A 124,568-nucleotide genomic window follows, 5' to 3' on the forward strand; every position below is an offset into this window, starting at 1 on the left:
ATATCTGTGCCGGATGGACATGTCTGACATCAGCCACAGATGATGATGGTGGTGGAGGTGGTGGTGGCAGGGGGGTGGATTAGTTTGTTAACAGGCTAATAGCACAGTAGCCATTGCCAGGTGTGGAGCTGCTTTATGCCGTCTGTTTTCTTGGCGTAATTCTCCCTCTCCTGATTCCTCCACCATCAGTCATCTGGATTAAACCCTGATGGCTTCACACTGGCAGCACTCACAACAGAAGTCAGACCAATTTGCCAGGTGCCAGACGGCCTCAACACACACGTTTCTTTATTGTTTCACTGCTGGTTTTTAGAGCCAAGCCGCTGTTGTAGATTTATGTCAAAAACATGGCTCATTTTCCTGTTTCACACATGTTTAGAGGACACAGACAGAACCTTATTGCAACAGGAGGCTAATAAACACTACGTATTAATTGTTTAACAGGTGGATCAATTAAGATCATTAATGCAATTTGATAATTGTAGATAATTTGTTCAAGTTATTGCTTAAGTTAACCTTCTACAATGTGAGAAGTTTCTGCTTTCTCTGGCCTTAAACTACTATAAAAATAACAATGAATATAAATCATCTGGGTTTTAAAACAAGATTTCTTTGTGTGTTTTATTAAATCATTCATGGATTAACAGGGAAATGAACTGCCAAATGTCACAGTTTAAAAAAAAAGCAGACAATTAAAGTTAGTTTGAAGCCCTAACAGTGTTTACATAGCACTAAATTATGCCTGTGAATTACTCTGTTAACCAGTTTTTTTGAAAAGTGCTTTAAAAACAATGTATGTATTATTATTATTATTAAAAAGGAAATTGGTAGAAGCAGTAATAAGCGGGCCCGGATTTAGAAGTGGGCAGGGGCCACCCACTTTGTCAACTTAATTCTTTGCAATTTGAATCTGCCAGTCACGTTTATTTCATTCGCCCTGTAAGAATTTCCTTATTTCTGAATTCCTGTTTGGACTCTGGATTGGGTTTAAAAAACTGTTCTCTGATTGAATCGATCTTTATTTGAATGATCCGACAGCGATTCATGAAAAGGAAATAAACTTCCTTACTGCCTTCGTTCTTTCGTGGAAGGGATAAAAAAGTTTGGTGCCGCCAGTCTGTGCTTGGCACGTGTAATTATTATTTTAATGAAGTATAATAATGATAATAATAATTATTATTATTATTAGTAGTAGTGGTATTGTTGTTGCTATTATATCACAGAATGGTTGAAATTCCTATTGTGAGGCATTTTTAAAACTTGACAAACTCTCAACACAACTGTGTGAAAAGGCCAAAAATCCTAATTGCCCCCCCAATCTGAGCAGTCTAGACCCAGGCCTGGTAGTTAGATGAAATCTTTAATAGCGGTGAAGAGGGAAGTAAGACATTGCTGGTTAAAAAGAAAAAAGGAGGGAGTTGAAAGCAAAGTGAAAAAGATCTATTTCGACCTGTCACTGAAAAATGCTCCCTGATATCCTTTTGGGAATGTGTAGCACAGTTTAGGAGAAGAGTTGAAACAAGTTGCATCTCTGCGTTTCTTGTTACTGTTTCTTAAACGCCTCACAGTGATGAGTCTGAAGTCAATAATGTGATTATACAAAGAAACGTCAGGAAGTCTGCCCCAGAGGACTGAAGCACGTCACTATCACTGCTGAGCGACCCAGGGAGTCAGTGTACGCTTCACAGAGGCCTCACCGCTTGAGTTCATTGCGAGTTCTGCCTGATGAAGTCGTGGTTTTCCGTAAAAGTCCAGTTTTGTGGTTTCAAGTTGTCCTCATGCTCATTTAGAACAATCTCAAACTCCAGAGATAAGGATGAACGTGAATGTGCAGTTTGTGAACTCGATTTTATTTACTCAAACCTCATGTTTTTAGAGGGACTGCGTGGGATTCTCAGTGCTCGTGTTTCTCGTCTGGCACAGGGCTAGGTGGGGGGGCTTGGGTCTGGTCCAGAGGGCGGAAGAACGTCGAGGTCCAGGTCGAGCCTGGCAGGGAGCTCAAACGATGCGTGTCATTGCGGCAAATGGAGCGTGGGGATGAAGTGCTGCTGCTGGTGCTGCCGTTTCACAAAGAAACCACTTAGAGAGGCCGCTCGCCGCCGGGCCTCCTGTGTAGCGCCAAGAAAGCCCTCGAGAAGCGTATAAGTCCGCCGCAGCAGGACACACACTCAGGTAACACAAATCCTTCAGATTTGTTCCTGGATATTCACCTCCTCCTCGCCCACAGCTGGCTCCTCTCACAAATGATCCTATCGGCTCCAGCAGACTGGGTTTTGCTGCTTCCACTGGCGTTGTTAGGTTGTCTGCGTTTGTGGGTTGGGTTAAAGGCCGAGCTCGCCGTTTTTCAAAGGTTCAGTGTGTAAGAATTAGGTGAAAGGGATCTTTTGTCAAATATTTAATAATAATACAAATAACAGTAATCCTAGTAATGTTTCAATAGTGTTTTTTATCTAAACTGTTCAAATTATTGTTTTCTTTACCCTAGAATGAGCCCTTTATATGTAAATACTTTCAATTTACATCAGGAGTGGGTCACGGAGGCTGCAATGGTTTCTACAGGAGTCCAAACTGGACAAACTAAACACCTTTTGAGTTTTTATGACAACTGAAGGCTACCAAAGGTTCTCTTTCATGTTTGGAAGGGGAGGCGGAGGTGAAGGGTGTCCAGCCGCAACATGGAACTACACCAATAGATGTCACTTAATTCTACACACTGAACCTTTAAAATCGGCTTCCATCCCACCAAACACCTGGGTTGATTTGGCTTGGCCCGGCGTGTGGATCAGTAGCCCGTGCTCAGAGGAAGCTCAGAGGACTTTGATGTGATTTATTGTCAGCGTGTCAAGCAGGAGCTGTGAGCGCCCGGGGTGACAGCATGAGTGACGTGTCGACCAAACCTTGTTGCTCGACGTCGGCTGCATTGTGTTCAAGGTGTGGCCCTGCCGGGTACAAGTCCCGTCACTTAAAGGAGTTTGTTTTGCTCAATCACAGAGTCACGGATGGTCAGTGATGAAACATCCTCTCATTCACCCTCGCACGCCTGTACAGATAAAAAACAGCAACACAAAAACAGTCTCTCTGTCCTTACTTCCCGGCATCCTTCGTTAAAATGTTTCTCTTCGACGCCTCAGGAAACCTTGAAGGAGCCTTGCCAGTAAAGCTACGTCTCTCACATTCCCATCATTCCATCTATTTTAACACTTTCCAAGGGACGTCCTCCCTGCTTTAAGACAAATAACCCACCTGACATCTATCTTTGCTCAAGAGGTGTACACCGTCACGCCGTACCAACACATGGATGGGTGACTGGAATATTTCTCCAGTTAGTCACAGGGGAACCTCACGTGGAAACATACATTCAGACACACTCACACTCACAGCATCATCTCCTCCTCCTGACTCATAATTTTCTGATTCATTCAAGTTCTCTAGGAAATGTTTACCCATGGCTTACACGAGGGAGTGCTTACTATAATGACTTTTCAGTGTGTCACCATTTAACTCCGAAATACTCGTGTTCAATATCATTAATGTAAGAAAGAAGGAAGATCACATTTAGCAGCATGCGTTTTTAAGGGTTCCATAGCGAACTGCAAAGTCTAATATACTTGAGTAGAATAGAATAACTACATTATTATTGTGCTATGCAAAACAGAAAAAAGGATGCTTCTCGAGGTTGGTGCATAAATGTTAAAAGAATATGTCATGCAGTTAAAAAAACTAATAAAAACCCTATGAGGCTTAACTATCTGCTGGTTATTTTCTCGATCGATTAATTGTTAATAGGAAACATTCTAATATGCTTTAAATAAATCTGTTAGCCGAGCTCAATAAATCAATAAAGATATTAAATTGATCACAATGTTAGACGAAAGCTCATATTTGAGAAGCTAGAAGTGTTTCAAAATTTTGCCTGCTAAGGGACTTTGACGGATATATCACAATTAAATGAGTTGCTGATCAATCGTTACTCGATCGATTAATCAACTAAAATCGCACTCCATAGCGTTCATAGCCATTAAATTGAAATATCTGTATCCAATTCTTATTTTCGCAAATCTTAAGCAAGGGAGAATAACTATCCTGGATCCGACCCTGATGTGGGTCTGTACGTCAATTTGTATTAGTTCTTCCCCGACCCCTATCACATCCTTCCACCAAGTTTTGTGGAAATCCGTTCTGTATTTTTTTTGTAATCTTGCTTACAAACAAACCAACAAACAAGCGGAGAGTGGTGAAAACAGAACCTCCTTAGTGGAAGTGGCTTCGTTCTCGACACTTTCTATGAACATACTTTGTCTTTTACTTCTCAAGCATGGGAATCATTGGAAAGATTTCTGCAGCATTCGTGTGATATTTATGCCACACAACATTTCCCACTAATCCCTCTGTTATTACAAGCCACACAAAGTTTAGACAATGCAGGTTGGTGCAGGCTGGATTCATAAAACTGTGGTCGCACCTCAGCTTCTTAGTAAAACTCTTTCAGTCCGAGGTGACAGATGTATCTTGTTCCTTCACAAAGAAAACCTCAGGCGTGTTCAGGTTGAATTCCTCAAGTCTTGAATTCCCTTTTGTTTTCGTTCATTGACATTCCATTATTTGTTGCCGCAGATTTAGAGAGGATCTTTAAAAAGCGTCCAAGGATCCTAGAGAAAGAACAAGAGAACAACTCCCCCCTCCTCCCAAAAAAAATTAAAATAGCCACAGACTTGTTCTCTCGTGCTGCAGATGTGTTAGTAATCCGTTTCCTTTTGGCTGTAAAGTCTGTGACTTGCCCACATACCAGGTTGTCAGTGTATCTGTTCCACAGCGCTCACAGCTGAACTCTTCCCACATGAAGAAGCAGAGGGCAACCTCACTGTACTTGGTCCTGATTTTCCACGAGGTCTGCCAAGATTTTAGAGCTATACCCCAGCAGTTAAAGCAGCGGAGTCATAAAGCTACGGGCCACTTGTAAAACCTCTCCTTTTACGTTTTAATTGAGGTACTTGGTCTCACTGTATAAGCCACAATTGTATAAAATAACGTTGTCCCTCGCTTCCTCTGTTTCTCCTCTCTTTCAACCGCCAGCTGATACGTCTTGGGAGTGATGCACTGGCTTCCCCTGGTTGCCATGGTGATTGCCTCGGCCCTGCCCTTCCCTCACAGCCCCTTGTCCAGGATTACTGCCGCGACGACAGAGCCTGGCTCCGACAACCGCAGAGAGCATCGTCATGACCCGGCTGCTCGCCTCGCAGCTCCCACCACCAACTACAACTTTCACGGAAACGCCTCGCAGACGGACTTCGACATGGCTCCTGCTCTTGGCCAACACACCAGCGGACAAAACCTCCAGAACCACAAGGATTACGTGAAATCCTCCGCACATGAAGAGACCTCCGTGTTCAAGGTGGAGAATCAAGGAACCTACCAATCAAATAGCAACTCGGTCGGCGATGGCAAAAGCAGTGTCAGTTTGGATGTTCCTACTGAAGGAAGAACACTCAGGACCGAGGGTATTTCCGAGGATAATTCTCGACCAAAGGACTACAAGGCTGACAGCAGCAGCAGCAGCAGGCGAGAATACTCCGGTTCCATGGACTCTTCCAAGAAGGACACTGTTCAGGACTCAACAGATCGACCGTTGCAGGTGTCTGCAGAGGAAAACCATAATACTTTAAGCCCTGCATTAACTCTAAAGGGTCCAAGAGGACCAGAACCAACTGTTCCTTCAGAGCAGGGGTCTAGAAGAGGTCAGGCTGAGCAAAGCTTGAACCTGGAGGCAGGGCTGGGCCTTGGGACTGGGCTGGACAACATCCTCGAAGGAGACGAGATGTTTTTGGACGCACATCCACGAGTCCTGTTCTCACCCTCCCTGTCTCCTCCAGAACACCCCCCTCTTCTTCTAATGTTGGAGACCGGCCCGCTGGAGGAGGTTGGGGGTGTGGAGGAGCAGGAGGACATGGATGGGCACATCGAGGGTCATGGGGATCAGGCAATCGACAGGAGCACGACTCCGAGTTGGGCCGATTCTTCCAGAGGAAACGGTGAGGTTGCCCATCCTGGTAAACGGGATAAACGCTCGCACTCGATTGACAGACGGAGAGGGGAAAAGTCAGTATGCGAGTCGGAAAGCGTTTGGGTTACCGACAAGAAGACGGCCACCGACTCCCATGGTCAGAAGGTCACCATCTTGCAGGAAATCCAAACCCAAACAGGACCACTCAAACAGTTCTTTTATGAGACTCGCTGTCGCCAGCCCGAGCCGCAGAGCAAAACGGCCAGATCCAGATCCCCCCCGATGGGCGTAGCGGGGTCGGGTTGCTTGGGCGTGGACAAAAGGCAGTGGTTGAGTGAGTGTAAACCCAAGCAGTCGTTTGTACGAGCGCTCACCAAAGACGCAAACAACAGAACCGGATGGAGGTGGATCCGCATCGACTCGTCCTGCGTCTGTGTGCTGCTGTCCAGAACCAATCAGGCATCAGGGAGGGAGGTCTTGATGAGACAGGGGAGAGGGTGAGAGAGAGGGAAGTAGAGAGAGAGAGAGGGAGGAAGAGAGGAGGGCGAGACATAGAAAGTGACACACAGTAGAGCAGCAGTGACATCCCTCTGTGTGCGCTCTCACTTGTTGGTTTCTCTGAAAACGATAGAAGTGGTTCCAGCCTTAACTCACATCTTTTCTCTCTTTTTCCCGCTCCCTGCATCCGACACAGCGTCAAATGACTTAAAAAAAAACGAGAAGACCTCAACACTAGATCTTAGGGAAAATTGTCATTTATAGAGATTTGACTTTAAAAGTACTGTTTTTGTATGATTTATCTTTCATAATCTAAGTTATTTTTTGATTAGTATGTAAGCATGTGTATGTCTCTGATATTAATATATTCCTTTATATATATATATATATGTGTAAAATATGACACCAGTATACCTTTATGTATGAAGCTATGTATATCTGTGTGTATTTATAGAAGAAGTGTCTGATGATAATTCCAGCCTCTGGTCCACTCGGATTGTGAGAGGAAGGAGCGCCACCTACTGAGGCTCCGTTTTACTGCTCCACACTGGTTCCATTCTGGATTACCATGAATGTTGTAATCAGTGCTTTTTACAATCAAAATGTATTCGACATGCAAATCACAGCGTGGGCACATTTTTTTTAGCATGATCTCACTCAGTATGCTGATGTGACATTTTTGTGTCAGGATGCTTCTGTGTTTGGAGCTGGTTAAATGTGGTTTGTCAATAACCATCTGCTGGTTTGCTCTGTTTGCCTGCCAAACATGGTATCAGGTTATCTGATATTTTGAAGAACAAATGCTGAATTGATCTGCTGATGAAAGTGAGTAAATATCATTTTTCCCCTTCTGTAATTGGTTTCCTATTATAGGACACGGAAAAATTACAAACTACAGCTACATGAAATGCACATTCAGACCTGTTATGTAAATAAAATTGAATACAAAAATTCAAATATTCAAATGCAAGTCAAAGTCCGTTTTTTTTTTGTGTGTGAAAAAATAGCTAGTATCTGGCAAATAACTACTGGAAGGAACATTGTAGTTGTTTAGAATCAGAAAATAGCATTAAATAAAATAAATTATAAATTGTAATTAAGAATAATGTTGTAATTAGTTGTGATGAGCTGAAGAAAAACATGGTGAAAGTTTGTGATGATAAGCAGATCCACCTGGACCACTTTATTTTTTTTTCTTTTACATCACCATTTTCATAATCATCTTCATTGTTTATTTTCCGGATGATATTTTGCAATTTGTATTACTATCACTTTAATCATGGAAATCTGTTAAATCATTGCACAATTGGTTCTCAAAATGTACACATACAGTAGCATATTTGAATGACCATTTTCAATGTTTTCATATTGACTTTTAAAACTAGTTCAAATGAAGTCGAGAGGGGAACAGAACATGTACATACATTTATCCAATACATACATACCTAAAGAAAATAAATAGTTATCGTAAAAAATAAAAAATACAACTGAAAAAAATACACACATTTTACAAATTGATCCCCAGGCTCCCTCCCCTGTAGGTTTATCATACAGATATATATTTTTTTTATTTAACGACACCTCATTATCATTTTCACCACCAAAAACAATGTTTTTAGGTCATTGTCGTTTGTTTGACATGCATCGTAAACACAGAGGCTAAAGGTTTTGTTTCCTGGGCTTCCTCTGGCTCGCCCCTCTCTTCCTGCCTCCCTCTGATCTCCCAAGCCCTGGCGTGCTCTTGGTTTCTGTTATGGCTTGTGTGTGCAGTAAAATGACCAACTTCTGTCCATCCTGTTTTTTTTTCCTCCGCCCTTTGGGTCGCTGTTTTGTCTCCCTGTCGCTCTCCCATCATCAGGATTAGCCGGGACCCTGAGCTGATGATTACAGGTCATAAACAGCAGAAAGACATTGTGGAGGGCGACTGAGGCGTTAGAGTTTGGCTTCAAAGCCGAGACTTTCTTAATATATTTATAACTTGGGTACCACTTTACAGAAAGGCGCACTTCACAAGGGTTTTTTAATCTTTAAATAATTGGATTTTGAAAGTTAAAAACATAATATTTGTAGTTCAGTGATACTTCTGGGGTGCCAGGTTGTGAAATTTACTGCTTTCTTTAGCTCAGTAAGAAGCAATTTGTGACCATGCTTGTGTCTTTGTAAGGCTGTTTTTAATCATATTTGGTGCTAACTTGTATGCTTATTTTAGCATAATAAAATGTTAATGTTTAAAGCCCAGTCAGAAAATCTGATCCTGTGATGGGTCCGGATAAACGTCAGTGGTCACCACAGTTTTTTACAAATCATCCTCAGGGGACCAGGAATGTGTCGACCATTTCCCTTTCAAAGAAATCCATCATATAGCTGTTGAGGTTGTTGAGGACACAGCCATCCGCAGAGACACTTTTTAAATGACGCACTTCCTACTAAGCCACAGAGTGTCCAGTTAGAAATTATTTTTACAAATTCTGTATTAAAACTGCCACATTTGTATTCAGTCATTTCATTACCTGGCAACGCAAAACCCAGTCACTTGTTATATCTATCTGTAAAGCATTAGTAATGATATACATTACTGTGAATGGCTCTTAGGCAATTCATTTTGATATGTGAAATGTGACTTTAAAGCAGAAGCAGATATATCCTGACTTTTTACTCTCAAGTGTGGACCACACTCCCAAAACCCTGAATCCTACATTTCCCAATGTGCATTCATTTCTAACCCCACGCCTCTCAAATGTAAAGCAGGATTTCTGTTGAAGATTTTAAATATCAAGACAATTGCGAGTTCACCCAGATGATGCTGCTGTCACATCGTGAGGCTTACGACCTCCAGCACCACAGGTGACATTATACGACCGTTCACACAGGCTGAACATTGTGCCGCTTTAACACTGATGAAACTTTGAAAAGAACAAACCCCTTGTAAAGATCAGCTTTTCATAAAGTGGCACCAGCACTAACTTTAAGCATTACCTGCCATCGGCATCGTAAAAACAAAGAACACAATGTCTCTGTGACCTCACTCCGCCCCGTCCCATCCACCAACGAGCCTTTGATCTTTATAAAAGGCTCTCTTCAAAAGAAATTACTCAGCCTATCAGTTTTCAAGGTGCCAATAGACGAAGCTCGAGGAGGCTCCCTCTGATGTGGTCAGAACTTAACAGTGGTCTGAAGTCGGACATGTTTTACTACATCGCTCCAGCCGATTGGGGACACTTACTCACCCCCCGACAGGGTCCATAGAAGCCAACAATAGAGCCACCATGGCCGACACTAGACACCAGTCGCCTCAGGAGCAGAAAGGGGAACGTCGGCGTTGTTTAAAGTCGTTACACGTCTGTCCACCCATTTCCCCCCTAAATGATTTAACAGTCTTGTCCTTCCTCTTGTTTTTAAAAATCCAAACTTTACGCTGACTCTCAACTCTCAATACAAACACCTGTTGTTGAGCAGAAGTTGTAAGGCGACATCTTTAGTTGGATTCATACTTTAGGAGAATAAATGGCAGCAAGTGATTTCCCTCTGAAGGAAGGAGAATAAGCCCTGATATTGCCAACTCTGCTGACGATGTGCAGACGCAGACAGGAATGAAAGAGAGGGAAACCTGCATGACGGGAACACACCTAACCAACGCCGTTGTCTCCCTTTATCAACTCCGCAGCACAGTCACAGAGAGAGAGAGAGAGAGAGAGAGAGAGAGAGAGAGAGAGAGAGAGAGAGAGAGAGAGAGAGAGAGAGAGAGAGAGAGAGAGAGAGAGAGAGAGAGAGAGAGAGAGAGAGAGAGAGAGAGAGAGAGAGAGAGAGCGAGAGCGAGAGCAAAGACAGAACGACAGGAAGAGAGAGACAGAGAGAGAAAACAGCTGATCCCATTCAACCTTCCAAGTCTGGTTGGAAAATACATTCATACATTCTTCATGTCATTTTCCCATTTATTCCTTTGCTTCTGTTATTGCAGAATGGTCAGACCGAGAAGATTTATTTTAAAGTTAAATGGTATATTCATTGCTTCTTTCTCCGTGGACGAGCGAGAGGATCCTCTAGTCCCAATCCAGTCAGTGCCCTGAGGAGAGAAACAGCATTATTCCCATGTCACTGCCTCTGTGGCCTTAATTCAACTCAGCCCAAATCCCGGCCAACCAAACCCACCACTTTAAGACCTTAGGGAAACAACTAAAACCCCAGGCTCAAACCAATCCACCACAACAAACAAATGAATCAAACAAGGTTCAGAGAAATGTGTTCTGCACATGTGCAGAGGCTTCTCACAGGCTCAGAGGAGCTGCATTCTCACACACAGACCCAAACTCCACACTACCAGGCAGTTCAATTAACAGTTCTTACCTCATCCCCTCAACAGGAATACGTCCTCACTGAGGCAGATTCACCCCGGGCACCAGAGTTGGCTGTGCAGGAGAGCGGGAGACACAGATGGGGTCATTATCGTAACTGCAATGTCTTAAACAGCACTGACCTTCCACAGACTTTATGATTAGGAAGTGGAATGAGGGATAATGGTCTTCCTTTGCACTTTGAAGCGTCTGTTCCTTGTTATTGCCAACTCCTTTGCCAAAGGAAACAGAAAATTCCACTGCCAAACTAATGGCAGAGCAACTAACTGCTCCGTGCATGTGACTCTGGCTTTGCATTTGCAGAGTGGCTTATATAACACCCAGTGTATGGTGGATGAGGACAAATGTTTCTGTTCAAGGCTCATTTCCGAAGAAATTCAGAAATAAACACATGGTTCTTTTGTTATCAGATTCTCAGAGTGTTTACAACTGATCAGAGTTGGAGCTGAAACCTGGCTGCAGCAGACATTTTACCCGATTCCTCTCATGCCCTTCATGTGAGTAATGCTATATAGAGTAACAGCTTTTTACACATAGTCTAAAAACAGACGCGCCCGATGGGCTCCGAGGAGCAGAAAAAATGTGAATATGAGAGCGAAGGTGTCAGAGGTCATGGGTCACACTCACCATCACTCTGAACCTTTCTCAGGGTAACAGAGGGTGTGGAGATGGCTGAGGCACGGAAGTTAGCAGGCAGGGTCTCGGCAGAGTCAGAGGTCAAGCCCCGGAGATCTTTCTCCCTAAACATCTTCCTCCAGGAGGGCGAGCGGCTGAACGTCTTTGCTCCATCCTGTCAGACAGACAGTGTGTGAAAAGATGGCTGCTCAAATAAGCCTTTGCTTAAAATCAGTAAAGAAAAAAAGGTGATTATGCTGACCTCATCGGGTCGTCTCTCAGTTCCCATGGAGAGGAGAGAGTTGTACTCTTGCTCTAGGAGCTGTCTGGCCTGCAGGAGAGAGATGATGTACAGCCTCGAGATTAGAGTGGACACAGCAGATGATGAGGTTCAATAAATCATGGGTGCATGCTTCAAAACATTACAGTTGTAACTCGAAAGGATGAGATGAGGCACGTTTTTTTAAAGTCTGATTATGATGATGCAATAGAAAGAACAAAGGTCCTGGACCCGAGTCAGAAAGCTGTGATTCATGGTTGGTGCTTTAAACCCTGAGCCGCGGGTACCCAGGTTGTTACATATAATTATTATGGGACATGTATCATATTTTAGTTATATTTGAGGCTCAGATTTGTGCTTTAAAAGTAATCTTATATTGTCCCCTGCCTGACAAAAGAAGACATTTCAAAAGATGCCTCACTCTGACTGTTAATCTAATCGCTTTCCCACTTGTGATATAAAGGGCCAACGGAAGTGCAGTGTTGAATTTGGTGCAATTAAGACACACAATATATTCAATATTGATAAAACATTTTGATAAAACAGGCGATTGGTGCTCTGTAGCAGCAGTGACTGACACTGATCAGATAGCTGTTGAGGTTGTTGAGGACACTGCCATCCGCAGAGACACTTTTTAAATGACGCACTTCCTACTAAGCCACAAAGTGTCCCGTTAGAAATTATTTTTCCAAATTCGGTATTAAACAGACACATTTGTATTCAGTCATTTCATAACCTGGCAACGCAAAACCCAGTCGCTTGTTTTATCTATCTGTAAAGCATTAGTAAATTATATACATAACTGTAAACAGTTCATTTTGATAAGAAAATATGTCTTAAGAGCAGAAGCAGATATATCCTGACTTTTTACTCTCAAGTATGGACCACACTCCCAAAACCCTGAATCCTACATTTCCCAATGTGCATCCATTTCTAACCCCATGCCTCTCAAATGTAAAGCAGGATTTCTGCTGAAGATTTTAAATATCAAGACAGTGGCGTGTTCACTCAGATGATGCTACTGTCACATCGTGAGGCTTACGACCTCCAGCACCACAGGTGACATTATACGACTGTTCAAAGACGCTGAGCATTGTGCCGCTTCAACACTGATGAAACTTTGAAAAGAAAAAAACCCTTGTAAAGATCAGCTCTTCATAAATTGGCACCAGCACTAACTGTTGGCATTACCTGCCATTAGCATCGTAAAAACAAAGAACACTACGTCTCTGTGACCTCACTCCGCCCCGACTGACACTCATCAACGTGACTGACATAATTACAAAGGACACATTCACAAACAAAGGCAACAACAACTGATTCTCCAGTTTGGGGTTGTGCCTGCTGAGCTTCAATGAACTCTGCGGATCAATTACTGCATGTCACTTGCACAGTTTCAGAAGGAAAACAACAACCAGGAAAACAAACAGCACATTCCAAACAGGCAGGTTTAGAACGAGCACTGCACTAGTTTTGAAAATATAATAAAAAATAGAAATGCTATGAAAGAGAGATACAGTAATATATATATTCAAAAAATTATTAAATCATAGGGTTGCAGGTCCAGGCTGGAAGAATTAATGTAAGTTTCACATTTATCTGAAGGATTCTGTGACATTAAAACTGGTTTGGAATCCAACTGTGGTCTCGTGTAAAACGACGATATGGAGCCTCAGTGCACGGGCTGAACCACGAGAAAGGACTTCAGACAACTTGTGTCCAGAACTTTTGAAGCTAAAAAATTTGCATATTCACGCACTCTGGGTGCTTTGGAATGAGTGAGGAGAACATGTGTCTTTAAGAAATTTTAACGAGGTATTAAAATAAAACATGCTACAGTCATTATTATTCAAAGCAGCACATTCTTGTGCATGTTAAAGTTTAACTGGAATCACATGTAGTCACTGTTTTGTTTTTTTATTAAAAAAGGAACAAAACATGTCTCTGTGGAAACATCAGAAAAGAGAGGACTTTTCTGTAACAGATTGACAGCAGCTGCTAGAGTGATGGTCCTCTGTCAAAGTTTTCTGGTTGTCAAAGTAACTGGTTTGAAGTCTGGGGTTAGGTTGTGTTTGTTGCTGTTCAGTCTCTCATGTTGTGTAGCAGTTGCTGCTCCACCTGTGTTATGACGGATATTATTGCCTGCATCAATCTACACAGAATGGTTGTCAAGGAGGCCATAATGAAACCAAAAAATAGCCCTTTCAATTTCTGATTTAAATTGCTTAAAATGTCTGGAGCAGGCACCTCCGTAGTGGGTGCATACCACATAAACACAATGCTGGTGGTCGATTCAAGCCGGGGACGTTTGTTACCCCTCTCCTCATCCTGTGATTGGCTTTAAAATATTAAAAATGCCTGAATAACAATGATATCGAGGCTCTTGAGAACAACTTGACTTAGTGCATTTTATTTCCTTTCTCCTCATATGCAGAAACTAATGCTTTGGACATGAAAAGCTTTTTATTAAAAATCTGTGACCTTTAAACAGGCCGTCAGTTACCTGTATGTTCTGATTGGGGCACTGCAGCAGCAACGCCAGGTCAGTGTAGTCAAAGGTGTCATCTAAAGCCAGCAGAGCCCCGTGGATGCCACTCTCACGGAGGTTGTCGGCGTACTCCTTCAGACCGATCGTCTGTACCCAGCACATCACTCGCTCGTTGGACCACACCATCACATCTGGGAGGAGAGATGGAGACGGTGAAGGGAGAAGAGGAGGCATCCTGTCCTCTCGCTGTTCTCAGAAACCAGACCGAGTTTCTTAAAAGTTTCTAAAGTTCAAGCTAGATAAAACCTGCTGGTGTTTTCAGGCTTACTAATGCTCTCGTGGGGCGCAACAGCATTTGTGCCCCCACAGCAAGCTTCTCCTTTTAGGGTGGTTCAAACATCTCCCATCACTGTGGGAGATGGCAGAAATTCAGACGGAACAGTGTTTTTTTTGCCTTCATTAAGTTTATAGAAATTTATTTTATAAGCTAAAGCTGATGAATTAAAGGAAAAGGGAAATAATTTTTGACAGTTTACTGATGTGAATCAGGAGCAGCGATTTTGTTTCTCTTTTTATTTAACGATACTTTTACAAGGTCTTATTACAAGTTACAATTTGTGGAGAAAATGCTACTGCAACTGGAGCTGCTAAAATAATGTTTTCACAAGGTCTTCACCAAATTAAAGTTAAGACTTCTTAAGACCCTTTTATACCCCAAAAATCCCAGAACTTGTATCAACACACCTGTGGGACTCTATGTACTTGGTAATGCAGACTTTTTTTTCTGTCCCAGACTCCAATTTCAACACAACCTTAACAAATTATACTTTGAGTGAAAGCTCTATGTCTCCTGAATATATCTCTTCAAAGCATTTTAAGATCCTCAGATCACTACAACAGCAGTTGACACAGAAGTGGTTCAAACATGTGGCTCCAAAGTGTTTTACACACACAAGATACTACTGCAGGCCTTGCATTCTCTGGGCGAGGCTAAAAACAACTTTCAAGTTTGTACCTGTGTAACTTGGCTTTAGAGTCTCCTTTACGTTTTCATTTATTGAGTATTCTTCCAAAGGAGAACAGGATTATAAATGTAATCAAAAGAGCTGAAGAACAGTCACTATTTTTAGGCTTGTGCACAAAAATTGGGTAGTTCTGTTCAGGCCTATATATTCTTGGTCCGGGGCCACAGGTGTCAGGGGCCTCTGGGCCAGAGTCTCTGCATGAGATAAGTTTAAATACTTTTTTGGTTCAAATTCCCAGACCTCACTTAAGATATTAACCTCAGACTTGGCTTTGTTAGTCGAAGAGATGGGGGGTTTTTACTCGTCCGTGTCCAGTATCCTGAGATATTTGTATTCTTCCAGTTTCGTGTCAACACGCCCACTCGCTCACTGTGACATTTTCCTGCTGTATTCTCCCACTGGCTCACTCAGACATTCTCCGGACATTTTACAAGGGGCTGGCAGGAATAGTTCCAGTAAAAGTCCCGAGCAACTGACATGTTGAAGTATGAGAGAATTTCCGACTTGACAATGTGTCCCAACAGCTTCTCGCTTGAAATCTCATTAACTGGGACATTTTGCAGCCTGGTTTAATGAGGTGAAATCTTGATGTCTTTATTTTCTATTTTTAAAAACAGGTTAGGGATTTAACAATTGTGATGCTTGGCACAATTTGTTCCCGATTTATAAGGTTAGATGGTGTGTTTGTTGTTTGTTTTGGATTAGGAACATGTGCGAAACATCAACAGTAGCGAGCCTCTGGTTCTATGGGATGCTTTGAACAGGACAAAAGCTCAGCATGAATAGGAGAGTTAGTTGGATGGACGGGGGTCAGAGACACTTACGATACCATCCCGCATCCGGGGCATGAATGATGAGTAACGGCCAAAAAAAAAGCTCACCTTTGTTCTGGTGGGCGCTCTCTTCTCTCCTCCTTTCCAGCTCTTTGCGATCGTAATTCAGACGCTTCAGGCACATGATGCCGTAGTGCAAACTGACCCTGGGAAAGGTCAGAGAGCCAGAAGGCGAGTGGGTTAACTGAGGTCTTGTTTCCACTCTCACCTGTACTCAGAAAGCATTAACACAATCCTGAGGCCGCTGAGCCCTTAACTCCTTTGATAAGAGGACTTAAAGAGGGCCTGGAGACACACACCTGAACAGTGAGAGTGTCCTGTGTCCCAACAACAGGAACTCTCAAAGATAGACAATAGCACTGAAGGAGAAGTGAGAAAAAGAGGTGCGAATTATGGCTGTGAGCGAGAGCTGTACCTGTGAAAGCTGTCCACCATTTTGAGCTGTCCTCTCAGTTCCTTCTTGGTCAGGTGGTCCAACATGCGTGCATCCACCAGGGACTCCATGAAATAGCTGCGATACTGTGGCAGGCCCAGGCTGGGCAGCCAGTCGTTGCCCACCCACTCATGATTCATATCACCATAGGCCAGTATCTGGAGGGGGACAACCACAGATGATCAACGCTGACTCACGCTTGGCTTGATATCTGATGGCGGCTGCGATTCAGCGGCTCATGACTCACAAGAGATAAAATTACGGACAAATGTGAAGCATGTTGGGTTAATTCTGACTTTTCAGGAGTTGAGGTTGGTCCTTACCTGATCCCAGCTGAACTCTTTCAGCTCCTGCAGCAGCGAGAGAAGAGAGGAGGCAGACAGAGAAAGAGACGGATCCAGAGAGAGTGATGTGGAGGTGGTGAGGGAAAGAGGAGTGGGGGTCAGGAGCAAGGTGGAATGGATGTAGGAGAAGCAGAGGAGGAGGGAGCAGCAGCAGCAGCAGCAGGAAGATTGGACAAAAGGGAGGAATAGTGTGTTAGTGAACGGGTCATTAGTTGGAAGCAGTTCACACTGAAACAGCAACAAGAGGGAGAGAGAAGATGCTCAACACTATGGCCTGGGCCCACGAAGAGACAGATATATACAGAGACAGAGAGAGAAACAAAAAAGTGTAGAGTGTGAGAGGAAGAGGGAGGGGAGAGACTCGTCAAACATGATGCAGACCAGACGACACGCTTCAAATAATTTCAAACTGAGAAAAATAATCATGAAAATGTAAGAAGAGGTTTTGCCGGACAGAGACAGGAGAGCCAGGGCACTAACCGGAGGTTTGGTGGCAGCGTTCAGAGTCTCCATCTCGGCGTGGGTCATCCACACATTACTGGTCGACTGTGGTCATGTGAACAGGAGGAAGGTAAAAGCTTGAGATTAAAAAGCATCAAATATTGCATTGAGTCAATGTTAAAACAAGCCCCATCCCAAGGTGTTAGCTTTCTCACAGGAGGTCCCACTGGTTTGTCTGAGCTAGAGGGATTACTCTGCTGAGCAAAATTGAATTACTGGTCATTTTTAAAAAAATGTTATCGCATTAATGCTGTAAATACATTAGCGAGAAGTTGGAAAAGTGCCAAACTGTAAAATCGACTAAGTCTGTCGGGGAAAGAAGGGTTTTAGTTATTTCTGACTCTACATCTTAGGAATAGGAGACATAAAAAGGCTGCGTCACCAGTTTATGAGCATGAGAAACATTTTTACTACGATTTTAAACATCTGGTTTATCTTTGCCACCGAGTATAAAAGTTGAGATAATTTAGATTTTGTTAAGAACTATTTGAGAGAAAAATAGGCAAAAACTAAATCATGTCTGTGCAGTTTACTACCTTTCTCCTTTGGAAAATGCTTTAGTATTTTTTGTTTTATTAAATTTTTTCTGTCTTTCATCTAATGTTCGAAATGGTTCATGTTCTCTTGCATGTGCTTAACTCCAAAGCTTGTTTTTATTCCCTTCTCTCTCTTTGACCCATCCATCATCTATACCGCTCATCCTCTGAGGGTCCCGGAGGAGCTGGAGCTGATCCCAGCTGACACTACACCCTGACAGGCTGTGAGGTGACAGTGGTAACCACCAGAACACCATGCCGCCCCCTCCTGTATTCCTCTTAACACAATCTGCTTTTTACTTTCACATCATCCATTGTACTTTTACTGAAAATATTTTTGTATCCTCTCACCTACTTCCACAGGAAATGGCCAAACAGGGATCATTCACATTTGCGCTCTCAAATCTACAAACATCTGGTACAACATGTACTTCACAGCTAATGGTTGATTTCTGCATTTGTGTATTCTGTTAAAAATATATATGCTCAGCCGAGAGAATTTTTCAAAAATCAGCATATGAAGGTGTTAAAAGTCTTAATATGCTCCAATTACGCACCTCTTTAAATGTAATCCTACAGGAAAGTTGTCTAGACTGGGATTTTCTGTGGCTTAAGAACATATATGTGCAGCTGTAACGCCTTTTGCTTCTCTTTCAAATGAAAGAATGTGTCACATGTGCAGTAACAGAGTCTCACAGAGCGAGTGCTGGCCGGCGCTGACGGGCTGGTGAGGGACACCATCTCCTGGATGGCCAGCCTCAGTTTGAGGCGGTGAAGCGGGTTACTGATGCCGATCTCCCTCTGGATCTCTGTGTCGGACAAGTTGGCCATGATGGCCCCGCTCTTAACATTTGAGCGACAGGCTGCGACGTACCAGGCTGGCATCCCCACCCACAGCTGGCAGGAGGCAGACATGAGAGGTTACAAGTTATATGAATACAAATTATGTTGTATAATTAATTTATCCCATCCCTAAGATTTCTGTACCTCCAACCAAGAGACAACAGTCGGCCCATCCCAAGATGCAAAGGGAAGTCCTTGGCGACATGCTTCTTCTAGTAGCTCATGCCTGTTAGGAAGGGAAGAGTCATAAGTTGTATTTAGTTCTCCTCTAGCAATACACAAAGTTTTAAATGATAATAAAGTTGAAAAGAAGAACCTTCCCCTCTTTTCTGACACTCACTTCTTCTTGCTGCGGCGGTCTTTATCTGCCGGACCTAGAGTCCCCGTCTTGTTGATCCCCATCGCGTCTCCAGAGGCATGTTCTTCAGAGGGTGTAGATGCTGGTCGCAGGAAGGTCAAAGGTCACAATCAGAATAAACGACAAGTCAGATATGAGCACCTCAAATGTGTTTAAATGAAAATGCTGACAAGAGTAGATAAATCATATGCAGTCAGTGTTATCAGCCTTATCCTCCATCTGTTTACCAAGAGAAGAAGATCCATCCCGCCCGGGCTGGCCCATCCTCCCCTTCTCCTTCTTTCCAAACAGGCGACCGATGGAAGACTTGATGCTTTTCTTCTTACTGGACTTGTGGAGAGAATCTTGGCTGCTGTTGGAGCTGCTACCATCTGCCGAGAGACTGGAGGGGACGAAGGAAATCACTGAGGTGAAACAGCTAAATATGCAATAAAAGCATTACATTTGATATATTGCTATAACATTGTGATTAGGCTGTTTTAACTATATTTAGGTTTTATTATGGTTAATACACAATGTACTCCTTTATAGATCAGTTGTAAGCAATTAATACGAACAAATCAATTTGTGTACCAGAGTGTGTAATATCCCAACTTTTAATTCATTAACAATATTTCTCCAGTAGTCTCTGTAAGCCAAATCTTTATAAACTGCTCATTAACCTTTACAATTCCAGAATTCCAGGCTGTTACCATTTATTAGAATATAAAGGTGTATAAGTAAATATATAGTAAATATGTTAAAAAAAGCTTTAGAGTAAATACTGAATGTGGATGGAAGAGCTGTTTTTATGACATTTTTATGTTTAGAAGTTTCCTTTCTGTTCTTTGAATAAAGGCTCTATTGCACCAGAGCTCAAATCAAATATTTTGCTAATAACATGACTTCCAGAAGTGGTTACTCAATCCATTGGAGATGTCTACCTTTTCCACAAACTGTAGACTATATAGTGTGAGCAAATATCTATTTATTACAGTTTATAAATGGTGCCTTATCTGAAAATTATACTAAAATGCATTGTCTTATGTGTGTTTGCCTTACCTGCGAAAGTCCCGGGGGTCGTCGAGCATCGCGCCTGGGTGGGTGAGAGCCATCCTGTCCAATCGGAGCGCACGAGGAGTTGGAGGAGGTGTAGAGTCAAGAAGTGCGAGGGAACGATCATCGTCTTTGTTGTTCTAGAATATTATTAAGAAATCTATTAAAAACTACCAAATATTTAACATTTCTGCAACTTCACACTCAGGATACTTGAATCACAAACTGGACTGTTTGTTATTATGCTTCATTAGTTTTCCAGACAAACTAAGGCTACAAATGATCTATGCTCCCTCATCATCGTAACACATAAAATGGACAATTCATTATTTTATGAAAAATCCCTCTAATCAATAAACTGACAAACCAGCATTAAAAAAGTTAGTCTATGCTTAATACACAGACATTTGATGATAGATGTAGCCAGCTTCTTTAACCTCACAGATGCCAATTAATCTATGATCTTTCTCCACTTATAAACATATTACATCTAAATTGTTAAAATTGTCCAAAAATCAACATACAGTATCTTGACTAGACCAGAAAATCGGGAAAGAGTTCAGGAAAGTTATGCTAGTCCCATTTCCAGTCCAAGATTAGTTAACTGATGTATGTAACCTCCTGGGCGACTCACAGGTAAACCATTGTTGGACCCCTATTAAGGGTTATACAGAAACCAGTACAAAATCTAGACTTAGTTGACTGAGAGAAAATTAACTGACAAAGACTTTTCAACCGGGATGGAGCTGCCGTTTCGAGGTCTCGCTGATACTTGTGCTCAGCCAATCATGAGTCAGTTTCAGCTGTCAATTCTAATTTTGACCAGGTTTTTACAGCATGTAATCATAAGTCAAACTTATCAGAAAAACAAGCACAGGAACATACATCAGTGTGAAAGAAAATAGATACAATTCATTTTGGGTTTGGTCCATCTCCCATTTGCTGACACAAAGGAGGCATCATTTGTGACCTGTACTTCAGCCAGCCACCAGGGTGCGATTGATACACTTTGGCTTCACTTTTGGGGAGCTGTCATGTCGTCGATTTTTATATACAGTCGATAGGCTTCAGGGAATAAAGACCAATCAATCTTCCTAAGACTTCAGCTTTTTGATTTCAACAGAAGTGGAAGCCGGTGAGGTTTCTGATCACTGTTGTGTGTTTGTTGTTGTTTTTTTCCTTGCATCCTGCTTCATAGCTTTAACGCCTCATATCAACACTATCCCTTTACCGTCTTTAACACCACAGGCAGCCTGTTTTTTTTGTATTGCACCATCTTTTGGAATTCATCCGCCCAATTCTGAAATACGGTAACCAGAGTGTCTGGCACCAACCAACATACCGAGTTACTTTGATCAATCTTGGCCAATCTAACCTCCTGTTGAAGAATAACTGAACTTCTCTGACCCTGTCTCAATGATTTACTTATATTTTATTCACATGACTCACTGTCTAGAGGAGCTGTTTGCATAAACAGGATAAAAAAAGAATCATGTGAACACGGCTAGGAATAGAAGTTCATTTCTGTATTCTAGCAGTACCTGTCGATCAGTCTCCCGGGCGGGGGAGTGCGGCAGGCGAGGGGTGGAGTGTCCAGAGCTGGGGGGAGAGGGGGAGGCCAGGGTGGAGGATGTAATGGACGAGGGGATGAAACCCCGTCCTGTGCTGTCTCTGCCCAGGGAGGTCGGAGGCATGGGGGGACTGTCCAACGCCACGCTGACCCGGCTCTCGATCTCCTCGGCCCGCAACTCTGTGTTCTCCTTCTCCTCCTGAATGAGTCTGGTTTAGAATGTGGAGAGAGAAAAGGAGGAGGAGGGAGAGGGGGGGAAACATTTGTCATCAATATGATGACGATGACACACTGATGCAAAACAAATAGATTTAATCAAAAACATAAAGAATATTTTCCTAAACCCTATTATCTTTATTATCTTCAAGCAGTTTTTAATCGTTTTTCTGTTGTTTACCTTGAGTTTTTAAATTTGTTATCTTGTAAGGACTATCTTTTTATATTATTATTAACAGACTTTAAGGAATTTTCTTGTGCTTAACTTAGCATAGCATAAAGGTATAGCTTTGGCTTTGGTTGATTTGCTAATTAAATTATTTCACATTCTGTTCAGTCATCTGCTTAACGTAGGATTTTAACAAAAGAAAAATAGTAACACTTGTACTTGATTGTTTCAATTGTGCGCATATGTATACTTCTACTAAAGTACATTTCAAAGAGAAACCTATCAACTGTTTATTCTGTTAAATTAGTTTAACAAACAAACAGGTAGTTGCTGGTTAATTTAGCATCATAAGTTCATTAAAATTAAATGTTAGATGGGAAACCTTTCCATTGGATGGTGAAAGTCAAACAGCTTTGTGAGACCCATGGATGTAAAATCATACAATAATACAAAGTTAATAAAATTCATTTTAAATCAATAATGTCACAACCTCTCAGATCTTTCATGTGACCATTTTGGAGGGAGCCCCTGAAGTAAAACTAACAAAAGACGCCTAGAACAAAGCAAACGTCATGAGTACAGTATAAACCAAATCATGATATATGAGATATATGATGATGATAATAAGCCCCAGGGGTATTAAATTCTGCATAAAAATAACTTTTACTTTACTTAAGTAGGACAAGAAAGTACTTTTACTAAAGTAATGGAACAGATGACACCATCTACCACAGCAGCTGCTGTTCAAATGGTGTCAGAGAGGCGTTGATATGTTTATTTTCAAAGCTGCAGTTTGTGATAGTGTTGAACCGTTTTATGTGGAGAGACATTTCTGCCATTCTCACTTCCCTGAACCCCTGCCCCGTTTCCTCCCAGCTGTTCAGCACTGCTGCCCTTCCTCACTTGATCTCCTTATTGATGGCCTCCAGCTGTTCCTGCAGCATGATGGCCAGGGTCTGCACGTCCGTCTGTCCACTAGGGGACAGCAGCTCGGAGCCAAAACGATGATCCCCGTCGTCCTCATCGTCGGAGCAGCCCACGTCCACGCCTGGATCATACCCAGTCCCAAGAAGAGCACCACTCTCCCAATCGGGGTACTGCACCTGGAGGGCAAGAGGAAAGAAGTCATTACTCGCTCTTAAACGGATCACATTTACAAATTCTAATCATTCGCCCTTTTTCCCACACCAAGACATTTTTGAGCAAGCTAGCCAGCAAAGTTTACAACCTTCAAACCAGCCTGCTCATTGGCAAATATTTGCATGAACATACAGTCTCTCTCTTGACAGTCAGAGTTGAAAATGGGTTTCAATTACAGTAATGTTATGTGTTTGTTTTCTTCAATATAATAGCCATGGAAGATCAGGATAAATATAATGTCGTCAACATGAAAGTGACAGATGTAGTTACAGAAGGTAATCCATACATTTGATTCCAGCTACATTTAGATTTTTCTTCTTAGAGCTGATTACTTTTTCAGGTAGATTGTAGGGATGCTAAGATTCTCACCTTGGTCGAGTCCTCTCGGGCAGAGCTCCAACGGGCACGGTGACTCCGCCTGACCACGCCCCCGGCGGAGGCTCTACAGAAGGGGTCCAGGTGAGTGGTGGAACCCATTGGGAGGGACCCGCCTCCATGAGAGTACCGCAGCTCCAGAGCGCTACCTGGCAGTGAGCGACTGGAGAGATAGAGGTAAAGATAATGTGATACAAGATGTGATCAAAAGTTAATTATCCCTGCAAGAAGAATAAGATTGTGGTGGAAATAAGAGAAAGAGAGAAGTGATATATGTAAATGAGAAATGTCCAAAATCTAACATTTCTAAATTTCTAACATACCACATCACCTATAATTCAATAAAAGTGTATGAATAAAACTACAACTTATAAAACAACTATATTTTTTGGTCTTTTGTCTCTTTATTAAGCCGTTTTGAGACATAGTATGAAGAACGCAGCAGGACAGTGTCCGGTTTAGACATGTTCATGACAACAGTAAAATGAAGTGCAGTGAAAGATCTGTGAACCACAGACAATGAGCACTAACCAATCAGGCTGCCCCAAACTGCAACATTAACGTCATACAATAAGTGCATCATCTTTTAAATAAACAGTTCTGCAAAAGGCAGCACAAGAAGGTGTTGTGACGTGCAGGAGGGACTGTGAGAATTAGAAGTGTTGGTTTATGGGTGTGTGCAACCAAGAGATGAAAGTGCTTTTATGTCAACACTGCTTTTGCCTTCTAGTTGATGAAAGTGTTCAACACCTCCAGCGTGGGGTGATTTATCTACAATGTCTGACAAGATGACAGCCACAACGCTGGCACTTTTACAGTCAGGTTCAAGTTGCACTTTGTTTTGTCTAAACTGCTCTTACCTGGAATAAGAGCCCCCAGGCCGGGCTCTTAGCTGATCTAACTCCACCTGAAGCCGTTCCAGCTCCACAATCAGTTGGTCCTGGGAGGGGAAACCACACAAGAGTTGTTGGGAAAAAAATGAACATGTGTTCAACAGCTTCAACTGCGAGTGATACACTGACTCGAATCACCTTGTTTGCTATGAGATCATCCTGGAGTTTCTTCAAGTTAGACAGTTCCTCGGACAGAGCATTCTGCAGGGGAAAGAATGAGAAGCTTTATTTATGTAGTATAAAAACGCTAAATTCCAAAATTAGACGTGACAGTAAAATTTAAAAACCCAGTTGTTTGAACATTTACTTTGCTGCAAAAGAAAATGCGTCTTTTGTGATATTGATTTCTCAGAAGACGCTGACTGAGAATCTAGGTATATGCCCTAAATGGTGTTTCTAAAAATGATTTATAAGTTTATTTGTAATCAATAGAATAAAATCTCTCAACTTTCTGATCTTTTAAAGTAAAGAAAGACTAAAGGATCTAACTTGTTTCTGCTTGGAAGTTGTAAAGATTATTTGGAATTGACTGAACTGGTCACTTCCTGCCCTCCAGGAAGTGACCTCATTCTGTTGCAGTCTAACCAGCTACAGAATCGAGATGTTACGAATGCCGGCGGTGGCGGGAGCTTGTCACCTTTTCTTCCAGGGCGGCCATCCTCTCCTTCAGATGGAGCTGCAGCCTCTCATTGGACTCAGACAGCAGCTTGTCCACCGTGTCGGAGAGGCGCTTGTTGTGTTCGTCGTTCATTCTCTCCCTCTGCCTCGCCTGAGGGGGCGGGAGCGAGACGGGTGAGAAAGAAAGGAGAACAAAAAAAAAGTGAGTGAGAGAAGGAAAGGTGGGAGGAGAGTTTACAGCAAGTATTCTGCATGACTGAGAGCAGGAGAAAAAGATGTCTATCTAAATGTGCTCGGTCAAACAGAGGGCTTGGAAAATTAGCGTGCCTTTGTGCTGCGTAACGTCTGACAAAAGGAACTGCATGACAGAGGGGGAGGACGAGAACAGAAAGAGAGATAGAAAAGCGAGCATGACTCACTCTCTGTAGCTCCTGGTTCTTCTCCTCCAGTTGCGCCTCCATCTGTCGCAGTCGCTCCTCAAAGTTGCCATGACGCTCCTCCGCCTGAATGATTGGAGAGGGAAGGGAGCGGGGTTAGAGCTGGAACCACGTTGCGGGACCGACACAAATGAACACAAAGGAAACGGCTTGTTGACCGATTAGTTACATGTCTGTGCAGATCACAGTAAACGGGAAAGTTTGGTTGCCTGCGTCTTCCACAGCATCAATCTTATGCTGCCACGGCAACCATCCTGCCCGAACACGTTGGGACGTACAGCAAGTGTAGCCCTTCAGGAGGTTTGGCTAGTGGCGTTGGCAGGAGTGAAAACCAATGCTTACAGGAATGCGAGAGGTTCACATAGGAACAATTAAATCAGTCAGTCAGTCGTGAAGAGTTGGAGCCGCGTGCAGTTCTCAACGCGCCGATCGCCCAGGGATCAAACAGCCGTGCTGATATCTGCCCTGTCAGCGCACACCGTTTCTGTCGAATTACTGGAACCACAATGGGAATATTCGATATTCATCTGTCACTCAGCATCTTTTGTTTCATTTCAGTCATGAATAAAGAGAAAACAGAACGCACTCACCCACGCAAGAATACTACCCCTGCGCCAGTTTACATGCCTACACATGCATACACACATTAACGTGGTCTGAATGAGAGCGTATTAGCTCATGCACAGATTAGAGCTCAGGCGCTGCACACGCCGCAGCTGTCTTAGCAAAATAAACGAGTGCATACTTATTTATATAGTACTTGTGCAGTGCTCGTTCTAAACCTGTCTGTTTGGAATGGGCTGTTTTCTTGGTATGTGGCAATGCTTCTATCTGAAACTGTTAAAGTGACCTGAAGTAAAATAGCTGCGACAAGTAAAGGTCGACTGCAGGACTCGGTCCACAGAACCCTGGAGCTGCAACACCTCTGCAGCTCACCTGGTCGTTCAGGGTTCAGTGGAGCTGGAGCCAGAATGCAGAACCCCGAACTGGAGAATCAGTTTTTGTTTTCGCTATTGTCACTGACGTATCTTACATGGATGAGTGCCAGGCATCGTTGCTATAGGCTGCTGGTTGCACGTTTATTCAAAGTTTATTAATATTGAACATTTAATTGTGTCCAAAATTCACACACCTTGTTGAGTGCTGCCACTCTCTGGGCGAGCTGGGCCTCGATCTCCGGCAGCGTCTCGGCCCTCTGCAGAGTTTGTTGTAGCTTCTGTTTGGCATCGTCTAGACGCTCCTGAAGCTGCCGGTTCTTCTCTTCGCTCTGCAAGAAGACAGGATTAGAGGGAGTGGAGGTGAAACTCCGAGCACTATGGAGGATCGCCTCGGGGCAACAGGCGTGATCAAAGCCGCCGGAGGAGAAGAACATTTGTTGATGGCACGCTCTTGTGTGCCAACGTGAAACGTGGCCAAGCTGCCAATCAACAGCAAAGCCACAGGGATGAGTGAGACGTTTCTCACCTGTCTGTGGAGAGACTCTTTGCTGGCCAACTCGTTCTCTAGTTTATCTTTTATGTCGTGGAGAGACGTTGCCTCCCTCTGGGCACTCAGGTACCTGCACACCAGAAGGAAACGGCAGACAGAGCAGTGAGCGGAGAGCGGGCTTTGGAAACAGAGCTTATCTCTGAGAGTTCATGGACACGTGGGAAAATAAACCACAAACCTGCGTTCTAATGTGGTGATTCTCTCCTCCATGTCTTCCCGTTGACAAAGTGCCTGAGGGATGTGAACAAAAACAAAACTATCTGACACAGAAAGAGAAAGGGAAGAAGTCCAAACAGAGAAAGTAGGAGAGGGCAAAGGTCAAGTTTACATTAATCAGAAGGAAATCACTGGGCCTGACCAGCTGTCAACTGAAGGATGATAGTGTCTGGTTATTTGTTGTTGTTGACAGCTGTTGTTGATTTCAGAGGCAGCAACATGTCTGACAGAGGCAGAGGTGGGAAAATAAAAGAGCAGCGATTGGGGAGAAGCTGGTGAGCACAAAGGGGAAAAAGGTTTGCTGAGTTAACTGAGAAACTCTCGTCCCCAAATGCTTCCAATCAGCTCCCAGCACATTGACTGATTAGCAGAGCCGCATCCATGTGAAAACGCCTGCAGCTCTACCGATGGCACTGTCACCATGGCTACAGGACCGAGGCTCTTGTGCGTGCAGTAGCAGCTGCTGCTGCAAAGTAGGCAAACGGCTCTGTTGCCATAGCAAACTGTAACACGTCTCTGTGAGTATGAGCAAAAGAGACTCAGTGCATCCATGACAGACACACGTAGTGGCGGTGTGTGGTCTGTCGCCAGCGCCGGGCGTCTCACCTCCTTCACGTCCCTCTGGAGTTTCTGGTTGGCCTCCTCCGATCGGGCCAGCTCCCTCCTGGCCGACGTCAGCTGCTCCTCGATCTCGCCGACCTGCGGGGAGGTGAGAGTGTGACCACTAGGGTTGCAAAATTCCGGGAATATTCAAAGCTGTAAACATTCCTTGGGAATTAACGTGAATTAACGTGAATATACGGGAATTAACGGGAATAAACGGGAATAAACTGGAAATGTTGTAGGTAATTGATACCAACTGTATTTACCTTGGCATATACAGACATAAATATAAACATTTTGTTTTGCCATAGGCTGATTTGAGCCCTGAGTAAACTTTGGGCACTTGACTATATGCTTCTGCATCGTTGTGTCATTCTTAACATAGGTCTTTGCACAGTATTTGCAAATGTACACAGCCTTTCCTTTTACATTGGATGGGGTGAAATGTCTCCACACATGAGAGAGTGCACGTGGCATTGTTCTGAAGAATAAGATAAGAAAAAAGTTTGTAAAAAAAATGCTAATGCAATGCCAGAGATATAAATAGTTAGCCAAACAATTGGAATCGTCTGTAAACATATTTTACAATTGATGGATAAATGAATGGAAATAGGCTAGATGAACAGATGAACAATCCTCAATCAGCATGCTAATATATTTTCCCCAGTAATATCATGGAATCTTACCTGACTAGTCCTGCACACTACAGCAGGCCTCAGTAGTGCTGTAGTGTGAAGGATGCTGGGAATTATCTGTGCATGTGATGGAAGAATGCACAGTGGAGGGTTGAAACTCAACGTGTAGCGTGTGCTGCATTCCATACATCTTTAAAATAGAGTCTTGAATGATGTTTTTATTGCTCAGCGTTTAATTTGCGTATTTTTTTTTTTTTTTTCAAAATTCCCCAAATTCCCGAGCTAAACTTCCCATTGAAAGTTTCCGGAAATTTCCCAGAAACTTTCCGCCCCTTTGCAACCCTAGTGACCACACATCTTTTTCCCGTCCGTTATCAACTTGGGGTGGTGGTATGTTGTTTGTTTTGGTGGAAGCATCAGACTATCAGCTCTGTCTCTGAATCAGGTACCTGTCTGCACATGAGGGCCAGTCTCTCTTTCAGTTGTCCCAGCTCGGACCTCTGCCGCTCGATCTCGCTCTCTCTCTTACTGTCCACCTCCCCCTCATCCAAGATACAGGAAGGTCCGTTGGGAAGACGCTGAATCAGGAGAAAAGATTTACTTAGGTGGCCATAATACATATCCTTCCTTTTCCCTTGATTTCTGTCATTTTGTTCATTTTGTAATACTTTAAAGATCGATAAACCTCCAACATGTATGTTACACATTTCTCATCAATTTAGTACATATTGTTATTTTATTGATGTCTTCTGTTACAAACGGCACTCTGGGGTTTCTACAGGTTTTTTTTGGGGGGGGGTCCAGACAGAGCATGCAGCCCTTTGTTAAGCTCTATGTGGCAAATTGTGAATATGGGCTATCCATATAAAGTAAGATTGATTTATTGATAATATATACAGGATAAAGTTGTGTATCAGGATGAATGACTCCACCTGGCTCAGATTCCAGCTTTTCTTTGCCTGGGCTTTGTTTTGGAAGAAAAACTCCCATGACACTTTCTAAACATCCAAACACCACCTGTGTTTTCCCCTAAATACCTCACGATGGTTCACGAGACACTTTAAAGATGACGTCCTCAGCTCATAAACAATGAAAAACCTGCACAGGTCCTGACAGGTGTTGTTGTTGACAAAGCAAACACACTCATTTCAGGCGTTCACATCAAATGGAATTTCTCACTCACTGAACATTGAACTTAATGGAGAGGAGATGAACTTGTCAGCAGCCGATAAAGAGAAAAATAAAATCCAGGTCAAGTGGGTAAAAGTCCCACAAACCTGACTTGCTCTGAAGGATGGATAGATAGATTTTCATTGCTTTTAAATCAGCCTGTGTAAAATCTTCTTCACTGAGCCCACTGGTGCTGATCAGCAGGAGCATGCTCAGAGCTGCCCCTGGTGGTTGGAGGCACTATTGCAGCAAAACCAATGCAGAAGTAGTGCAATAACCTTTGACCTCCAGAGCGAGGGTTGAACCATGCAGCATTGTGGATATTATAGGGAAATCACACACCCTCCATTAAAGCAAGCTATGTTGAATAATACCCATAATCCCCGTCATCATGTACCAGAAGAGCTGCTGCTGTCACCAATACACCAAACTCAAAATTTGTCATATTTTGAAAGTTTCCTGGCTGAATATTAGAGATAAATTATGTTTTTTTTAATGACTTTTGAACTGATCTACAGTTCAGCATTTCTCTTTAACATTCTGGACCTGGTTCTGACAATTTAAGCCGAGACTATCAGTCAGTTCCACACTTCTAATCATCAAGCTCAGTTTAATTAGGCTTCTGGTTGTATAGTGTTGCTTTAACAGAAAGACAGCGCCAACAAGATGAGTCCTAATGACTGAGATCCCCTGACCCTTCCTCTATAGCCACCGTGGGGTTCACATTTATGATTTTGTGTGATATATCTAGACTCAGCTTCCGGATAAATTCCATGAAATTTGTATGCAGAGTGTAATCTCTTAAATCTTAAATCTTTATCTACAGTGACTTCAACACCAGGTTAACGTTTTAATTCGTCCAAAACTTTTAGTAAGGACCAAATAAGATGATAAACACACTGTTGAGGTTGAACATTATAACTGTGAAAGTATTTTTGAGCATCTAAATACATTACATCTGCTTTTTGTTTACCATTGGGAGAGCAGAGCCAGTCTCATACACACATACTCCCTTCTCTCCTTTGGAATACCCAAGGCCAGGTTATTGATAAAGGGCACACTTGAGGTAAATTGTAACGTCTATGCCTAGGGACTTTCATATCTGATTCAATGTGCCAGACATAGAGGCTCCAACTGTTCGGGACATCACTCAGGGACATCTTCGGGCTTGGTATGAAAATTGCTCATGTTACTCTGGTCGTTACCTCTTTGCCGTTTTCTAGTCCTTGCTGCCGTCGCTTGATTTGATCCTTTAATGACACAACCTAAAACAAAACAGAGGGGGGGGGGGGGGGGGGGGGATTATCAAGAGAGTCTCTGTGAGAGATTCAGAGAAACCTGTTGCAAAGCACACGCTCGGAAACTCACCTCTTGAGAGGAGGACTGCAGCTCCTCTTCCAGGGAGGCCACTCGCTCCAAGGCCACCCGTAGTCTTTCCCGCACCTTCTCATCCAGAGCTTTGTGGTGCTCAAACAGAGACTTTAGGGCTTTGAGGACCTCCACCTCGCTGGACACCCCCGCCGGGGACTGCGTCTGCCGCTTCACCACGGTCATCCTCAGGCTACGCTCGTGACGGGCCACCAGGCACTCCAGATGTTCCAGCAGCAGCTGCATACAACATGTGGTTCACATACAATAAAACATCCCCAAGGTGCAGCTCTCGTGATCATAAAATGTTGATGATGGGATAGATAAATACCTGAACTTTAATTAACAGCCAAATAAACACGGGAACATAATGTTAAACAGACGTGTCAGTGCACTGACCCGTGTGTTGTTGCGCTCTGCCTTCAGCTCGGAGATCTCCTCCTCTCTCTCCAGCAGCTGCTCCCGGCAGAGGTTCAGCTCTTTAGTCAGCACTGCAAACTCCTGCAGGGTCACAAGAGGGCGCTGTTACGGACTCAAAGCTGCGGTTGCTGTGCAAGGACATGAACAGTTTGATCATGCTTATCCCACACACTCAAAGGCAACGTTTTTCTATGGAAGCAATGTACGTTCCAAAGTTCCTTAAACGTCATTTTCTCCATTGATGTTTCAGAAAATCCCTATAAAAGAGTTTGAAGCCATGGACCTCCATGGTAATTGGTAAAACATTTTATTCAGAGCACATAATATTAGAAAACAGTCAAGATTGTTCTGAGGTAAATGTTATGTAACGCTGAAGCACGTGATTGTAGCCTACATGATTTTTCGCGGCTGTGGTAAACATTTCCATGGTTACAGTGAGCTCCACCAAATATGTCTCTAAACACCTCAGGAAAGTAGGTTGTGTACATTGTGCTACCATGCACCCGGCATGTACCCTTGGGCAAGAGTTTGTGTGCAGTGTGAACGTAGCTCCAGAGGTTATTTCGGCTAAAAACATGGTGTATAGGAAGTTGAATTTGAATGTCAGGGTTTTGGACACTTAGAGGACACCACCGGAGCAGTATAGAGGAATTTTATGTTTTTTTCCCTGTTGTTTTTTTTACGTTTAAAGACGTGGTCGCAATGCTGTTCACCCCTGAGACTCCAAAAGTGTTTTGTGGAGTCACCCACCCCTCTATGGCATAGTGGTGAGTAGATAATGAGTGAATTTATATTTTCTGTGAACCATCCCTTTAAGATTGTAAAAATCTCAGTTTATGCAACTTAAAATTATGTTTGCGTGCAAACAAGAAGCTCAAACACAGAGGGAAACCATTGTTTTGCTAAATATCTGCATCAGTGAGGACAGGGCCTCAGCTTCCATTTGGGAACTCTTCGAGACATTTGAACTGGCACAGTAGGAACGGCTGTTAACGATGATCCACTGCTCTAGTCTAATTGATTTCATTGTTAACACCTGTCCTTTTCCTCCTCACGGTGTCTGCTGATTAAAGAGCCTGTTGTTACCGAGAGTCGTCGGAAGAGATTAGCTAGCTGCTTTTACAGGTGGAGCAAGTAGTAACAAGCTAGCAGGGGAGAGAACATCAGTAAAAATGAGTTGCTTCCGCTAGAAGGTTAAATGTTCTTAAAAGCAGCTGCTCTAGAGGGAAGCTGTGGTTTTACCCAGAGATATCGGCTGTGTCCAAAATGACCCACTATTAACTATGGTCCACTATATAGTGAGTTTGCCATTTAGGAGTGGTCTCGGGAATGTTTAGTGACATTTGTTTTTATACCCTATATAGTTTTCCCGTAATGCATCATGAAAAATAGCAGCCCGACCTGTCGTACTAATGTAAATACGAGCAGAGCAGCTCATCACAGCGCAAACTGAAGCGCAAGATTGCAGCATTGATAGAATTTCTGGAAAGAGGGAGGAAGTGGAGACCCGTCGTCCATCTTTATTTACAGTCTACGTGCCAGACATTTCCTATTTCCCGTGTTGCTTTCTTCGTGTATTTCTCCCTGTACGATTGATAAATGTCAACTTCGAGGCAATGAGACCAACAAAGGATGCCGCCATCAACAAAAAGCAAACATAATGGCAACTGTCCTCTATTGTAAAGACACCACAAAACATACAAAGTGGAAAAAGCTTCAGAAAACCATAACAGAGAAGGAATGTAACTGTTAACTCTGGTTTTAGTGGTAAAGGGAATTTGTAACAAGCTTGGGAGCGGAGGTATCAAACAGGGAAATACAAATATAACAAAGTCTAATGGCTTCATTTCGTTGGCAATTTGTTGTGTTGCTTCTTCAGTTTTTTCCTCCCTGTTTGACTGATGAATGACGACTCGGAGGACTGGAAATTTCTAAGCAAAAGTTGACCTCTTTTGACTTTGCTAACAGAATAAAAAACCCTGCATCACTACATATAAAAAAACCCCACTATAGGGCAATTACCTACAGCGAACAATTTGACAAATATTGACTTCATTAGCAAACTCCCACATTCAACACCAGCAAACTTTTATTGCCTCAGTTTAAACACATGCATATGTGCTTCACTGTGACTGCAGGAGGAAACCAGAGGCCGACAGCGAGTACAGTATATTCTCTAACATATCTACCACAGCGCTCACGGATCATGGCCACAGGGACTCTTAAACCGGACCTCCATATAAAATCTAACAGCCAGGTTTACTGCATGTGTTGCACCTGAAATTGGTTTTAATTGTGCAATAACCACGACTGGCTGTGGGTTCAGCCGTCATTAAAACAAACGCCTGGAGGTTAAAACAAGTACCAGACTAAATGGGAACTGGGCCAGCGCAGTGTAATGTCTAATATTTCCAACCGACAACCGTCCAGTGATTTAAGGTAATTTCCTACAATTATATATAATTGTACAGTTTAGCTAGACGACAGTTATGATTAAAATCTGTTGCCTTATATGCAAATAAATGGTATCTATGGCAACTGATCAACAAAGAGAGGATGAGAGACATTATCATTTGTATCTACCTGTCTGTCTGTCTGTCTGTCTGTCTGTCTGTCTGTCTGTCTGTCTGTCTGTCTGTCTGTCTGTCTGTCTGTCTGTCTGTCTGTCTGTCTGTCTGTCTGTCTGTCTGTCTGTCTGTCTGTCTGTCTGTCTGTCTGTCTGTCTGTCTGTCTGTCTGTCTGTCTGTCTGTCTGTCTGTCTGTCTGTCTGTCTGTCTGTCTGTCTGTCTGTCTGTCTGTCTGTCTGTCTGTCTGTCTGTCTGTCTGTCTGTCTGTCTGTCTGTCTGTCTATCTATCTCTCTCTCTCTCTCTCTCTATCCATCTGTCTACCTACCTGTCTACCTACCCGTCTAGCTATCCATCTGTCTATCCGTCGGTCTGTCTGTCTGTCTGTCTGTCTGTCTGTCTGTCTGTCTGTCTGTCTGTCTGTCTGTCTGTCTGTCTGTCTGTCTGTCTGTCTGTCTGTCTGTCTGTCTGTCTGTCTGTCTGTCTGTCTGTCTGTCTGTCTGTCTGTCTGTCTGTCTGTCTGTCTGTCTGTCTGTCTGTCTGTCTGTCTGTCTGTCTATCTCTCTTTCCGTCTGTCTGTCTCTCCGTCTCTCCGTCTGTCCGTATATCCGTCTCTCCGTCTATCCGTCTATCCATCTGTCCGACAGTCCGTCTGTCTGTCTTTCTATCCGTCTACCCGTCTCTCCGTCTGTCTGTCTATCTATCTATCTATCTATCTATCTATCTATCTATCTATCTATCTATCTATCTATCTATCTATCTATCTATCTATCTATCTATCTATCTATCTATCTATCTATCTATCTATCTATCTATCTATCTATCTATCTATCTATCTATCTATCTATCTATCTATCTATCTATCTATCTATCTATCTATCTATCTATCTATCTATCTATCTATCTATCTATCTATCTATCTATCTTTCCGTCCGTCCGTCGATCTGTTTGTCTGTCTATAATCCCAACACTCGCGTGAACACTTCCTGGAGAAGTCTTGACTCTCTAGTGCGTGATGGTAGCGTGACACACACACCCGACACAGAGCACACTCTCGTCCTCACACACGTGTGCGCTGAATCATGTGTTTTTTTTAAACGCTTATGCAAACGAGCCACTAAAGGGCAGTGATGCGTGTGCGACGCGGCTGTTATTTCAGCGTTTATATTAACAGTGAGCAGTTTAGCCCCACATGGCAGCACACGGGCCAATGACCTCACGCTATTTCTCAAACGCCAAAATGAGTCTACACCAGGCTCCGGAGCCGATGTGCTGGCTGGGCCGACTTACACAAGGACGGGAGAAAGGAGTGAAAGCAGGAAGCGTATTTGAAAAGAGAGAATGGGAAGGGGCGAGGGAGGAAGTTGCTGTGTGCAGATGGCGTGTTACGGGCCCAGTGGATTTTATAATTCTGGGATTACTTTATATAAAGGATGGTGTGAGATGAATGAACGATTTTTCTAGATTCCTCCCTCCGTCTCTTTTCGGTCACCGTCATTTTGGTCCAATGCAAATCGTTCAGCTTGCCTTTCGACAGTGCTGGCATTCACCTCTCACGCTTTCCATACTCCATCCTGCTGCTCTCCCGTTCATCCACTTCAACCTCCCCTGTCATGATACACGACAACTAAAACACAGTCTCTAGAAGCCACTCATTAGTGTACAGCAATATGCAAATGAGCTTGATTTGTTAGTCCCTGTGTGTTTCATACGACCAGGTTTTTTCTCTCCGTCTCTCTCTCTCTCTCTCTGTGCCATGCTGTCGCTCTCTCAATCCCTCTCTCCCTCTATTTTCTCCTGTCTTGGCAACATCTACACACACAGACAAACTCAGTGAACTCATCTACTGTAGAATGGATCAGAGCGCTCCATGTATCATATTGATCTCCCCTCGCTGAGGTAACACGGCCCTTTAATGTCCAGTCACTCTGCGTTAGAACGTGCAGCGGCGCTACATCTGTTATTTCATTCTGATGTCTCAGGCGTGGCAACAGAGAAAAATAGGTATTAACGGCGAGAGGGGAGGCCTCGCCGTGGCCTGAGGCGTCCGACGATGACTCCCACCTGAAAATAGATACAGCCCTTGTATGTTGAGTGGAATTGTGAAATGATTCGCTCTCGGGCGCTGAGATGTGGCATAATATTTGCTTTTGTGCTAGAAGGGGGGGATTTTTTGCTGTCATCTACAGGTTTAGGGTTCCTCTCGTGTGTTGCATGATGACATCTCTAAAAAGTCCAGCAGGTCGTTTGATAAGGCTCTTTAGAAATTTGCTTGAAAAAAATCTGTCTGGTGCAATAAAAATGATTTTTAACATATAGTCCTAAAAATGTATTCATCAGATGTATTAGTACATAGTAATGTTACTTTTCAATATTTTATGTTTTTATTTAAGCACATGTTTTGCTTGTGTTTTCCCCAAAACACTGACTAACATAATTTGCTGCCACCTGGATACGAAATACAGTCACAAACTGAGAAGTAACGGGATCTTTCTGTGTTTTTACATATATATTTATACATATATATATTTTATAAAAAAGTAATTTGGGCTGTGACTCATGATCAGTGTCGTTCTAAATTAATCCGCCTTTACCTTCTCGATGAACCGATATATCTAGTTTATAGTAACTTTAATCAGGAGGAACAGCTGTGACGTACTGATACTCAAGTACTTTAGTTTCTCGTTACTTCAAACAGGAGGTACAGCTTTGAAATACTGATAATCAAGGTTTTCTTTAGTTTCTATTAACTTTAATCAGGAGGAACAGCTTTGCAAACTGATACTGAAGTAATTCTGTAGTTTGTAGTTACTTTAATCAGAAGGTACAGCTCAGAAGTACCGATACTGACGTATTTATAAGTTTTAATAAGTCTCTAACCAAAGTGGACGTGGACACGATGGTGCAATAAAGGAAGCAGACTGAGCGCCACCTTGACCAACAACAACATTAAACCCTGCTTACAGGTTCACACATCAATAATTCAACACTGTGACAGGAACCATTTTCACGATCAGCGCACTTTTGATATGAGAGCAAATTCCAGTCATAGGGCTTGTTTACTTTCTCTGAAGACAGACGGTGAATGTGGATTTGCCGGAGTCGATCATGGTGGATTTCGTGTTTTTGCTCACGTGGCTGGAAGGCGAGCAGGCGGAGCTTTGATATTCAACTAGAAGCTTGTGTTATTGTCACTGTTCATTTACAGACTAAGGCCTCAGTTCTGTGTAGTTTTGTACATATGTTTACTCTTTAATTTTTTGTTGTCTGATTGATAATTACTGAGCCTGACTGAGGCTCACCCACCGCACAATGTAGTGACACTTTTGTGTCTTTCCTGTTTGTTCACTCAGTCATGTTTTTCCTAGTTTGTTTGTTTGTGAGCAGGAATACGTAAAAAGTACAAAACGTATTCCTACCTAACTTCCTAGAAGGATGCGAGATGGGCCAAGAAACCACTCATACAATTTTGAAATGGATTCGGTCGGCGGATCTGTGATTTTACATTACAAGAGAGGGTGTTTTTCAAAACTTTCACCAATTTCCCACTGAAATCCTTTTCGGATCTTGATGAAAAAAATGATTGAAGGAACCGATATCTATGAGTTTGTGTAATTCGATGCAGCTCGATGTAATTTAAGGGGACTGTTGGGCCTTGGTGGTAGGCGCTCTACTGAAAGACATTCTTGTTTGTTTGTTTGTTTGTTGTTTGTTTGGAGAAGGATGGGGCCTCTTTAGATTGTATTGCAGATTAAGGGGCAATACATCTGTGTGTCAATCCAAAAATCTGCATCTTAGTGAAGTCGACAAACAGAAACCAAATTAATCTGTTTTAGATCTCAACCTCTTCTGCTCGAGTGAAATAATAAGAACACACTTGGTTAATGACCCAAATATTTTCTCTCCAAAATGCATCCAAAATTCATCTCCTGGATTTTTTCATTATCAAAAATTATTCATAATAAACACTGAGGAGATAATTATGTAAATATTGTTCTTCAGGACCCATAATGCATTTCATCTTGTTACAGAGCCTTTAGTATGCTGTGACTGGATAAATCCAATGTGACATTAGCTGTGTCTCAGTTCTGGGGCTTCATCCTCAGGAGGAGGATGTCCACCAATATACTGCTCTCTTCATGGTCAGGGTAGAAGGCAAAGAGAGAATCGAAATGTGTCGGATTGTGATAATCCCGCCCTTATGATTGTTACCTAGCATCAAATCTGAATTCGGAAATGACGGGAAAGTTTTAATGCCACTCGTTTTTTTTTAAATACCATGGGTACCGTTAGCTGATCGGTTGAGTTGTCGCGTGATACTGGTCTAGTTGCTCCACCTGCAGAATCCTTTGTTTCTCTGGGATGAAAGGACGCAAATGCAACCTGTGAAGGATGCAGACCCTGAATCTAGACACAGCTATTTTCCGCTCTTAGTGTCCGACTCTTGATTTTGAGGTGAAATATTCCTTTAGTTCAACATGCAGATCGTCAATAGGACGTGTGTTTTTTCCAATCGTTTCTGCGGACATCGTGTGATCAGTGTGCGACCCCTGACCCTAAGTGTCAGCAGCTCCCACCCCCCCTCTGACTGTCGCTCCGACCCCCCCCCGACGTTCCTACCTGCGGCAGGGCGATGGTCAGCTGCCTCTGGAGCGACTCCTTCTCGTGGCCCAGGTCTCGCAGGCGGAGGTGGGCCGTCCCCAGGCAGTCCTGCGTCTCCCTCAGGCTCTCCAGCAGCCTCTCCCTCTCCGTCAGCATGTTCACCATCAGCGACTCCAGGTTGCCCGTGCTCCCACCTTCGTCGGTGCCGCCCCCTCCTCCTCCTCCTCCGCCGCCGCCGCTTCCTCCGCTGCGGGGTTCCCGGCTGCCGTACCCACCTATGCCTCCTATTCCTCCTCCACTGCCGGCCGGGGGCGACGAGCCGCTTCCCCCCCCGCCGCGCCCATCCTCAGAGATGGTGGGCATCACCTCGCACATCATCGTGAGGCCTTGATGTGAGAGGCGTTTTCTGAGAAGACGACGACTAGGACACTCGAATGCAGTGTCTGCTGGAGGACTGGCCGGCTCTCCTCATGAAATACTCAACAGTCACTGTTTTTAATTAAGGATCTTCCAGCTGAAGCTGATTGGCTGAGGTTGGAGGCGAGATGCGGGTGATGAGATGATGGGAGAGAAAAATGAGAGGAGGAATATTGGAGGGGAGTGATTTGGGGGAAACTGGGTTGGGTGACAGGGGCTGAGGGTTCAGTGGGGGGGGTGCAGGGGAAAGAGGGAGAAGTGCAGGTTCGGTGGTCGACCTCTGACCCCTGGGCTTCACTGAGACGAGAAGAGATGAAGAACCTGGAGGAGAAGAAGAAGAAGAAAGAGGCGTGTTTGTGTTTATTTAAGGCAAAGGTGATGATGAGAGCAGCTGAGAGGAGGAAGAGGAGGAGGAGGAGGAGGAGGATGGAAGGATGAAAGCAGAGAAACCTGTGTTTCCCACCGGGTTGAGATCATCGCTCATGTGGATCCAAAGTGACACACGCACACGCACACACACACACACGCACACACACCCGCGCACACACACACACACACACAGCAGTGTTTCCTCTCACCGCCTGACATCGCGATACTAAACGTCTGGACTCAGTTTTATTTGATGTGCACGAGCGTCCACGGCCATAATGATAATAATGATGAATGCGCGTGATGTGCAGAAATGAGTCGTGAATAGCAACAGCCGTACGGAACGTAACGTTACGCAAATCCAGAGCAATTATCCAGGCCTGGAGGAAGAGAGAGGGAGAGAGAGAGAGAAAGAGAGAGAGAGGAGGCTGTCGAAGAGGAAGAAGGAGAGAAGGGTGTCATCCTGAATTGTAATTATGGGCTGGATCCAGGAGGAAGCAGCCTGAGCGTCTTTCTCTACGGTTCCGGAAACCATCAGTGAAAAAAAACCCATCCCGGTGAACTGGGAGGCTGAGGATCCTCAGACAGGAAATGAATCAGGAAATGTCTTAAGAAAATAAATGACCTGAATACAGAAAAAAACTGTATGCGAGGCTACACACACACACACATGCGCCCGCGCACACACACGCACGGCTCTCACATCACGGTGGGAGGTGCCAATCATCCTGTAAATGATGAAGGCCTAATTAACACGCCCGATGACATGATGTTGTGACGTGACGAAGATGAAGATGAGCGTCATGTCATCGGTTCTTCTCGGGGTGTTCTTGTTCAGAGCGATCGCGTCTATTACCTATCAACACCCCCCCACCCCCCTCCCATGAAAACAGCTGGAACTGGGGAGGATGCTGTGAGCACCCCCCCCCCACCATCACCATCATCATCACCACCACCACCCTTCCCCCTGTGCGTCCTTACCGGGTCCATGGTCGACGGAGAGCGGAGTCGAAGGCGCATCCCTGAGGCCGGTTCACTCCATCAGAGCATCCCGAGGAGCCGGAGGCTGCAGGTTCGATCCCCCGTCACAGCCCGGTCAGCAGCCTCAGCCTCAGCGCCGTCCCCTCCCCGGCTCTGCTCAGGGAGCGACGGCTCGGCAGCTGCGTCAAGCCGCACGCAGCGCTCGCAGCGTGACGTCCGGTTAGGACTTTCATAATAAAACAAGGCAAGTGTGGAGCAGGAGACATTTTGTGTTCTGTATTTTGTTCCTTTAGCGCTTGTTTTTCTATTTTACAAATGTGAATGTTTTATTTGTGATTCTTTGGTGTCTTTATATGCTTTGTTAAAGATCTTTTTTCTAAGTTTCAGTGTGTAAGATTTAGGTGAAACTTAAAAGGATCTATTGGCAGAAACTGAATGTAAAATATCTTGGTGATGTTTTCAGTAGTGTTTCATCTAAATTGTACAAAATTGTTGTTTTCTTTTACCCTAGAATGGACCCTTTAAATTTAAAAACTTTATATTAATTGGGAGACTGTCCTCTCTACAGAGGCAGCCATGTTTTTTTCAGTATCTCAGACTAAACAAACTAAACATCTTTTGATATTTTATGAAAACTGAAGACTACCACAGGTTATCTTTCATGTTAGGAAGGGGAGGGTGAGGTGAGGGGTATTCAACTGCGACATGCAACACCAACACTAGATGTTAATAAATTCTACAAACTGAACCTTTAATTATTATTAACCTATTTATTACACCAGCCTTTTGGCTTAAGTCACCCTGAGTATATTGTAGAAAATGAAGCAAAATGAAATAAATTTGAATCTTAAATGTTGTTATAATCTTTGGTATGTATCACATTGTATTTTTTGACGTGTGTCAGTTTAAATTTGTACAAACAAAAATCACTCGTAAAATAAGATTTCTGTTTTATTACTTCAGGCCTCCAAAAATATAACAATGTGAAAAGAAGTCGTCTATTTTAGGTTGAAGTGCTCAAAGGTAGAGATGTATAACAATAAGTTACTTTACATTCCTACTCCACCACAAAATGTTCCTTTTACCTGACCATTTTACAATAAAATCGAACAATATTCAGGAAACATCAAATTTTAATTTTGATACTTTTCTCACCTGTTGTCAATGCTTTTGTACTTTTTCCTCAACTAAAGATTCTGATTTGGTAAAAGATCTAAATTGTTCATTAAATTGATAAGCAGACTGAGAAATCAAAGCAAGAATCATATGATTTCTGTTGAGAAGACAAAAGTAAGGGCTGACAAAATACTTATGTCCATACCTTATAATTGACTTTTATTCTGTTGATAAAAAACGTAGGGCTTCTGCTCTTGTACCGGATGTTTGTCTCAAACTTGACGCTCTCTCGTCGTTCATTTGCCTCTCCTATGCAGGAGGCGGCCCTTAAAGAAACAAGCTTCACGGAGCCTCCACTTCCTCACTCTTCCTCCTCTTAACGCACTTTTTTACTTCCTCATTCCTTCTTCTACTCTTTAACTTCCAACCGGTTCACAGGATCAGAGCAGCTCATTTCTCTGGATTTATTCTAAAGCCTGTGGTGGATGAAACTTGACAGAAACAATTGAACAATGGCACCCTCTGGCGTCTGAACGGGAGAAATGCACTGCACTGGTACCACCAGGGTTTGACCAACATGTTTTTATTTGAGGCAAAAATCATGGATGTTGTTATTTTCTGTGACATTGACATGTATTAATCATTTTACTTGTATTACAAGTTTGTATCAACGTCAGGGTTTGTGGATGTTTATTGAACAAATTAAATTAAAATTGTTAAATTTCCTCAGAATAATTCAATCACGCACCCTTCATGTCAGGGGATTGACCAACCCGTCAGTCAGAATTGACCAGTTAACATCAACCGAAACGAGCAGCTCGGTCCCTCGGCCAATCAGAGAGTGAGGAAGGCGGGTGTTAAACCTCTGGGTAAGAAAGGGGGGAGGAGGAAGGGAGTGTGGAGATGACGTAATGTCCTCCTCAGATTAAAGTTTACTTTATTTCTGATCATGATTATAACAATAAACAGCTGATCACACAGTCAGACTTCTGAAGAATTTCAGGGCGTAAATGACTAAAACACTTGACCACACCTGTCTGTCGTCGTTTAATGATTCAAGCAACAAATTCCAGATCCTAAGACTGTTTATCACACTTATGTACAGAGGCTTCTATTTTAAAAAGTAATAAGGCCTGGATTTATTGATTTGTTAGTATTAGTATTAGTATTTGATTGATCAACATATGTCGCCTATATTGGTCTGATCAGGACAAAAAGTTATGACATTCTGTATGAGAAGTGGCTATGAAGAAATCTTGAAACCATTCTGATTTTACTTGTTAAAAAGTGAATCATCTCATGAACCAAATATGGATTAATGTTTAAATGTAAACCTAATGTTTCACCTGAATGGTTGATATTAAATAGGTCTGTTACATTCATTTTCCTTTAAAAATAAAGACAAAAAAGAATATTGGATTTCATAAAAGTGATATTAGTTCATTATTTTATTTTTTACATGCTTTTAAGAAATGCATGGTAGGAAAAAAGGTGATCACAATAATTTAAAGGAATATTAAGTAATATAAGTATCAGTACTTCTCTTTATTTATTTTTACCAATAGTATGTTAAGATAAAAAAGAAAACCTAAATTCAGAGCTTAATTTGCTACAGATGGTTTTACCTTCACTTTAGATCACAGTGCTGATTGAGTTATTCATACCCATTGAAATCTACTTTAAGAAGTAGTTTCTATAACTTTCAGTATTATTTTAGGTTTCCTAAAACAATTTAAATTGTGCTAAGGATGCAACACACCTTTGCTGTATGATGCAAGAAAACCTAAGTGCTTCTACATATCCTTTTTATTTGTTTGACCTTTTATTCTACTCTTTATAATCTTTTCTTTAGCTTGAAAATTGTTTTAACTCTGCTTGCTGATTAAACATTTTTTGAATATATTGTCTGTTGTTTTTAATGTTCCTGTACAGCTCCTTGATCCCACTTCTTTATATGTAATGTTATATAAATAAAAGTACCTTGCTTTGTTTTTATAAAAACAGAAACGTCTGTAATCTCAGACAGAGTCCAAAATAAAACATATTTTGTCTCTATATTAACTTGAACTTTCAGAATAAATATTCTCAGTTCTGTTTGAGTCCAACTGGTCAAATCAAAGCGAACAAATACAGACTTCATGACCCAGGCAGTTTCCTCGGGACGTCTTTATTTGGCCGATATGACAGCAGTCACGGACAGGAGGCAGCTGCACGGACACCAGGAGAGGAGGGGCCCCTCGGGGGTTGCAGGAGGTCAGCGGGTTAGAGGAATGCTGATAGGAATGCAGCAAGCAGCGGCTGGGGCAGCATCTCGACAGCGGGACAACAGCGAGGATCAGCGGCCCCCCGGGGAGCCATGACAGGGCACAACAGGCTCAGAGGAAGAAGAGGAGCAGGAGGAAGAGGAGCAGGAGAAGACGGAGGAAGAGGAGGCTTGGTTCAGAAAAAACATCAAGTAAACAGAGTGAAACACTCACATTCAGCTTCCACACTGAGGGAAACATCACTTCTATACTTTGTATTTGTATCATTATCATATCTATATAAATAATATTTGTGTATTCCTTACTTTTTCTTTTCATCTGCTCTGTATTTATGTCTTTGTTCTCCTGCAACTAAGGCTGATCTGATCTTATACAGAGTCTATGCAGAATTTGTGTATTTGTATCCACCTTCATTTAAATATTAACTTTAGTTTTTTCCAATGCAACATTCTTATTACAACGGTCAGTGGAAACTTAAATCATTAACCCATTGAGGGCTGGATTCAAAATCATTCTGAGAATCAAAGAAAAAAACTGAAATCACAGGGTGACCCAGCTGGCATGACTTTGATCACAGCAACTCAATGTGACTCAGAATATCCCTGAAGTTTTACTGACTTGGTGTTATACTGTGACGATTTAGTGTTCCCTTCATTCCCTTCATTTGTAATTTAGGATTACTGAATACATAGTCTTTTTTTAATATATTTTCATTCAAAAGCAATTATAATATTTTAGTTTAGACTGGGGTCACAAACTGCTGACTGGACCAGATCAAGCCTTCGAGACATTTAGGTCCACATACATTTTCACTTATTAAGATAATTACCAGCTTTTGAATAATTTGCTACATTGTGGCTGCAAATATTTTAACTGTAAAACCGTGATATTTGTTTTAAAATCCCCAGATAACAAAATATTTGTCTAAACTTGAAAAGCTAATTCTTTTTCTAATTTAATGTAACTGCTTATAAGTTGTTGTTATGCAAGAAAACAACCTTGAGCAACATTCCAGCTAACACGAGTCAACATGACGACAGCCCACAAACTGGAACGAGCAGATCATTCGGTGCAATCCCAGTTACCTGAGTGACGCCGTCTTTCACACACACACAAAACTGTGTCATGTCTTAATAACTGGTGAAAAGTTCTGAGACGAGAGTCAACTCTCAAACTGGCCAACGCAAACACGCTGCACTGGAAATACAGAAACCATTTTTTAATGGAGTTTCAAGAGATTGAAATATCAGAAGCTTACACTTCACTACCGACTGTGAATTACCCTGAAAACATTTCATACGGTTTTGGATTTTTACTCTGAAAACAAAACCATACTTGCAAATTCTAACTGATATAATGAACATTAAAAGTATGTATTTCAATGAAACAAAAAATATCAGACGGCTCCAATTCACTATCTGATTATTTGATGAAAAATGATAATAGACGCCTGGACACATGCTGATATTTAAGTGATGGTGACTGAGATACAAACAGCAATCATAACATCACCTCTTTAGTGGAGGTCATAGAAATAGAATGTGAAAGGTGAAAGTTGCTCAGCTTTTGAGTGGATATAACTGAGAGGTCAGCTGAATTCAAAGAGTCCGTTGAATAGGTTTTAAATTAACACTTTATTTGAAGATGTTATTGTTTTTACACTGAAGACCCTGCACAAAAGAAAACGTCACTGAAACTGGAGATTTCTGAAAATACATATGCAGGTTTTTTCTGATGTTTTGAGAGCTTTGATTTAACATCGACCACAGAAATGAACACACAGTACGATACGTCATAATTCACGAGTCCAGTCCGCCTGAATTCACACAGACTACTCACAATACTCAGTCTGTAGAACACATCTGGATATCTGTGTCAGTGCAAATTAGAGTGTGTGTGTGTGTGTGTGTGTGTGTGTGTGTGTGTGTGTGTGTGTGTGTGTGTGTGTGTGAAGTCTGTCAGAGCGTGCTGCGTTAAGTTTCTAGAGGCAGATTCTGTGGAGGCTCTGCAGGCAGATTGTTCTGGACTTGAACTTCTTGCTCAGCTGGAGCTTTTTCCTCTGTGAAAGAGCAGAAGAATATTAACGGACTGAAAACTGTTTCGACACAAATCCACAGCGACAACACGTTGCCACATGTTTCACTTGTCCTGTTTTATTTTTACCTTTAACTTCAGGTTTCGGGGCCTGTGGTTGAAACTGTAGTTCTCCATTAGGGCCTGCAGGGGGCTGCCCATCTGCTGCCTGCTGCTCTTTCTGCCTCTGGGACATCTCTAACACCGCCTTGAAAAAAACAACAAAAAACCCACAAAATGATTCTGAACTAGAGATGTCCTGATACCATCTTCCCCTTCCTGATACAGATTCCAATACCTGCACTTTGCGTATCAGTCAATATCAAGAACAGTTCTGATACCAGTGCATTTAAAAAATAGCATATAATGTATTTTCCTGCTGTATGGAAGTGATGATTGCTATAGTTGTAGTTGGTGTTTTAAGTGGCATCACTTTCTCCCAACCCCTCGAAACTGAAGTCTTACCTACTTGTGCACGACACTGTTTTACCTTTCCAGTGTTAAATATAGTCAAACTGCTGACTTTGTAATCTTGCTCTGGCTAACGCTGCACGACCAGAAATCTCTTCTTCTCTGCTCTAAAAACAGTTCTTCGTGACTACACTTTCGGAGCAGCGGAGAAAAAGTGTTTCTCCGGGTAAAGACAATTGCAGTTTAATCTGTGTGAAACTTTAAAGAAGCTCTACCTTTGCAGCAGTATCAGAGACATTTCCAATGCTGGTGTCAGTATCAGACCATCTCTCATCTGAACAAGTCTCTGTGTTATGACACGCTGAATCGGCTTCTGACGTAATGTAATATAATTGTCACCTCAGTGTCTCAGTTGGCTTGAATCACCTTGGATGTGTTAACCCACCGCGACGTCACCCATTGGTTTTTAAGCTGCCGTTTTGAATCCTTTGGCATTTTGTCGAGTGCTATCTTGTTTTTTTACTTTAAACCCCCCACAGAAGTAATCATATTTGGTAGCTAAAGGGGCAGGGCCAGAATGAGGGCTCGAGGGCAGTGCACACCCACCTAAAGCTGTGACCTGCACCCATTGGAGGATGAAACTAGAGATTGAGGTGCTTCTGGTCAGTAAAGAGAATACATGCTTCAGGCCTTTTCCATATTGGCTTAACTTTCTAGACTCGAACTCTGCGTCCACTTTGATTTACGGTCTAAGGTTTGGGAGGCGGTGCGACAGTTACCTGCTGGTACTCTTTCTTCTGAGCCTCCAGGGCTTTGCCTCTTTCATTCAGCAGGTCCTGCTCCTGCCGCAGCGTCTCCGCCCTCCTCTTCAGATCTTCTTCTTTGTCTCGGAGCTCGGTCTCAAAACGCTGGAGTTCTTCCTCCGTGTACGCCGGCTTCGTGTCCAGAGTCTGGAGAGAGACGGCAGGCAAACACAAAGAAGTGACGGTATTACTGAGGTATCAGTGAGGGGAATATTCTAATGCTTCACATAGAAAGTATGTCAGCAACAATAGCCTGGTATTAATGTTGATATAAAGCAGATTTATGGCAAATTTATGCTCTATGTGTATTACGAATACAGCCTGTCAGGAATCCAGTCCTGCTGTGTTCACACCTTAATTCCACCAATTTTTTAACAAAGAGCTGCTTGACCCATTTAACTTCACCACCCACATTTTCACAGCTTGTCCTAGGACATGAACCACAGGCGGTCTAATAACCCGACCACATCCCTGCCCGTCAGGCCGCCTCTGGGCTCTTTACCTCCCACTCTCTGGGGTTATGAAAGTCCCTCTTCTCTGTGGATTTCAGGAACTCCTCCAGAGTGACGAGCCGGTCCTTGTTTGTATCGACCTTTAAAAACGCAGAAACGAGGACAATGTCTCAGTCAAAGCAAAGCAGACAAAACAGTTAATAGGATGTGATGAAGAGAGATGAAAGTGAATAAAGACTCACATTCTTCATGACGTGCTCCCTCATCCTGAGCCTTTCTTCCTCCATCTCCATCATATCATCCTCCTCATTCTTTGGATCGTAGACCTTCTCCAGCTGGAGGAGGGAGATGAACAGATGTTAGCTGCCGTGAGGAGGCTGGTGCATACCACTACTGTCAGGTTTAAAACTTTGTATTTTCCTAAAACACCGACATAAACAGCTGTATTTTCAAACCGATGATCATCCACTTGTCACATTCTGTTGATGGATTTAAATGTGTTTTCCATCTGGAAACTGAACAAATAAAACCTTGATAAACCCTAAAACAAAACTTAGGTGAAAGGAGCTGTAATGAACTGCAGGTTTTTTTACCTCCTTCGTGAAGAGAGCCTCCAGTTCCTGCTCGTCTAAAACACCATCTTCGTTTGTATCTAAACAGGGCAGAGAATCATGGGAACTGTTTCATATCAACCTCGTCGGAATGAAAAAGAACTGGGGTTAAAATGGAGGTGTTGTTACCCACCATGCAGTTTGAAGAAGGTTTTAGGGTTGAACTCTTGTGGATCCAGGCCATCTGTCTCCTGCCAAACTTCCCGCAACTGAGCAACACTTCCCTGAATGTGACAAGATGCAGCAGAAACAGGAAACGCATGTTAAAAAAACCAACAACTTCATTCCCCGCCACCCGTTTCCACTGATAATACACAAGGATCCATCCTCTGCCCACCGGAGAGTTAACTTTAGGGTGCTGCCGGTGTTTGTCCTGCAAATCTTGCAGTCTCTTCTCCTCTTTCTCCCTCTTCTCCAGGTCCAGGCCCTTCAGGTACTCTCTCCTCTCGTGCTCCTTCAGCATCTCGTAGCGCTTGAACTCCTCGTGTCTCTCGGCGTCGTAGTTCTCCAGGTCCTTGGTGGCCTGAACGAAGGAGTCAAGGGTAAACAAAGAGCTACAAATGTGCAGAAACGATCACTTCTCTACGGGTCAGACACGTTCACAACAACAATAAATTGTCTGGGACATTCAGTTGAGGGGTGGAGCTGTGGTAGAGCATATCATTCCACTGGGAAAAGCTCAGGGTTTTTGTTAACTGCACATCAACACTGACATCAGCCCTTATCGCCAAAAGCTCTTGGATCTCATTGTCTTTCCAATATGATCGTTTTCTACATGCTTCTCTTTGTCATCCTGAGATATTTCTAATCTCCCATCGTGTAAGGTGAGAAACGTAATTAACACGGCCACTTGCTCGCTGTGACTTTTGCAGACATATTCCTGCTGTATTTTGACATGGGCTCTCTTAGACATTTTACAAGGGGGCTATCATAAAAACCTCCCGGAAAACATCTGGAATGGACCTCAGTGCATGTCTGAAAGCAGTGAGGGAAACTAAAACCCCTCCTCTCACTCATCACAGCCGAGTCTTACCGTCGAGATCAGCAGCTCAAGGTCTTTTGCCTCAAACGTGTTTTGATTGTGTGGATCCAGATGTTCAAACTGCTTCAGCAGGGAGGCGTGGTCCATCTGGAGGCCTGCATGGAAAAAATACAAGAATTACCAAACGCTTGTTGGACTTCTGACAAACATGACTTCGTGTATTTATTTTTCATCTGCATCTTCGCACAGGAATCGAAGATGACGACACTGCACATCTGTACGCTTTTACTGTAAACGAAGCGACAGCTGCCTGATTGTCACTTATTTTATGATAATAATTCCAAATTTACATCGGTTACAGAAAATGATAACATTTTACAAGGAATTACTGCATGTTCTAAATCATTTTGCTTGTTTTTTCTTTTCACTTGCATTATTTTAAATGTGACTCAAAAAACTCAACCAAGCCAAACTTAAATTTGTTTTTATTTAGTAAGTAAAATACAAACACATGCATGTTACCTTTTCCTAAAAATAAAAATATTTTTTTTTTCTCCATTGAATGTCTTTTTGATTTGACAAGCATTATGTATCTATATTATTTATTTGTATAATAAAAAATATATGTATATTAATGTTATTATTATTATTAACTATTTACTGTTAGTGCTGTGGTAGTTGTCTACACTTAACATTTTATAAAGTAAACCACATATAACATAGGAAAAAGCTAAGTTGCTAATAAAAGATACTGCTTTACAAAAATCTGTATTGTGTAATAACCACATTTTTAAACAGGGGTCATTGATTACATAGAAATCTGATATAATCTGCACACACACTCTCCTCAAACCTTCAAAGGAAAATGAGTCCACTCACTCTGTGTGTTGGTGCTGTCCAGTTTGGCCTTCAGCAGCATCCTGAGCCGAGACACCTCCTGCCGCTTCAGCTCATCCAGCCGAGTCCTGACATGGTGACCGACCAGGTCCAGCTCCTTACTGAGGCGGCCATTCTGGCGGAGGACAGACCGGGGAGAGGGAACAAATCAAATGTTAGATCCCCCTTGGTGCTGGTGAAGGTGAACGAGGGCAGCTTTGTGGGTAGGGAGGAGAAGAGAGAGAAAAAGTAAGAGATGGATCCTAACCTTGATGTCCTCTGTGTTGGCTGTCTGCAGTTTCTCTCTGAAGTGAGGGTCAGTCTCCAAAACCTCGATCACCTCTCTGAGATACCTGTCGTAGTACAGGCCTGTGTCCTGCAACAGTGTGTTGTAATAAAAGGATTAATTTTAACGCCAAACGGATTCTCAGCTCAAACTCATAAGTGAAACGGTGAAAGACAAGAAGAAGAAAGGGACCCTTACAGCATTCTCCTCCGGTACTTCCTCTTTAACTTCTTGGTGGCCTCCATTGCGATCAATAGGCACCGACCAGACCCCGGCAGCGATGGAGAGAAGCAGCAGCCAGCCAGGATTTAGGTTCATCCTCCTTTAAATCAAACAATAACAACAGAGGTGTGTGAGTGATGAACCTGGACAAGATGGATCTCTGGTAGGGCGTCAGTTCACCTGCAGGACATCCTTTTAATACACCTCTCCATTTCTGCAGGGATCCTTCACTTGTGAGTTTTTGTGCAGAGACAAAGAACCATTCACACTCACATTCACACCAACAGTTAACTTAGAGTCTCTGATCAATCTGACTCCAAACTGCATGTGTGTGTCTGTGGGAGGAAGCCGGAGAAAACCCACACAGACACAAAGAGAACATGCAGACTCCACACAGAAAGACCTCGACCAAACCCGGATTCGAACTGAAAACCTCCTTGCTGTGACGACAGTGGGAACCACTGAACTGTGCCGCAAACAATCAGAAATAGATGCGCACAGATTCTTTTCAGTGAAAGATTGGACTCCATCATGACTATTCCAAGATTGCAAATATATTCGCATAAAAACGATGAAATAATACAATTTATCTTAAGTCCTATTCTGAATTTTTCCTTGAATATTAACCAGTTATATCTAATTGTCAGTTATTTTAATGTTGTACTTGGATTTATTTTAATTATGTATATTTTTATATTGTCTTCTTTGTCTTTTCTTTATGTCTTTCCGTCTTAAGTAAAGCACTTTGAATTGCCTTGCTGAAAGGGTCAAATAAACTTGAGTGAGTAATCCTATCATCATCAGTGTCAAACTTTCACTATATTTACATTATTTGAATAACCGGAACTTCAGACCTTATTTATTCAAGGAACACGTCAGACACCCGGATACAGACATGAGCACCACACAAAACATCACATCATGAATAACTCCATGTCATCATAGCCTGTGATATCAGCCAGATAAACAGAACCAATCCCAGGTGGTGTTAATGGTTGGTGGCTGGTGTGCACATTATAAGCCGAATTCAGCAGGAGACTTCCAGGAATTATAAAAGGTCAAAAGTAAAACATTTTCTCGTCATGAGTTCATTAAACACTTGGAGATGTTTATAATCATACATTTCCTAAATGGAATCTCGCGAACAGATCAGTTTCGAGCAGGAAGATCTCTTTACAGGGGGTGAAATAGGAGGATATATTTGGTTAAGGACACCGGAAGCTTCACTAAATTGCCTGTTTCACAGAAAAATTATTTTGCTGACGTTGTTCGTGTTTGTAGCTAGTTAGCCAGCTAGCTTAAAAGAGGAAACATGGATGCGGAGGGCAGGTTAGTGATTAGCATTCAATACAGAAACGGATATTTCTGTGGCTGTAACACAAACGTGACATTAAACACATGGTGGGTGTGCGTTCACGTTGGATTGAATACACGATTCGTTATTTTAACATAATGTTAAAGGTGATACAAGAGCTACTTCTCCATCAACGCAGCAGTTAGCTATGGGGAATATCAGGAAGAATACTTCCTCCTCTGATACGTCACGTTTTCCTGCACATTTCTAAACCCGAATGACATCACACCAGTTATTTAAATGAAATATAACAGAGAAACGTCTCTAAAAACTCGTCTCTTACCGCTGATGTTGTTCTTTTCAGATCAAACGATCAAATCGCTATCTTGACTAGAGTCGGAGGAAATTGACGTCATGAAGCTAAGGCGCTTTGCTGCCTTCAGGGACGGTTGGAAATACTAAACCCCACGAATAATGACATTTGAGTAATGCCAGCAGATTAAGGAATTAGCCAAATTATTATTTGTTTATTTACCGAGTTTTTTTTATTTTTGGTATATTAATTGTTAAAATGCGATTTAAAAGATTTATAAGTAAAAAAAAATTGCTTTTGTTAACGTCAAAATGACACTCCTACAAATAAAACTGTACATAATGGCATCATTATCCCTGTGGTAAATAAAGCATCGACACAAGTTCTGTACAAACGTTTTTAATTGTTTGAAAAATAGATTTGCTGTATATTTAATTCAGTACATAAACACAAAGTCATGGCATAGTGAAATAAATTAAAATAAACACAGTTAACAATTGCACGTGATAATAAATTAAATATATAAATATGAATGCATCAAAATGACATCTAAGCCTACAATAAAATTAATAGAAATAGATAATAATTAAATATGGCACATAGAAACACATACTTGCGAAAAGTGTTCACAAATAAATACAGTTAAAAAAAATTAAATAAATTAACAGTCACGCAATAAAAATCAATTATTTCAAAATGTATATATATATAAAACCATGTCTGAGCATTTTGGGGTCAATTTCAATTTATATCAGTTTGACTGATGAACTTAAATGGTTTATATTGATTTACACTTGCGCTGCATCAGCTGATTCAGTGTTTAGAAATCAATCTCTCTCATGTCAGTGGGTGTCCCGGCCCGCTCATCCTCCTCCACCTCCTCCTCCACCTCCACCTCTTTCTCTGTGGGGCCCTGCTGAAGCCCACTCCTCAGCCGCTGGCGGAGGCCGTACTCTATCATGTCACTGTAGCACTGCAGCACTGCCTGAGAAGCGAGAAAGTGAGTGGATTTAGTCAGAGATGAAAGACTCTTCATGCATTTGACAAGACAAGTTGTTTTTGCAAATCCAATTCCCTGAAAAAATTTAATAATAATGAAACCAGGTCTTTACTCACCAGCTCAGTCTGGCACAGCTCTGCCAGCTCTTCACTCATGTGAGCCAGCTGAGAGGGCCCCTGGTTGCCAAGGCCTCGCAGTGCACAGTTGAGGGATGCTGCAGCAACAAGTGATGGAGGTGCTCCCAGGAACCGGGAGTCACAGACACACATGGCCGCCAGTGTGTCACTGTGCCGCCGCAGGGTGGACAACCGCTCCTCCGCAGACTCCCCATCGCCTCTCTGCTCCACTGAGGCCAGGAAATGTGGGAGGAAGTCTTGAGGGGTCACCGCTGCTGTGTCCCACCGCAGAGTGGCCAGGATGACTCGCTCCATTTCCTGATGGAGGGAACAGGTGGTTTTAAGAATTAGAAAAGTCGTGGGGTGGTAAAACATGGAGTTAGTCATAAAAACATGAGCTTAAATTGTAAGGCTGCATTTAAGATCAGTGATGGGAACTTCTGACTTAAACCTCTGAGCTGCATCACTGATTTACTTTAGCTTCAAGATCAGATGGAAAGCTGATTTGTTAAAGCTACGATATAGTTATTACAGTTGAAACACAATTAGAATAGTATAAATAGATATCAAAAGATAAGCTTCGATTTTTTGCACATTAGTGCAGCTTCTCAGATGTGAAGATTTGCTGCTCCTCATCATATATATCAAAGTGAACTGAACTCTTATGACTTTCTATCTGAAAAACAAGATGCCACCTTGAATTTCATAGACAAAACAATCGACTGATAAATCCGTTATAGTAAAGTAATCCCTTATTACAATGTTCTAATGTATCTTATGGACTGGAACTGATGATGGGCATCTATGTTTTATTTCCTCAGGTAAGAGTATAGATTCTACAGTTGATCAGATTAATAAGAAATAAAAAATGGAAGTTTATAAATTATATACTTAAGGTTTTAGACAGGCTGACATCCAGTTGCTGGTTGACTGGTATTTTCAGTTCATGAGATACTTGTTAATTTTTAGTTTCCCTAAAATTCCACTCATACTTGTCCATCTTATACTATGATATAGCTACTTTAATGTTTTCTCATAAAGCTTAAGTACCATAAAAGGTATAAAACTAGATACTATATTATTATTGTTTAAAATTACAGTTTACACTGCAGTTTGATGTAAGTTAGTGATGGTATTCGGGGCCCTCAGTTGGAAATGAACCAGAGTCGTCATCTTTACTGGACTCTTTCACTCCAGCTTCTACAGTGACCCAGTGATGGACTCACCCGCAGGGTCGAAGGCGGGAAGCTGTACTCGGCTGCGGCACAGAGAGTGTCTGCGGTGATGTTGTCGCACTCTGTGAGTTTGGACGCAATGAGGATGCAGCCGGCGGCCAGGCAGTACGGTGAGACAGGCACAGACAGAGTGGCAGACAGGTAGCGGTCCATCAGAGAGACAGACAGAGGAAACACTGTCTCATCACAACCGATCTCACAGCACACCTGCAGAGAAAAGACAGAGGATACCGGTGTCACAGCTGCTGCGATGACACAACTCATCCAGGATCATGAGGCAGGATCAAGAGTTTCATACCTCCAGGGCCCACTTGGCCAGCTCCTCCCTGCGCTCTGGATCCCTCTGGATGAGGGTGATGTAGAGCATGGAGGGCATGTACCTCTCCTCCACGTGAAGCAGTCTCAGGATCACACGGTGCCCCGACACTGTGGGGTCCCAGGCGGCTCGCAGCTGAGTCGAGCCTCTGTTGGGGCCCTGGCCCTGGCCCTGCTCCTGACTCTGGTCATCCTCGACCTCTTCGCACCACAGAGACACAGACATGCCCCTGTCCATCTGCACAGCCTGATGGGTAAAATATGAACCTGTTTATGTCCAACTGGGAAGGAAAAACAGCAGATACTGTCCTTCTGCCACCTGAGCTGCTGTGCAGGTAAGGGGTCGTGTGGAAATCCCTGCAGATTCTCCCTTGTTTCCCTTTCTTGAAATCTGGACTCTTCTGTCCTGTGGTGCTGTGCAGAATATTAGCCCCCAGCTGAGTCCTCTGAGTTTTATACCCAGCCGGGAGAGAGAGGGAGAGGGAGTGGCAGAAAGTCCGAGGCAGAGAGGGGAGGGGACCCTCATGAGTGACATAAAATAATAAGAGGACAACAATATGGTCTGCGCAACAATTGCTCCAACAGGTGGGGAGAGGGGGAAAGGAGGAGAGCGAGGGGAGAGAGGGAGGCAGGGGAGGAGGAGAGAGGAGCAGACAAGAGAGGGAGTGGCCCGCAGGGGACAGAGCAACAGCTTGTCCTCGACAGTGAAAGAGAGAAGGGAGGAAAAGAAAAGGCTGCGAGGGGTGAGAGCTAGAGAGAGAGAGAGAGAGGGGAGAGAAAAGGTCACCTCCACACTCTGACAATGGGAATGGATGACAAAAGGATGAGGGTGTTTGTTTACAACGTGCGGAGGGCAGGAAATACGCCAAACAAGATGTTAAATCATAGCTGATGATAGATACAGGGAATCTCTTCATCTTCTAACACTGTATCACAGGTTAAAGATCAAATGTTATATGATGAAATCAAATATAGATGTTCGTGCAAATATTAAAGAATTTCTCCTATTTTTGTTTTGTTATATTGTGAGAAACTTCTTCAGGCCAGATCAGCAAAATTAAACTGTGAATCTGTAAAGGGCAATGGAGCTGAAATGGTGAGTATTATAATTAATACAGGTAATTCTTATATTTGATCAGATATTGAAACATTTTTCAAGAGCGAATGGTCCAGATGTTCTGGTTGCAGCATCTCAAATGTAATCTCTTTTCCCTGCCCTTTACAATTGTATAAAGTGTCTTAGCTTTTTTTATGCTTTTTTTATTATTTTTTGGGACAAATATTTAGTGACAGGGCAAGGCTCTATTTTTTTTTACTATTTTCCGACTTTTTATGAACAAAAATATGACACACCTTTCTTTCCAAGTGACAGTTCTGGATGCAAATAAATGCAATGAATCAATCAATCAGGAAATGTATTCACAGGTTAAGGGATAACAAAATGAATCTATAGGTGCAACCTTTCTCTTCAGTTTGCCATCAATGAAAGGATGTAAACAGACTTTGATTTATCCAGTTAATGTTATAGCACCAACTACTGGCAACAGGATATGATATGTCATCATATCATTATGTTTTTTTAATTTCTCAAAGATGGTTTATCACATCCACTTCAAGTTTGATCAGGAAGCCTTTAGGACTTTGATGATGACTCATTGTAAAAGTTGTCTCTGACTGCGTAGTGAATTTCAATGTATCACCATGAAAGTTTTAGTTCATGCATAAATAATCCAATCTTCACCAAATGTCACATTTTTTGTGAAATACATGTTTATTTGTAAACAGAGCGGGGAACTTAGTTCTCATAACAAATGTTAACAGGAAACAAGGATGTATTACGAGCCTGAAACCTTTCACGCCAAACTGAGGTAAATAAATGTTAACCCGTCATCAGGCCATCGTGTCTACAGGGGTTATTCAATAGGCAACTGGACTTTTTGGGGTGTTAGAAGTGAAGTGGCCTCGTGGATGAGAAACACAGGCCAATCCTGTTGTCTTTGAACAACTCCTGAAAAGTACTTGTTATATTTTTCTATTTTCTCCAAGCCTCATCCCTCTCTTTACTCTCTGGAGTCTCATTGTCAAAGCAACCTGTGTCCCGTCTCCCCTCCCTGCGCCTGTGGCAATCTGCTGCTCATGTTTAAAGAGCAGTGCAGCCACTGGGGAGGGCTGGGCAGGCGAGGTATGTGCAACAGACAGTGGAGCCGGGGCAGGTCAATGAGCCGTATTGTCTCCCTTTACAAATCAGTGTCAGACAACAGCCCCCTGGCCTTCTGCCTGCTGCTGGCACACACACACACACTTCACACATTCACGGGGTAGACACACTTTTCACACGCTCCCCGGGGACTCCTCTGATGGTCACAGTGGGGTCGCTCTCACCAGTGGAGAATACAGATTGTATTTGACGCAGTCATTACAGGTGGCTGTTCACACATTAGAGGTTTCAATGGCAGCTCACGTTTCAAATGGGAGTTAAATGGACGACCACAATGACACCATGATTTCAGCTCAGCATCAATTATTCATGCTCCATTCAGCGCGGAGCAGACGACCAGTTCCACAAACTTCACAACTACATGTGCAGCACAAAAATAATTTAAACATTTTTTATTTACTCCAAATATAATTATTTTATTAGACTAAGTCTTTCGTATTTCATCACGTATCCATTGATTGAGGAAGTTTTCAGATCCTTTAACACTACCACATAAAATACTTGACATCTATAAAATTCTATGAAAATCATTAATTATTAAAGAACTGAGTGGAAATTAAATAACCACTTTAAAAAATTGTCATGCTATTAAATATTATATATTGGATTATCATTGCTGATGTAAATGTATTTAGTTGAAGTGGCGCTTCAGATGGGAAGTTCAATCCAAGTATCATGTTTTATAAACTTGTTTAAAACAAATTTCTCTAGATTAACTGGTACAAATAACATAAAAGTATGATTTTTCCCTTCAAGCCGTAAAGGACTAAAACTTCTAAAATGTAAAATATTACAGTACAGGTATCTGAACTCAGTACAGTACTTCAGTAAACTGTTAACAGTAATAGCTGTCGGTGGTGCTATACAGTGGTAAAGATTTAAGGGGATATGTTTTGTGGAAAAGTTTCACGTTTCAAGAAGGAGAAATCCAACAGCTGCTGGGTCTCCACTACAGCAGCATGTACACTGACATATGGAAACGTGGTCTGAATCATACAGCTGCTTTCAAACAAAGCACAGTTTGGTTTGATCTACAAGTTATGATCTGATGACATTATTATGATTTCATGTCCTCGTTCTCTTAAATCTGGGGGAGATATTTGCACTGTGCACAGATTTTGACGTTAGTGTGACCAAAATGACAAGGGCAGCACAAAAGGACTTCACCCCATTATAAGTTTAAAAGAGGGGTATGAATTAAATGAATAAAAATAAAATAATAATAATAATTTATTTTATCTATAGAGCACTTTTCAAGCACTTCCCACTATATACCTTTGGTTCACCTACATTTTTATTTTAACATTCTCATTATCTTATCTACCGGCTTATTTTAGTCTTTTTTCCATTATTATATGTATTATAAGAATATTTAGTATTATACTTTTTTTTTATATTTCCTTTTTTTACTGTATTGTTAAAACCTTATATTGCAACTTTTCCATGAAAGGCACTTTTAAAAACAAGTCTGATTTGATTTTTGATATGAGAAGAAGGCAAATTATTGATTAGATTATGTAGTACAGTCGAGAAAATCTTATTCCAGAAACAAGAAATAAAGAAGAGAAAAATGTAAAATGTAAAACAGAATTAAATAAATAAAAGAGAGCACAAAGATAAGTGAGTAGAACTGACTGATTCGTACTGAAAGCAGTGGAATTATCACACAAATACACAACGGATTAGGAAAGTCAGAGAGTAGATTGTGCAGCCACATCATCTACCACAGATAACAGCTTTCCTAAGACACGCAGCATAATGACAACATGAACAGACCATAATCCTCCAACACTTGGTCGATTGTGGCATTAGTGAGAAAATGGGGTTTAAAGCTGTTGACAAGGCCTTCACCTATAAAACAGGCTTTGAGAGGAAATGAAAGCAGATTGAGTTTGAATGAAGGCCTGAGTTAAGTTTGGCTCTGTCAGTCAAGTGAGGTCAGGAGGGAGGAGGACAAGGAGGAGGAGGAGGAGGAGCAGGAGGAGGATGGGACAGGGAGTGACAGATCGTGGGCCTGTTTAAGCACCCTCCTAAATTCATACACCGCAGCTGTATTCAAACAAAACAGATCGAGAGGGTAAGAGACAGCGAGTGGCCAAAAGAATAGTGCAGCGGGTCCTGAGAAGGAGGTGTGTCGCACCCGCCCCTCATTTTCCAGCTCATTTCCCGGGACAGTGGAGAACAGAGGTCCTATTTTCCACTCCGCCATTCACCTCACACAGACACCTGCTGGCCAGTGAGGAGGGGGAGAGGGGAGAGGGCAAAGTTTAACCAGTTCACAAGTTAAAGACGCCACATTAACTCATAGATGTCATTGTTAGCTGGAAAAAATTATAATTTATCAGTTTGATCCCCAGGGGCAAGTTTTTTTGTTACAGTTCCTCCAATCAAGTCTAGAATTTCATTAAAAACCTAAGATTCTTATAAATATAGAAATAAAAAAAATTGAAGTATGTCCAAATGTAAACCTTTTTTAAATACACTTATTCACACTTTGCCTTTTAATCAAATTTAATTCTCAACTGTATTTTAATGAGTTAGTAAAAAAAAAATCCAGTCCAATCCACCGAAATATTTTTCATTCTATTCTTTCCTCTACTACTTCACAACATTTCAGAGGAAATATCCATTTTCTTACACCCCAGCATATGTTTTACAACTGTTGTTTTTGTGCACATGAAGATGTGACACAATAAAACACATGATCAGATCATTGCTGCTTGAGGGGAACTGATCCTTCACTCATATGTTTAAGTACTATAACAGTAATGTAAAAACACTGCATCTTAAGTAAAAGTCTTGTTTTCTTGAGTAAAAAATTAAATGTTTTAACTACTTTATATTCAGTTGGGTGGATTGATTGCAGTCACGGTTGCGTCACAAGAAAAGTATTAAGTTCTGCATCATCTTGTATTTATTCGTTATGCTTCTTGCTGATCTTTGTTTTTTCTATGTAAAATATTCTATAATGTGATCGCAACACTTAATCAAATGAAAACAGAATGAGACAGTATGAACTGACAGCAACTCAGAAACACATGGAAATATGTCACTCAGTAGAGCTCATAGCTGCCACTCAGGCCTTTTCAATTTAATCAGGCTACACACAAAATCCTGGATCTGCCCCAAAGTTTAAAAAGTAATTTCAAAACAAAATCTTAATGTTAAAGTAACTAAAGCTGTCTAAGCTTTGTAATGTAAATATTTTAAGAGAGTAGCCGAGCAGACCTAAAAGAGACAGACTGATATGATTCAACCATTTATTTGGTAATAATCAGCAGATGAAAACGTTATACAGGTAATTACGAGGCTTAAAATATTACCACGCCGCATGTGAAAACTATAAGGCATGCAAAAACTTTGCATAGGGCTGGAATGGCATCATACAGTACTGACAAGGTGCTGGCAGTCAGCTTATACTTCATTATCTTCCCTTTTCAGGAAGAGTGGCGAGGGAACAGGAGGGAAATCTAAACCAAACTCAACAAAGAGGGCACATTGAAGTGACAGGCGGAGAGGAAAACAGCTGTTAAATTACTTGGGAAAAGGTAAAACAGCAGCATCCAACAGAGGATGGAGAGAAAAGAGAGATGACAGAAACTCAGGAGGATGTGAAAACAAGAGACGAGCCGTCTGGGTAAAACAAAAAAAAGGGAAAAAGAAGAGGAGTACGAACATAGTGTTTAAATATCTTGGACTGAAAACTTCAGGGGTACATTAAAAGAAAAACACTTCAACAGCACCCCCTGCCCCTGACAAACAGTAACAACAGTCTTCCTTCTCATTTGATCACAATGTATATATATAGATTCGTTTTTTTTCCACATATAAATATCTTTCATTCATCGTGTAGTGAGTGTCAGTCCACCAGCTGACTTTCAGACTCAAGGATAAGGGCGACCACGTGCTGAATTAGAGGAGGAAGCTCCGGCCTGGGATTGGCTGAGGAGGCGCTGTGCCTCGCCGGGCTGTGAGTCCGGGCTGTCCTCGTCAGAGCTGGGGGGGACAGGGAGGCCGAGAACCCTCTGCACCTTGATGGGAAGCTCCTGGGGAGGGGGGAGGAGGAGGTGACGGGAATTATTTTTCGATTGTGGTGGAAATTGGTCAATAAACAAAGTTCTGAGTCAAGTTATCTTTGTAAGTGTGTTTGTAAAAGCTTTCTGCAGCAAGGATCACACGGGCAAGGTGGATGCTGCGAGTGTGATTAAAAAATGAAGTGTCTGTGCTCAAATCTAAGTGTCTCTGTGTGACACGCCCTGACCAAAAACAGGTCAGGGGTGTGTATGTGTGAATGTGTTGTTCTGTGTCTGGAACATGTGACTTATTGATTGCATCATTTCTGTATTGGAGAGGAAATAATGTAATCTGTGGTAAGGATGTCAGTCAGCTGAGTAGATAAACAGAATTCAACTCGAGTACAGCAAAAGGTCACTATTGATTCAGGTGACCTCAGGATCAACCTCTGCAACACATGTTTAGACAATGGGGTCACATGCTAGACAGTCGACGTACATGCTATATGCATAAAGTTTATGTCGAGCTGTACCCTCGATGGAAATGTCTGCTGTAAGCATAAACGAAGATTTTACTGAATTCACGAGGAGAACATTTTTAAAGGAAGCTGACGGTTTTTAAAAATTACAACAAGATAGTTGTTTTTTTTAAATTGTGAATACATTGGCTTCTAATCATTGGAGGAGCAAATGCATGGACTCAGAAAAATATGATTAACAGTGAGAAATGACACAATCCAAGGTATGTCTAGATGTGACTCATTACTATTGAGTAAATGCCTACAAATCTGAATATGATCAACTATATCTATATCTTCTGGAGAAGGCAACCTTTTTTTTACCATTTGTGCTTTTTAACATCATTAGAATATTTTACAAATACAATGGATAACAAATTAATAATATCAAGACTCGTATGGGGGGAAAAAAAGTCAAATGGAAATGATTCCCAATATTTCTGGCTTGTGAAGGAGCGTGAAACAGATAATGTTGACTTGTTGTAGATTTTATGATATGACGCAAGTTGTAACTTTTTCCGTTTCACTTTTTTTTTCTGTGACAGATTATAAGAGGTGAGGAGAAGTGACAAATTTGATAAACAGAATTTGAGATAACTCTCTCTTTCTTATGGTTTTGATCCCTGGAGATGCAAACCTGCACGATAGAAATTCCTGATGTATATGTAATAATGACACTGAAGCTTCTCACAAGATATTTGGACTGAGCTTTTAAAATACAGGTACAACACTGAGCACCTTGCCGTCTTTGACAAAAACTGGAAGATGACAGTTTATTCCACTGACTCTTCTTACCTTGCACTGAATAAACTGCAGATAAATGGCCTCTGCTCCACGTAGAACACTCTGCAGATCCAACTTCATCGTCAGCTCATTAATGTGCTGCAGATCAAATGACAATACACACATGCTGTTGTTACTGTGCTGACACACTGAGTCGTAAACATGACACACACATGAGGTGCACACCTTCAGAATAGTGTTGAAGTCATGATCTGAGCCAATCAGCTCTCCTCTCTGGGACTCCAGGATCGAACAGGCTATCAGCAGGTGGAAGTTGTCACATGGAAGACCAGTCCACTGGACCTGAGGGAGACAACAGGAAGTTACAGAGGTGGGCAATCCCAGCTCCCACTGGGTGAGGGGGAGGTTACAACCTGAACATGTCGCTAGTCTATCACAAAAATAAAAAGTTGTCATTGCAGGGGATTTTTTAGTTGGTGTTTCGGTCTGTAAAATTAAATCAATACTTAGCGGACAATTCAATTAAGCTCCTTTTCCACGGCTAAAAAAAAATCAGTAACACCCGCTAACATCTGGCTTTTGTCTGCAATGGTAATGGATACATTGGCTCCCAGGTCAAATTACTCTGCCGGAGACATTCGTTTTTAACCTGATGCCAAAAGGGAACCTGATCACTTGAACAAGGTAATCTACAAACATTGTCTGGTGAAGATGGCAGCACCTGGAGATAAAAACTTATAAACACAAATTTTTAAATGCTGAGAAGACTGTGGCAGTGAAATCTAATGTTAAAGATCAAAGTGGGAGCACTACAGATCCTGATCTAGCAGGTCCTTTATTTTTCCATCCTATGTCAGGTATAATCAAAACCCTGGTAGACACAATCAACCATGTACGTTTTAAACACCACGGCTAATCTGGAGTCACCAGTTAACATGGATGTCTTTGGACCTTCAGCTGTTTGAGCATCATAAAAAACCTTCATGTATGCAAGTAAATACAGATGTTGTGCGCTCACCTCCCACAGAGTGAGGATGTCCTCGAAGGAAAACTCTCTCTTGAACCAGATGAGCAGCCAGCGGAAACAGAAGCAAAGTGAGCCGCTGTCCTGGGAGTCTGCGGAACAACACAAATGTGTTTTCAATTCAGCAACAAACAAGAACAATGAGCTACTTGTAAATGATTTATCCCTAAAACTGAAATTCAGGCACTTCCTCTCATGCATATCTACCTGGTGTGCATCCATCTGCAGATGCTTTTATACATTACTAATACATTCTTAAGTGTAGCCTGAAGGATGCAGAATGTTGAGTAGCCTCTTTATTCTTGTTTCTGCTCCACTTTTCTGAACACCATACTTATGAATTAGGAATTATTTTAATGAAATCCAGAATGTGAGTGGATGGATGTTCACTGACTAACCCAGGAAGTCGCACAGCTCTGGGTCTAGAGCCTTCAACAGGATACTGAGCTTCAGGAGCTGCTGCTTCATGGCCTCCTGAGACTCTTCAAAGTTCTGGTGCTGCATAGATGAAAACAGAGGAGGACTATTTGTCACCAATAAGTCTGTGTAGGTATGTAGTCATATAAATGAACAAAAAAAACCAACACATTCTCAAATCAACTGCGAATTATTTATGACTTATCGAGTTTGAAACTTAACAAAGATCCTTCTGATTCATTCAAACCAAAAATATAACAATGTGTGCATTCTGTTTTTCGTTTAAACCAAAACTGCTGATGAAGCATTAAGTTATTACAAAAATGTTTTCACTGACCACATAAAAGTGTGGCATTAGAACTTCATGTCAAAGTTTCACTCATTCTCTTTCACTGTTGATCTCTAGAACGATTCAGATGAACTCCCAAATTCAAAAGTCGCAGCCAATGACCCTGAAGAAGAGAGAAACGTCTACTAACCACCAGCTCCATGAAGCCCGTCAGACACCAGAAGGATTCCACCTCGTTCTGGGTGATGAACAGGAGAGGAGCGAGGAGATCACTCATCCCCTGGACGTAACCTGGGCAGATGGAGAATAATAAATTAATGAAAGCGCCAGAGCGACACAAGATCTGAGATTAACAAATCATATCATCTTCTTAATTTTGTTTGTTTATAGTTATTTATTAAAAAAAGTTGTAACTGAACGGAAAATATCAGGACTGAATTACTGAATGAATTACTTTGTCATTGTCACAAAACACACACACACACACACACAAGGCAAGGAAAATCCTACCAAGATCAAAGTTGAACATGCAGTACGTCATCAGCACATCGTTGAGCAGAGTCAGTCCTGGATTGTTGTTCCCGGAAAAGAAGGTATTGTGTCTGTCTGTCCTGCTGACGTCTCTCTCTGTCACAAGACAACAAAGCCAAGTTCAACTTCCGCATCACAAGCAGCGGACGGATACAACCATGAACTGATCCTCTGTTTTCTGACCTATCAGGCTCCTGTAGCCTCTGAGGAGGGAGTTCCTCATCTCCTGCTCTTCCGTGACGGACTTCCACTGCACTTTCATTCTGAAATACTCGTCCCTGCAGACACACAAGGTAGCATTAATGTGGGTCGCTGCCTTATCACATCCTTATTTACAAACTGGTGCCAAACCATCAAAAGCATGTAAAACAATAAAATCACTGACGTTTTAAACCGCAGAATGTCTTCCCGTTCTTTAGTAGTGCTGTTCCATGGATAGAAACCCAGAAGGAACTTCCAGATCTCTCTCCTTAGTGATGGCATGATGCCCTGCAAGAGGCAAGAACAACATCAATACAATTTAGATCTATTATAAAAAATAAAAAATGAATCCTAGAAACAGGGGATAAGAGTCCTGTCACTATATTTACAGCCTTACCCCCCTGAAAACCAGCTCTTTGATTTTGTCTGGGTACATCACGCGGCCCTCAGGGTCCAGAAACTCCTCCCATTTGTCCAGAGGTTGTCCCCTGATTATGTCTGGTTTGGGACCGAGCTCTACCCCCTAGACGGAAAAACATAAACAAGTGATTGATGCCTCCAATTCTCACGTCTCTTTTGACCCATTTAAACATCTATAAGCCACTCAAAACATATTCACTCTTTTTGTGAGCATTCATGTGATCTAATTTGATCTACTAGCTAATTCACTGTCGGTAGTGACAGTAATCTGAGAGGAAGAGAAGGGGTCAAAAGTTGTGTTGTAGACTTTAGCAATAAAAAACCTTGTGGCTGACTAGGCTTCATACCAAAATGATTTAAACGTTAAAAATACAGTACAATTATTTAATTCCTGGTTTCTCCAGGAAATAAAGTTACCACACGCTTCCTGCTTGTGAATGGTTCATTTGGACCTGTGCCAGTGAATTTTTATAAACATATTTTTACACGTTACCCATCGAGTACCTGTGGCTGGCAGGACTCTAAATGGGCCTTTCAGTATTTTTCTCTTACACAGTTGATGAGTTCAAATCCAGGCTCGTCATCAGACTGGGGGGGCAGGTTTGGATCCTGAGCAGTGCGCATGTGGGCGGGGGAATCTGGAGGCCGAAGGGCCGCCTTGAAGAAATTGGTGACTTTGGAGAAACCACCATATGTTGTGGCATAGGGGTCCTGGATGAATCTCTGTTCAAGGAAACAAAAAAGCAAAGTGACAGATGAAGAGTTCACCAGTGATAAGGTTGCACAGTTTTTAAATTAAGTATAGTCCACAGTGCGACTTTGATCAGTATTGATCACTAAGCTTAAAAACTAAGAAAGATTTTACGATTGATATTAGTAACTATACTTTTAGACTGAAAACATTATTTCAGCTTTAAATGTACCATGTAAAACCTGCTCTCTTATAAATGAGATCAAAATGAATAAAGAATAAAAGTAAATTACCGAAACAAGATCCGAGCCGTCATCAAGGAGGTGCAGCCTATCAAAAGAGTGAGAGAGCGCACCTGCCTCATGTGGGTAAGCAAGGTAGAGTCGCCCATCGACTGGTGACCTGATCACAAAAAAATGCCTGTGACGTTATTTCCACTCATGTGACGCCTCATGTAAACAGCTCTGCCTGAAACACATCAGCTGCTCAAAGTGCTGAGACAAATTCCAACACACTGACTCTGCTACTGGGAGTGTTACAGTGATAATACTCACGGGTCCAGGACGATGTAGTGATGCAGGGCCCGAAGAAGTTCTCTGGTTCCTCCCCTGTGGAAGTGTAGAGCAGGCAGGGGGTGCCCTCCTCTACTCGTCAACACCAGGAAGTTTCGACCCAAAGAGAAGCGGGCCCTCCGAAGAGAGTAGAGCTCTGACAGAGGCAGAGAGAATGACCACTGATCTGGAAGAGAAATACAGGATATTTACTTTCATACATTGTTCCTTATCAACGTAAATCTATTTCAAACGTCACAGAAGTGTTAAAGGCACCTGACTCTTTGACTGGAACATGTTCTCGATCTTTCTTCACCGTGCTGATAACAGCCCAGTCCGGCTCATAACCAGGGTCAAAGTGTGTGTCCTCCTCCCCTCCTTCTCCGTCCTAAGTGGTTAAACAAAAAAAATTGATGACACTAATTTACATTTGAGTCCGAAAATGTATGAATGTTTTGTTGTTTTTCATGACTGCCGACCTTTTTGGAGTAGAGTACAGCGGGGGCACAGCGGCCCTCATCCTCTAGTGGGCTCCACTCTAGTGCTGGCAACCCAGCCTAGAAGAAAGACACAGTTAATGACCCCAGTTCTTTCCGGGGTTTTCCTCTACATAGCAAGTTTGACTCAGACATATTTTCTTACCCGCTCCACAACGCGGATGAACCCTGGGATGGTGGTGTCCTGGTTGCTCCTCTTGGCATTTGTGTGGAGGTAAACTCCCTCCTTCTCAAATATCAGCTAAGGAAGAAGAAATACCAAGTTTATAAAAAGTAAGGTGAGATAAGGTAAGGTGAGGTTATGGGGACATAATCTGGAGGTGTATGCTAACAGTATCTACAAGGGGTTGAACATTGTTCTCATTATAATTTCCCAGAGCCTTGGATGACATAATGAAATGGCTGTATCATCTGACCAATATACTAAAATACAAATAAAATCAGGAACTGACAAATATGTAAATATTATATTCATTTCCATTTTTTTGTGTTTAGGTTGTCTAGCTTAGTCTTTAATTAATCTGCTCTTTCGATCCCACTATTTTTCTCTTACCTTACTTATTGTTGTCATTTATTCTGTATAAAATAGACACATTGTTTCCTTGGTTGACATGTACTGTTATACCCTCTGTGTATTTATTACGTTATGTATGAGCAAATTTAGGATTATGATGTTATCATTCAAGCTGCCTTTTCCATGGATAGATAAGGTTCAGTGTCCCTGTCAAATAAATAAATAAATCTGGTCACATTGAGGCCATTGTTATAAATGTGTTATATGGTTTAACTACTTATATGTCAAATTAAATGAGCACACCGTGTTGATCAGATAAGACTGGATGATGTGTGTGGGGGTTATGTCATGATGAGGTCGAGGTCTCACAACAAAGGCAGTAAATGACAGTGATCACATGACTTCAGCTCGTCTGGTCTGTCAGGTCACTCGACCAGAGACCAGGAACTCGCACATTGAAAAACCGAACTTGTTGGGCTGAAGCAGCTTTGACCTAGTCAGCTACAGAGCTAACGTGTCTGTGTGGTAGTACACACATCTATCGGCTTCTAACACAACAGAGCCCGACGTGTCACGAATCATCCAGATGTCAACGAGTAGCTGACAGGTTTACCTTCTCCAGCGTTGTATTGAACATCAACAGCTAGCTAGAAGCTAACATTGCCCCGAAATCTCGACTAGTTCCACCTGAAAATCGAGTGACGAGCTGTGGGGAAGTTGTCAACATGCTCACATCAGAATGCTGGATGTAAATGCTTGTAAAAACCAAGACCTACCTTGTAATCTGGGATGTTTTGCTCCATTCTTCCGCCGCCGGAGTCACTGCTTCGTTCTTCCATAACAAATATGACGTCACCCCTCTTGCTGCTATCAAAAGCCCCCGCCCCCAAAGATACGTCATGGAGTGCGAGCCAATCAGATTTTTGTATATGCTCTGGGTGTTTTTTAACGCCATAACCATAACGTGACAATAAACCCCATTCAGAGATACGTGATGTCAGATGGAGTATTACTGTCTGTAATAACATTTTACATACTAATTTAAACACATTCAAATACTACTCAACATGCTGATGACGTTCCCAACCACTGGGGGGCAGTTAACATGCTGGTTTATATTGAAATATAATGATAAACCAGCAGCTCCTTGACGAGGTCAAAGAGAAGTTCCACTACCAGCTCAAGAGGTCAATAGACAAAGTAAGTACACTTCAGAAATAAAAATAAATAATAATAAATATATGTCACCCCATGGTGTTCCTGATATGTAAGTACTATGGCTCTGCAAAACAAATTAAAATATAAAATAAATATATGATACATACATGATACACCTGTGTATTGATTTTTGTGAAGATCGGTCAATGTGAACACGTTCCGGGGGTCTCGGGGGCACCGTTGAGCAATTCTGTGACGCCCATTGAAAATTCCTCCAGAATACGTAAATTTTCACCACTTACTAACTTTCTGCAAATTTTGGTAAGAATTTGAGCATGGTAAAGCCCTCAAAAAGACAATAAACTTGCCTGAATAATAATAATAATAATAATCCTTACAATTTCAATAGGGCCTCACCTGTCAGTGCCTGTCAGTGCTCGGGCACTAAATATTGGAAAAACAAGTTACAATATCTTCTAATTTTTAATCAGGATAAGTAGTATGACACTCTAACGATAGTTTCAGAAGATGAAGTGATATTAAATCAGTAAATTAAATGATATTAAATCATTTTTATTCAAACATTGCTTTGATGCTTCATTACTTATCTTTCAGAGTTACATATGTGACTTGAATTTAATCTCAATTTTATGTTGCTTCGCTCCTCTGTGGGAAGATTTTATTATCATCTCCAAGTGGTCCTGCTCTGTATCTTTGTACTGGGATTTCTGTGTCTATGTAGTCTGCAGTTGTTCTGCTGCACTTTGGATCATGCTTCGCTACTTGTGATCATTTGAGTTCCTCCTCAGCAGTTTTATGTGTCTTGCATCAGTTTTGAGTTTCTTTGCATCAGTTTTGAGTTTCTTTGCAGCTGTTTGAGTTTCTTTGCAGCTGTCTTAGTGTCTTCGTATCAGTTTTGACTCTCTTTGCAGCTGTATGAGTATCTGTGCATCTTTTTTGAGTTTATTTATCTCAGTTTTAAGTTTCTTTATAGCTGTTTATAGTGTATTTTAATCAGTTTAGAGTTCTTTGTAACTGTTTTGGTGTCTCTGCAGCGTTTTGTGTATTTGCATCCATTTCCCCTTTCTTACAGTTTTTCACAATTGTTAACACACGTTTTTCAAAACAATAATGGCTTTCTCAAATATGCACACAGAAAACTCAAAACCTCACACACAAAATGTTAAACCTGACACTCCCTTTGCAAGATGGCTCTTTGCCATCAAATCTCTTCACTGTTCACAAAATAGAACTCGTGTTTTCATTTGGTACACACAGCCATATTTTCAAATGACACACGCATACCATTTATTGAGTACACACAACTAAGCATTTGCTTGCACACTTCCAAGCATTTACAGCACACTGAAGTGCAAAATTGAAAACACAATCATCGAAATGGAACACACCATATGAAGGACAATGACTCTGGAGAATTAGCCATTTCTCCTTTTGTAAACTGTCTCAGTGTAGGCCTACTTTTTTCATAGTCAAACATAAAACAGCACACAAATATGCAGCAAAAAAAGGTTTATTTCAGTACACACAGAGAACAGTACAGTGCTGACACAGACAGCATGAGAATGCAAGTTACAGTATGGACACAGAGAGGTCAACACAGTGGGCTACAGTGAGACACTGTAGAAAAAGAACAATATTGGATTACAGGTACAATACATGCATGTGTCAGTGTTGAATGTTTGGTACTTACAAGCACAAACTCTCGCCATAACTCCTCAATGCGTCTGTGTTCGGTTCGAATGGGACCCTGTACACTTGTTTCATCCGCATGGCATTCCTATGAAGAATACGGTCCAATGTAAAGAGGATGGCGGTCTGGACGTTTCTAAATGTAGCATGGTCAGCCAGGATCCTAGTTTTTATTTGTCTGAGTGTGATAGCGTTGTTCTCATGAACCATATCTACAATTTCAGTCTCCTGTTCGGCTGTGGAAATGCGTGTTCTTCCTGTTCTCTTCCAGTCCTGCAAAATATAAATACTGTGAGCACACTGTATTCTATTCTATTCCATTGTTCATCAAACAAAACAGAGGCTGAAGGCACTTTTATGCTGCAGTCCTGATTGCAAATTGCTCAACAGACCTGAATGTTTAGAGATTTGAGGATTTGTGTGTTGTAGGTTGATGCTTTGATATTTTACTTGAGAAGTGTGTGCAACAACTGAACATTGTGTGTAGTGTTTTGACAACAAGGTGATGTGTAATTTACATCAGAGTGTAAAGAAGGAAAGTCAGAGTCTAATGAGATAAGGGAGTGTGAAGTAGTGCCAAATTGGGTCAAGCTATTGGTACATTAAGTGAATGTTGTGCAAATTGTGCCGAATTTTTGCTTTTTGTGTGTTAACAACTGAGAAAAACTGTAATAGCTAATTTAAGTGTCTTTGCATCTCTTTGAGTGATAGCAGTTTAAGTGTCTTTGCAGCTGTTTTGAGTATCTGAGCATCCCCTATGAGATTATTTATAGCACCAATTTTCTATATATATATATTTATTCTTGTAAACTGTTCTAGTGTCTTAGCAGCTGTTTTAAATTTTTAGCAGCTTATTTTAGTTTATTTGCTGCTGTGTGTTTCTTTGCAGCTGTCTTAGTGTCTTTGTATCAGTTTTGACTCTCTTTGCAGCTGTATGAGTATCTGTGCATCTTTTTTGAGTTTATTTATCTCAGTTTTAAGTTTCTTTATAGCTGTTTATAGTGTATTTGAATCAGTTTAGAATTCTTTGTAACTGCTTTAGTGTCTCTGCAGCGGTTTTTGTGTATTTGCATCCATTTCCCCTTTCTTTATAGCTAATTTAAGTGTCTTTGCATCTCTTTGAGTGATAGCAGTTTAAGTGTCTTTGCAGCTGTTTTGAGTATCTGTGCATAGCCTATGAGATTATTTATAGCACCAATTTTCTATATATATTCTTGTAAACTGTTCTAGTGTCTTAGCAGCTGTTTTAAATTTTTAGCAGCTTATTTTAGTTTATTTGCTGCTGTGTGTCTCTACAGCAGTGTGAGTTTCTCAGTTACAGTTTGGAGTTGTTCTTTGTTGCACTTATTAGTCATTAGCTTCCTTTTATCCGGTTGAGTCTCTGCAGTCTTTCGTGTCATTGCATCAGATTTGAGTTTTTAAGCTGTTTTGAGATTTTTGCTGTTGTTGAGAGATTTTTGCTGTTGCAATTCGAGTGTCTTTGCAGATTATTGAGCAGCTGGTGGGTGGGTTGCATGAACATTACAGAAAGAGGTGGGTTTGGTGGTGCAGGTGAGAAAAAGTTGGTGGGCTGTACACGTGCACGAGAAAAAGGCGAGGACGAGTTCTTGATCACGTGTACAACGTGCGTCCGATTGGAAGGCAGTAAACAGGTGACGTCAGAGCTACGCCAAGTTGAGCTATCTGAAACAAAGGCATATGGTAGCTGAGTTTACATTTCAAAATAAAAGCTTCGATCGGTCACGTTCATTTAGCAAAGAGAAAATGAAGATGAGCCAAATATTAATTCTTAAACACAGATTTTGTTAAAGAAAAAGAAGGAAGGATGTCTGTTATAAATTATTCATATATCTAGCTGATGACAAAGGTGATAAGACAGCTCTTTTACTGAAACAAAATATATACATCATGTAGAAATACAAGCACGAACCATTTCAGATATATATTTTACATATTTACAATTTTTTTGAAATAAGTGTATGTGCACTTACATACACATACTGTTTTTGTTGTTTAATTTTTGACATTGCATTATATTTCCAATAAATCACACAGTATGTGTTGCATATAACATATAAAATAGAGGGGTTACTGTGTTGTACTGTATATTTTTTTAATTTTTCACATTTATTGCGTCATAGCTGACAACAACAAAGGCTTTTATTTTTAAATCCCCGGCCGGAAGCGCTGTGATTGCTCGTTGCTAGCTTGCTGCGGGTGCAGAGCCTAGCTGGGGGAGAGAAATCGTGGGAGAAGCAGAATCCGAGCGATAAAAGAAGAAGTAAAGTTAAAGATCGATAAACATCAGGTAACGTGGAAGAAAGGACACGAACAGGTGGGTGAACGTCCTCCCGAGCTTCCGTAATTTACACTTGCGCGTCTCAGCTCGTGCTAAAAGCCAGAAAAATGGAGGTGAAAAGAGGGTCCATGATGAAGCGGCTGCACACACAGTGGGTAAACAACCCGATCAACAACAACAACAACAACAACAACCACCCCCACAACAGGGGCTGGGGAGTGCGTGGTCTGCGGGTTAAACCCAGACTCCACGGCTGCTAACACGGCAGAGAGGGGATCAATGGAGAGCTGGGTCATTAGGAAGCTACAGTAGCTACAGTAGTTAGCATCGGCTGGTGTCATGCAGCTCACACGCAGAGGGGAGGGGGGGCTGCGACACAGAGGACACATCAGTCTGCACAGCTTGTGTTTACGACTTCAGCTGCACGGAATCGAACACATGCACTCACGCGTCAACTCAATACGCTTCACCCAGAGGAGGTAGAGGACAGGTCTGTGCATTGAAGTCTGAACTGTAAACCTTCTGGACCAGACTCTGGCTTTTTGATTTATGACTCAATTCATGTCTCAACATATGTCCTTCCTGCATGTTTGTTTACTTTATAAACGTGTAATTACCTCTTTATAAAATGCTTTTATACATGAGGTGGGAATCACAGTGTAACTTAGGAAACGATTAGTGATAGATAGCCCAGGATAACAATATCACGATACAGCAATTCTGCGATAATCGATATAATTCAAGAGAATCTTATAACAATACATCGCGATATATCTGACTGAAGAAGAGTGCAAATTGCCCCTAAAGAGGTGAAGTGCAGGATTTGTGTATTTATTCATTGAGATGGGACAATGTAAAAGAAAGTGCATTACGTTTTATCTTAGTGTCTCTTAAGTTTTTAACAAACACACTATAACTTGTAACGTATACCATCATTCTAATGTAAAATATCCATAAACTGGCAAAAGTCAAAACTATATTTATATTAAACCAACAAATGAAGTATTGATATTTGGCGCCAGCTTATTGTCATCATATTTGTTTCAAATTTCTTTATTGAGGAGAAATAGACCTATCCTTTTTCTTTTTTAGAGTAAACACATAACTCTAAACAATAAAAGCTGTCTGATGAGGGCAATATCAAGTTTAAGCTGAGATAAGGTGACGGCTCACTTCTTTGCCATGTTCTGTTTAAAGGGACAGGTGTATGGTAACTGGATCTACTAAGGATCATGTTCACTATCGTAATTATTAATTGTTTTCCCATAACATGTCAGAAATAAGGGGCCATCATAGTCCCCCAGATTCTAAGGTGACATATTGAAAGTGTTTTTGTCTGACGAAAAAATCTGATATATAAATGCAATCAGTTTACTATTAAAGCAGGATCTGGTTGGTTAATAATCAAACATGTAACATTGTACTAGGTTCCTTTTTCTTGTTTTCCTGTTGTCTAGTTCGTCTTTCATCAACCAGCCTCTGCTCTTGCCTTTTCTTATCTCTTTAAGTGTGGATTGTTGCTAACCACACATATCCTGGATATGCACTGAATTAATCTGTGTGTAGATTATTTGCCAGATGTTAGGAAAAGAAACAATCCTGGCGTCACACACTGAGCAGTAAAACAAAAATGTCCACACCCAGCCCAGGAGTGTTACCTAATATTGCATGGAGGCTAAATTATATAAACAGAAATTGTGTTGCTTCCCCGTTACAGTTTGGAGATCGTGGGACTCCAAATAAAAGTTTTTTCTGAGTCACCTCAGATAGTTGTAATTCAACAGTTGACACTTCCTCCGGAATAAAAGAAAGAGTGTCTTAGCAATGAGACTTCCGTAAGACAACAGATGCTGCTGAGGTCCTAGGATGATAAATACTGGGTTAGGTATTGTTTTTTATTTTAATTGTCATCTACTGTGTTCAAATCAATTTTTTCATTTTCTATTTTCTATGACGTTGCTCTTATTTCTGAGCTGACCCGCCCATCTCGTCCAACCCTTCTAATTGTGCCTTTGACCCTGTGTTGACTCATGTTTTGCTTTTATCTACCCAGGTATCACCAGCAACTTGGCAACAGCTTTTCTCTCCCCTGGCTCTACAGTGCGTGTAAGGACATCGGCCACTATAAATATACATATAATTATATTTACATTAATATATTTATCATATCTTAAAATCACTGAGTGCCTCTCTACCTGATCAAGCATTCTTCTCCGCCTGCATCTTCACCGGTGCAAAAACATTTTCAACACCAGCAAGAAAGAAGAAGCAAATCTCAAGTTTCCAGATGCTCCACAGCTACCAAAGCTTCAACTGATAACTTGTAACTGTGCTTTATTGAGTTTGATGCCCCCCAGAATCCGCCGTATCCGAGCTTCTGGTTAGTCTCTAAACTCTTCAACATTCATCAGCATCGTTCTCGTCCACGTAGTCCACTAAAGACAGCTATAAACAGCACATAGCAACATCATGGCCTCCATCACGCAGTTGTCCGAGCCCGAGATCCCAGACAACCACAAGGAGAGCTGGCTGGCGCTACTTTCTGCAGTGGAAGCATACTGCCAAAAGTCAGGCTGCGACCTGGCCATACTGACAGCCTGCAAGAAGTTCCGGTCGTCAGCGGGCGACGGCGACGGGGTGAGGAAGCGGGACAGCAGCAGTGCCTTTCCGAGGGAGTGTGATTTCTCCTACAGCATTTGGGGTCAGGGGTTCCTGGCCGAGTCGGCGCGCCGCTACATGGACGACATCGGCGTGCTGCACTCCACCACCATGCTAACAGCCCACAAGCACACACGCCAGTCCGGGGGGAAGGAAGGAACCAAGCTGGTGGTTGACCTGACCTCTGACCCGGGACACAGGGGGGTGAGTGGTCTTCTTGTGTGTCACACTGCCCTGTGGTGCCACTCGATCACAGTGTTCTCATCCATAATATGCTGGGTTGTTTTGCTGTCGTCACAGAGCTTCACAGGAGACGGTGTGGTGGGCGGAGTCAGCCCCAACAGCAGACAGTACTCCCAGAACTACCCGTCAATCTACAGCTCAGGAGCCGGTACCGGGCCGGGCGCCGGGCAGAACGGTAACGAAGAGAGGGAGAGCAGCATGCTGGAGGCCGAGCGAGGGAGACAGAGCTCTGGGATCGTGGATTTGGAAGAAGAGTGCGAAGACGAGGAAGAGGAGGAGGACATGGATGAGAGGAGACCCTTTGGGAATGAAAGTGCAGGTGAGGAGCGAGAGAGTTTGTCGTGGGCGTGCAACACTATACAGGAAGAAAGAGCTGTTTCACTCCAAACCCAACAATATTATTATTCAGGACAAGTTTTATATTTTGTACTAACTAGGGATGCACCGATCCGATATTTGTATCGGTATCGGTACCGATATTGAAGAAATTTCTAGATCGGGTATCGGTGACAATGGGCCGATCCATATCGGCGGATCTATTCAGTGTAATTCTATGCTGTGCGCTGTGAGTGACGTCATACGCAAGCAACACGCCGTGTTTACAAAATGCAGCGAGCGAAAGGATCAGCTCCCCCGTGTCACTTATGAGTTTAACAGCACACTGGGGGGGGGTCCGGTGGCGCCTCACGGCGTCGCTGGTGCGGGGGGCTTTTTCTCATTTTCTTGGGACCGCGGGGTGGTGTCCGCCGGAGGGGCTCCCAGCGGGCGACGTAGCTGAGGTGATCCCCGAGAAGGGCCCGACACGTGTCCAGAGTCGCCGCCGCTGCCGACCGCTGTACCCGGTCCCCTCCGACGGCCCGCCTTCCGCACCGGCGACGACTCTGGACGCGTGTCGGGCCCTTCTCGGGGATCACCTCAGCTACGTCGCCCGCTGGGGGAACCCTCCGGTCCGGGGGGAACCCTCCGGCGGTGCGCCTCGGCTGGCGCCTAGCAGCTGACTCAGAACTGGTGCGGACCAGGGGAATCCGACTGTTTAATAAGTATCGATATCGGATCGGTATCGGCCGATACTAAACCTCAGATATCGGTATCGGAGGTGAAAAAAGCGGATCGGTGCATCCCTAGTACTAACATGACACGTATTTTGTGGTTTTCCAAGTGTCACGTGATTATTTTGATATTTACAGGGTTCCTATGGTCATGGAAAACCTGGAAAAGTCAGAATTGTAAAATGTTTATTTCCAGACCTGGAAAAGTGCTTGAAAAAAATAAAATCCCAAAAGTTTTGGAGAAGTCATGGAAATTGGTTAGATTCATATTTTCATGTCGTTCATTTACACTGATTTTTAAACAATGAATATGCTTTTGAAAGAAATGCGCTCAAAATACAAGCAGATCCATGATTGGTCCATATTCGTTCTTCTAAATCTTCCGTGGTTTCCGGGCATGAACCGGAAATGCGACTCCGGAGATGATGTAGTCAGCAGACCAATCACAGCCCTCGCGGCCGGGTGACGCTTGCGGGGCTTTGCCGTCTAGTTAGAAAAATTGGCCGACGCACGCAAGGACGTAGGAAGGGCCGTGAGGGGCCCGGAAGGGCTCTTGCGTCTCCGTTCCCGTGAAAACGCAGAAGCATGCGCCGGCCTTCAATCAAACTATTGTCTCATTCATTTGTGTCATTTAAGGTATACTGTATGCTTTGAAATTCTCATTGTTAGCTTATATACTAAATTTTGTCAGTTTTTCCTGTACACACCGGGATTTCACAAAATGTTTGGTCATGGAAATTTGGTTTAAAGTTATTGAAAAGTCATGGAAAAGTCATGGAAATCCATTGGTCCAAATGTGTATGAACCCTGCTTTAAGTATTCTTAAGATGTATGGCCCTTCTGCTGCAGGTGTGTTCTCGATGGACGAGGACTCTCTGTCTCGGGACTGTGAGCCGTTCTTTGAATCTGACGGCGAGGAGGAGAGCACTGATGGTAAGAGTTTGATTTCTCGACTCCATGTATGTCCCCCATGCAAGCCCCCCAAAGAATAACAAAGAGCTGCAAGTAGATGCACTGTATGAATGTGTGTGTGAATGGGTGAATGTGAAACTGTACTGTAAAGCGCTTTGAGTGGTCTTCATCAGACTAGAAAAGCGCTATATAAATACAAATCCATTTACCATGTCCGTGTATGTTCAGTATCTCCATTCACCTGGTTTGTTTCTATCTGTCTCAGGCTCTTTGAGTGAGGACGCCCCTCCTCCTCCTCGTGGCATGGCCATGGGTCATTCTGCGTACTCGCACCGTCACCCCAACCCCATGGCTCTGGCCCGCTCGCTGCCTGTGTCTGTGCCCGTGTGGAGCTTGAGAGGAACCCGAGGCGCTCAGGGAGACGGCAACAGCGGAGAGCGGGTGAGAACGCACTCAAACACGCAAAGTATCTTGTCAGAGAAGCTGCTGGTTTGCACGGTGAGACTTGAGGCTGTCGAAGCTTCACCGTAGGTACGCAAGTAGCCTTTGCACTGGGCCTACGTTGTTGTGAGCATTCAAAATTGTGTAGGTGTGTATTTGTGCTCTGCAATTACAACTCCGAAACGCTAGTGACCGTAGAGTTTCTATGCTACTGTGTTTAGTCTCTTCCGGCTTCGGTCCAATTATTTACAAATGCTCCGGTGTCTCTGTTTACACCAGAACAATGGCGAGTGTTATCATGTTGGAGTTAGAGCAGATAGATTTTCAGGAGCAATTACTTTTTCTTAAAGAACTGCAACGAAGTAAAGAAAGACGTTGAAGGAGGTGATCTGTTCGACCACGGTATAGATTTGACCCAGAAGCATGACTTGGGCTTGTAATGTTCTGGAGCACGTGTCTCAAAGTGAGGTGAGGGGATTAGCCTGATGTATTCGGCCCTAAATCAAGATTTTGCTGAAACCAGGTGAATAGATCAACCGATTATCTATGAGCGATCCAAAATGCCACAGCTAGACCTCTCGATAGGTCAAACAGATGCTTCCATTCATACTTCTCTTCTCTTACACAATTTAGTTTAAAATTCTCATTCTTACTACCCAATCACTGCACCATCAAGACCCTACATATCTCACGGATCTCCTCCACCTTTATTAATCCGCTCGCTCTCTCAGATCTGACTAGTTAAATCTATTACATTTCCCACACAGCTGACTAAAGATGTGTGGTGACATGGCTTTTGAGCAAATAGCACCAAAGTTGTAAAATGCCCTACGTATATTTTAAAGGTTTGTTGACTCTGTGGGACCATTCAGAAAAAGGTTAAAACAAAGGTGTTTGGTTAAAACAGGCATTCAGATAATTAACATTATGTGTACCAGGTCGGTGTCTCTATGCATTACTACTGGACTCTATATGATTCTATTTAGTGTGTATGTGTGTGTTTGCATTCTGTTTCTTATGGTGGAACCATGTTTATAACTTCTTTGGCCCAGTAAAGAACTTTCATCAGATAATTTACCACCTCCTAATAACAAGAGGGGACTCATGAGACTCAGCGAAAGTAAAAGTGTTCCCACCCTCAGAGTTTAATAGAACAAAGATCCACACACATTATGAATGAAACTTTTTAGCCAAAAATAATTCATGCATTATCATCATTGATTTTTTCACATAAAGGAAAAACATGTACAACATATACAACTCTGTGAAAAAGCCTTTGTAAAAAATCCCCACACTAATTAACAGCTTTATCTTCTAATATGTGAATATTACTGCTCGTGTTTCTGGAGCTAATCTATCTCAGTAATTCACTCAGCCGAGGAGGATGTGTTTTCATCAGTGTCTGTCCGACTGTCCTAAACTTCTGAACCCATTTCCATGAAACTTTGTGGAGGGGTGAGGCATGACCCGAGCAAGAACCCATTACACCCGGACCACACCGAGTGCATGTGACGGCTGGGTTGCTGATCTGCTCGTGCAAATGCTTGTAAATGCGTTAGTTGCTCAAACTGGGCACGTGTCTGCTGTGGAGCGGCGCCGTGAGGTTTCTGGTATGATTTCTGAATTTCCTCGAATAAAAGTAGGTCCAAGTACTTGACTGAACGCCAGGACTGTAGCTGTGCAACTTCCGGTCCTACAACAACTATAAAACCTTGCTAGAACAAATGAATGGATTCAGTCAAAGAAACACTTGTGCTTTTACTTTGAATGAAGGATTGCAAGTATATACGTTTGTTACATATTTGCCAGATATAGACATTGAAAACACCATAAGGGATCAGGCATCAAAAATATCAGACATATTTAGGAGAGTGATGTTTAAAGGAGACGTTATGGATGTTTTAATATCTCTACTAAATATGGTGACATTGTAGATGTCAGTGAGTCTCTAAAACATTTTAAGAATTTGGTGTTTGTAAATCTGCTGCTGCTTCATCCGCCAAGACGAGTGACTGAAATTTTTATTTTCTCTCAGTCAAATAGAGAATTTAATTTACTTTCACCTTTAAGTTATAATCTACAGATAAAGTAAACATTTTCTGCTTCCATTAGTTCAATTTAAATTCCTCAACAGATTCTCCTAAAAGAAACGGGTAATGAAAGAACTGATGAATGAAACAAGCTGTTTGTTTGTTTTATGATGCTGCTGCTGCTGCTGCTGCTGTTGTTGTTGTTGATGCTGACATGTTTCATGGCGTCTAAAGACCAAGACAAAGAAACAATTCACCTCTCAGTATTCTGATGCACCAGCTAATGGCCGCGACGGCTCCATCAGTTCACGTGACCGTAAAAGTATGTGTGACATTTGTGTGAGGTCATGCTGGGAAATTATTTTACAAGTAACCTCTCACAAAGAATTTTTTTCTGAGTGAACGAGCGACAGGAATTTGGATTTTTTCCCCTTTTACATCCAGGTTCTCATCTCTGACCCCCCATGACCCTCCTGCGCCTTGTTAACACAGTCTCCTCTGTGTGCGTGTGTGTGTGTGTGTGTCCTCCAGGTGGGCTGTCCTGACTTGGATCACATCGCGGCCAGTATGAAAGCCCTGCTGGCCCCCGGCGCCACCGACGGGACGGAAATGTTCGGGGCCCTGCCTCGGCCCCGGCTCAACACCGGGGACTTCTCCCTGAAGCACTGAGAGCGAGTGTGTGAGGCGAGCAGGGGGACGAGAGAGAAAGGGATAGAGGGGAGCGAGTGAGAGGGGAAAGGAAAACGTGGAGAAAGATACTGTCATGACAACGGATGGATGAGGCGGAGCCTGTATTGTGGCAGATGTGACCTACAGTTTGTGAAACGGTGTAAAAGCTAGTACCTCCATTTTATCTCACTAACCAAAATTTACGGCACATGCTTCGAGGAGTAACGGAGAAAGAAATGTTATGAACACTAATAACATTTTTCGACACTATCACTCCACCCACCAACCAACCAACCAACCAACCAACCAATCACCACCTCGTCGTCACTACACATTTCACAACACTAGTGACTTCACGTCTCCAAACACTACATTAGTGCTGGACCTGAGGAAAAAGTTGAAGTAACAAGAAGCATGTTGCTTTTAAAAAAATGTGGAGTGGAGGACCCCAGCACCTCCTCATAACACGCCTGTTTGTACTTTTACTTTTGCCAATGAATGACTGACTGATCGAATGATTGTAAATCAATACAGCGTTATAGGGGATGGTGTTCTTTTTTGTTTTTGTTACTTCGCTCCAGATGTTGGGTGAATGAGAAAGTGACAGTGTGTGTGTGTGTTTGTGTGTGTAGGAAAGAGAGAAGATGGGTTGATTTGAAAATGAACAAATGTCCACATTTGACATTTCAAAAACAAATAAATGTTCCAGGAATTACTTTTATGTTACAAATAAAGGAGCAACACCAAGAGAGCGAGAAGACTCTGTGTGATTTTGTGTGAGGGTGTAATGCCACTAAGATCCTGCAGAGGGCACTAGTACTACACTATATAATCAGTTTTGCTGCACACCCCTGATACTTAGGAATACAAACTAATACAGCCCTGCGGTTGTACCCCTCTACCAGTCTACATCGTTTATTTTTACAGACTCATATGAGGTCACCGTGACCTTTGATTCGTAGAATCTGATCAATTGCTCTTTGAGTACAAGTGACAACTTAGGAAAATTTGAAGAGAATCAAGGCAGATTTGAGAGATAGATAGATAGATAGATAGATAGATAGATAGATAGATAGATAGATAGATAGAGTACTTTATTCATCCCCGAAGGGAAATTAAGTTGTCATAGCAGCCGGTTCAAGAGGCCAACATTTCTTTTGTGAGGCCCTTGGACCTTGGACCTTGGACCTTCAACCAAATCGAATCAGTTCATTCCCGAGTCCAACTGAGTGTGTGTTCAAAATTTGAAGAAATTCCCTCAAAGCGTTCTGTAGATATCGTGTACACAAGAGGACAGATTACCCGAAAATAGAATGCCTTTAGCCACTGGCTCATTAAAAAAAACATGAAGTCTGTGATATTACACAACAATTTAATTTATTGACTATAGCACATAAAAAATACATAGATTCTGAAGTTAAACAAGCACTCAAGTACATGTAAAGCCCTGTGTATATATAAACATTCACACCTTTGCCTATTATCTAACTTAAATAAAATAAGTAAATAGATAAACAATAATAAATCAAAATAAGGCACATTTGGTTATAGTTGGATTTTAAAAGCTTTCTTCATGCACCAGAGAAAGCAAACACAAGCTAGAGAGATTTCACGACGTGCTTCGGTTCGGCTCTCCGACTCGGACACTTGTTCCCCAAACAACTTGACACCTTCCTAAATTTACACCATGTGACCCCTCCCTCCCACCCCCCTCCCGCCCAAACCTGCTCTAATTTGTCACTGGTCCTTTTTCCGGATGAGGGAGAAGGAATTTGTGCCGATCCAGAAGCCGGGGAAGAGCTTTTCCTGGACGCTGGCCTTGAACTTGTGAATCAGCCGCACCTCCTTCTCGCCCTCCCCCTCCACCAGCAGGAACTTGATGATGCCGGCGGGCTGGTCGACATATACTCCCATGGTGTTGGACGGGGTGAGCTTGACGTCCACGTTCTCGCCATTGTGCCACACCTGGTAGCAGGAGCCGGACCACCCGACTCCCCAGGAGCCGGTGTTCTCCCCGAGGCCGCAGGCCCCCTCCTGGGCCTTCCGGGGCGCACTCTCGCTGACCACCCCGATCACCACCCACCCCTCGTAGTCCACCTCCCAGTACCCTCGATGGCCCAGCAGGTTCTCCTTACACAGCACCTGAGGAGAAGAAGGTCCAGCATTACACAAGACAAGCTTCAGAATTACAGTAGATCATCAAAAAAACTAATTAATATACTATTAATACTATTATACTATACTATTACTATTAATATACCATAGACTAAATAGAGGAACGACATGACAGTTCCACAAAAAGTGAAGCCAAAACTTCCTGATAGACCCCTGGTGGCTGGCTGCAGTAAGTCATAGACCTTACCTCCTCCATGTTAGCAGATGTTCCATGGTGCAAAAAATTACATGACAATGTACTGCAGTTTATTGATGTGTGAAATTTTATTTGGAAATAACTGCAGGAAACAAACCAGAATACCCAAACATATTTATAAGGAAACGTGTCGGAAAGTAACTATGTTCATTAACTCAGCTACTGTAATTAAGTACTATTTTGAGCTGGTTTACTCATATTTTTTTATTTCCTGCTACTTTGTACTTCTTCTGCTCATTAAAAACACATCAATGTTCTCGATTAAACCACTCGTCCTCAAACTGTTTTGTCACATGACCTCTGTCTCTCATTCCACACAATGACTGGGACCAGTGATGACAACACTGCAGGTGTGATTACTGGTTTAGGAGCGGCCTACCTGTGGTGAGTGGTCGTATCTCTCAGGCCTGTTGGGATACGGGCAGACTGCATCAGACGTACGAGCCACTTTGGAGCCGCCCTCTGAAATCCACAACAGTTTCTGTGCAGTTTTCTCCTCCAGTGAGGGCTGGAAAAAATCTGACAGAAGGGAGGAGGGACACATGAAATCAAGACTTGTTTAAATTTTATTTAAAGTTACCCAAGTAAGACATTTTACCCCATCCAATGTAAAAGGAAAGGCTGTGTACATTTGCAAATACAGTGCAAAAACCTATGTTAGGAATGACACAAAGATGCAGAAGCGTATAGTCAAGTGCCCAAAGTTTCCTCAGGCCTCAAATCAGCCTATAACAAAACAAAATGTTTATATTTATGTCTGTATATGACAAGGTAAATACAGTTAGTATAAATTATCCTCAAAATATCCAGTTTATTAACGTTAATTCTGATTAATTCCCCGTATATTCACGTTAATTCCCATGGAAAGTTTCCAACTTGCAACCCTAATCAAAAGTAATACCAGATCAGAAAAAATCTGTTTAAATGTGAAACGAACATTCATTGATTAATCAAATGTCGATATGTCTTATATTTTTGTATTATTGTAGTGTTAATAATTAAAAATCTACTACTATCTTAATATTCAAATTGAATTAAACTTTTTAATGACATAATAAATCATATTTTAGCACAACAAAGACTTCACTCCACTACTATCCACAAGTGGCTTGAATCAATACTGACTGGCCATCGTTTTCACAGTATGGCGGTGATGCTGGATTTTATTTTGAAATCAACATAAACAAAATAAAAGTACAAGTTACATTTCATGAAGTCAGCCCTGGTGGTGGGTTCAGGGACATTTGGCTCATATTGCAGCAGCTTCTCTGAGGGAACAGACAGGAGAGATAATCAGAGCATTAGAGGGAAAACGCATTAAACTTTATCACGTGTGGATGATCTGATTTACACGACACCAGCTATTGAATTTAATGAACTGATCTTGTTATCCTCCCGGTGATTTACGAAGACAATCCAACAGCAGTAACAAATGTTGCTCTTTACCTTCCACGGGAGCTGAACTGTTTTTTCTCCCTGGAATAGAAAGAGATGAGAGTGAATCAGTAAGTGTGAGATTGTGTGTGTAGGTGTGTGTGCTTACTTCACCACATCTGCTGCAGCCATGTGACAAATAGATATGGGATGCTTTATGGCGTCTCCCCAGAGATTCCCGTCACAATGGCTTGTGTAAAATGAAATGCACAACACTATTCAGGATGGCACTGACAAGTTAACTCTAAATCCTCTCTCATCTTTTCTCCGCAGCCTCTCCCCTTCATCAGTGCTTCTGTCAGGCTGCCGCTCGTCCAGTAAATCACCTGCTGCTCTAAACCCGCACTATGTCACGGCCCAGTATGTGTGCAATGTCCGCTAGGCACTGATTCATGAAGTTTCGGCTCAAGGTTTAGGTTTCAACGTGGGGAATCCAGAGGCCCGGGCCCTCATCTGTTAACCACACACATCATGGCCACTGACAGCAGCAGGAGTCTCAATCTAAGAATACACTTTCTGCACGAATGCTGTTACTTCAAACCGCCCCGGGCATGTTTGTCATGTCGTGGGCCAGTGTGTGCTCTCTGTTCGTTTGTTCCTCCTCCAGCTCGCGAGTCACCCTGTCTCCTGACATTCGGAGAAAACCCTGCTCTGGCCCGTCTGGTCACTTTCCTCATGTTACCGCCTCTCAGGTTTCACACAGACAAATAGGCTCGGTCCTCATCATTCTTCCTCACCTATCAGACGGTTACATCATGACATCATCTTGATTTGTGTGTCACCAAAATTAGACGGAATGGCCTCAATTTGCTTTCTAGGTCCATATAAGGGTGTTTTTGTCACTTCCTCCCAGCTCATGGCTGCGAGGTAAATGAGACTTCCTCTACATAATTTAAGACACATTTGGTTTTATATGATGTTAAGAATAACATTTTCATCCTCTCGCTGCAAATATGACATTCAATTACATTGACGCTGCACTTTAAAGCTACACGACTTCATCAAATGGAAATATTCTGGATAATTTGTCATATTGTATACTTTACTCTGTTGGTTTCTATATTGACAATTTGAGTCATTACATTTTGAAATAAAAAATATGTCTATTGAATTTACAGATGAAGAAACTGTTATTCTTCATCTTACTTTCTTGCTGAGAGAGCAACAATAACAGAACATGCTTCATTTTCAGTTCTTTATTTGAAAGTAGAACTACACAGTGATGGAGGAAGTAGTTGGATCCTTAACTTAAAGGTTGTGTGTAAGATATAGGTGAAAGGGATCTATTGACAGAAATTAAATACAAAATAATACTTGTGATGTTCTCACTAATTTGTTTAATCTAAATTATTGCTGTTTTATTTACCCCATTTAGCCCTTTTATATTTGTTTTATGAGGGAATAAGTATACCAGTATACAAATCAGCCATTTCCGTGTTTATGTGGTGGTAATCAGATTATTAATATGTATGTTAAAGGACTGAATAACCCTCTTTTCTTCAATGCGACCATTGTCGGCCTGTGGCTCTCGCAGAGCTGGCTTCAATGTGCCTGAGGTCAGCGGAATCTTGTGGTAGGCCCATCCCGGCAGAGCCTGGAGGAAACATAACCCATCCAGCCTGCATGACCCTCAGCTGGGGGGGTGACGCCAGCAGCGCGACAACCTGGGCGAGAGTTCGAACTGAGGGGTGTGGTTCAACACCTGCAAACATCACATCAGACATGATGGAGGGGATGGAGTTGCTTTCACAGAATCTTGTCGACATGCAAGTCGAGGGGAGTGGAGGAGGGTTGTGGGGTCTTTTTAAAGGTTGAACTCTAAAGCAACAATCCATTGCTCCTCTTTTAAATCCTAAAATACTGTGTGTGCTATAATTATCAACTTAAATACTCAGTGTGTGTATAGTGTGTGTGTTGTACAGGAGACTATTATGTGTAATACAATTACACAACCTAAGCAACTAAGACCAGAGAATGTGATAATTGCTGGGGAATGCCGATATAATAATTGGACTCCACTGAGGCTTAAGATTACATACCAGATCTGATGGATTGGTAGTTTGGATTTCGTCCACACTTACTTCAGCAGCATGTTCACTACAGTTTGGACACTAATGGCGACGGACGGGGGGGTGGGGTGGACAGACCCTGATCGGACGAAGGGGGGAGACCTGGCAGGACGGACGGAGAGGGAAACGGCATGATGGAGCAGAAAGACATCTATTGAAAGATCTCTTCATCCATCTTCCCCGTCGTGTCCCTATTAAAGGGACACAGCAGGTGAGCCGGCGGGGGGGCTTTCATGAAAGAAAAGCCGTGTGGATTAATGTCGGGGTGATCAAGGCATTAAGAGGAAAAGCAGAGAAGAGACTGGGAGACGTTTGGAGAAATTCAACACTGTGAATAAATTCATCTTCAAATCTGAGAGGTGTTTCTGGCATCTTCGACACCTCGGTGACCTCAGAGTGAGATATCAGGCTGTCTATAAACTGAGCTGGTGGTGGCGGGGGGGCGACTGGAAATGCAGTTTGATAGCTCCCCAGCTGCTCTGTGGAGGTTAAACCCCTGTGGATCCCTGTCCACACTCAGCGGGATCAACAGGAAAGCCCCACAGAGATAAACGGATACTCAAGAAGATTGATGTCTTGACATGGTGGTGATGGAGACATGGAGGTGACGGAGCAGGCTGCAAGACTGAAGGTGTGAGGTGTAAACATATTTAAGGGCAGAGGAGCCGTAAAAAAGAATTTGTGAATCAAGTGTAAATAATGGCTGAATGCTTGGATGAGGCTGACATTTCTCAGGAGTTTGAGCAAGAACTACTACAAAGAATGCTAAAAGAGGCCAATTTGAGAAGGAGGATTTGAGATATCTTCCCTCTCAAATCGAATCCAAGTTGGATTCTGATGTGGACCAACGACGAGCTACAAAACTTGAGTTTCATCCACCGGCACAGCGCGTGTTTCAGCGACCTTTCCAAAAGACTCATCTCTCAGAGGGACGTCGGCACCTTATCTGTCAGGATCAGTTTCAGAAGATCTGACTGAGGCAGCAGGATCAGACCGGATAGTGAGATGAGGAGCACGGACAGAGTGTGGCAGAGAGGGAGAGAGGCGGAGAGATGAGCATGGATGGCGTGAGCCCAGGCTCATCCCTCAAGGTCCCTGTCAAGTGTCAAGATTCCTTGGCTGGAAGCCCCACAGCGCCAGGGAGCACACGTGTGAGATGGAGATGCGAAGGAAATATAGGGCACACGTGAAGGACAAAGAATGTTGGGAAAAGAAAGAATTTAGGTAGTAAAGCTTTAAGTTATACAAAGACCTGCAGCATAGAATAACAAAGTGCTGCGAATAGATGCAGGCTGTATGAATGTGTGTGTGAATGGGTGAATGTAAAACTGTACTGTAAAGCGCTTTGAGTGGTCATCAAGACTAGAAAAGCGCTATATAATACACAACCATTTACCAAAACCATTTAACATTAAAAACATTAAATACATTGATCAGTCACGTTAATTAGATTCTATGCAGCCAATAAAAACGAATCACATTTATCTATTATCAATTATCTTTCGGTTGTAGTGACAGAAACTCTTGATGGTGGCAATTGGCAGAATCCAACTGCCACAAATAAAACCGGGCTGGGCTTTTACATCTAGCGTCCAGCACTTCACTCTTCATTACTCTGGCTGCTCAGGGGAGGGATTGGCAAAATGGGGGGAGGCGGGGGAGGTGGGGGAAGTTTGGAAGAGGAAAACACTGAGCGTGGATTAGAAAATATCCATAAGAGGCCCGGAGAGCCCCAATAGGCCCACATATGGTGCAACAGGTGAGGGAGGGAAGCAACGAAGGCACCAGCGCATCACGTGGCGTGAGGGGAGAGAAAAACGAGAAAGACGGAGCAGAAATGTGAGACCTGAATTCGCAGAGGGGACTTTGACATGGGGGGGGGGGGGTTCGGTAACTGATGGCACAAGTGCAGGACAAACCACAACCTCCCAGGGAGAAGCTCTTTCTAGCACTTTGCTGACATGATTAATGGGCTTGAGAGCAAAGCTGGCAGGATCCAAGGTGACGAGGGATGTCTGGCACCGCGCTGACTTTCAACGATTTTCAGCATGAGGTTCTTTAATAACATTAAATAAACAACATATGACACACGTAATAAATGGGTACTAAAACACTGTGACACGCAATAAATGAAGGTAAACCGTCTCAAGCTGTGAGTCATAGTGATACTTCTGATGCATATTCAAGCATCTCATTTGAAATTTGGATTTACAGATGCTATGTACATCTATAGAAATACATATCAGTGCAATCTATGGAAATAAATCATAATTTGAAATATGAAAACTCTTAATTTTCCTTATATTAATAAGGTTTGCAAATGCATTTCAGAGAGAAAATTGTATAAAAAAAAAAAGGAAACACAAAGATGATACAAATTCAGATCTGGTTTTAAGGCTGCACGGCAAAGAACAGAATAGAATAGAAAAATATGAATTCTAAAGATTAAACTGCAGAATCTAAATCACAGGAAAACACCACGGATTGTATGATTCATTGCTGATTTAAATACAATTTACTTGTCGTTGACCTGATGTAAAAACAGATGCTCCTAGTCATGAGTCAATGGTAAATAACAAACAGATGCTTTTGGCTCATTAGCCACATGGTGGAATGATCCCAGGTGAGGAGGCTTGCCTACCTGCTTTCTTGGGCACAGGCATGATTCCCTCGGTGCTCGCGGCGCGGATGGGCGTCAAACTTGGGATGGGTCTTGTGATTGCACTGCTTGCGAGTCTCTGGAGGGTCTCTCTTATTAACTTCCATATGAGTGGGGAGGGGGGACAGCGAGCAGGGAGGAGGGGGTGTGCAGAAGTTTTGTTTGGAAGTAGGCGGCTGCCTGCCGGGGGGGATCGTCCTGACATGTGAAACTCCTGATCCTTTCTAGGGATCACATGGATGGAGACGGACAAGCAAATACCCAGTATATCCCAAGTATGCACGCTCTTTTGCATACACATGGACTGGGGATGTGTGTGCACTACACTCCCCCTCACAACTGATAAACACATTCACATGACATGATGTAAACTAAACAATCTATGAAGTGTATGAAAAGAAAACTGCGCAGCCATGTGGGGCTAAAACGTGATGGCCATCAGAGAATGAACAACTGGTTCCACCATAGCAACGGGAACCGACAGGAGCTGCAGGCGTTTGTTTCTGTAGATGGAATAAAAGGGAAATCAGTATTCAAGGTGGAGGCCAGAAAATCAGCGGGAGGCCATAGTCAGGTTCGGATGTCATCCTCAGCGGCGCCTGTTAATGCCTTCTGGCTGAGAACTTGGGTCAAAGTCTCCTCATCTGCTGGTGCGGTCAGAGTTTGAAAATAACAGCTTGTAACCACGCGCTGGAAATGTTGCTCACATTTCATCTCAATCGACAACTTTTAATTCAGCATACGACGTGTTATTATCTAAGTGTAAAGATTTCAGTGGTGAAGTTACCTCCGACAACTTATGTTTACCTCCCTGTCCGTTTGTCTGAACAGATTCTCTACAAAAATTGGTGGGATATGGGCCAAGGAAGTACTTTCTTAATATTGTGAGATGGAGCTTTTTTTTTACATTTTCACCAATTTCCTAGGGAACAATTCTTGTTGAAAAAGAAAATCAGACGGATGACTGTGTGAAATTTGGTGCAGCTTGATTGAATTTAAGGGAACCGTTGGTTCTGTCTTGGTCATCTTCTTCTTCAGTCTAGTCTAGTTCATTCTATTTCATCATAATCTGATTCAAAGCCTGGGGGAACTACTGGATGTGTACATCTTCTCATTTCGCTAAGCGGAATCATAAAAGATAATACATTTTTGGCACAAGATGGATCTAATATCTTGTCTGAACAAGTTCTATATCGATCCATGTCCTGTGTGCACAAGATAAAAAAGGACTATCATCTTTTGGCAGCTCAGTATTATTCACTTCATTCAAAGTATTATGCATTTGTTCCGGCTGCTCTGTGACATCAAATATGGCTTACCATCAAATATGAAGCCCAACTTTAAAGTGTGATTTTGCAATATACTAAAGCTTTAACGTCTGCAAACATGATACAAAGTTATAGATGCCCAAAAGGAAGAAAGCCTTGATTAAATACACACACTTATTTTAGGACATCAGACAAGGTGCAGAATATCCCTTGCACTTGTTAAGATGCCAACAACCAGTTGAGGTCAGCAGATATTAGTGACCACCAGCGGATGTTAGGGACATATCTTCAGACGGCACCTTTAAAAATATTCTGGATTAGTACCAAAATGTATTCATACCACATCCTTCCCCCAAGTTTCATCGTTATCTGTTCTGTAGTTTTTGTATCAATTTGCTTACAAACAACCCATCAAGCAAATGACCAGTGTGGAATACATACAAAATAATTCCGTATTATAAGCGACATGCACAACAATTACCACCATTAAAATGATCTCTTTCATAGAATTGGCAAAATCATTATCTGCAAAGTAACTAGTTACTGTAGCTGACTGATTAGTGCAGTAAAATATAGAGCTTTAAATTGATTTGCCAGAATAAAATATAAACAATATTCAAATTGCAGTGTTCCCAGATGTTTAAAAGCCTGTTGCATCATAAACTAAACTATTATCATGTTTAGTTGAAAATCAATAAAGCTTTCATTTTAACAGTAAACTCCTTTGTATGAGCTGGAGCCTCTGCGTGGGGATGATTTCCTTCATAGGCTAATATTGAATGATAAAACTTAAATAGGAATTAACTTAACCCTGTCATTAGAGAGGGTCCCTGGCTGCTATTAGAGGGGGAATTTTAATGGAGTGTAACAGCGAGCTCAGTGGTGGCTTCTATACCAGATCTGCTCAGTGCGAGGTATAAACATTTTAGCACCTGCTGCTTACTGCTGTCAAACAGGGGGCGTAAGTCGTATTGTACCATGACCTCTGGGGATGTTTGTGGCCGCTATGCAAAACCTCACACACTCCACGGTCACCAGGCAATATTCCTGTTTACTTTACCACCCTGCTTAGCCGTTAAATGTCCTCTCGTGTTACTTCATTACATGTTAACATGATGGTGCTATGGTGACATGTAAATAGAGTGACATGGAGGCAGGGATACAGTACAATAAGGCTGTATGTAATCAGTGGAGGCCGGCTGAGCTGTCAGGACCTTTTCTTGTAGTTTTCTAGGCTTTCGTCTGATTGACAAGGCAGGTGCTTCCTCCCTCTGTTGTGCACGTGGATCGGCTCCAACTGTGCACGCTGCCGGGTGTTTATCCCGCCGCTCTCACACAACTGTTATTTATCATTCAATGTGGATTATTATTAATATTAAGTATTAAGATGTTCCATATCAAAACACCAACACATCAGTATAAACAGTAAAAGTAAGTAATAAAAGTATTTAATCTATCAAATCTACAAGTACTTGTTGTTTGGTTAAAATCTTAAAATTTTTTTTGTAAAGATGCACCATTTTAGTCTTGTAGCAGCTCAAGGCAACATCAGACAACTTTACATACAGTGTGGATGTTTATTTCTGTGGTTCCCAAATTAGGATCTGGGCCCCTCGGAAGGTCAAAGGGTAAATCAGAAGAGGCGATGAGAGGCTTTATGAGAGAGGGAAGAAAAAGGTTTAAATTCTGCCGCAAAATTCTCTCTAGTTTTTGTTTTTTCCAAACATTGAATAATAAATCAAACTAGACTCTGGTTTCTAGTGAGGGTTCACCAACCAAACATTTTGATAACCACTGGTTTTATTTTGATTTCCTATTTATTTTATAAGCTTATGTGTACTTTTATGAAATAAAACATTCATCTGAATTCTACTGTCGACCATAATAAATGCACTGAAGTAAAACATACAGTTTCTCTGAGTTGCAGTGAAAAACAAAGTATCACACAGACTGAAATACTCAAGTAAAAGAATCCTAAAATTGTACTTGGTTACATTTCACCTACTTCTTGGTCTTTGTCCCCATAAAACCCCAGCAGCTCATGTCGACTCTTTGGCAGGAAGCTGTGGAGGAGACGAGGCAAACGTTGTTAGTTTACAGAGTTTAGTGCATCATTAATAAACCACACATGCTTAAAACGTCCAGATTTACAGCGTGGAAACGACAGGTCAGACTCATGTGACCCCCACGGCTTCGGTGCAACATAAACCTCGTAACTGCTCCTAAATCACAATGTGTCATATTTGTGCTTGGGGGTGCCGCCTAACCCCCCCCCAACACATGCAAACATGCTGACATTGGTGGTATCCAACATCAGCGAGCGAAGAGATTTATGGGTTACTGCTGCCATGCGAGCAGCAGCCTATTTCATGTATGTAACCCCCCCTCCTTATTCTCAATCATGTTTTGCTCCGCGATATATCTCAGTTACATACGTGTTTAAAACCACGTGTTCCCTTATCTCCTGTCAAATGGAGTCTTACATAGAACAGAACCATAGTATGAGAGATATATATAGAACATTTTGGTAACTCATTTCAAATCATGCATCTATGGGTTGGTTGGAGTGTACCTACTGTAAACTGTTTACAACGATGGACGACATGACAGCTCCCGGAAAAACTGAAGCCATAACACCTCAATCGCCCCCTGATGGCTGGTTGCAGTATAGGTTGTAAACCTCGCCTCCTCCATGTTAGCAGATGGGACATGAACCAAACTAAAAAGGTCAGAGAACACATTATAAAATCTTTTCTAAAGATTGTTTCTGTCATATACTTATCACACTGATTTTGCTCAAGGGTTCATGTCTCTGATACAAACAAGTGATACGTCTTGATAGACAGCTCAGACTGATTCACGACTGGTTGTGTATTAGTCTTCGATATCACAGCTCTGCAAAACCATCACTACTATGCCGACTCCAAATGGCGCCGCCGGTGGAAGATGGAAGCATCTGTATCCCAGTTATTCTTTGCTTAATTTTGGTACAGTGGGAGGAAGTGGAGACATGTAGTCTGTGGTATGTACCGATAGAAATGATGATGAGTCCAGTTAATTTAACATTATCTGTTTGAATACAGTGATCAAACCAAGGCAATATGTTTAACATCAACAGTAAAAGGTCAAATACTGGATACGTTCTCACTGATTCATACACACTTGATAAACATTAGAAATAATCACTATTTATATGCCATACTTGATAAATAATACCAACTAGCTAGTAACCAATTCAGCTACAATAAAGTTCATGTGACAAACTTTATTTGTGCTACAAATTATGGTGAATCAATAAAACCCAAACATTTGTCATGCTTTATTACAACCGATATTTGTCATCCGTTGTAACGCGTGATTATTACGCCGCAGGTGAACTGTGTGAGGTTTGTTTGTTGGACTGAACTCACCAATAATCAAGAGCTGTTCTGCAGCTTTATTAAGAATCTGCTTCTTTCAGCTCGTTGTTTTGGGTTCCATGGTTGCACATACGAGTCGCATAGTGATCATCATAGACAGAGGGAGTCATCCTCGGGGAACCATGAATACTTTAGAAAAATTGGATAGAAACCAATCCCATAAGGATACAGGATTTTTTTTTCATTCATTTTCTTTAACATTGCGAGTTGGCGCATTTTTTGCAGAGTTTTTTAATAATAATTTATGGTTCTTGATGAAAATTCTGGATCAGATTATAAAGGGGTTTTAATGAGGGGGTCTTTTCCAGTGGCTGTATGGTAATACATTTTCATGAATATGCAGGTACTTTATTACTATTTTGCATTGCCTATCACAAAAGGAATATGCTCTATCGAGTGCTATACTAGTAATTCATTATAGTAATAATAATAAGAACATGCAGTAAGTGGTAAAAAGGGCTTCTGATTATTATTATTATTAAGTACCATATGTTTTACTGGGATTTCAGGTTTTAAATTTATTATGCATATGCTGAAAGAAACTTATGTTTGTGTGTGGACTGTTGCTGAAAACACACATGATCCCTGTCTTAAAGATCACAGCAATCATGTGTCTCAGCGTCAGCGTCCCTCAGCTTCCTGGTAGACTACATGTAGGAACAGCACGTATCCATCACAGTTCATGGTGATAGGCCTCCCGTGATTCATCAGTGTTAGAGCAAGGAAACCCTTCAAAACAAGTTAAATCGCAGCTCATCATGTTTCTCCGATGACATTACATAGAAACATGCCGACTGATCACCAGCTTCTCTCCGAGTGTAACCTCTGCCCCCACCTGCCAGAAGCAGATCCCTTTCCAAACAGATGACTTTTGTCATGCGGGTCACTCGGTTTGAAGCTCTCCTCTTTCCCTCAGCTGTTGTTACCACCTTATTCCTCATGTTATACAGAAAGATGGCATCGAGAAGCACCCGCAGAGCAGCCCAGCGGGAGCTTGTGTGACTTGCTGGCTCATTCTGAGAAAGGGCCAACTGGTGATAGTCCCAGGGCAGAGGCCACGGAAGTGCTGAAGCTCAGCGCTGAGCCTCTGAAAATAAGAGGATACTCCCCAGAGCCGGACACGCGGACTAAAAACAGCCCGACCGAGTGTCTGACATAAGAAAGAGGAGAGGCGATGTTGACACTGGGATTTTAGGACATTCTGTTTCTAGGGGCGTGTTGTTGTGAAATCGTGTGATCTACCTCCTCGGACTCGTGACTCTCAATACACAGATAGGTGGTAGGGCGATGGAGTAAAGACACAGCTCTTCACATTAGTTCTCCAAAGAAGGCCAGAGTCATAAGATCAAAGAGTAGTCAGCCTTTAGTTTGGATTGGACTGTTATGTCAAGTATTCTCTTCCCTCCAAGCATGATACAGCACGTGTACACTACATTATCTACTTACAACAACACTTAACACAACAGTATATATAAACATTTAAATGAACAATATGAGGCCTTTTGAATAGACTGGAATACATGTAGTTTATTTCAGCAGTATTTACTGAATAACTCTCACAACAGTCCTCTAGGGGGCAGCAGCAGCGACTCTGATAACTGTTCAGATGTGGTATGAGTTGCACTGCTGGGATGTAATGATGTACATTTACTTCATTACTGTACCTAAGTAAATATTTCTTGCCTTGCCAATGAGACCATGTTTTCCCCCCTGTCCAATGTTGATTGGTTTGTTTGTTTCTAAGCAAGATTACACAAAAACAATTGAACAGATTTCCAGGGAACTTGGTTGAAGACTATGTACAGATCGGGGAAGAACCAATTAAGGTTTGGCCCAAATCCAGATCAGGGGGCGGATCTAAAAATATTTTTTCTTCTTTCTCCAACACTGTGAGATGAGAGGAATTTATCAACATTTGGTTGATTCCTCTAAGATAATTCTTGAATCTTGAAAACGGGAACTGATATTAATGAGTATGAGATGCTGCAGCCCCCTCAACGCATTCACTACTGAAGCCACTGTAACTTAATTTCAATTTGGTGAGTCTATTATAGCCACTTTAAGCATTAAAGATTGTTTGAGTATGCAGGGAGTTTAATATCTTAAAAGTATCTAACCTTAACAAAATCAGACATTTGTTTTGATTATGTCCAGTTCTGCTGCCTATTAAGTAGTAAAAAGTATTTTGTCAGAATATAACACTTCCTATTATTTTCCTGGTGTTACAACTGAATCTGAGACTCAGAGTAAAACAGAAACTGTGGCTGAGAAGTTTAAAAATCTTCAGTCTGCGTGATCGAGGAATAAATATTTTATTTTCACATTAGTATTAAAAATGCAGTCGTCTGCAGGGCACATTATTTCCTCTCCTCTGTACAGGTTTCAATTCTGTTAGACATTGCCTGAAATAGCATTATGTTACAGCAATTAAAAACTGCTCAAGAGAATTAGTGAGTAAATTTTCACATAAACAAAAAAACAAACAATGTGTGCTGATCATCGGCCGCCTCCGTTGGCTGCTCCGCCCCCAGCTCCACCTCCTGATTGGTCCTGAGCGCCTGACATCATCAAGAAGAGAACAAGAGGAACGATGTACATCCACTGGAGGAGACAAGTACAAAAAAAACAAAAAAAAGAAAGGCAGTTAATACAAGAATATCTTTGTTTCCGAAATAACTAATCTGATTGAGATCGCTGACGTGCGTCTACAACAGTTCCAGTTTGGTCATCCCAGATTAGATTCAATCAAATTTCTAAACGGAAGAGAAAAAAAGGTGACGTGTAAAAGTGGGTGAGTGACTGTAGAACAAAACAAGAGAAACCTCAGGGTCAAACACCAAACACACGCTGAACAGATTCACACCCACATTTAAGATGAAGGATTTCTGTTTAGCTCAGCATAGAGGCTCCAACACACAAAGCACGTTGAGTTCAAACTTTTTATTTATCAGTCTGAAATGTATTTGGCATTGAACCTGGAAAAAAAAAAGAGTGAAGAGGGAGAAACAAGTGGGAAACGAACGAGTGATTTTCAGTTAGTTACATCGCTAAAGAGTTAGAACAAAACCTGACACATGGAGGTAAGGAGGAGTAGGAGAAGGGGGGGGACAGAGGGAACCACAAGTAAGAAAACAGTACTTCAGTGGGTATCAGCTCTGCTCTCTGTCTCCCCCTGCTGGGGGCGTTGCCGAATTGGTGACCATGAGGAAGATTGCACCTCCCAGAATCAAATACCACTGGAACACAGCACAGCACTAAGTCAACACACTGTAACTGGATGCAGCACAGGACAGAGTCAACACAGGTCACTGAACATGGCAACAGACACACAGCACAACGCAAAACAAAATGGGGAGATCCATAAAAACAGCTCAGACGAGATGAGATGTTTCTAGTAATGGAGGTTGAAGACAGAGAGAGATGGTTTATTCTAGCTAACAGAGTGTTTTTTGTGTTTCAAACGTTGAAAATTTAACTGGGCTAACTGTATTATCTTGGATTGAACCAATTCAGTTATAGGCAACAGCATCAAATGGGGAAAACTGGGGAAATGACACTACAGAGCTGAGACTCAAACCAACTCTGGGCATTTTCACAGCCGACAGGTTGGTTCTGTTAAAACTATCTCTGAGCTATGGCCGCTGTGATCCAGGCAGAATCTGGTACATTTTATCTATGGTGACAAACTTCAAGGCTGAGTGAGAATAGGTGTAATTTTACCATAAATTCAAGCTAAACTATCAGTGGATCAGGTTCCTGGTAGCTCACTTTTCACAAAGCACTCTCCTGATCGGTGATAAATGTGTGGGCAGTTTTTATACAACATGGGTGACCATAGTTGTGTTACATATATGCAGAGTTGAGGGATTTTCCCTTTTCAATCAAATAGTATTAGGCCCAATTTAGACCTGGTATTAACATCTACCCTGAGAGATCTGATAACATGTGGACACTATCAAGTTCATCTGTTCAATCCTGCGTTTAAAATGCGTCTCCTGTAACCACAATGTAATGTTGTGCACATGCACTTGTCTCGTGCGTGGTCTGAATGACAATTAAGTGAATCTTGATCCTGAGAAGCTTAAAAATATGTTTTGTTCATTGTGAAACTGTAGCGGGTCAGAGGTCGCCAGCTGAGGAGGTGGTCCTTCATATGTGGCCCAGCACCAAATTGCCGTCACAGAGAAAAGAATGTGGCCACGAGTCTCAAACTACCTCCCAATGGGATCCCGGTGATGGGATCTCAGGATACATCTGGGTGCTTTCAGACATGAACTTTGATAGTCCACTTATATTGGAATCACTCAGGAAGGATGTTAATACCGGGTCTGAACAGGGTCATACATATGATATTCAGAGATTTGTTCAGTTTGGGCACCTCTGTGTATTTTTCAACAATATAAAGTGACTCAAGGAAAAAAAATAGCAACCACATACAAATCCCACAGTAGAAAATGTTGCTTTTCTCCTGCAGTGTCTCAATTAATAACACTTTGCGAGCTCTTTATGATGATTTGGAAGGTGAACCCTTTTGAACCAGAAAAGTGCTGCATAACCTGCTGCCTGGTCCGTGCAGCACCACTGATCCAAGATGACAGACACCAGACCAGCCCAATCAGAGTCACCAGTCAGGCCATTTGATCTAATTTTTACTCCTCTTGGGTCTTTTGTAAATTCCAGTTTAAACACAAACTACATCAAAAAGGAGAAATGCATCTATTTTTTTCAATGAACTGAATGAACCAAACAACAGGTGTGGAAACATCCTCAAAACACCACTGCCTACTAAAAGCCTACTGGCGGAACAAACAGAAGATGTGCAACCAATTTGACTTTTCAGAAGATATTTATACTTTTCTGCCACAAATATCCGCAAAAGAAATACGAAAAAAAAAAAAAATCACAGTACTGATGTTCCCCCTGTGCTATATTCTGCAACATGCACAGAAAGCTGTGGTAGTGGGTCTGACTGAGAAGAGAAATTAAAAAACAGGCATTTTCAATTATTAACTCTATGTCTATGACAATTAGGAGAGTGTGTCTTCATGCAGCACCTGCTGGCCTTCTCAGCAGCTTTCAGTGTGCAAGTACTTACATATTTTGCAAAGAAAGATTTCTGCTCTTGTGGATTCTTTGATTTCTTCTCCGCTTCCAGCTCGATTCGTTCAATGAACAGATCCGTCCCCGGTCTGTAAGACAGATGGCAATTAATATTCAAACAAACCCCAAAACAAAGAGTTTATCTGAAAGGCAGGAAAGCGCAGAGAGACTTGTTCTACCTATGGGAAAATTACAAACAGCACCTCAGCCAAGACAAATACAGTGTAACTGAATCAAAGGCTGCAGTGAGAGACACAAGAGGATTTCACTGATACACAGACAGTTACAGATATGAGAGGCAGCAATGTGCCAACATAAGAAGAATAGATGAGATGAAAGGATGGAGAAAAACAGAAAGAATCTAGGACTGACCCAGATGCAATGACGGGTGCCAAGACACGGAGCGTAGTGTTGAAAACCTCAAGATCAACTTCGTCCTCAACCTCCATGCCCCGACAGGCCCCGGGTAACGTCACTATGGAGACGCCGATCAGATACCCAGAGACGTCAGTGTGGAGTGCGATGGAGTCGCTCAGATGGGACTCAACCATGGCACACTAAAGGACAGAATCAGAGGAGGAAACAACAGTTGTTACGGTAACGGTAAAAATAAATTCAAAAACAATATAACGACCGATGTATGAATTTACAAAAATTGACAATGATTCCTAAGTTAAAGCTATAGTTTCCAATACCTATAAATAAGAAGAAAACTAAAATACAACCAAATACATAAAACAGTTTTATGTAAATGCAAACACAAATGCTCATCTTTTCTGCATTTGTAAAATAAAAGTTGGTGCATATCAGCAAACATAAATGCAGATACCATTAACTCTGTGTTCGAGCCGATAAGAGGGTTGGGCTATAGTTAGTATCACCACCAATTATATCACATGTTGTATGTGATGATGTTCCATTTATTAGATCTATATAACGCTTGTTTTGAAAATCTGATTGAACTTTAAGACAGCTATTTCACACAGTGCAGTTTATTCAAATTTTTCTTTTCTGGGAGTGATATGATGCTGCACACACCCAAGTTAATATAATGCATCTCAGTCCAACGTACTTTGTAGCATTAAAACATGAAGAATAATTTTAGGTGGCTGTAGGATCACTGGAAGAAAAGCCAAAAGAAGCCCAGATAAATTGTTCGCTGTATAAACAATAACTTTATGCAAACAATCACAAAATAGCTTAAGACAAAACATTTACTACATAACATTCCTCCTTCAATATCTGCAAATCCTAGTGGCTCCACTTGTTTAACTGTCACATTTACCAAGTGGCCTTTTTTTTTTTTATAACATTGAGGATTTATTTAACCACTGAAACAAACAGTAAGATACTAAGTCAACTATTTAGTCACTAAACTAAACAAAATGTCCACTGAGAACAAATAATCCACATATTAAAGGTTCTTTGTGTAGGATTTAGTGACATCTAGTGGGGAAGTTGCATGTTGGAGCTGAATGCCCCTCACCTCACCATCTCTTTCCAAGCATGAAGGAGAACCTAATGGTAGCCGGCAGATGTCTAGTTTGTTCTGTTTATGCTACTGTAAAAAAAATATACTAGTGAAAACATAGGATTATTTTAAATTCAATTTTTGACAATAGATCCCTTTCACCTAAATCTTATTAACTGGACCATAATATCAAAAAAAGGGAGATAAGTGAACACTCACTGGACCAACAAGCAGGTTAACAGCTGTTTTTTCTGCAATGATCATGACAAGTGAGCTCAGGATCATTCATTATCAATTTAAAACCACTCAGGACACTTTCTCATTCGTCCCATCAATAGCACAAATGATCCAAGGAGCTGTCAGACAGTTCCAAAAACCCTCATCTCATCACAGTTCTCTCAGTATCCTCATACAGTCCTATTGATCAACTGTATGTAAATGCTTTTTATCCTGAAAATTATTTACTGGTAAAAAATAAGTGAAATACATACGGCTCTGACAAACGCTGTGAGATAACCGTCCAACTGTCGCTCGGTCTGTCTGTCTGTCTGCAGGAAAACACGAGGCACTCGGATTCTGTACAGACCGTCGACAGCAGCCACTTCCTGTGGAGACATCAAAGTTCAAAACAAGGGTTAGATATTATTTTTGTATGACTTCAGCGTTGAGAGTTTAGTTTTTTGCGCACACACGTGGTGTTATAAAGGTTGATAGTTTTGTAGCACAGTGCACGAAGATGTAGCACGAATCATCTCTGAAAATAAAAAGGAGTAGGGAAAGGAAAACCATTGTGCAGAGAAAATCCAGCTCCACTTACACTCTGTGTTAATTAAGATATTAAATATATTATAAAAAAGTTTCCTGTCCAAAATACAGTGACATGTATTGACAAAATATGTTTTTTTTTAGTTTATACAGAGGAAACATTACCTATTCACAGGATATCATAACAAAACATATTTAACAGGACTGAAATGTTGAAATAATATAACACCTTGAATATAAAACAGGATTGTGTCCATTCCACAGTCATGGGGTTGAAATAACTGTTACATTTGTATTTAGTTGTGACGATGATGTTGTGAACTATAAATTCATTGCACCGTCACTGCACTGCACTCGCTGGTCTGCTCGTCTACACTCTTTGCAAATGTTGTAATGAAGAAACCATTTACTTAGAAAAGTATTTGAAATATAGATAACTACACCATCTCTATTCTGATTGAAATCTAGTCAACCTGATAATCCCCGCTCACCTTCAGTTTGGCTCTGTCTTCCCCAGACAGCTGGTTCTGACTCAGGAAGGCGGTGGGCTCCTTCCCACCTTTCAACACCAGCGCTCCACGAACCTGGAACTTTGCAACATCATCTGAAACGAGGAGGACGACATTCAGTGAAAAGAGGATTTACAGTATGAATAAAGCCCAGTCACAAAGTAACTGTCATTTAAAAAAGAAAAAAGAAAAGGCAACAGGACCCTTTCATATATAAACAGAAAATAAGAACATTACCCACATGACTCAATGGGGGATCAGACCATATTATTTCCAGATTATCTACATATTAATAAGAAATCACATTGTGCTGCAGTAAAGGCAATTTAAAGTTGGATATGTCACAACCTTTCACTTTAGGACTGTGAAGAAATTCTCATTTGAACAGGAAATAAATGCATCGTATTTTAATGGCTACCATGTCTCGTGACCCACTGATTCAAAACCAATGCTGAATTGAATTATTACCCAATATACCCTTTAAAACGTATAAGAAGCACCAATACAAAAGATGTGTATCCTCTTTGTCTACAGTAGGTATGATGTCATGCATTTTTAGGGAACTGATATTTACAAGTGGGTGCAGGTTGGTGCAGATCAAAAACGAAAAAAGCAGAATCTAATGAATTTAAATGTGGTTTAATAAGGGGAATGTGGAGGAAGTCTGTGTAATACTGTGTGAGATTCTACTTTAAAACATTATATTCATTTGAAACGCTTATATTAAATGAAATGTGTATTCTATTTGTCCAGGGTAGCAATAATATCTGATCTGTTAACAGTGGGTCACATGAAATGGAATTAAAAACAGTTCTAAATGGATCCATCGATGAAAGTCTGTCGAAAATCCAACCCACTGTGGTCACTGTCGTTACATGTGATAAATGGAAATGGGTACAATTAACTAAACTAAAATATTGTTTGTCCTTCACACAGAGATTTACAGTAGACCTTAGCTGTTCTGAAAAGTGTCAAACAGGTCAATAAATGTACGTAAAAAACGTCAACAAATACCAAACTGAGGGATTCTTGAATGGACTCTGGTGTGAAGCACTCTCCATTGACTTTAGCATGGCTACGAGCACTAGCTAGCTAGCTAACCTGCATTACCACTAATACGATACACAAAACGACGGGGATTCAACAATGACAAATAAACACCTCACCGATTTCGAAGGAGTGTTCCAGAGGCACAGAGAAGCCCCCGAGCTCCGTGTCCAGAGCATCACCGACCTGGAAACAAGAAGGAACCCCACCGTTAGCCTTTAGCCGCTAATGCTAGCTACACCGCTAACAGGTGCAGTTTCCGCTTCCCAAATGCTGGCAATCTCGGATGTTTTCACACTCACCCTTCTGCCGTTATTACAACACACAAGTGTCGTGCACACAAAGAGCAAAACAGAACAAACTACTGCGATGTTAGATGGAAGTGACCGGGCCATGGTGACAGGAACTACCACCGGAAGACAGTGTCAAGTAGACTACAACAACGTCAGGAGCTCTTCCGGTGTTTTTTCACAACAAAGCCCTTCAAAGGAACATTTTCTTATTTGCCTTTTTTCTTTTCTTTTCTCAATACACATGAGTTTTTCATCCGACTAAATTTATTTTTGTCTTCAGTTCGGTTTATGATGACATTTTATCCAGTGAGATTATTCTAATCTTTGTTTTCAATTAATGTTTTCATCACCATTACATCTTTGCCTTAAGCTGAGAAATTACTTCATTATTTCAACGTCACAAAACGTTGATTGCGTCATCCTTTTGGGGCTTAAATGACTGGCAGCTTTAAATGCTGGCGACAAGGGAAATGTCATCTAAACACACAGACACAGTTATTTGTCAGCACTGAGCTATTTAAGGCACGTATTGACCCACTTGTGCGTTGTTAATAAATTCTTCTCAATATTATATCAACTTTACTTTTCACTAATGTTTTTGAACATGCAATGCTGTGATCCTCTGTGCAGGCGTCGCTGCGTAGGAACATTATTTCACTCTTTAAACTTGTATATCTTTTAAAGGTGCTTACAGTCGTGTCTTTGTCTGCTGTCAGACTCCAACTAATGAAGCAGGATCTGTGCCGCTGTACTTTGTGTGCAACTTTTAGAAAAACAAAAGCACCTTTTGTTTTTCTATTTTTGGCTGCCTAAATTTCAGCTTAATGCCACTCAAAATTTTGGTTACGTAAGTTTGTAATTACATCGATGATGTACCTAAAATACAAGAAATACTCGATCTGTCTTTTCTGTGTATCCCTTCATATTTAGAGCATAATTTACTGTAGAATATGCATAGGATAATTAAATTGTTACAGCCGCCAAGCAGGACATGTTTTCACTCCTGTAACTTTGTTTGTTGATTTGTCTTTTGTGTTTGTGAGCAGGATTACACAAAAACAGTTTTCAATGACACTTGGTGAAAGGATGCAGTATGGTATCTATAAGCATGTGTAACTTGATACAGCCGGTTGAATTAATAATGATAATAATAATTAATAATAATGGCGGATCCTTTATCCTGTTGGCATCAGATAATGGTGGTGGACCACGACCGAGGTGGCAGCTGATGATGGATCCTAATTGGCGGCAGTGGGCAATGACAGTGGACTATAGTGGATCCGATCTTGATGGTGGATCATGATCTTGCTGGCTGCTGACCATAGACTATGATTTCAGCAGGACTTCTTGACATATAGTATTAAAGTTATCCTTCAAAGTAGTAGTTTAGTAGTTTTTCCTGACTCTTGTTGAGGGTTAAGGACAGAGGATGTCACACCATGTTAAAGCCCTATGAGACAAATTGTGATTTGTGAATATGGGCTATACACATAAAATTTGATTGATTGATTTGAATTAAAGGGGATTGTTTGGCCTTGGCCGAGGTATATACGCTCTACATCCTACTCCTAATTTGCTGATTGGGTCAGACAGATTCCAACAAACAAACAGAGTGTAGTACCTCCCCTTGTCATTACAAAGAGTCTCCAGTACCTTGAAGTCAGTGCAGTGCTATGAACATTCATTACCACCTTGACTGTAGGTGCACTAACACGTCCAAGGCCAACAGAGGCTGCTAACAGACCAGAAGAGGCCCGCAACCTCTGCCTCACCCCCGCTCCTTATGAAAGGGCTCTTGAAGTTCCCTTTTATCAATTGAGCACTAAATATTTATGTCCTGTGATGAGGAGATTTAACATCCTTTAGCCTGCACTCTACATTCCGTGTCAGCCACGGTATCATTCAAACCAAATTAGCTTTTTAAAGCGTAAACCCTGGACTCAATCAGAGCTGCACTGATCTCAAGAACCACATCAGCGGCTCAGTGTGCGTAGTCTCTGTGTGTTCATCCAGCTGTGACAGGCTGCTGTTCACATCTGGCATCAGAGCATGTGTCACAGAACAGGCGTCTCCAGTGAGCTCTGCTCTCTTTCCGTTTCATGTGCGAGACCTTGAGCACTTTCTTTGTTGTGGTGGGTGCAGGCTGTAAAACTGGAGAACAGGATTCCTGTGGACATTTAATGCCAAGTTTGTTCACACAGGCACAAGGGCCTGGGAGGCTTTTAGAAAGCAGGGACCGCCTGATGGCAAAGGGGTTTTAGAAGCCGACCGTGTAATCGCAATGTCCCGGGTTAGATTCCTGCCTGGGTCTCCCTCTTTATTTCCTCTCGGTCTTTAATGCTGTCCCCGTTGAATAAAGACAAAAATACAGAAAGGAGGAGAATAAATGTGATCATATATTGAAAGTCAATTTGCTGTCTTTCAATGGAGGTAAGCACTTGACTGCACACCTAATTTATGGATATTAATAAATTGAGCATTAAGAATTGTTTCAGTCATACCGACATTTAAAACCAACAGCTCAATGTGATCAGCTCAATACCCATTTAATCCTAAACTGGACATTCAGTTTTACAACTGCACAAAAAGCTGCTGGAAGAAAAATTTTTCTCAATACAGCAGCGTCTCAGTGACCTTGGTTTGTGAGCAGCATTCGTTAAGCTCAATATAAACTCAGTGAGCACAGGCTATGATATGTTACTCCTCCAAACAAGAATTAATAGATGGTGTTGTTGCTCTTCTCCTCTGGGCCCGTGTGCAATTAGATCCTGGCTTCACTTACTAATTTAACTGGGTTTGCAGTTGCCAGAATTGGTTAAACTGTCAAAGGGTCGACCGCGGGGCAGAACGTCTGTGACTTCCCCGGTTGGGCTCGTGGCCAAAGGCGCCTATAACTTAAAAAATATCGCACCCCGAAAGAAGACAGAGGCAGCAGCAGGTTTCTGCCAAAAGTGATTGATGTAAGTTATTTTTCAATTTATTCCTGGCTGAAGAGTTCTGCTGACATGCAATAAAGCCTCTGTGGATACGAGTGAAAGGCATCTATCATTTTAAACTTCAGCATTTCAGCATCAAAGTGCTGATAAGGATTTTTGAATCGAGTGTTAATCTTTTAAAGTTGAGAATATCAAGAACTTACTCTCTGATTAGACAACAAACTTGATTTCACCTAGTTTTTTTCACGCTCATGCATAAATCTTGACAACATTTCTTGGTTGGAGGTTGTCCAACCATTGTCTGGGGTCATTTCCATTGTGACATTTGAGTGAATTTGGCTCACATTGGAAGATTAATGACTACACAAAGAACCAGATGACCTAAAGATTAACGGCTAAATAAGTCCATGGAGCTGGGGTCTGGGGCGTTGAATGTCAAGAAATATGGACAATACATATCCACTTCCTCCCACTGACCAGAAATGTAGCCAAAATATCCAGGCTATGAATTCTGCCATCTTACTCCAATGAGGTCATTCGGAGCCAGAGACTGTGCAGTACTATTCTGGGGGTGGAGCCCTGGTGGCGAGGACCTGCTGAATCATGCACTTGACCAATTGCAAGTCAGTCTCAGCTGTCAGTCATATTGTCCATCTTTATATAAAGTCTATGGCTTTAAACCACTAAAATAATTTTATCTTAAGATAAAAACAATAAAAACACCTCTCTACATGTGCAACCTGACACTGTTAACATTGTATCTGCCGTTGACAACATGAAATATTTAATTAATAAAAAAACATAAAAAACAAGTGATGATTGGTTGGGCTGTTTGTTAATTTAATATAATAATAATATCTTTATTTGTATAGCAAGGTAAGAAGGTGCTTCACAAGAAAATCCATGGCAATAAGATGAATGAAGTAAAATAAAAGGTATTCAATTCAGTTCAATTTTAAGGGGCGAATCACAACATAATAAGGTCAAAACCATAAAATTGGAACAGTTGTTTAACTATTATATTTTGGCTCTTTCAATTTTCCCTTAGCGAATATCATGTGTCTTAGCCTTTTTATCACAATAACGTTAAAAGCCGAACCTCAAGGAAAACTGAGGCTAAAGCTAAATCTGACTGAATACTACTGACCTGTATGGCAGTGCAATGAAAGCCATGTGGCCCGCTCAGTAGATCAGAGGTCATTACCTCTATGCCTTATTTTTTTTCACTAAACTAAATATCTATTCTCAAAGTCAGATTAAAGTTGGATGGATATATATACGAATCTTAATGTGCTTGTGACACATACTTGACATCACGTTACTGTCTGTCTGTCTGGCTCCTGTTCCTTTTGAAGGTGGGGGGTGCGGGTGGGCTGGGCGCTCTGTATGGACCATATGGCGACTGAAGCATGTAATTCCCTGCTTATTTCTGCCTTTGAAGTATTCAGACACGTGCAGTATCTAATCCCGCTCAGTGAGACGACCCATTGCTCTCTGTCATTGAACAAAACAATGGTGTCACCTTACCAATTCTACTAAAGTATATGAACACATGTATATTTAGCTGGGACTTTGTCTTTGAAGGAAGATGCTGTGAGGTCTTGTGTGGCTGTGCACTGTTAAAAATGGAGCATCATGAAATTGAGAAAGAAAGTGATGAACTATTTACCTCTATCCCAGACATATCATACACACACATTTAGATGTTCTAGTGTCCAAACAAACCTCTGAGATTACAAAGGTTTTGGCTGAAAGTTAGTGGCAGGAGCATCTGGGTTTCCAACCCTAATGTAACTGCAGTCTCCTATACCAGCAACTCTGGTAGAAAGGTAAAATTAATATTGTTACAAGATGCTTTCAGACACACTGAACTCTGGATGTTCTTCGCAATTTCTCTGGAGAAGGTGCATGTGTCGTAGCACACAGCAGGAGTTTCCCAGCAGGATTCACCGCGAGTGAGTGGCAGGATTGAAGACGCTTCTAAACATGCGACAGACGTAAAACTGAAAAACAAAACCAAAAAGAAAACAAATGTCTCAAACAAATCCCCTCCCGCTGCGTTGTGCATGTGTGAAAACGGCTCAAGGGAGGATGAATCATTCTTTTACACTATTTAAAGGACACCATAGATTTGCCTCCTGTTAAGAGCAGTGTACTGCACCTTTAAAGTTGATCAAACCTCATTCAGAAAGGAGAAATTCCTCAAAAGGTTTTGACTTTACAAAGTAACTAATCTTAATTAAAGGGACTCTTACCTTTGTTGCATTTGAGAATTACAGCACATTCAAATCATCCCGCCTTCCTCCAATGCCCCACCCCCTCGTTCCCATCCGCGGTGTTTTTTTGAAGAAACTTTATTTACAAGCAGACTTACAATCTACTGCCTCCGCGAACGCTCGTGAGTTTTTGTTTACCAAAGCAATGGATTCGGTAAGTTATATACATTTACATTCACATGCCTTGATGACGCGGGCCCGAATGAGCCACAAGAAGCAGACGGAAAACCTGCATGTCCATGCAGCAAACAGACAGGTCTGTCGGCCAATAAGGTCCTTCGGTCCGAAGAATTTTATTGGTTGAAGTTTTCACTAAATATTATGAGAGTGAAATAATTGTTTGTTTTTACTCCTGGTGGGTCTGTCTTGCATTTTAGAGTGTCATTACCTTATTAATACCAATTTAACCTTATCCAAAAAAAGTGTAAAAATGCAACAAAGGTAAGAGTCCCTTTAAGTCTAATGTGGTTGTTGACTTTTTCCAATACTGATTAAAATCAATCACTTTCTTGACAGTTTATCGTGTTCGGTATTTTAGCACACAGTCAAATACACATCAGTGACTTGTTTAAAAAACACACAGTTCACCAGGCTCTTAAAATAAAATTGGAAAATGTTGTCTTGATTTTTAAATGTTATGTTAAAGTAAGAGATCCGACAGTGCTGCCGCACTCTGACACAGAAAACACTTGAAAATCTCATTAGCGTTTTTTGATGCGGCATCAAATCAACCCTGGTAATCAGGCAGCATTTTATGAAATTTGCCAGGTTTACACAGAGCTGTGTGTTGACTGAAATATTTAGAAAGCCTGCCTCCGTTTGGGCAACAGATTAGTCCACCATCTTCTCACTGACATGATCCTTAAAAAAATGTGAGCAGTCAATTAAGCTTTGTCCTCAAAATGATTTCGTAAGCTTGAATTTCAACGCTGAATATTGAACGCTGGGCTTTAGTGGGGGTGGTGGGTCATGGGAAAGTGACTGTAAAGGTAGAGAGGACCTGCCTTAGTTTGGCTTAACGTGCACTAATGCATGCGTTAAATAACTGTGATGTCATCCTCCACAGTGGCTCACCGGATCATGTAGGACACCTATAGTTAATCTCTTATATCTGCTTTGAATCCACAATATATGAATCATTTCAACCTGTTTGAAACAGATGAGAAATCATCATACCCCCACCCCCCCCATTTATTAAAGTAATTCTGCTTAAAAGTTGAAGAATTTAAAATTGGAATATACATTGGACCCATGGAACTTTTACAGAGCCCTCTAAGCTTCCTTGAGGGTGTTTTGTTCTCCTTGAACATCTGAATCTCAAGTTGCACTTACCCTAAATAGCCGTTCTTCAATCTCTTTCTGACTTAAGAATGTTTATTGTTACACTCAAGGTTATGGCTGCCCGGGCGATTTGGGCGAGCGAAAAGACGAGTGCAGAATTAAACATTGATGTTTAGAATGTCCCTACATGTGATGCATTACCATTAAGAGTCCGCAATTGTGCTTCTGTCCCTCACATTTATGTGATTTCTTTGTTATGTGAAGGGAATATATATTTATATTGCACAACACATGTCATCTATGGGAAATCCTCATCATATAAACTTGTGGTGTAGGTGTTTACAGTCATGTCTGCAAGATTTTGAAAATGTATACCTCTTCAAGAACTCATAAGGTTACTGACCTCTTGCTTCTGTCTTTGACCTGGTTTCTGATATCTGTGGGCACGAGCCTCCAGTCTCATAAAACACACCCTGATGACAGGGGTGGCTGCTGGGGAACAAATGGGATTGTCAGAGCCTGTAGGAGCACAAAAATGCTGCTGCTGCTCTTCCCTCATATTCGTCTCAGGGCTTTTCTTTCCTTTACTCCTTTTCTTCAGCCGCTTCAGGGACTGTGTGAAAATAACTGGGTGAGGAAGAGTCAGCTTACATGTGACTTTTTTAACAAGACCCTTTTTAAACAAGACTCACGTTTTCACCTCATCAATTGGTTATAACAGGATGGGTTATACCGAACTTTGATTTTATTACAAAGTGTCATTTACCAGGGACGGATTATTGAACAGACCTATCTGTGCTCAGGTGGTCAAGGGGCCAAATGGGGTCATGGAGGCCCTGAACCAGAGAACCCCCCTGTATGATGCGGCTCTTACTAGATAACAGACTAAGAACGAGAGAAAACAGAAGCCGTAAAACCACAAGGATGCAGAATAAGAAAAGAGACATAAAATAACCACGAAGAGTCATGAAAGGAGTAAAAAGAGATGCAAAACAACCTCAAAGGGGCAAAAATGACGAGAGACACAACCAAAAAGAAATGCAAAACTAGAAGAGACGACAAAAAACACGAAAATGACTACAGAGAGATGCAAAATGTCCAAAGAGACACACAAAATAACAAAAAAGAGAACTGCAAAACCACTACAAAGAGATGAAGAAAATTGCCATATAATCACCAAACCAATCACAATATGACCACAAATAAAAACAAAAAAAGTAAAGAAGAAACAAACACTCCACAATATACAATATGATAACAAAAGGTGCAAAATGAGTACAGAGACATAAAAATGGCCTGAATCTCTTTCACCCTGTGGTTCTTACTGTTATGAAGAAGGGTGGGTGAAGGGGCTTTTATCACAATTATATTTCAAATTCGTCAAAAGAATTATGAACTAAAGTATACATGTGGGATTTGAACGATTTTAGTTTCCTTTTTTGGTCAACTTTGATCCTTTTTCCTCTGAAGATTATATAAAGTCGTTTTAGTTTGCTTCGTTCAAATGCAGACAGGTCTATCAGCCGGTCAAAGTGTCAGTCAGAGCTGATCAGCATCGGTCATTGTTAACATTCTGGCTCCAGGGCCTCGTGAGTTCATCAGCTGGCAAGTTTTTAATGGCTCCGAAACGCTTTTACCCCTCATGGTGTCTTCCCTCTCCTCCGCAAAGCTCCGCTGCCCCTGCCAGGGTTTCAAGTGACAACCACACTGTCACTCTCCTCCTTCCTTGTTCCACTTCTTGGGGTGGAGGTGGGGGAGGGGGTGAAGTGTGTGCTTTTGATGGGAGGGTGGGGGGGATGTCGAGGTGATAAAAGGGGACGAAGGAAGAAATACAGGCAGATCCACATACAAGGAGGAAGGAAGACACGTTCAGAGGAATCACTATAACCAGACACAGACATGCCTGAGCCAGGTAAGGTGGTGCAGCATGCAGGATTATAACCCCAAAACATAAGGTGGGAGATGACGATGCAGTGGAATTGGAATTTCAGTATAATTTTTAACCCACAGTTTAAACTCATTCTTGATGAAATGTTAGAATTTTGCACAATGGCTTAGATGTATTAATATCATTAGTATCGTAGGACTTTTAATACCAAGATGTGGCAGTTTTATTACTATTACTATTATCACTTTTCCAAAACAAAGACGCTTCATTAATCTATTAGCTTCAATCCTTAACTGTTATAGTCACAACCACCCCCCCCCCCATACATATTATTCAATTAGTCTGTGTGCATGTGAATGAAATCAGTTTCAGTTTTCATTTGTTACAAGCCTCAAAAACTCAAAATATTATTAGTTCTCTGTTTAACTATTCTCATCAAAGTAAATGTAAAATGAGACCAAAGTTATGAAAAGAAACATCTATAAATGCCCAGAGAAGCCTCCAATGACAGTGATAATGGATCTTGGGGTCACTGCAGGGACAAATATGATGTGTGTATGTGTGTGTGTGTGTGTGCATGTGTGTGTCTTCTTTGGCCCTTTTAGTGCATTAAGCTGAGAAAAGCAGCAGGAGTGTTGAAAGGGCAAAAGTCAGCACACATACTTATGGTGACGTCAGACAGTAGATGTAAGGTTATAACTGTAGAGATTAATTGCTATATGTAATTATTTTATGTGACTACCTTTTATGCAAAGATTAAGTGCATATGCTTTGCGTTTATGTCATCTACAGGGATGTTAAAATAAATGGGCAAGTCCAGTTATGCGATATTAAGGTTAATTAACCAATGTTTTAAATACATTGAAATAAATCAAAGCCCTTCCATTGAAAAATTGAAAAACAGGGTGTGTGAAGGACAGTAAATGCCTTTTTTCATGACTGATAATAAGACCTTTCATTGCCCATCAACTAAACTGCACTCATGGAGTCCCAGCAGTGCAGCACACCCTTACCATGTAGGTGCTAGCTTATTTAATACCCTCCGCACTGAAACATTAATCGACCATTGATGCTGTATTATGTGACAGTAAACTCCACAGGCTGTTACGTATGTCATAATGTATTATAAGTCATGGAGCCTAAAATATGCTCGGCTGCCTTTGTCAACAGTGACCTCAAAGCGCGGTAAATCAGCGGGTAGCTTGAAACCTGAGAAACGAGTGCATGCACGGGGAAAGGAGGGAAGGAAGACGGGAGGGAGAGGAACCCGATAAAACCGAAGAGATGAGCGGGATGATTTGTTCGAAGGGCCCCTCTGCCAAGTCAGGTGTAACTACCTTGTGTCATATCTCTGCACCTCAGACACATAATCTATCTGACCCTGATTGACTCCCTCATTCTGTTACGCCGTCTCCTCCGCTGACATCATCTCCGTTTTCGCCAATCTGAAGGGAACCCCTACGTGAAAAATCTAAACTTTTCCTGGATTTCAGTCGAGGAATCATGTTTTCTGTCATGGGTTGATAACATTTCAGTGATAAAAAATTCCAAAATACGTTTCCCCTCAAACCAAGATGCGTCGTTCGTCGGATCCTTAACAGTCCACATATGGAGATCCTTGTTGGTGTTGATGTGTGAAGTCTATTTGATAGATCGGAGTCTCCGCCTTCCACAGCAGTGCATACCGGTTCCTTTTTTTATTCTCCATCAGGCAGTCACCCCATCCCTGCATTTCAATATATCTTACCAGCGTGTGGCCAAGCCAGCGTCCTGACATCACTGCTATCATATTCTCAACACCACATTACTACCTCCTCCCAGGCTCCTCTTCTTCTTGTGTTTCCACTCATCCCAAATTGTTGCATATGTCTTGAACTGCATGACACTTTCTCAGCTTTGGGGCCCCTCTGTCCCTGTCGATCAGGTGTCTCATGTGACACCATCTGCGGCATCTTGGTCGCAACGGTTATGGGACAAGAAGCCTTTGGGTAGCGTAAGGAGCACGATTCCCAATAAACAGCCACAAGAATAGTTCTCAAGTATAGGACTGCCGGGTGTGGCTTCATGGATCCATGAAGGGAAAGGCGCCTTTGGGAGGGGAGGGGTGCGACCACTTGGATAAACCCTGATTGAACTTTTATTGGAAAACAACACTTCAGCCTTGCAGGATCATTGTGTCTCTCAACAGCTCTGATTTGTTGACTTGTTTTCTGAGGAAGCATAAGCTCTTTGGTATGAGTGACATATGGAATAATAAGACCTTGAGCACTAGGGTTGATGCCAAAGGTTGCTGGGTGCCAGTTCTCTGGCACTGCTCCATTGCTAAGTGTGTGCAGGAATTACTGGTAATAGGCCAGCATTAGTACAGGTCCCTCCCTGTACAGGATAGAGCAGGGCCCAGTTTTGCAAAGATAGACTTTAATCATAACTGAAATCAAATAGTGAGTCCCCAGAGGGATGTCTCCATCCATCTGTTGCATATAGACCTAACCCCTTTTCCTTTGAATTCAGAGTATATTTAGACCCTCTTCACATCAGAAAACATGTATAAACAAGTATGGAGTGAAGGAGAAGGGCACTCAAAGAGCAAATACCTCCACCAAGGCCCAACAGTCCCCTCATGAAGTCCCCACATTCAAATTCACTAAATCTGGATTTATCTTTGGATCTGCACTAAATTGCACACACTAATAAATACCAGCCCCCTAAATATGCCTTGTGGAATCAAGCTCCATGAGTTATTCTCTGAAAAATCAATGGAAATGTGGAATAATATCCTCTCTCACATTGATGAAGTGCAAAAAAACCTTGAATCAGTAGTAAGATTTTATGGATTCTCTGCTGATACAACTTCTCTTACCAAATTTGGTGTTGATCTATCCAGTAGTTTTTGCGTAATTCTGCTTTCTAACAGACTAACAAATAAACACACCTTACCTTCTAGGTGGAGGTACAAATATCCTCCTTACACCACCTTACATTTCCAATAATGAGTTACACATTTTTTTCTGGTGTCTTTTTGTGAAACTGTCTAATGAGATCGAACAAATTCAAAGAAGAGGTGGTTTTCATGGTTTCAATGGTTTGTTACTTTCCTCTCAAATCGGCTGCTTTACCTCATCCTGCTCATAGTGTATTCATCGTTCTTATATCATACAATTTCGTTTAATACTGTAATATTCCATATATATTTCTTACTGTACAGATCTTATTTATTTACATTTTCACTTTAATATGCACAATACTCTGCACTTTTACTGCCTTTTTTTTGCACTTCTGGTTAGATGCTAAACTGCATTTCGTTGTATAAGTACTTGTACTGTGCAATGACAATAAAGTTGAATCTAATCTAATCTAATCTAACCATACCATTAGCTCACCGCTACACACCATTTTCTTCAATCAAAAGTAAGAAATACAATGACATTATAATAGTATGTCCTAAAGTTTATTTGTATTTATTATATAATATCATTTTAATAAACTATAAAAAAAAACACATCATGATTGACAGCTGAGACTGACTTGTGATTGGTCCAGCGTGTGTACTTTACCTGGACCTCGATGCAGAGGTTCCATCCACAGATCGTTACGGCTCAGGCTTCAAATGATGCTGCAAGATGGGGGCATTTTAATACACTTTACATAAGCTCATACCACATAGCCAAGTTAAGAAGAAGAAAATTACTTCTACTACCATCAGTCCCTGTACAGAGACATGATCCTGAGCCTGACTGACGAGCAAACATACTGAGAGCATTAGAAACCACAGCTGCTCAGCTCTGCTACAGGCCTACTCTGCATTGATTTTCATGCTTCTGGAAGTTTTATTTTTTCTTTATTTAAGTTTTTTTGTTTGATTCCTTGTGGATTTTTGTTCTGCTTGAATCAATTATGCTAAGTGGTTCGACACCATTGTCTGGTTAACCACAAAAACAAAGTCACCTAAAGTTCATGATAAATTAATTAAGACTGGACAAGAACTGAGCAGGATTGTGGACCGCTGTGTGCATATTATTACTGTGAAGCTATACTTGAAGTGTATCTTTTTAAAACTAGGTACCGGGCATCTACGAATCTTCTTGCTTTTGCAGGGTAGCAGTTGTAAACCACTTGTCACCCATATTAGCTGCAGGGTAGGAGGAGGCTAACATCCTGTCACCCCTGCCTAAACGCAAGTCCAGTGTAGCATTACCTCATACCAAGGCTATCATCAGGTTCCCACAGGTATGCACTCGCTGCTTGATGGATTACAGACAGATGCAGAGTCAAATGTCTTTGCCACAAGGGCCTACGAGGATAGAGAGATAGCAAAAAGTTAACTGAACCCTGATCTATCATTTACAAAGACTCTTTAAACACAGCCCCAGTGGTGTGTTGTGCACAGGCTACACACTCAGACTTTGTTCTAAAAGCTTCCTCTGTGATTGAAAGGCCTTGGCCTATTTGCAGCACAGGCTGTGTTGATGTGAGCTGCAAGACAAAGGGAAATGAATGGAAATCTGAAGTGGATGACAGCTTGTTACGGTATTTAAAGCCACATTTGTTTACCGAACTCCACAGATTCCTCACCCCTAAATAAGAGCTGCATTTAAAAAACGTTTCCTTAGGTTGAGGCGACTTTATTCACATTATAGCAGTTCATTCAAACCATCAAGAAAGTTTACAGCCATGCCATAAAATCGAATCATCTATTTCACACACCTTTTTATGCCTCTTCCAACCCCATTAAGAAATCCTTTCCATTCTCCCCCTTGTTCATCCATAAATCTTCATCCTCGTGTGAGGCACAAAGGAGCGGGGAGGGGAGGAGGGAGAAAGACATCACCAGTGGAATCCAAACAAGTCATAATTCTTATCATCATCTATAACCCAGGGTTATATGCAGCCGAGCTCGTCCCTCACACACACTCCTGCCACAGGCTTGCATGTCTAATCTCTCCGTCCTCGGCCACAACAGGTTTAATGCATGACCGTTACAGCATGCATAAACACCGAATAACACAGGCACATCGGCACCTTTAAAGGTTTGTCAATTTGTCTCAGTGGGAGTAACATTATTAATGACCTTTGTCGTTGTATGAGTAGAGCACAGTTCACGCTGCAGAGATGTGCAGAGGAAAGAGAGCAGAATACATTGTCGTATAAATCCTGCATTGCATCCGTACTTCAATAATAAAACAACACAAAACGCACGCTTCTGAAAAGACGACAGCACAGTTGTCCTGAGACCAAACGTCAGATCACAGCAACTTTAGCAGCTCTTAGGAGGTTTGTCGCAATCTTAGAAAATTTCCCAATAACTACCGATTATATTCTACAGATTTCCTGCAGATTAGCTTGTTTTTCATTTTGAAAGCAAACATGTATTTGACAGGAGTAGTTAAAAATATTGTATATACAATATATAATAACACGTAATTTTTTTTAAGATAAAGTCAATGTCTCCCAACATTTTAGACTTTTTTATTTTATTAGTATTAGATTTTTCTTTTCTTGAACCCTAATAAGGATTTGTATAAGGACACCTTTTCGGTCTAATCTACTTTTGACTTATTCAATGCACCTTTAACAAGCTCACATAGGTTTGCGAGAAAAAAAGAATCCTTTGAAATATTAAACTGACTTTTTTTTAACCCTCCTAGGTGAAGCTCAGCAACCAAAAACAAAAAGTAGGTCATCGAAATATTCAAACGTCTGCTCGTTTCGTTCACGGTCAGTAACTTTAAAGCAGTGAGCTCTTATCCATCATGTGGAATAAACAGCTGACAGTTTCAGTCAATGCCTAAAGGTCACAAGCAAGATGGAATAAACAACATTTTATCAATCGAAATCAACAACTCCTGGAAGTAGTTTCTATCTATTGTGCAAACCAGGAGAGAAATAGGTAGATTTAGGATTTTTCTCACCGGAATGTCTTTGTCTTTGCTACATTGTAATTTAGGGAGCGCACTGCAAATTTTTGTAAGTCCAGTCATCTGCACCTACATGGGCTGCACCTATCTATACTTGACACTGATTGGTTTGTAGACAGGCACGCGTCTCATGTTGGCGTGTTGTCAGTTCAGCAGGTAGTAGTCTTTCTGTTTGCAGGGAGAAAATGAATAAACCGGTTAATTTGGTAAATTTTGGTAAATTGGTTCCATCATTGTGGTCTTACTACCATAATCACCAACTTCAGGCCCAGGGCTCCACACACGTTCAAAGGCATCAAATGAGAATCCTTGTTATTTAAACATCATTTGCAAGTGGTCAAAAAGATCGAACAATATAAAAAGTGTCTTCAATCAACAAATTACCCAAATCATGGTTTCATCCGGACTGAGACCGACTCCTTTGGGTGGACAAAATTTTGGTCCAGACTGTGCTCGGAGGCTCCCTTACCACCTGTGATTGTGGTTCTGAATAATCTTGGGAAGGTCCAGACTAAACAAGGCAGGTGTGATATCTCCCTTCGGGCATGGTCAGCGAAATATGTGAATGTAGCACTGGCCAACCGTTGCCTCTCATTCACTTACTTTCTGTCAGCAAGGGGGGATTTCCTCTGGCAAATCCACAGTGTGGCTTCTCGTAGAGATCAACTTCGGTGAAATATGACCAACGACGTCACAGCCTTTCTGGCAACCGAAAAAGACGCTCGTCCAACAACCGCAACGCCAAAGTGACGATGCGTCACATCCTCGATTCCCACATTCAATAAGTGATGATGCATAATTTGCCTCAGCAGGCGGTTATCTGCATTTGCGTATGAGTGCCTTTAAATCCAACTGGTTTCTGGGAAAAGACATGCACCTTATGAGACATTAAAATATTTAGGCTCTTAGGATATAATGTGTCTCCCAGAACCTAAAAATAAATCCAAATCTGTGCTCGTAACTTGATTCTTCAAACCTTAATGATGACCTGATTTTTAAACCGTGTAAAAAATTGATTTAGCGAGATGCTACAGTGTGGTGCGACTTAAGAGAAATACTCAAAACAGCCTGTGGTTATTGTATTTGATCTGTCAATTGCAGCTTTGACTATCGCTGAAATTACTGGAAGATGATGTTGGTTTTACGACATCCGTTAATAATCTGCATGTCAAGCTACTATTTAGTCATTACTCTGGGTTTATCCATTTGCCGCCCCCTCCTACAGGGTCTCATACGCTTCAGTACATGATATACTTTAGCGGCAAGTCAGATCATCAAAACTGTCATATTAACTTGGCAAATGATTGAGTGATTGGGAAGGCAGAGGCTTAAGTGTACCCTGTTTCTGCCAACAGCAATGTTCTCCAGCGTCACCATAAAATGGTGAAACATCATCAGTCATGCTCTACCCCCAGCATGGACGCCAGCCAAGTGCCTCTAATACTTCCATTGATAGTCGTCCACACACTCGGGCGTAAAAATAGATAGTTTGAATATTAATCTTCTCTTTATGCCCCGCTCTGATGTATAGTTGAATATTATATAGATACAAAAACACCTCTCAGTCACACCATCATGTGATTTAAGTACAGTAGCAGAAGCTTGGCCTAGCGTGATCAAAATAATAATGGAACAAGCTGCTTTGAAACTGGGATTAAGGTGCTCTTAAAGCCTTGAGGAATGTCCCTGTTGGATTGCAGCAACTAATATGTGTGTAAACTGGAGCGGATGTAGTTAGTTAAAAAATTAGCTTTCAGTTCATTATTGCACTGATTATTAAATGGTAAATGGATTTGTATTTATATAGCGCTTTTCTAGTCTGATGAAGACCACTCAAAGCGCTTTACAGTACAGTTTCACATTCACCCATTCACTCACACATTCATACAGTGCATCTACTTGCAGCACTTTGTTATTCTATGGGGGGCTATTGAGGGTTCAGCATCTTGCCCAAGGACACTTCGGCATGCAGATGGTTCAGACTGGGGATCGAACCGCCGACCTTGAGGTTGGAGGACGACCACTCTACCCCTCAGCCACAGCCGCCCATAAACATGTCATCTTCAAGGTTAAGGAACTTTACACAGTTTATGGCTAAACTGTTTGCACAAAGACTGCCAGGCTTTAAGATTCTGACTTTTAATATCAACTAAAGAACAATACAAAAAAGATAGCAGAATTTTTGGGTCACTCTCCAAAACATACGGAATCCCACACTTCCCATAAGGCAGTTGAGTGTTTTTTTCATCAAACCCTTCTTGCCATAGATTGCATCTAAAAATGGGCGTAGATTCTGGGTCCAGAAAGTGAAGCCAACGTGAAAGTGCTACTTTTTCTGAGTTGCCATTAGTGGCAAAATAAATGTTTGGCACTTTAACTATATACTATTATAATATCATGTCTTATGAATGATAAAGTAATGCATATATGTATTATGAGAAAGATGCTGTGGCTCTTAGCTTTAGACTTTGAGGTCTTACTAACAGGTCTGACTCCCTAAAGTCAGTAAAAGTGCAATCTGCTATTTGCTGGATCTGCTCGTATCCAGTAATGGAAATGTGAGTTTATAGATTCTCCTGTGATTGACACACTTGTCCATTGTCGAGGTTTGCCAGTGCGGTGTTGTGTAAAAGGCCACCAGGCTGCATTAACTAAGTATGAACAGTGGGAATATGTTCCCACCAAATGGCATTGTGCTCAGCCAGAGAGGAGGCCACATGGGTCCCGGTGTCTAGTTAACACGACTGCCGTTGCCATAGCTTAGGGTTGTAGACATGCTTAAGTGACTTAATGTATTCAGCAGTCTTCCAACATCAAGCTCCAGCAGAAACAAAACCACCTAAGTGGTGCGTTCCACAGCAGCTGAATTAGACATATCAGTGTGAGTTTAAAGAGACAGCTACAGAGGTAACTGCATCGAAATACTCATCGAGACAAATATGACGAATTTGCTTCCGTTTTTTGACTTTGTATAACGATACGAGAGAGATAGAGTGAGAGTTAGAGAGAGAGATTCAAAGATTCAAATGTTTGGCTTGGCCTGACTCCTTGGCTCGACCGAAAGAACAAGCAGGAGACATACGCAGCAAAGGAACACAGGGAAATGTCAAGAGAGATTAACGAAGCACATTCCACAGAGGTTACCCTTCAAAGCTTAACGAGCAGAGAGAGCAACTCAGAGAGAGAGAGAGACAGAGAGAGAGAGACACTGTGTGCAGGATGATCAATGTTAATCTTCTTATTGTTTTATGAAGTGATGCAGATATTTGTTTTCATGCTAAATACAGACAAACAAACAAACCTTCCCTAATGTTTGATCACATGCTTGCTGGATGCTGCTGTTGTGCGCATGCATACAGTGTTGGTTCAATATTTTCATAGTTACTTGAGTAAACGAGGTTATGTTTTGATTGCAGTTGGGTAGTTCGCAGGATTACTCAAAAACTCCTGATAAAGGCTTGGGATCTGGTGTGGGCTTGTTACCTCCACAACGAAGGCTATGTTTTCACAAGTCTTTTCGTTTGTTAATATGATTACGATAAAACTAAAGAATTCATTTATACGAATGTTGGCGGAGGAATGGGACATTTAAATTCAATTTGATGGGGATCCAGGTAAACGGACAGATCTTGGAATTTCTTCTTTGTTTTAACATGGCGAGATTCTGCATTAAAAGGTGTTTATGTCTCAGAAACAGGTGCCACCATCTTACGCTGGTCATTTGGAGCCAGAGTCTGCTCTGTAGCGTTCGGTGTAATGTGGTATTGAGCTGTGGAGGTCTAATGATGTTTCAGTCTGTTTTTATAGCATCAAATAAAATAACTATAAAATAAAACATGAACTTCAGTGTAATAACAACTACCTAAAATAAGAGAAAAACATTTTGACTTTTTAGTTTGGTCCATATCCCGTCTGCAAACATGGAGGCAGAGTTTAAGAGCTACACTGGAGCCAGCAATGGGAGAGTGATCAAAAAGGTCTGGCTTCCCTTTTAAGGAGCTATCAAGTTGTCCATCGTCATATACAAGTCTATGGCATCAGCATGAATGTTAATATGATAGGGTCCTGGTTACAGTTTCTGCTTCCCTCATTCTGGAATAATCAGTTATTTCAGATTTGGGAAATACAATCTTCTAATCGTGCTGCTATGTACATACACATAAAATGACATGCCATTAAGAGGATGCTTATAGCCTTGAAAATTCATGCATGCAAACATCTTTTCGTGTCTGGACGGAATCAAATCTCCAACCAGGCGGAGTCGGTGTTCTGCTCATTAACTGAGCTTCAACAGCCAACACATTCCTGGTTTACACTCAGATCCCCTCCGTGTCTCATCACAGGTATTATTTACTTAATCTTAAAGATTTAATGGTCAGAACCATTTCAAGCTCTCAAGAGTGTAAAAACGATAGTAGTGATAAGCTTTTGGTAATAAAAGTGGTCTATAATTACGATGCGCAGACCATAAAGTATGTGTGTATTTAAAGGATGTAGTGACAGTGACAGAGTCAGCGAAAACTGAGTTAATACAGTCTTCTTTCAACAAGCATCTCACATGATATTCGTTAAATATAAACAGTGTATCTCATCTCGTCTCACCCAACTGAAGAACCCAATCCTCAGGCTCTTAACATGAAGCTTCACACTATCCTTGAACCCACTGACCTGGCTCATTCTTCTCTCTCACAGATTTACTTTTCACCTCTTCACACTCCATCTCACTTAAGCGTTTTTTTTTCTTCTTTTTACCTCAGAAGAACGTGGAATCAGATTAAAGTAGGACAAAGAAATGGTGGGACAGGAAAGTGCTGAGAGTAGGGATTTGCATTAAGTGAAAAGTAAGAGGGAATGGAGAGCACAGGCGACATTATCCATTTAACAGATACCTGGAAGACGGGGAGAGAGACGGCTGTGGAGTGAATTTATCTAGGCCAGACAGGACGAGGAGACTGTAAGACTGTAAAGAGGCCGACGATGGATCCGCCCCGACAGAGTGTTCATCAGCTGTGCAATACCTTCAGCATTATCGCGGTTGGATCAAGAGTCACACTTCCTGGTTGTGACTTAGCAGCTTGCTTACAGCTTTCACCGCAGAGTAGACGAACAGGCGGGCTGACAGGAAACATAGAGAGGACCTTTTAAAGTGGGCTGAAGGAGAAATAGGTCATTTATATGGATAATTAGAAAGAAAAAGTGTTTTTAAAAGCTGTACTAGGCAAGTTTTTTTCTGGGGTGAAATTACACTCATCTTATCAGGATGAATCACAAAGTCGAGCTACACCAGAGACCAAAGTCGCACCTTCACTAATTGAGATGCTGTAGATTTGGTATGGAGCTGAGGAAACGTAAAGGTTAAATTCAACATTTAAAAAATAGATCATAGCTTCCCGTCCTTTCCTGACATATCGGTGCCGTTTGCCCTTGCAAGCTTTGCATGACAAAGAAATTGAATTAAATGAAATTTGGAACAGATATTCATGATGCCCAAAGGATGGATCTGACTTGGGGATCATGAATCCCCAAGTCAGATCCTTTGATTGCCAACAGATTGACATTTGTGATTTGGTTTAAACAATCTTTTTAACTGTTAGAGGGATCGTCCTGAAATTTGACTCATTTTCATGATCTTCAGGGGATGGATTTTCTGATTTATTTCACTTTTCACTTGTCCATTAAAATATCTTGGCATCTGCTTGATGGATTATATCAACCAGACATGCCTAGTTCCCAGAGGTTAAACCATTAGATGGACATTGATGGATTCAGGTGAAACAACAAGGGGTGAAGGAAGACATTTCTGAACTTTTATCTAATTTAAAGTAGCTATACCAAAATCTCTAATCAACTAGACGACAGCAATAGGAGAGCTGAAGGTAGACCACAAAAAGCTTATTCTGTATTACATTCATTAATATCAGAAAGTATTTTCATAATGTTTGACATACCTTGTTTCTTGGCTGATCGGCCATAGTAGTCCCTCCAAGATCTAACAAAACAATTTTTTTATAAATACAAATCTTTAGTTTGACGAGCCAAAATATAATTTTCATCTTTTACAGAGTTACTCCTAAAGTGGTGTTTTTAAACATATTTATTTAAGAGAAAAAATCAAGTAAAAGCTGGCATCATGCTGCCTCTCACTCTCTCCCTTTTTAAAGACTCCGCCTCTTCTCCTGACTTCCTGTTACCTTTCCTTCTTCATATAGTTAGTGACCCAGGGTCATTAATGTTGCAGCTGGTAATTTTACTAGTTCACTGCTGAGTAGCTCAATCTATAATTAGTTAATTTTACGCTTTGTATTAATAATTATGACAAAATAAGCATAAAACAAATATACTGTATAACTGTAATCAGTGAATGACTGTCATGTCACTATCGCCACCTGAGGTAGCACAGTAATGAAAACTGATGAAAGTATTGGAACGTTAATATATTTGCGGTTTTATGAACCGCTTGTCTATGATAACATTTCCCGAAAAAATTCTGTATTAAGCTGCAGCTTATGCAAAACGAACATTTTCTATAGTTGAAACACTGAAAGCGATTAACAGGAGATCTGACTTTTATCACGACGTCCTCAAACGAAATGTAACATCACCTCGGTGAGGTTTTCTGCTATTGCAATCATTCCAAACTGTCATTTCTGACAGCGGATCAGTCTGACATTTTTCAGGGAGTGATGGAAGAGTAAGGAGCAGCCACAGTTGTGAGCTGTTAGATGAAGATGAGCTGGAGGCGACAGGCTGCACACCTCCAACTTCTCAGCCAGGTACCCGGCTCCTCTCACTGTGCGCTGCTGTTCACAGACTCATGCTGAGAGCAGGATAAAATTAGATCACGATTTCTCACATAATGATGGAGAAGGCGAATTATTGCCTGATTCCTCTATTAAAACCACAAGAGTTTCGCTGCCCTCAGAATTCTGTGACCTATTAAAGCACATTTTCTGTAATCCCATAGAATGTATTTAAAGATGGACGACACCTCTCCGTTTCCCATCCAGAAATTAAGCCAAAATATCCTGGATAGGAACAAAGCCATCATCTCGCTGTTTCAAGGTCCTGCAGATACGCTCTTGACCAATCACGAGTCAGTATCAGCAGTCAACAAATGAACACATGAACACATGAACATCTTTAGTGTGATAAGATAAGAACATAGAAGACCAACAAACAAAGACCATCGGAGAGAAAACTGTATTTTACAGGTTCTTTTTTTGTTTCTTGTAAGGTAACATGGAGGAGAGAGCTATACAGCAGTCAACCACTAGGGGGCGATAAGGATGTTTGGCTTTCACTTTGGT

At 41.7% G+C, this 124,568-nt stretch overlaps 8 protein-coding genes across 9 annotated transcripts; 2 read left to right on the top strand and 6 right to left on the bottom strand.

The window, feature by feature from the left end:
- The first annotated feature begins 5,092 nt into the window (after positions 1-5,092).
- Positions 5,093-6,502, top strand: LOC133022922 (uncharacterized). Its single transcript, XM_061089824.1, has one exon. It carries the CDS (start codon positions 5,093-5,095, stop codon positions 6,500-6,502), a length of 1,410 nt encoding a protein of 469 aa, XP_060945807.1.
- A 3,973-nt stretch (positions 6,503-10,475) lies between these two features.
- ppfia3 (PTPRF interacting protein alpha 3) lies at positions 10,476-39,005 on the bottom strand. The gene is made up of 31 exons (XM_061089825.1): positions 38,966-39,005; positions 38,646-38,851; positions 31,440-31,541; positions 31,041-31,280; positions 30,866-30,937; positions 28,952-29,080; positions 27,871-27,963; positions 27,227-27,279; positions 27,025-27,118; positions 26,693-26,827; positions 25,543-25,626; positions 25,143-25,274; positions 24,644-24,706; positions 24,473-24,552; positions 23,607-23,775; positions 23,001-23,194; positions 21,684-21,921; positions 20,149-20,282; positions 19,335-19,489; positions 19,090-19,189; positions 18,894-18,975; positions 18,603-18,803; positions 17,350-17,415; positions 16,849-16,872; positions 16,508-16,683; positions 16,141-16,238; positions 14,250-14,425; positions 11,729-11,797; positions 11,473-11,641; positions 10,844-10,905; positions 10,476-10,562 (listed from the first exon to the last, which is right to left on the bottom strand). Exons 1-30 carry the CDS (start codon positions 39,003-39,005, stop codon positions 10,853-10,855), a joined length of 3,627 nt encoding a protein of 1,208 aa, XP_060945808.1. The 3' UTR covers positions 10,476-10,562; positions 10,844-10,852.
- A 6,688-nt stretch (positions 39,006-45,693) lies between these two features.
- nucb1 (nucleobindin 1) lies at positions 45,694-52,213 on the bottom strand. Its single transcript, XM_061089466.1, has 13 exons — positions 52,128-52,213; positions 50,467-50,590; positions 50,251-50,358; positions 49,986-50,118; positions 49,158-49,261; positions 48,462-48,647; positions 48,258-48,348; positions 48,107-48,165; positions 47,756-47,848; positions 47,564-47,653; positions 47,038-47,208; positions 45,938-46,055; positions 45,694-45,833 (listed from the first exon to the last, which is right to left on the bottom strand). The coding sequence occupies exons 2-13, from the start codon at positions 50,584-50,586 to the stop codon at positions 45,748-45,750; spliced, it is 1,359 nt and encodes a 452-aa protein (XP_060945449.1). The 5' UTR covers positions 50,587-50,590; positions 52,128-52,213; the 3' UTR covers positions 45,694-45,747.
- A 704-nt stretch (positions 52,214-52,917) lies between these two features.
- ccndx (cyclin Dx) lies at positions 52,918-54,989 on the bottom strand. Its single transcript, XM_061089326.1, has 5 exons — positions 54,963-54,989; positions 54,747-54,929; positions 54,440-54,655; positions 53,214-53,531; positions 52,918-53,082 (listed from the first exon to the last, which is right to left on the bottom strand). Exons 1-5 carry the CDS (start codon positions 54,987-54,989, stop codon positions 52,918-52,920), a joined length of 909 nt encoding a protein of 302 aa, XP_060945309.1.
- A 5,238-nt stretch (positions 54,990-60,227) lies between these two features.
- On the bottom strand, positions 60,228-68,251 carry tbc1d17 (TBC1 domain family, member 17). The gene is made up of 17 exons (XM_061089412.1): positions 68,168-68,251; positions 67,023-67,118; positions 66,860-66,937; positions 66,657-66,768; positions 66,384-66,567; positions 66,123-66,231; positions 65,691-65,861; positions 65,116-65,241; positions 64,903-65,006; positions 64,701-64,795; positions 64,497-64,613; positions 64,177-64,277; positions 63,679-63,778; positions 63,275-63,372; positions 62,482-62,598; positions 62,308-62,394; positions 60,228-61,027 (listed from the first exon to the last, which is right to left on the bottom strand). The coding sequence occupies exons 1-17, from the start codon at positions 68,228-68,230 to the stop codon at positions 60,866-60,868; spliced, it is 1,920 nt and encodes a 639-aa protein (XP_060945395.1). The 5' UTR covers positions 68,231-68,251; the 3' UTR covers positions 60,228-60,865.
- A 4,219-nt stretch (positions 68,252-72,470) lies between these two features.
- akt1s1 (AKT1 substrate 1 (proline-rich)) lies at positions 72,471-81,312 on the top strand. Its single transcript, XM_061089533.1, has 6 exons — positions 72,471-72,594; positions 74,612-75,420; positions 75,517-75,778; positions 77,358-77,441; positions 77,686-77,861; positions 80,423-81,312. The coding sequence occupies exons 2-6, from the start codon at positions 75,028-75,030 to the stop codon at positions 80,558-80,560; spliced, it is 1,053 nt and encodes a 350-aa protein (XP_060945516.1). The 5' UTR covers positions 72,471-72,594; positions 74,612-75,027; the 3' UTR covers positions 80,561-81,312.
- Positions 81,313-82,297: 985 nt separating this feature from the next.
- On the bottom strand, positions 82,298-89,298 carry zgc:195001 (uncharacterized protein LOC567531 homolog). The gene is made up of 5 exons (XM_061089827.1): positions 89,040-89,298; positions 84,378-84,407; positions 84,137-84,199; positions 83,311-83,450; positions 82,298-82,702 (listed from the first exon to the last, which is right to left on the bottom strand). The coding sequence occupies exons 1-5, from the start codon at positions 89,296-89,298 to the stop codon at positions 82,298-82,300; spliced, it is 897 nt and encodes a 298-aa protein (XP_060945810.1).
- A 6,778-nt stretch (positions 89,299-96,076) lies between these two features.
- emc10 (ER membrane protein complex subunit 10) lies at positions 96,077-103,101 on the bottom strand. Of its 2 annotated transcripts, XM_061089472.1 has the most exons (8): positions 102,975-103,101; positions 102,792-102,858; positions 101,608-101,720; positions 100,843-100,956; positions 99,253-99,437; positions 98,876-98,969; positions 96,919-97,016; positions 96,311-96,381 (listed from the first exon to the last, which is right to left on the bottom strand). In XM_061089472.1, the coding sequence occupies exons 1-7, from the start codon at positions 103,065-103,067 to the stop codon at positions 96,930-96,932; spliced, it is 753 nt and encodes a 250-aa protein (XP_060945455.1). In that variant the 5' UTR covers positions 103,068-103,101; the 3' UTR covers positions 96,311-96,381; positions 96,919-96,929. The 2 variants fall into 2 exon arrangements, with proteins under 2 accessions (XP_060945453.1, XP_060945455.1); XM_061089470.1 differs by lacking the exon at positions 96,919-97,016 and having other exon boundaries at positions 96,077-96,381.
- Positions 103,102-124,568: the final 21,467 nt, after the last annotated feature.

The sequence above is a fragment of the Limanda limanda genome, chromosome 17 (assembly GCF_963576545.1).
Source record: "Limanda limanda chromosome 17, fLimLim1.1, whole genome shotgun sequence".
NCBI lineage: Eukaryota > Metazoa > Chordata > Actinopteri > Pleuronectiformes > Pleuronectidae > Limanda > Limanda limanda.

Bases quoted from the DNA above. Each gene is read 5' to 3' on its own strand.
- tbc1d17 (XM_061089412.1), bottom strand. From the start codon at position 68,230: ATGGAAGAACGAAGCAGTGACTCCGGCGGCGGAAGAATGGAGCAAAAC. The intron at 67,119-68,167 runs GTAGGTCTTGGT...CTTCTTCCTTAG, and splicing joins AAAACATCCCAGATTACAAG to CTGATATTTGAGAAGGAGGG. The intron at 65,862-66,122 runs GTAATTTACTTT...TTCCTTGAACAG, and splicing joins ACGGCTCGGATCTTGTTTCG to AGATTCATCCAGGACCCCTA.
- ccndx (XM_061089326.1), bottom strand. From the start codon at position 54,989: ATGTCTGTGTCTCTGTGGTGCGAAGAG. The intron at 54,656-54,746 runs GTATGAAACTCT...TTTTCTCTGCAG, and splicing joins TGGCCAAGTGGGCCCTGGAG to GTGTGCTGTGAGATCGGTTG. The intron at 53,083-53,213 runs GTGAGTAAAGAC...CTCGCTTCTCAG, and splicing joins AGCTGTGCCAGACTGAGCTG to GCAGTGCTGCAGTGCTACAG.
- zgc:195001 (XM_061089827.1), bottom strand. From the start codon at position 89,298: ATGTCAGGACGATCCCCCCCGGCAGGCAGCCGCCTACTTCCAAACAAA. The intron at 84,408-89,039 runs GTGGCTAATGAG...TTTCTATTCCAG, and splicing joins ACCTGGGATCATTCCACCAT to GGAGAAAAAACAGTTCAGCT. The intron at 82,703-83,310 runs GTAGGCCGCTCC...TCTTCTCCTCAG, and splicing joins GATACGACCACTCACCACAG to GTGCTGTGTAAGGAGAACCT.
- nucb1 (XM_061089466.1), bottom strand. From the start codon at position 50,586: ATGAACCTAAATCCTGGCTGGCTGCTGCTTCTCTCCATCGCTGCCGGG. The intron at 50,119-50,250 runs GTTAGGATCCAT...GTCCTCCGCCAG, and splicing joins CCAACACAGAGGACATCAAG to AATGGCCGCCTCAGTAAGGA. The intron at 49,262-49,985 runs GTGAGTGGACTC...TTTTCCATGCAG, and splicing joins GGACAGCACCAACACACAGA to GCCTCCAGATGGACCACGCC.
- emc10 (XM_061089470.1), bottom strand. From the start codon at position 103,067: ATGGCCCGGTCACTTCCATCTAACATCGCAGTAGTTTGTTCTGTTTTG. The intron at 100,957-101,607 runs GTGAGCGGGGAT...ATGTCTCCACAG, and splicing joins AAGACAGAGCCAAACTGAAG to GAAGTGGCTGCTGTCGACGG. The intron at 98,970-99,252 runs GTCAGTCCTAGA...TCTGTCTTACAG, and splicing joins GCACCCGTCATTGCATCTGG to ACCGGGGACGGATCTGTTCA.
- LOC133022922 (XM_061089824.1), top strand. From the start codon at position 5,093: ATGCACTGGCTTCCCCTGGTTGCCATGGTGATTGCCTCGGCCCTGCCC.
- ppfia3 (XM_061089825.1), bottom strand. From the start codon at position 39,005: ATGATGTGCGAGGTGATGCCCACCATCTCTGAGGATGGGC. The intron at 23,776-24,472 runs GTAAGAGCAGTT...CTATCTCTCCAG, and splicing joins CCTGGGGGCTCTTATTCCAG to TCGCTCACTGCCAGGTAGCG. The intron at 16,873-17,349 runs GTTAGTGCCCTG...CTGCTGCAGGAG, and splicing joins ACGCTGCCACCAAACCTCCG to CTGAAAGAGTTCAGCTGGGA.
- akt1s1 (XM_061089533.1), top strand. From the start codon at position 75,028: ATGGCCTCCATCACGCAGTTGTCCGAGCCCGAGATCCCAGACAACCAC. The intron at 75,421-75,516 runs GTGAGTGGTCTT...CTGTCGTCACAG, and splicing joins CTGACCCGGGACACAGGGGG to AGCTTCACAGGAGACGGTGT. The intron at 75,779-77,357 runs GTGAGGAGCGAG...CTTCTGCTGCAG, and splicing joins CTTTGGGAATGAAAGTGCAG to GTGTGTTCTCGATGGACGAG.